Source organism: Leucoraja erinacea, chromosome 50 (assembly GCF_028641065.1).
Source record: "Leucoraja erinacea ecotype New England chromosome 50, Leri_hhj_1, whole genome shotgun sequence".
Taxonomy (NCBI): Eukaryota; Metazoa; Chordata; class Chondrichthyes; order Rajiformes; family Rajidae; genus Leucoraja; species Leucoraja erinaceus.
The window spans coordinates 947,092-1,082,091 of NC_073426.1; the positions used below are offsets into that span (position 1 = coordinate 947,092).

Genomic DNA, 135,000 nt, shown 5'->3' on the forward strand with positions numbered 1-135,000 from the left:
CACTTTATCAGTTTATTTATTCATGTTTGTATATATTTATATTATGGTATATGTACACACTTATCTGTTTTGTAGTAAATGCCTACTATGTTCTGTGTGCTGAAGCAAAGCAAGAATTTCATTGTCTTATACAGGGACACATGACAATAAACTCACGACTTGACACTTGACTTGACTATTTCATCATCGTATTTTAAACATCACTTCTGATTCTCTTGCAACTTGGATTTCTCTGCGATTTACAATCTATACCCTGTCACAGACGCTCTATTTTTGCATTCGCATTATTTTTTATCTACCTCTGAATCTCATCATCCAGGGAGTTCTGTTTGTCCTTTCTCTGCTCTTAATGTAAATGTTTTTACAACTTACCTCGAGCTTAACATGAAGTCTCACTTATCTGAACTTTTGGCTCCTATTGAACAATGTCAATTCATTCTCATCCCATTAAAATTGACCTTCATTAATTATGTAACTGTGCGGCTGACAGTGGTGGAGAAGTTATTCTTAATCAATCCACATTGTTCAAAGATATGTGTAAGAAGGAACTGCAGATACTGGTTTAGACACAAAATGCTGTCGTTACTCACCGGGTCAAGCAGCATCTCTGGAGAAAAAGAACAGGTGACATTTTGGGTTGATACCCTTCATTACTGTGTCTGCCTGACATGCTGAGTTAGCATTTTGTGTCTCTCTTTGATGAAAGATCGTCAGCATAGCTTTGTGAGAGAAAGATCTTGCCTGACATTTGAATTTTTTGAAGAGGTAATGAAACGAGTTAATGAACGTAGTGTAGACAAAAACGCTGGAGAAACTCTGCGGGTGAGGCAGCATTTATGGAGCGAAGGAAATGGGCAACGTTTCGGGTCGAAACCCTTCTTCAGACTGAAGAAGTCTGAAGAAGGGTTTCGGCCCAAAACGTTTCCTATTTCTTTCGCTCCATAGATGCTGCCTCACCCGCTGAGTTTCTCCAGCGTTTTTGTCTACCTTTGATTTTCCAGCATCTGCAGTTCCTTCTAAAACAAAATGAAAGTAGTATGTTTGTTGCGGAAGTCCTTTGACAAGGTCCCACCCAAGAGGTTAGACTTCATGGGATCCAGGACACCGTTGACATACTGGATCTAAAATCCACAAACCTGACTGTCCCGGAAGACCCATTGTCTCTGCGTTTTCGTGCCCCACCGAACTCATTTCCAAATACCTTGACTCCATCCTATCACCCTTGGTTAAATCCCTCCCTACCTATGTTCAAGACACCTCAGACACTCTCCGTCGTCTCCGCGCATTCCATTCTCTAGGCCCTCACCCCCTCATCTTCACCATGGACGTCCAGTCACTCTACACCTCCATCCCCCACCACGATGGTCTCATAGCCCTCCAGTTCTTCCTCGACCAGAGAAGCAACCTATACCCAGCCACTGACACTCTCCTCCGCCTAGCGGAGCTGGTCCTTACCCTCAATAACTTCACGTTCGACTCCTCCCATTTCCTCCAAATACAAGGCGTAGCTATGGGCACACGCTTGGGCCCCAGCTACGCCTGCCTATTTGTCGGTTACGTCGAGCAATCCTTGTTCAATACATACCTGGGCCCCATCCCCGACCTCTACCTCCACTACATTGACGACTGCTTTGGTGCCACCTCCTGCACCCGCACACAACTGACTGACTTCATCCACTTCACCACTAACTTCCATCCGGCACTCAAATACACCTGGACCATTTCCGACACTTCCCTACCATTCCTTGACCTCACTATCTCCATTGCAGGTGATAGACTTCTGACCGACATACACTATAAACCCACTGACTCCCATGGCTATCTGGACTACACTTCTTCCCACCCTGCTTCCTGTAAGGGTGAGACCACACCTGGAGTGGTGAGACCACACCTGGAGTATTGCGTACAGTTTGGGTCTCCAAATCTGAGGAAGGACATTATTGCCATAGAGGGAGTGCAGAGAAGGTTCACCAGACTGATTCCTGGGATGTCAGGACTGTCTTATGAAGAAAGACTGGGATAGACTTGGTTTATACTCTCTAGAATTTAGGAGATTGAGAGGGGATCTTATAGAAACTTACAAAATTCTTAAGGGGTTGGACAGGCTAGATGCAGGAAGATTGCTCCCGATGTTGGGGAAGTCCAGGACAAGGGGTCACAGCTTAAGGATAAGGGGGAAAATCCTTTAAAACCGAGATGAGAAGAACTTTTTTTCACACAGAGAGTGGTGAATCTCTGGAACTCTCTGCCACAGAGGGTAGTTGAGGCCAGTTCATTGGCTATATTTAAGAGGGAGTTAGATGTGGCCCTTGTGGCTAAGGGGATCAGGGGGTATGGAGAGAAGGCAGGTACGGGATACTGAGTTGGATGATCAGCCATGATCATATTGAATGGCGGTGCAGGCTCGAAGGGCCGAATGGCCTACTCCTGCACCTAATTTCTATGTCTCTATGTTTCTATGTTTCTATGACTCCATTCCCTACTCCCAATTCCTCCGTCTACGCCGCATCTGCTCCATGGATGAGGCGTTCCACACCAGAACATCTGAAATGTCCTCATTATTCAGGGAACGGGGGTTCCCCTCCTCCACCATAAATGAGGCTCGCACCAGGGTCTCTTCCATACCCCGTAACACTGCTCTCTCTCCCCATCCCCCTACTCGCAACAAGGGCCGAGTCCCCCTAGTCCTCACCTTTCACCCCACCAGCCGTCACATACAAAAAGTAATCCTCCGTCAGTTTCGCCACCTCCAACGTGACCCCACCACTCGCCACATCTTCCCATCTCCCCCCATATCTGCCTTCCGCAAAGACCGCTCCCTCCATAACTCCCTTGTCAATTCTTCCCTTCCCTCTCGTACCACCCCCTCCCCGGGCACTTTCTCTTGCAACCGCAAGAGATGCAACACTTGTCCCTTTACCTCCCTCCTCGACTCCGTTCAAGGACCCAAGTAATCGTTCCAAGTGCGACAGAGGTTTACCTGCATCTCTTCCAACCTCATCTATTGCGTCCGCTGCTCTAGATGTCAGCAGATCTATATCGGTGAGACCAAGCGGAGGTTGGGCGATCGTTTCGCCGAACACCTCCGCTCGGTCCGCAATAACCAAGCTGACCTCCCGGTGGCTCAGCACTTCAACTCCCCCTCCCACTCCGTCTCCAACCTCTCTGTCCTGGGTCTCCTCCATGGCCACAGCGAGCAGCACCGGAAATTGGAGGAACAGCACCTCATATTCCGTTTGGGGAGTCTGCATCCTGGGGGCATGAACATCGAATTCTCCCAATTTTGTTAGTCCTTGCTGTCTCCTCCCCTTCCTCAGTCCCCCTGCTGTCTCCTCCCATCCCCCAGCCTTCGGGCTCCTCTTCCTTTTCCCTTTCTTGTCCCCGCCCACCCCCGCCCCCGATCAGTCTGAAGAAGGGTTTTGGCCCGAAACGTTGCCTATTTCCTTCGCTCCATAGATGCTGCTGCACCCGCTGAGTTTCTCCAGCTTTTTTGTGTACCTTGGATCTAAAATTGGCTTGGTGATTGGAGGCAGAGGGTTGTTCTATGATTGGAAGCGAACCGAACTAGGTCCTTTCTCCCACCATGACCCTGATGACCCTCATACCCATCCATACTCGTTTTATTTGTCTACTCTAGGACTATATCCCTAAATGCTTTGTCCATTTAAGTGACTGTCTGAACACTTTAGACGTTAGAGATACAGTGGAAACAGGCCCTTCGGCCCACAAAGTCTATGCTGACCAGTGAATACCCCATACACTAGCACGATTCTACACACTAGGGACAATTTATAATTCGCAGAAGCCAATTAATCCAGAAACCTGTACGTCTTTGGAGCATGGGAAGAAACCGGAGCACATGGAAAAAAGCCACACGGTCACAGGGAGAATGCATAAACTCTGTACAGACGGCAGCCGTAGTCAGGATCAAACCCGGGTCTAGCCATTTGTTGTATTAATTGCATCTGATCCCCCCACTGCCTCTGGCAGCACGGTCCATGTGTCAGTCACTCTCTGTCAGGACAAATGTTTCCTCAGATCTCCTTTGAAACACCTGCCTCTCACCTAAACGCTTTGCCCATTTATCACAGGGAAGGATTCTGACCATCACCATACCCTTGATGCCTTTGCCCTTGTTGCTGGGGTTTGGGAGGTAACTGCAGTGCATTTTGTAGATGGTTCACACAGCAGCTGGTGGTGGAGGAGAGGATCATGGTTTAGTATGGTTGAGGGGTTGCTGAGCAAAGCATCTGCTTTGTCCCAAACTCATGCAGGCAAGTGTTCTGTGTCCACTCATCATGTCTTGTACATAGTGGAAGGGTCTTGGAAATGAGTCACTTATCACCAGATATATAAACTTGGATAAAAATGTAGGTGGGTTGGTTAGTAAATTTACAGATGACATAACAATTGATGGTGTTGGAGAGAGTGCAGAAGGCTGTCAAAGGATGCAGTGAGATACAGATCGGCTACAGATACGGGCAGAAAAATGGTAAATCCAATATAAAACATTACACAGACTATATTATTCAAAAACTAAAATAAATAAACTCTTCCCCAATGTCTCACTCATGTGTGATAAATGTCAGGTACAAGAAGCTAACATAGCGCACTCTTTTGTTTTCTGTATAAAAATTCAAAAATTCTGGAACGAAATATTTGAAATCTTTACAAAATTATTTAAAACAAAACTTCTACCCAGAGTAGAATGGATCATTTTTGGAATATCGGAAGGTAACCCTGAATTAAATATGTTTCAAAAGAACTTACTTAATTATGGGCTAATAATCGGAAAAAAAGCTTATACTTAAATTTTGGAAAATGCTCCAATACCAACAACAAAAATGTGGATTTCAAACATGTTCGAAACATTACACTTGGAAGAGATGAGACTCCTCCTAGCAGGTAAAGCAGATCACTTCCAAAAGACGTGGTCTCCATTTATGGAACTATTACAAGCTAAGGTGCAATAATAAGTTAAAATATAAAGGCTACCAGGACCTGGTAATGGGGGGTATAAAATACATTTTAATAAAAACATGGTTGGTATATCCTTTTTTGCGGAGTTTTGTGTTACAATAGAGCGACTGATTTTCCTTTTTTCCTTTTTTTTCTTTTCTTTCTAGGGTCTTAATTATTTTCTTCGCTTCCTTCTCTAATTCCTTCCCTAAGGGGTTCTTTTCTCCCAACACTTTCCTGCACCTTCACGATTCTTGCTTACTTTTCTTACTTATTTTATTTCTTTCTCTTTTAAAGCTCAAAAAATGAAGTGGTACAACATAATGTAATAAGATATATGCGATGTATTAATGTGATTTACTGTACTGCTAATTAAATTGTTTTTTTTAAAAAAAAATTAAAAAAAAAAAAAAGAAAAATGGCAAATTGAGCATAAGGCAAGGTGTATGGTTCATGGCAGGACCCTTAACTGCACTGATGTACCGAGAGATCTTGGGGTCCGTGTCCATATCTTCCTGAAGTAGCAACACCAACGAGTTGTGAAGAAGGAGTCAGATATTCTTGCCTTCATTAATCCGGGTATATGAATCAGGAAGTCACGTAGCAGCTTGATAAAACTTTGGTTAGGCCTGCATTTGGTGTATTGGCTGAAGTTCAGGTCACCCAATTACAGGAAGGATGTGGAGGCTTTGGAGAGGGTTTCAGCTATGAGGAGCAGTTGGATAAACAGTTTGTTTTCTGCAGAGCGTCAGAGGTAGAAGGGAGATCTAATAGAAGTATAGAAAATTCCGAGGGCATTGACAGGGGAGACAGTCAGAGCCATTTTCCCAGGATGTAAATGTGAAAGACATAACTTTAAGGTGAGGGGGACAAGGTTTAAAAGAGATATGGGGGCAAATGTTTTACACAGAGGGTGGTGGGTGCTTGGAACGCATTCAGTGATCAGAGTCAAAGCAGATATGATAGTGGCACTTACAAGTTTTGGAAAGACACATGGAAAGGCAGGGAATAGAAGGATATGGATCATATGATGGCAGAGATTCATTTAACTTGGCATCATGTTTGACATAGATACTGTCGACCGAAGGGCCTGTTCCTGTGTTGTACTGTTCTATTGTTTTCCTACCCAGGAAAATGTACTTGTAATCCAGGGAGTGTAATGTCGACTCTTATACATCGGCGAGACCAAACGCAGACTGGACGATCATTTCATGGAACACATTCGTCCAGCCCGCCTGAACCAACCTGATCTCCCGGTTGCTGGACACTTTAATTCTCTGCCCCATTCCCACACAGACCTTTCTATCCTCAGCCCCCTCCATTGTCAGAGTGAGGCTAAACGCAAATTGGAGGATCAGCATCTCGTATTTTGCTTGGGCAGCTTACAGCCCAGTGGTATGAATATTGATTTCTCTCACTTCAGGTAGCTCTGGCATTCCCTCTCTCTCTCTATCCCTCCCCCACCCGAGTCGCACTAGCTTCTCACTATCACCCTACAAACACCTGACAATGGCCTGATCATCCTTACTTTTTTGCATATCTTTCATTTGTTGTTCTTTTTTATCTCTCCACATAACCAGTCTGAGAAAGGGTCTCAACCCAAAACGTCACCCTTTCCTTCTCTCCAGAGATGCTGCCTGTCTCACTGAGTTACTCCAGCTTTTTGTGTCTATCTGTGAGTGTAATCGGAATTCACCAGGCTGTTCCTGGGATTCTGTTGTAGCAGTTATAAGAGGTGATCTCACTGAATCACACATAATTGGTTTGGATATTGATGAGATCAAACTTGTGAGGCTATGTCGTAAGACCAAATGTTTTCAGGAAGAAAACTGGTGACACAACTGAACAGTTACAACTTGAATTAAACTTTTAGTGTTTTTTATGAACGATAAAGGCAATAAAAGTAGTGGACAGAGCAAACAAAACTTGTGGTTACGAAGGAAGGCAAATACATACTGACGTATAAAACCTCTGATACAGTAAAGGTTATATTGTTATCTAGTTAGATATACCAATGTATAATAGCGTAAATGTGTAAATGATCTAATGATAACGGCGGTTATTAATTCAACATACGTCAACCTTCAACTATGTTTACATTTAATTCTGTCATTTTGAAATGGCAATATGTGAACAAAACCATCTGGGAAGGTTTCAGTTTGTGAAATAATCAGAATGCAAACCTGGCATCACAGCTTAAAAATAATAAATTGGCTTTGGAAACAGTGAGATGTAAAAAGTTACCAGATGAGATGACTAGTTTCGTATTTCATGAGGAAATAATTTTATCAGGATTTTGGAACGAATCAAAGAGAAAGAAAGTTCATTATAATAATAATAATAATAATATTTATTTATATAGCACTTTTCAACAAAATCAATTTGAACCAAAGTGCTTTACAGAGATTGATTAAACTAATTGAACAGATTAAATGTCAATAAATCCATACAAAATAAAAAAGAAAAAGAAAAAAAGACACAGAACAGTACACTATAGAAATCAACAAGAAATGTCCCCCCACAGCAGAATTCACTGTGAGGGAAGGCACTAAAAATATCCAGTTCTCCCCCTCATAGTCCACCCGAGGTCAGGGTCTATTTGTGGCCTCCTCAGCCAACCCGATGTTTTCAGGCCCTCTGCCGCGAAGCTGGATCATCGGCGTCGGGTGAACATTCTTCAGCGGCTTGGACTGAAGCGGCCGCTTCCTCCCTGAAGACTGCAATGTCCAAAGTTCTCAGGCCGCGCCGGCCGGAACTCCGACTCTGGCGATCTCGGATACCAGGCCCCGCGGCATTGAAATCCAGTGACAGTCCAGGAAAAAGAGGAAAACTCAAAGTGCTGGAGGAACAGCGGGTCAGGCAGCATCTGTGAAGGGAATGGACAAGTGACGATTCAGGTTGGGATACTTCTTCAGACTGAAATATCGCCTATCCAATTTGTTCACTGATGCTGCCTCACCTGCTGAGTTCCTCCAGCACTTTATGTTTTGTTTACGATTCTAGCATCTGCAGTTCCTTGTTTTACAGATAAAGGATTCTGATCCAGGGTCCAAGATAATGCGGTAAATTGGATTCAAAGTTAGATACAAAAAGCTGGAGTAACTCATTGGGACAGGCAGCATCTCAGGAGAGGAATGGGTGATGGGCAACCAATTTCTTCTCTCCTGAGATGCACCATGTCCCGCTGAGTTCGTCCAGCTTTTTATGTCTGTCTTCGGTTTAAACCAGCATCTGCAGTTCCTTCCTACACATACTGGATTCAAAGTTAGCTTGGCAACAGGAAACAGAGAATATAAGAGCAGAGAGGTTATGGGTCAACAATGCTGAGAACCTTATTCTTCCCCCTTGCTCTATCTTGTATACTTGAGTTTGACTTACTGTATTTAAGTGTCGTGTATCTGATCTGTTTGCATAGCATACCAAATAAAGCTTTTTAATTGTACCCTGGTACACTCAAAAATAATAAACCTCAACTTTATAAAACATCATGAGGGAAGCAGAGAGTCTCTTTCCCAGGGTAGAGGAATCATGAACTAGAGAGCATGGGTGTCAGCTGAGAGGGAAAAATTTAACACAAACCTGAAGGGCAACATATTCACACAGAGAGTAGAGTGTATACGGAACGAGCTGCCACAGGAGATAGCTGAGGCAGGTACAAGAATAACATTTAAAAGATATTTGAACAGGTACATGAATAGGAAAGATTTAGAGGAAAATGGGCTAAATGTGGGTAACTGGGACAAGCTTAGATGGGGCACTATGGCAGCATGGATTAGTTGGGCCGAAGGGCCTGTTTCCGTGCTTTAGGACTGGAATACTGTGCACAGATGAAAGGACATGATTGCACTGGAGTGGGTGTAGATAAAACAAGATATTGGAGAAATAAGGAACTGCAGATGCGACTCTCTAGAATTTAGGAGATTGAGAGGGGATCTTATAGAAACTTACAAAATTCTTAAGGGGTTGGACAGGCTAGATGCAGGAAGATTGTTCCCGATGTTAGGGAAGTCCAGGACAAGGGGTCACAGCTTAAGGATAAGGGGGAAATCCTTTAAAACCGAGATGAGAAGAACTTTTTTCACACAGAGAGTGGTGAATCTCTGGAACTCTCTGCCGCAGAGGGTAGTTGAGGCCAGTTCATTGGCTATATTTAAGAGGGAGTTAGATGTGGCCCTTGTGGCTAAGGGGATCAGGGGGTATGGCAGGTACGGGATACTGAGTTGGATGATCAGCCATGATCATATTGAATGGCGGTGCAGGCTCGAAGGGCCGAATGGCCTACTCCTGCACCTAATTTCTATGGTTCTATGTTTCTATGTCCCTGAACAAAACGTTTCCTTTCCATGTTCTATGGATATGCTGCCTGACCCACAGAGTTAATCCTGTATTTCGTGTCATTTTCTCAACAAGACATTGTTTGTTTTGGTGGTGGACTAGACTTAGTGGGACCCATTGGGTCCCATGTTCACACGGGAGGGCTGGTCCCCCAATGCAATATTCCACCTCTCCACCAATTCTAATATTGCTGGCCAGTGTGGGGGGGGGGGGCTTTCTGGAGTGCTAGTATGGGTGTTGTGGGCCGAAGCGACTGTATTCCAGAGGGTTAGTATGGACATTGTGGGCCGAATGGATTCTTCGGCTGGAGCTGAGTCACTCAGGCCTGGTGGGCTGGCAGCTCAGTCACTCAAGCCTGGTGGGCTGGCAGCTCAGAAACTGTCAGAAATTCTGCCCAAAACAGGTGAGAGACTCTGTGAGGGAGAAGGGGGAGAGAATGGAGAATCAATTTTAGACATTTTTCATCTTTTTCTGCGGATCACAGCAATGAAGGAGGAAAGTCTATCCAGGCCTGGATCTCACAGGGAGCAAATGAACGGAGGGAGAAAAGTACAATAATAATAAATACACAAATAAATAAATAAATGAAAATACAAATACCTGTAATACAATTCAAACACAATACAAGGGAACATAGAAACATAGAAAATAGGTGCAGGCTGATCATCCAACTCAATATCCTGTACCTGCCTTCTCTCCATACCCCCTGATCCCTTTAGCCACAAGGGCCACATCTAACTCCCTCTTAAATACAGCCAATGAACTGGCCTCAACTACCTTCCGTGGCAGAGAATTCCAGAGATTCACCACTCTCTGTGTGAAAAATGTTTTTCTCATCTCAGTCCTAAAAGATTTCCCCCTTATCCTTAAACTGTGACCACTTGTTCTCGACTTCCCCAACATCGGTAACAATCTTCCTGCATCTAGCCTGTCCAACCTCTTAAGAATTTTGTAAGTTTCTATAAGATCCCCCCTCAATCTTCTAAATTCTAGCGAGTACAAGCCGAGTCTATCCAGTCTTTCTTCATATGAAAGTCCTAACATCCCAGGAATCAGTCTGGTGAACCTTCTCTGTACTCCCTCTATGGCAAGAATGTCTTTCCTCAGATTAGGAGACCAAAACTGTACGCAATACTCCAGGTGTGGTCTCACCAAGACCCTGTACAACTGCAGTAGAACCTCCCTGCTCCTATACTCAAATCCTTTTGTTATGAATGCTAACATGCCATTCGCTTTCTTCACTGCCTGCTGCACCTGCATGCCTACTTTCAATGATTGGTGTACCATGACACCCAGGTCTCGTTGCATCTCCCCTGTTCCTAATCGGCCATCATTTAGATAATAGTCTACTTTCCTGTTTTTGCCACCAAAATGGATAACCTCAAATAAATATCCACATTATACTGCATCTGCCATGCATTGGCCCACTCACCCAGCCTATCCAAGTCACCTTACAGCGTCCTAGCATCCTCCTCACAGCTAACACTGCCCCCCAGCTTCGTGTCATCCGCAAACCTGGAGATGTTGCCTTCAATTCCCTCATCCAGATCATTAATATATAATGTAAATAGCTGGGGTCCCAGCATTGAGCCTTGCGGTACCCCACTAGTCACTGCCTGCCATTGTGAAAAGGACCCATTTGCTCCTATTCTTCGCTTCCTGTTTGCCAGCCAGTTCTCTATCCACATCAATACTGAACCCCCAATACCGTGTGCTTTAAGTTTGTATACTAATCTCTTATGTGGGACCTTGTCGAAAGCCTTCTAAAAGTCCAGATACAACACATCCACTGGTTCTCCCCTATCCACTCTACTAGTTACATCCTCAAAAAATTCTATAAGATTCGTCAGACATGATTTACCTTTCGTAAATCCATGCTGACTTTCTGACTCAAGCAGTTTCCCCACAACCGATGTTAGACTAACTGGTCTGTAATTCCCCGTTTTCTCTCTCCCTTCTTAAAAAGTGGGGTTACGTTAGCTACCCTCCAATCCTCAGGAACTACTCCAGAATCTAAAGAGTTTTTGAAAGATTATTACTAATGCATCCACTATTTCTGGAGCTACTTCCTTAAGTACTCTGGGATGCAACCTATCTGGCCCTGGGGATTTATCGGCCTTTAATCCATTCAATTTACCCAACACCACTTCCCGGCTAACCTGGATTTCACTCAATCCCTCCAACTCCTTTGACCCGCAGTCCCCTGCTATTTCCGGAAAATTATTTATGTCTTCCTTAGTGAAGACGGAACCAAAGTAGTTATTCAATTGGTCCGCCATATCCTTGTTCTCAGAATCACCTGTTTCTGACTGCAAGGGAACTACATTTGTTTTAACTAATCTCTTTCTCTTCACATATCTATAAAAACTTTTGCAGTCAGTTTTTATGTGCCCTGCCAGTTTTCTTTCGTAATCTATTTTCCCTTTCCTAATTAAGCCCTTTGTCCTCCTCAACTGGTCTCTGAATTTCTCCCAGTCCTCTGGTAGGCTGCTTTTTCTGGCTAATTTGTACGCTTGATCTTTTGCTTTGATACTATCCCTGATTTCCCTTGTTATCCACGGATGCACTACCTTCCCTGATTTATTCTTTAGCCAAACTGGGATGAACAATTTTTGTAGTTCATCCATGCAGTCTTTAAATGCCTTCCATTGCATATCCACCATCAACCCTTTTAGAATTAATTGCCAGTCAATCTTGGCCAATTCACGTCTCATACCCTCAAAATTACCTTTCTTTAAGTTCAGAACCATTGTTTCTGAATTAAAATGTCACTCTCCATCCTAATGAAGAACTCAACCATATTATGGTTACTCTTGCCCAAGGGGGCACGCACAACAAGACTGCTAACTAACCCTTCCTCATTACCCAATACCTAGTCTAGAATAGCCTGCTCTCTCGTTGGTTCCTCTACATGTTGGTTTAGAAAACTATCCCGCATACATTCCAAGAAATCCTCTTCGTCAGCACCCCTACCAATTTGATTCACCCAATCTATATGTAGATTGAAGTCACCCATTATAACTGTTTTACCTTTGTTGCACGCATTTCTAATTTCCTGTTTGATGCCATCCCCAACTTCACTACTACTGTTAGGTGGCCTGTACACAACACCCACTAGCGTTTTCTGCCCCTTAGTGTTTCGCAGCTCTACCCATACCGATTCCACATCCTCCAAGCTAATGTCCTTCCTTTCCATTGCGTTAATCTCCTCTCTAATCAGCAACGCTACCCCACCTCCTTTTCCTTTCTGTCTATCCCTCCTAAATATTGAATATCCCTGGATGTTCAGCTCCCAGCCTTGGTCACCCTGGAGCCATGTCTCCGTGATCCCAACTATATCATAATCATTAATAGCTATCTGCACATTCAACTCAACCACCTTATTACGAATGCTCCTTGCATTGAGACACAAAGCCTTCAGGCTTGTTTTTACAACGTTCTTACCCCTTTTACTATTATGTTGAAATGTGGCCATTTTTGATTTTTGCCCTGGATTTGTCTGCCTGCCACTATTACTTTTCACCTTGTTACCTATTGCTTCAAACCCACATTTTACACCCCTCTGTCTCTCTGCTCACCCATTTAAGAACCCCACCACCTCTTATTCTCTGTTTATTATTGTTTTCTTCTTTCCCCCCTACATGTTGGGTCTGAGTGCTTTCCTTCTCTGCCTCCTGCCTCACACACTGTCTACTAGCTTTCTCTATTTAAGTCCCTTCCCCCAACCCTTCTAGTTTAAAGTCTCCCCGGTAGCCTTTGCAAATCTCCCCGCCAGGATATTGGTCCCCCTCGGGTTCAAGTGCAACCCATCCTTTTTGTACAGGTCGCACCTTCCACAAAAGAGGTCCCAATGATCCAGAAATTTGAATCCCTGCCCTCTGCACCAGTCCTTCAGCCATGCATTTATCCTCCACCTCGCTCCATTCCTACTCTCACTGTCGCGTGGCACAGGCAGTAATCCGAGATTGTTACCTTTGCGGTCCTTCTCCTTAACTCCCCTCCTAACTCCCTAAATTCTCCTTTCAGGACCTCTTCTCTTTTTCTACCTATGTCATTGGTACCTATATGTACCACGACCTCGGTCTCCTCTCCTTCCCATTTCAGGATATCTTGGACACGTTCAGATACATCCCAGACCCTGGCACCAGGGAGGCAAACTATCAACCGGGTCTCCAGACTGCATCCACAGAATCGTCTATCTGACCCCCTAACTATAGAGTCCCCTATTACTACCGCCCTCCTCTCCTTTTCCTTACCCTTCCGAGCAACAGGACCGGTCTCTGTACTGGAGGCCCGGCTGCTGTTGCTACTCTCAGGTAGGCTGTCCCCCGCAACAGTACTCAAACAGAAGTACTTATTGTCAAGGTGTACAGCCACTGGGGTACTCTCTAGTCCCTGCCTCTGCCCCTTGCCCCTCCTAACCGTGACCCACTTGCCTGCCTCCTGTGGTCTTAGAGTGACCACCTCTCTGTAACTCCTCTCAATGACTTCCTCGCTCTCCCTGACCAGACGGAGGTCATCGTGCTGCTGCTCCAGGTTCCTAATACGGTCCCTTAGGAGCCCCATCACGATGCACATGGTGCAGATGTGGATGTCTGGAAGGCTGTCAGATTCCTTGATATATGAATATATAACTATATAAATATATATATGTGTATAATATATATACCCACACACACAATATCCCTCCTGGGATTAATAAAGTTTTATCGTATAGTATAGTGTGTGTAGGAACTAACTGCAGATGCTGGTTTAAACTGAAGATAGACACAAAAAGCTGGAGTAACTCAACAGGTCAGACACAATCTCGGGACAAAAGGAAACTATTACGTTTTGGGTTGGGTCTGAAAAAGGTTCCTGCACACCTTTGGAATGTGGAAGGAAACAAGAGCACCCGGTGAAAACCCATGCAATCAAAGGGAAAAGGAGCAAACTCCATACAGACAGCACCCATATTCAGGATCAATTACGGGTCTCTGGCACTTTTAGGCAGCAACTTTATGGCCAATGTACTGCCCCATAGTCTTGAACTGAATTCAAACATACAGTAGCTGTAAAGGGGGACATAGCGTGATTTAGAGATTTAAGACTGAAAATGGATAGTTTATTATTTTTAGTAACCAAAGTTATCAACATATACTTTTTTGTGTGTTGGAAAACAAAATATAGTGGCACAGCTGGTAGACTTGCTGCCTCACTCGACTGAGATCTGTTCTTGGGCACTGTCTGTGTTGACTTTCTGTCTGGGTTTCCTCGCATATCCCAAAGACGCATTGGCTTTGTAGGTTAACTTGTCTGTAAAATTGCCTCTAATGTGTAGGGTGGGTGAGAAAAGTAGGATAACAGAACTTGTGTGAATGGGGAGACAAAAAAGCTGGAGTAAATCAGCGGGTGAGGCAGCATCAATGGAGCGAAGGAAATAGGCGATGTTTTGGGTCGAGTCCCTTCTTCAGACTGATGTCGGGGGGGGAATAAAGAAGCTGAGTCAGTGGGCTGTGGGAGAGCTCCTGCCTTGCCCTTGGATATTCAGTTCCCAGCCCTGGCCCTCTTGCAGCCATGTCTCTGTATTTCCCACAACATCATACTTGCCAATTTCTAACTGAGCTCAGCTCATCCACTTTATTTCTTATACATTGCGCATTCATATACAACACTTTGACCTCAGTATTCACCTCCCCTCTCTCACCGCTCACTATTGGCCCTGACCTTACTCTCTTATCCCTTCTCGAACTTTCCTTCCCATTAAATCGAGAATCTTTTGAAGTTTTTCTGTACTCACTTCATCTTCAAGTCCATCTTTATACTCCCAATTTGTCAATCCCTCCCCTCCCCACTGTTTAGTTTAAACCCACACGTGTAGCCCTAGCAAACCTGGCTGCCAGAACGTCGGTCGCCCTCCAGTTAAGGTGTAACCCGTCCCTTTTGTCTAAGTCACCCCTACCCCAGAAGAGATCCCAGTGGTCTATAAATCTAAATCCTTGCTCCCTGCACCAGCCCCCCAGCCACACATTCAGATCCCCTACCCCCCTCTTCCTGTCCTCACTAGTGTGAGGTACTGGAAGCAATCCAAAGGATAACAGATGTTTCTGGGAGTTTCTTTGGGAGTCGGTCTTACAAGGGGGCCGATAGAGCTCAGTTGTCTCCCTTCCAATCCCGGCAACATCTGCAACCTCTTGCACATTCATCTGTTGATGATGTCCCAGCGAGGACCTGCGCGACTACGCCAATGAAAAAGTTCAGTTAGAAACAGACAAAGCAAGCAAATTCTAAGGCAGCAAACATGCTGGAGGTAATAACCATATAACAATTACAGCACGGAAACAGGCCATCTCGACCCTTCTAGTCCGTGCCGAACACATATTCTCCCCTAGTCCCATATACCTGCGCTCAGACCATAACCTTCCATTCCCTTCCCGTCCATATAACTATCCAATTTATTTTTAAATGATAAAAACGAACCTGCCTCTACCACCTTCACTGGGAGCTCTTTCCACACAGCTACCACACAGCACAACAGTGGTGGGTCTCATCAGTGACAATGATGAATCGGCGTACAGGATGGAGGTGGAGCTGCTAACAGGTTGGTGCAAATCCCACAACCTCATTCTTAACATGGGAAAAACTAAGGAGATGGCGGTTGACTTCAGGAGGGCGGGGAAACAACACCATACACCTCTGCACATCGACGGAGCTGATGTGGAAAGGGTCAGCAGCATGAAGTTCCTAGGACTACATCTGTCTGATGACCTGACGTCCACGGCCAACACCACAGCTCTGGTCAAGAGAGCCCAGCAGCGACTTCACCCTCTCCGAAGACTACGTAAAGCAGGCCTCCCCACTACACACCTACGGACTTTTTATAGGGGGACTGTCGAGAGCACATTGACCTACGGCATCACTTCCTGGTTCGGGAGCTGCAAGGCGTACGAACGGCACCAACTAGACAGGATAGTGAAGACCGCCAGCAGGATTATTGGTGCTCCACTCCCCTTCCTGCTGGACATATACAGGAAGAGATGTATCAGCAGAGCCATCTCCATCATCAAAGACCCTTACCACCCATCGCATGACATTTTCTCCATCCTGCCATCTGGGAAGAGGTACAGGAGCATTAGCTGCAAAACCAGCAGGATGCTCCTCAGCTTCTTCCCACAGGCTATAAGACTGCTAAATGGACTTTGCCCCCTGCCAAGTATCGCGCACAAACCCCCACACTGCAGCAGAGCCACTGTTGTGCCGCTGCCGGTCGGAACGCCTGTTGAATGTTTAGTAGAGTGTTAAATTTGTTCATGATACAGGTATTTTTTTTATTTCTATTTATTTTTCATGCACACTGAATGGACACTGGTTGAGCAACGTTTTTTTGTTTCCTCTGGGTATGCGAATACTCAGGAAATGACAATAAAGATATACAATACAATACAATACCACTCTCTGAGTAAATAAGTTCCCCCTCATGTTACCCATAAACATCTGTCCCTTAATTCTCAAGTCATGTCCCCTTGTTTGCATCTTCCCTCCTCTGTGGGAAAAGCTTATCCACGTCAACTCTGTCTATCCCTCTCATCATTTTAAAGACCTCTATCAAGTCCCCCCTTAACCTTCTGCGCTCCAAAGAATAAAGCCCTAACTTGTTCAACCTTTCTCTGTAACTTAGTTGCTGAAACCCAGGCAACATATGTGGCCAAACAGATGCAAATCATGCACATATCTTCTGGAGTTGCCCAAAAATAGAACCATTTTGGGACAGAGTGAATTCAGTATTAAAGGTATAAGGATATATAGTCTCCAAGAAGTGTTCCATTTTATACCCGAGTAATATAAATACAGTGGTGCTGAAGGGAGATCATTACTTAGTTATAATCCTACTCACAGCTGGCAGAAAGGCCATTACAAGAAACTGGCTTGCAGCGAACACACCCAGACTTAGACAATGGTTAGACATAGTACAGGAAATATTTGTGATGGAGAAAATTCTCTAAGAGTGAAAGATGATGAGTTAAACAGAAAATGGGAAAAATTGATTAGGTATAGAAATAAAGACATCAACATTGTATAATTGTATTGACAATAATGTAAGTTATTGGAAAATGTTTTAATAAGAAAATCGTTCTGTATACTGCATCATTAATTCAATTAATTCAGACCAATTCTGGAGTATGGTGTACAATTTTGGTCGCCTAATTATAGGAAGGATGTCAACAAAATAGAGAGAGTACAGAGGAGATTTACTAGAATGTTGCCTGGGTTTCAGCAACTAAGTTACAGAGAAAGGTTGAACAAGTTAGGGCTTTATTCTTTGGAGAGCAGAAGGTTAAGGGGGGACTTGATAGAAGTTTTTAAAATGATGAGAGGGATAGACAGAGTTGACGTGGAAAAACTTTTCCCACTGAGAGTAGGGAAGATTCAAACAAGGGGACATGACTTGAGAATTAAGGGACTGAAGTTTAGGGGTAACATGAGGGGGAACATCTTTACTCAGAGAGTGGTGGCTATGTGGAATGAGCTTCCAATGAAGGTGGTGGAGGCAGGTTCGTTTTTATCATTTAAAGGGGGGGTGGGGGGGTAGGGCCGGGCGGGGCCAGGTGCAAAGGCATTGTGAGGTCAGCAGGCGGGGCAGGGCCGGGCGGGGCCACCAAGCAGGCTGGGGGGTGCAGGGCCAGGCGGGGCCAGTTGGGTCAGGTGCAAAGGCATTGTGAAAGGGGGGGGGGGGAGAGAGAGGGAGGGGGGAGAGAGAGGTGGGAGAGAAAGAGAGAGCGGGGGAGGGGTTTGGAAGGATTTTAATCAAAGGACTTGTGAGCGGCGCGCGACTAGCAGCACGTTGGGTTTGCAGCGGGAGGGGAAAGGAGGGGAGGGGAGGAGGGGGAGGGCTGGAGGGGGAGAGGGAAGGAAGATGGGGAGAGGATGGGGGAGGGGAGAGAGAGGGAGAGGGTGGACTTAAACTCGGTGAGCGGGCGGCTCTGATGGGGCCGACATTGGGCGACGTGGAGAGCCACGGCAGCTCTCGAGTGACAATTCTCCATGTCCCTGCGATCAACGGAGGAATTGCAGGTTTCCCAGAGGGAGTAATGCCCCACACGACAATAACTGCCGACGCCTTGTTGAAGCCGGTGACCGGCTGTGACCTCCGGTGACCTCCCGATCTGCAGAGCATTTTGAGAACGGAGTGGGCGGGCGGGCGTGGGAGTCCAGCTGCGGGAGGCGTGGCGTGAGCGTACTTGTGCTGGGCTTTAATCCACAGCGGCGGGGGGGGGGGGGCGGGCGGCGCCTGGAGGCAGGTGGGCCTGTATTGGTCGGCATGTGGGCATTGTGACGTCAGCAGCTGCTGAGCGCCATTTAGATTTAAAAAATTCAGTTTTTTGATCAATTTTATTCAAAATCTGGGGAAATAATTGACCAAGGAGTAGATTTCTGAACTGAAGTAAAATCCCTACCGAAATGGAAAAAAATCTCCGCGTTTTTGCGTCTGGTTTTCGAGGAAATACGTTTCACATGCAAAACCACACACACACATCCACACACACAGAGTTTTAAAAGTTTATAGCGAGATATGATAACATACTTTTCGGTTATGTTAATCTTATTCAACAACAGATGATTAATACAATTCAAACACAATACAAGGGAACCTTGACATAATTCTATCTCATCTTTCAAGCAGCCCACGTCACCATCCCTATTCATAAGCCTCCCATTTACTGCAACGTATCTACACTATTAGCGGTAGGGGGCGTGGGTGATCTACTGTAACTTCTCAGAGAAAGTTAAGCAAGCTGCATTATCTCATTCCATTTACATTTACCATCCACCCTTCATCACATTCCCAGACAGGAGGTAATATATCTAATCTTACTTTGCCGTTTCCCATGGATTTCTTCTACACCTGGTTGTGAGAGATTTCCAATTACCTCCAATAAACTCTTTTGTTACCTTGTCAATTCCAATCAAAATTAAATAAGGAAGGATATTAATTTTTCTTCCACACATACAGACTCTTGAATGCTTTTGTTTTTCAAATGAAACAATTCTTTATTTTAACACTGTAACAAGTCCACCCCTTCTCTCCTACCTCTCCCCTCCCACCTCTCCTCCTCCCTCTCCCCTCCCACCTCTCCTCCTCCCTCCCCCTCTCTCCTTCCCTTTCCCCATTCCCTCTCCACCCCTCTCCCTCTCCCACCCCTCCCTCCTTTTCTCCATCCCCTCCCTCCCCATCCAAGGTCCAGTCCCATCCATTTACCGCTGGGTTCCTGCCAGCAGCGCCACCATCTTTGAGGAGGGCCGACCTGGCACTTCCCCCCAGGTGATGCACGGGGACCAGATTTCCCTGATGCCAGAGCAGGCTCCAGCTGTCCCCAGTGCCGGATCGGGCCGCGGATTTTGAAATTCGGAAAAATAATATCATTTATAGCGGGGAGATTTTACAGCGGAGATTTTTTTTTTCTGAATTTCAAAATCCTTTTGTGCGCACATAAATGTTCTTTGTGCGCTTGGTGTGCTTTGTGCACAGCTTAGAGGGAACATTGTTTAAGGTAAGGGAGGTGGTTTTCGGAACGGTCAATGGTGTTTTATTGTCACAATACAATTAAATTATTTTTCGAGTCACCAGGTTTGGCGCTAATTTCATAGTTCGGTCCGCATGCTAGGTTATATGGAGCGGCGCCTGATCCAGGTGAGTCCTATGCGTTTATTGTCACATATACCGAGGCGCAGTGAAAAGCTTTTTGTTGCAGGCTTCTGCAGGGCATCTAGCAGTCGTCTTAATTGTTCAATGAATAATGAGCTATCAGAGGAGATAGTTAAGGCAAGTACTTTGACAACATTAACAGTAACTTCTTCTTCTTCTGTAGTGTGTCTTTTAGACCTGCAGCTCCGTTGAGGCGAGTCAGGCCAACGTGTTATGTCCAGGTCAATCAGACCTCATTCACCATTCGGTGGCCGGTGTTTGGGGCAACTGGTGACTATGTGCTCCACTGTCTGTGTTGGGTCCCCACACTCGCAGAAGGCGCTGTCCACGAGGCCCCACCTCTTCATCTCTACTCCATAGCGTCCGATGCCTGTCCTCAAGCGGTTGAGGGTTGTCCACTGCTTTCGGGGCAGGTCCTGGCCAGGGACGTCCATGGGGTCATTGATGTACTGGTGTAGCCTAGATGATTCCGCTGACTTCCACTGGTCTCTCCATCTCGTCTTGACCCAGGCGGCCTTAGAAGCGTCAGCCGGTGTTGTGCGGAGCAGCTCTTGGGCTTGCGTGGCAAAGGGGCGCCGTGACTTGAGGCGCACACGTCGTGGTGTCTCTGTGACGATCTGATGGAGGAGGTGAGATTCACTGGTCTGTGCCTTTCCAGAGAGGGCCAGCGTGGCTGCTTCTCGTCTGATGTTGGCTGGGGCGATGCCAGCGAGGACGGGCAGTTGGTTTACTGAGGTGGCTCATAGGCATCCGAAGACAGTCTGCAGGGCGCTGTTGAGGGCAGCATCCAGCTTCTTGGCGTGAGTGCTACGGCACCAGACCTCAGCGGCGGCTGACCTCAGAACTCCAGGGCCACTGTGGACGTGCGCAGTGTCTTCGTCGTGGCTCTCCATGTGTGCCGGCTAGGCGGCGTATCAGTACTGCACGGGCGCTTGTCTTTGCCTTGGCACCTTCCAGGTGTGGTTTAAATGACAACGTTCTGTCGAGCTTCACACCGAGGTATATGGGGACGAGCTGGGACCGTAACCGGGCGTTATTCACCATGATATTATTCTCGCGGGTCGCGAGGTGGAACATAGAAGTTGTTGTCTTACCCATGCTGAGCTTAAGACGCCAGTTCCTCAGGTATGAAGACAGGATGTTCATGTCTTCAGAGAGGCCCTCTTCTGCTGCTTCCCAGGATGGCTTACTGAGTAGGATGACTATACTTCTTTGACTGGGTTGCAGGCAGGTCATGGATGTAGATGTTGAACAGCATTGGTGCCAGCACTGAGTCCTGTGGGACGCCGTTCTTAAGTTTCCTCACCCTGCTTCATTGCCCATTGCTGGTGTGTAGCCTGAAGCTGCAGTTGCTCAGCATCTCCATGATGAAGCTCACCATGTGCTTGTTTCCAGAAGCTTCATGTGTAGTCCATGCAGTCAGACAGTATCATATGCAGCTGTGAGGTCCAAGAAGACAGCGCCTGCCTGCTCTCCTGCCTGGAAGCTGTCCTCTATGTCTTGGCACAGGGTCACCTGGTCCGCCGTTGACCTACCACTTCGGAAGCCAGCCTGTTCTTTAGGCAGCTGAGGGTCGATCACTGGATTGAAATGTGTGGAGGAGACGTTCCAGGAACTTGTATGGAACACACAGCAGTGAGATGGGTCGGTATTCTTTGGGGTCATCATTAGGCTTGTTTGGCTTCGGCAGAGCGATCACCTTGGCGCAGCGCCAGATCTTTGACTGCTTCAGGCAGCGGAAACACGTGGAGAGGAAGGAGCACAGCCAGTCAGTTGCCTTCTTGCCTTGGTGTTTTATGTATTCTGGGTGGATGCAGTCGGTGCCTGGTGCCTTTCAGCCGTCGGATGGCCTGCTCGATTTCTTGTGTTGTGAAATCATGGGATAGGTTGGAGTCGCCGCTCAGGGCCCTGTGTGATCGTGGACTCTCGCCGATGTTGTTCTGGTGAAGTCCTTGTCTGCGTTGGGGAAGCGGACGTTGCTCAGCAGTAGCGACACGATGGAATTTGCAGTGATGGGACACTGTGCTGGGGTTGTCGACCTGCCCATCAGCTTGTTCATGGTCTGCCACGCCTGACGGCTGGAGTGTGTGAAATCAATTGATTCCACTGTCTCCATCCATCTTTGCCTGTGTTTCTCATCTATTCTGCAGATTAGGTCATTCGCTACTTTGTCCCTGTCTTTGATGGTTTGCGATTCTGTGTGGGCGGGAAGTGGGTCTTCACATTCGTCATCCAAGTTCAAGTGAGTTTATTGTCATGTGTCCCCGATAGGACAATGAAATTCTTGCTTTGCTTCAGCACACAGAACACAGTAGGCATTTACTACAAAACAGATCAGTGTGTCCATATACCATAATATAAATATATACACACATGAATAAATAAACGGATAAAGTGCAAATAGCAGATAATGGGTTATTAATAATTAAGAGTTTTGTCCGAGCCAGGTTTAGTAGCCTGATGGCTGTGGGGAAGTAGCTATGAACCTGGTTTTTGCAGTCTTCAGGCTCCTGTACCTTCTACCTGAAGGTAGCAGGGAGATGAGTGTGTGGCCAGGATGGTGTGGGTCTCTGATGATACTGCCAGCTTTTTTGAAGCAGCGACTGCGATAAATCCCCTCGATGGAAGGGAGGTCAGAGCCGATGATGGACTGGGCAGCGTTTACTACTTTTTGTAGTCTTTTCCGCTCCAGGGCCGAACCAAGCCACGATGCAACCGGTCAGCATGCTCTCTACTGTGCACCTGTAGAAGTTAGAGAGTCCTCCTCGACATACCGACTCTCCGTAATCTTCTCAGGAAGTAGAGGCGCTGATGTGCTTTTTTTTATAATTGCATCAGTCGGCATGGGCAAGTTGGGCCGAACGGCCTGTTTCCGTGATGAGCGATTCTATGACCATAGGTGCGGATAACCTCACTGGGACCGGGTGGAGGATGAACGCACTCGGGACAGGGTGGAGGGGTGCGGATAACCGACAAAAAGCCCTTCCATCCCCAACATTGTGCTCTGGAGGCCCCGGGATGAACGGTTGTCCCGCTCCAAGCTGTTCCTTACCCGTCCTCCATCTGTCCCGGCCGGTAGGCGGCGGCTCCGCAGGGAAGGAGCAGCGTCCGTCACCGGCGCTGTCACGTGCTGGCCCTCGTCCGCCGAGCTCCTGGCAGGGCGCATGCGCAAGTTGTGCGGACGCGGTGGAGGTGATTTCAGGAGGTGAGGGTCGCGGGTCGTCATGGAAACGCGGCCCAGCGAGGGCAGGTGTGGTAGTCGCCGGGCTGGACAGCAGCTGGGGGACGGGACGCAGCACTTGGGCAAGGCTGGTGAAGGGGTCGTCGTACTGGCGGCGGCGGCGGGGGGGGCTTGACGTCCGTCTACGGGCAGCAGCTGCCAGCGCGGGGGCCGCGGCCAGGCGGGATGTTTGGGTCGGGGTGAGTCTGGGTATCAGCTCAGTCGCCGCTGTGGTTGCTACACGTTGGCGTCTGTGTGTTTGCCCACTGTTTTACGGTTAACTCCGAAAAAACAGACCACCTTGCAAACAATACAAATCTGATTTGATACTCTCTTCCTCAAATGGAATTGCAGCTTAATGTTTAAATGATTTAAAAAGATGGAGTCCTGATAAATAAAGGGTGAAAACGTACCAGGTGGTACACAGAAATGTGGGATTGAGGTCGTTCTCAGATCGAATTGAACGTCGAATCAGGCTGGAGACTCCTGCTCCTAATTGTCAGGTTTTATGCAAAATATCCCAGTCCGGAATAGTAATTTGCTTTACTGGAACAATAATCAGGCCAGTCAGCGTTTATTATTATTATAACTATAAAATCTTGCTGTACTTGCTGATTGATTGAAGCTGGATTAGTAGTTGTTTATAAGCTTCCGTGTTGGAGAATGTTTAAATGTGAATCGGACCAATATTATGAAAAATGTTTATCTCATATTTTTTTCCACATTTTTTTTAATTGATTCTGTTTTAGTCTTTAAAAAAGAAATCAATGGAAATGCCATCATATAAATATTGAAAGTCTTGACAAAACTCGGCAAGACAGGCAGTCTGAGGAGGGAAAGAGAATTCATAAGGTTAACTTCACCTGAAATAAAATCATAGTCACACAGCATGGAAACAGGCCCTTCGGCTTAAATCATCCACGCTGAACAAGATAATCCATCCAAGATGTTCCATTTGCACACGTTTGGGCCATATCCTAAATCTTTCCTATCCATGTACCTGTCCAAGTGTAATTTAAATGTTTGGTATATTGGCTGCCTCAGCCACCTTCTCTGGCATCTCGCTCCACAGGTGCACTGGCTTTGAAAAATGTCCCCCATAGGTTCCTGTTGAATATTGCCCCTCTCATCTTAAACTTGTATCCTATGGCTTTTGATTCCCCTCCTCTTAGTAAAGAACTCTGTGCATTCACCCGACCTATTCCCCTCAATTTAATACACATAAGATCACCTCATCCTCCTATGCTCCAGGGAATAAAGTCCTAGCTTCTCCACACAACCTCTCCCTATAGCTCAGCCCTTCTAGTCATGACACCATCTTTGCAAATCTTTTCTACACTCTTTCCACCTTAATGATGTGTATCTCGCTCCACATATGCATTGTCATCTACACTGTGCATTTCCACTGTTTCCAACTTTTATTTCCAGCTTTCCCATTATTTTGCTGTTTGGAATGATTACATTCTCAGTGGTTTGCCCGAATACAGGAATGTAAGGCATGTTAGAGCTACAGTTCTGTGTAGTATTCTCTAAGTATTAATAATAATAATATCTTTTATTGTCATTGCACGTCAGTGCAACGAGATTTGGTATGCAGCTCCAACCGATGAAAAAGAAAAGTTAAGTAAATAAATAAGCGGTGTGTCGTGACCATCCGAGGGAGACAGTCCATGGGGGGGTGGGGGGCACTCAGCAGGGCTGGTTCAGAGCCGCTATAGTTCTTGGAATAAAGCTGTTTCTGAGTCTGGAGGTTCGGGCGTAGAAGGCCTTGTAACGTCTGCCAGAGGGAAGCAGTTTAAACAGTCCGTTACAGGGGTGTGATGAATCTTTATGGATGCTGACGGCCTTCCTGAGGCACCGTGTGTGTGGTATATGCCCTCCAAGGCTGGTAGCTCTGTCCCAATGATCCTCTGCGCTCTGTGGACGACGCGCTGAAGAGCTCTCCTCTCCGCCTCCGTGCAGCTGAGATACCACACAGAGATGCCATATGTTAATATGCTCTCTGGTGCAGCGGTAGAACGTTGTCAGCAGTTGTTGGGGCAGACCAGTCTTTGCTCAGTGCCTTCTTGACCAGCGCAGCGGTGTTGGTGGACCATGTGAGGTCCTCTGAAATGTGAGTGCCCAGAAACTTAAAGCTGGACACTCTCTCCACACTTTCCCCGTAAATGGCGATTGGGGCGTATTCTCCATTGTGGGACCTCCTGAAGTCAATAATCAGCTCCTTGGTCTTGGAGGTGTTTAGTGACAAGTTGTTACGTGTGCACCAGTCCGCCAGGTTCTGCACCTCCGCCCTGTATTTTATTTCATCACCGTTGGTGATCAGCCCAATCACTGTTGTGTCGTCTGCAAACTTCACGATGGTGTTGGTGTCGAATGCAGGAACACAGTCGTGAGTGAAGAGGGAGTAGAGCATGCGGCTTAGTACACAGCCCTGTGGTGTGCCGGTGCTCAGGGTGATAGTGGAGGACAGGTGCGGGCCCAGTCTCACTGCCTGCGGTTGCTCCATCAGAAAGTTCAGGATCCAATCGCATATCGGCGAGCTGAGGCCTAGCTGGTGGAGTTTGGTGGTGAGCTTGGTGGGGATGACCGTATTGAATGCAGATGACCGTATTGAATAATATTATTATTGTAAAACTAGTTTCTAACTAAATTGTGAGCTATTGATTTGAAGCTATTTCTGTAGAGTGCTTTATGCCTTAACATACATTTTGAAGTTAAGGTATTGGGAATATGCACCAATCCGTTGTTAAGGCAGTGGTAACTGGGCACTTAGAACATTTGATTGGACAGAGTCAGAATGGATATATATGAAGGGGAAATCGTATTTAATAATAATTAAAAAATAGTGGAAAATCTCAAGCAGTGGCAGCTGGGAGAAACCGGTGAATGGCAGCTGATCTTCTGGATGGGAATAAATAGGGGAATGGGGAGAGGAGAGATATGTTGTGATGTGCAGGACACTGGGAATTGGAAATGGGACTGCCAAACATATCCAGATGGCCTGGTGTTATTTACAGTCAGAAACTGAGGTAATATTACAGGTGGATCACTTGCTTTTCATCAGAATGGGAAAGCTTTGCAATCTGAAATTGTCCAATTCAGTGTGTCCTGGCACCCATAACCTACAAAGATGGAAGATGAGGTACTGATTCATAACCTTGCATTGGGATTTGTCAGAATAATGTGAAAAGATAGAGGGCAGAGTGAGAGGGAGTAATGAAGTGACACCTGGAAGCCCGGGGTCATTTTCAGATCAGGACTTTCAGTCCCCCAATCTGTGTTTGGCTTCTCCATGGTGGAGGGTGCAGCAGTGCGAGTACACATGTGGTATACGACATGAAGACACACAATCCATGGTGGATGGGAAATCCTGCTTGGGAAAGAAATGGAGGTCTCAGCACCATAGGTATGGGAAGTCGACATCAGAAAACACATATTGGAATCGGGGAGGTTGAGCAAATGCAATGCAATCCTCACAGTAAGCAGTGGCGAGGAGTGTGGTTGTGGGTGTCTGTGGGCTTGTAATGAATGTTGGTTGATAATCCATCCCCTGAGGAGAGAGAGAGAGTGAAATCAGAAAAAGGGAAGAGCAATAAATGGATGAAAAATAATTTCCTCACCGGGGAGAGTGAATCTTTGAAATTCTCCAGCTACAGGTTAAGATTAGTGCAGTGCTTGGAGGTTGTGGACGGGGTCGCCGTGAGGAGGGCCCCTGACTATATATAATTAACTGAAAGGACCAATTGTCCTAATTCCAAGTTTACTGACATTACAAATCAAGGTGAGTAGGGAGGAGAATGTGGAGTGAATGATCAGAACATCGCAGGTGGAATGTAACTGTAAAATGTGTAATTATCCACTGTGGTGTTAAGAGTGCTTTTTAAATGTGTAGGAAGGAATTGCAGATGCTGGTTTAAACCAAAGATACACACAAAAAGCTGGAGTAACTCGGCGGGTCAGACATCTTTTTAAGAAGGGTCTCCACCTGAAAAGTCACCTATTTTCCACAGAGATGCTATCTGACCCGCTAAGTTACTCCACCTTTTGGTGTCAATCTGGTGTTTCTTTTTAAATGGTGGATATTGAATAATATGGGTGTTTAAAGGGACCTGGCAATTCTCGCACACACTCCAATGAAAGCAAACAGTCAGGTGCAGAAAGCAGTTGTAAAAGCAAATAATATTGGTCTATATTGGAAAAGGATTGGAATACAGGCTGAAAGATGTTTTGCTGCCACAGGGCTTTGATGAAACTACCCTGAAGTATTATATACAGATATGGGCTGTTTACTTCCCCTGGAGGAAGTGCAGAGAAGAGTGATGATAGATTCTTGGAAAGGCGACTTGCCATATATGAAGTGGTTGAATAGACTGGGCCAGGTCAGTGGTTTAAAAGAATGTGAGCAAATCTTAGTGAAAGTCAGATTTGTATCGGGCCTCAGTCTGGATGCACAGAATGTATGTTCCAAAACTGAGAAATCTAGTCAGGGCTTACAATCTAGTTTACTAAACATAAAAACGTAGAAAATAGTTGCAAGACTAGGCCATTTGGTCCTTCGAGCTAGCACCGCCATTCAATATGATCATGGCTGATCATCCAAAATCAAAGGATTCAAAGGGCATTTTATTGGCAAGTGTACCAATTAAGGTACAGTGATACTTGATTTACCACGCTATCCTGCTAAAAAAAAGCAACAAGACTCACAACTACATAAACGTTAACATAAACATCCACCAGAGCGGATTCCCCACATTCCTCACTGTGATCTTCACTCCTTTTTCTCGCACGTCGGGGCAATCGAAGTTCCCGCGATCGGGGCGGTCGAAGCTCCTGCGGCTTGGAGCTCCCAAACAAGGGACCACGAGCTCCGCAATGTTAAAGTCCGCAGGCTCCCGCGGTTGGAGCTCCGAGGTCGACCACAAACAGGGACCACCAGCTCCATGATGTTAAGTCCTGCAGGCTCCCAAAGTAGATTCACAGCAAGATGCTGTCAGCTTCTTGATGTTAGGCTGCAGTGCGGCTGGAGATACGATACGGAAAAAAATCGTATCTCCGTCGAGGTAAGAGATTTTTAAAAGTTTCCCCCAACTCCTCCCCCACCGGCCACATAAAACAAAGCTAATTTAACACAATAGACAATAGTTGCAGGAGTAGACCATTTGGCCCTTCGAGCCAGCGCCGCCATTCAATGTGATCATGGCTGATCAACCCCAATCAGTACCCCATTCCTGCCTTCTCCCCATATCCCTTGACCCCAATATCTTTAAGAGCCCTATCTAGCTCTCTCTTGAAAGTATCCAGGGAACCGGCCTACACCGCTCTCTGAGGCAGAGAATTCCACAGACTCACAACTCTGTGTGAAAAAGTGTTTCCTCGTCGCCGTTCTAAATGGCTCGCCCCTTATTCTTAAACTGTGGCCCCTGGTTCTGGACTCCCCCAACATCAGGAACCTGTTTCCTGCCCCTAGCGTGTCCAAACCCTTAATAATCGTATATGTTTTAATAGATTCCCTTTCATCCTCCTAAGTTCCAGAGTATAAAAGCCAAGCCGCTCCATTCTCTCAGCATATGACAGTCACACCATCCCGGGGCTGTCATGCTAAAAAATAACAAAGAAGAAAAGGACGAGACAGACTGTTGGTGAGGCAGCTACTGTGGTACCACCTGGTGGCTAAAATCCCATTCCTGCATTTTTTATATATCCCTTCATTCCGTTGGACCTAAGACCTAAATCTAACTCGCTTGAAAACATCCAGTGAATTGACCTCCACTGCCTTCTGTGGCATAGAATTACACATTCACAACTCTCTGGGTGAAAACGTTTTTTCTCATCTCAGTACTAAATGGCTTACCCCTTATTCTTAAACTGTGACCCCTGGTTCTGGACTCCCCCAACATGGGGAATATTTTTCCTGCATCTACCGTGGTCAATCCATTAAGAATGTTATATGCTTCTTTAAGATCCCCTCTCATCCTTCTAAATTCCAGTGAATACAAGCCCAGTCGACCCATTCTTTCATCAGTCCTGCCATCCCAGGAATTAACCTGGTTAACCTACACTGCACTCCCTCAATCGCAAGAAGATCTTTCCTCAAATTAGGAGACCAAAACTACACACAATACTCCAGGTGCGGTCTCACCAGGCCCCTGTACAACTGCAGTAGGACCTCCTTGCTCCTAAATTGAAATCCTCTCGCAATGAAGGCTAACATGCTATTAGCTTTCTTCACTGCCTGCTGTACCTGCATGCTTACTTTCAGTGACTGATGTACAAGGTACCCAGATATCATTGCACCCAATCTGACACCATTCAGATAATGGAGGGTAGATAAAAAATGCTGAAGTAACTCAGCGGGTGAGGCAGCATCTCTGGAGAGAAGGAATGGGCGATATTTCAGGTTGAGACACTTTTTCAGTCTGAAGAAGGCTCTCGACCCAGAAACTTTGCCCATTCCTTCTCTCCACTGATGCTGCCTCACCCACTGAGTTAATTCAGCATTTTGTGTCCACCATTGATTTAAACCAGCATCTGCCATTCTTTCTTACACATTTTAACTATTATCTGCCTTCCTGTTCTTGGCACCAAAGTGGATGTTCTTTATCCAAATTATATTGCATCTGACTTGCATCCCCAACCTATCAGCCTGCATCCTCATAGCATCCTCATCTCAGCTCATTCTGCCACCCAGCTTTGTCATCCTCAAACTTGGATGTTGGACCCTTGAAGACTGAAAAAGGTGAATTTATTATGGGGATCAAGGAAATGGCAGATGAGTTGAACAGGTACTTTGGATCCACCTTCACTAAGGAGGACACAAACAATATTCGTGATGTACTAGTGGCCAGAGGGTCTGGGATGTCGGAGGAACTGAAGGAAATCATCATTGGGCAGGAAACGGTGTTGGGTAGACTGAAGGGACTGACGGCTGATAAATCCCCAGGGCCTGATGGTCTGCATCCTAGGGTACTTAAGGAAGTGGCTCTAGAAATCGTGGAAGCATTGGTGATAATTTTCCAATGTTCTATAGATTCAGGATCAGTTCCTGTGTAGCTAATATTATCCCACTTTTTAAGAAAGGCGGGAGAGAGATAACGGAATTATAGACCAGTTAGCCTGACATCGATGGTGGAGAAGATGCTGGAGTCAATTATAAAAGATGAAATAGCGGCACATTTGGATAGGAGTAACAGGATCGGTTCGGGTCAACATGGAATTTACGAAGGGAAAATCATTCTTGACTAATCTTATGGAATCTTTTGAGAATGTAACTAGGAAAATGGACAAGGAGAGCCAGTGGATGGAGTGTACTTGGACTTTCAGAAAGCATTTGATAATGTCCCATATAGGAGATTAGTGGGAAAAATTAGGGCTCATGGTATTGCGGGTAGAGTGCTGACATGGATAGAAAATTGGTTGGCAGACAGGAAACAAAGAGTAGGAATTAACGGGTCCCTTTCAGAATGTCAGGTAGTGACTAGTGGAGTAGTAATAGTAATAATAATAAATTTTATTTATGGGCGCCTTTCAAGAGTCTCAAGGACACCTTACAAAATTTTAGCAAGTAGAGGAAAAACATGTATGCGGAATGAAATAAATAGTAGAGACATGACTAGTACACAAATTAAAGTCAGAATTCAATTCAAAACATAATATGAGGCAATTCAAGCACAGATGAAAAGGGAGGGGGACGTGGGGCTAAGGATAGGCAGAGGTGAAGAGATGGGTCTTGAGGCGGGACTGGAAGATGGTGAGGGACACGGAATTGCGGATCAGTTGGAGGAGGGAGTTCCAGAGCCTGGGAGCTGCCCTGGAGAAGGCTCTGTCCCCAAAACTGCGGAGGTTGGATTTGTGGATGGAGAGGAGAACGGCTGATGTGGATCTGAGGGACCGTGAGGGTTGGTAGGATACCGCAAGGCTTGGTGCTGGGACCGCAGCTATTTACAATATACATCAATGATTTAGATGAAGGGATTCAAAGTAACATTAGCAAATTTACAGATGATACAAAGCTGGGTGGCAGTGTGAACTGTGAGGAGGATGCAATGAGAATGCAGGGTGACTTGGACAGGTTGGGTGAGTGGGCAGATGCATAGCAGATGCAGTTTAACGCTTCGGTAGCAAAAACAGGAAGGCAGATTACTATCTAAATGGCGTCAAGTTGGGAAAAGAGGAAGTACAACGAGATCTGGGGGTCTTTGTTCACCAGTCAATGAAAGTAAGCATGCAGGTACAGCAGGCAATGAAGAAAGCGAATGGCATGTTGGCCTTTATAACAAGAGAAATCGAATATAAGAGCAAAGAGGTCCTTCTGCAGTTGTACAGAGCAGTAGTGAGACCACAGCTGAAGTATTGTGTGCAGTTTTGGTCCCCTAATTAAGGAAGGACATTCTTGGTGAAAATGTTTTGTGTTCTGGGACACCAAACCTTTGAGTGTCCACCACAACGTACGTTTGTGTGTATGATGTGTAACGTGCATTGACTAGTGGGGTACCACAAGTGGTGGTGTCCACTCGGATGGATGCAGTATTCTACTCCATGATCAGGTGAATGAAGTGGAAAAGTTTAATGTTGATAAGTGTGAGGTGCATCTTGGCAGGACAAATCAAGATAGGACGTACATGGTAAATGGTAGCGAATTGAGGAATGCTGTTGAACAGAGGGATCTAGGAACAACTGTGCAAACTCCATTCAGACAGCATCCGTAGTCAGGATTGAACCTGGGTCTCTAGCATTGTAAGCAGTGACTACCTCTCCATCACCATTCTGCCGTGTTATGACATGTGATTCCATGGGATATCGGGTTACAGAGAATATTGATAAGGATGATTTTCTAAGGAATACAATTCTCTGTAACACATGGGTTGCCTTTATAATGATTGCTGTAATTTAAGACCTGTAGCAAATTATGCACAGTAATCTCTTGCTCTTCCTCCTAATTTGAGGAAGGACATTCTTGCTATTGAGGGAGTGCAGCGTAGGTTTACAAGGTTAATTCCCGGGATGGCGGGACTGTCATATGCTGAGAGAATGGAGCAGCTGGGCTTGTACACTTTGGAGTTTAGAAGGATGAGAGGATATCTCATTGAGACATATAAGATTGTTAAGGGCTTGGACACACTAGAGGCAGGAAACATGTTCCCGATGTTGGGGGAGTCTAGAACCAGGGTCCACAGTTTAAGAATAAGGAGTAAGCCATTTACAACGGAGACAAGGAAACACATTTTCTCACACAGAATGGTGATTCTGTGGAATTCTCTGCCTCAGAGGGCGGTGGAGGCAGGTTCTCTGGATGCTTTCAAGAGAGAGCTAGATAGGGCTCTTAAAAATAGCGGAGTCAGGGGATATGGGGAGAAGGCAGGAACGGGGTACTGATTGGGGATGATCAGCCATGATCACATTGAATGGCGGCACTGGCTCGAAGGGCCAAATGGCCTAGTCCTGCACCTATTGTCTATTGACAGCGCTTTTTTAATAGTATTGATTGAAGAATTGGACTCTTGCAGCAGGACATGAGATAACTTCTTTGAAGTAGTTCTCTCAGATTTTTACATCTAGGCGATGTACATCCCTGCACAGTCTGAAGAAAGGTTTCGACCCGTAACGTCAACCATTCCTTCTCTCCAGAAATGCTGCCTGTCCAGCTGAGTTACTCCAGCATTTTGTGTCTGCCTGCACAGGCAGGGCCCAGTGCAATGCCTCATCCAAACAATTGCACCTTGCACATTGCAAAGCTCCCTTGCCATTGTACTGGGAAATAAAGCAAGTATTTGTGAATGTGTTGACGTGGGACTTAAAGTCAGTAGTGAAAAAACTGGTCACAGGTGATGTACGTGTGTCCAGTACAAGGCAGACGTAGGTTTAATTTGAATTCAAAAATTGAATCTAGCATGCAGATTTCATAATCCTTCCCTCTGAATTTACCAATCTGTGAAATAGTAGCAATGTCTTTAATGTATTTTTTCCCCACAGTTGACAATTCTAAAACTAAAGAGCATAGGCTTAAGATGAGATGGGAGATATTTAAGAGGGACCTCGGGGGCAACGATTTCATTCAAAGGGTAGTCCATATTGGAATGAAGCTGTAGATGCGGGTACATTTATGAATTTTAAAAGACATCTGGACAGATATGTGGATATGAAGGGTTTGGAGGGCCATGGGCCAAATGGGACTCGTCCAGTATGTCTATGTGGGCAATATGGCAGTTGGGCCCAAGGGCTTGTTTTTGTGCTGTATCACTTAATGAATTTATAATGTAACTTGTATTTCAGTGGCGCAGCGGTAGAATTGCTGCCTTACAGCAAAATGCAGCGCCGGAGAACCAGGTTCGATCCCGACTATGGGCGCTGTCTGTACGGAGTTTGTACGCTCGCCCCGTGACCTGCATGGGTTTTCTCCGAGATCTTCGATTTCCTCCCACATTCCAAAAGATGTACAGGTTTGTAGGTTAATTGGCTTGATTAATGTAAAAATTGTCCAACTTCCAGTATAGTCCCTGGTGGACTCTTTGGAAACTACAAGGTACAAATAAATATCAATGTAGGTTATGTGCTGTGCAGTGACAGTCCCCAGTGTTAGATGTGTTGACTGTCAGATACCTCCACTGCTTCTCCCTCTCCTGGGGAATATTTATTATAGTTTGTGATAGGTGTAATTAAAGTTAATTGTGGCATGTGCTAGATTCCCTCTGGGAGCAATTGAATTTCTGTTTTTTTTTTAAACGAGCCTTTGCAAAGGCTGCTCCTGCTTTGTGCTGACTAGTCATTGGTCTTGTGAGATGTGAGGAGAGATTTTTGAGCAGAAGCCACAAGACAGGCATGCAGATGGTAAAGTTTCATCCTTTTTCCATGCTCCGTAAAGTACTGATGTGTACAATTCCCCAGGCACCAGACGCCTTCCTATGTATAAGTTTACAGGGTGAATGTTTATAAAATATTTGACAGTGGGGAGAGCCATGGACCTGAGTATCGGGGGATACTGATACGGACCTCAGCACTGTTGTAGTTGCCTACTTGAGTGTAGTTTATTGTTATTTGTGAAAAGCTTTTGTTGTGTTCAGGGGGGTGGCATGATTCACTTGTGTCAAACATTAGTTAGACCAAACTTGGATTACTGTGTACTCCTCTAGTCGCCACACTATAGAAGAGACATGGTAGCAATAGAGAGAGTACAGAAGAGATTCACCATGATGGTGAATGCTGGTTCACAAAAAAAGGCGCAAAGTGCTGGAGTAACTCAGCAGACCAGGCATCTCTGGAGAACATGGATAGGTGATTTTATGAGTTGGGACCCTTATTCGGACTGATTGTGGCAGGGGGGAAGAAAGCTGGAAGAGAGGAGGGGTAGGACAAAGCCTGGCGAGTGATTGATGGATACAGGTGAGGGGGGAGGGGGAGTTGATTGGCAGATGGTTGAACAAAGGCCAGAGATAAAAAGGCAAAAGGTGTGAGAAAAGGATAGAAGAGGTGCATATTTTAAAGCCAGTGAATGGAATGTAGGGGGAAGAGGAAGGAGAAGGGGACAAAGTTCTATGTTAACAAATATAAAATGGGTATAAGTCCAAGTGGATCACGGGGGAGGGGGTGGTTGTTTGTAGGTTAGTTACTTAAAATTGGAGAACTCATTGTTCATGCTATTAGGTTGTAAGCTACCCATGCGGAATATGAAGTGCTGTTCCTCCAGTCTGTGTGTCGGCTGTACTTTTTGAGAAGGCTCCGCTCCTTCAACGTCTGCAGTGAGATGCTGCAGATCTTCTACCAATCGGTGGTAGCCAGTGTCATCATCATTGCTGTAGTCTGCTGGGGCAGCAGGGCGAAGGCCGGGAACGCCAACAGGATTAACAAACTCCTCAGGAACGCTGGTTCCGTGCTGAGGGCGGAGTTGGATTCATGGAGGTGAGGATGCTTCTCAAACGGCATAGCATCTTGGACAATAGAGCTCACCCCCTCCGTGCACACTGCTCACCCTGAGGAGTACCTTCAGCAATAGACTGGTTCCACCCAGATGCAGTACAGAACACCACAGGAGACCCTTCTTCCATGTCGCTATCAAACTACAACTCTTCCCACTTCTGTCATGGGGCAGACTCACCCCCCCTCCCCACCCAATCTTTGCACATCCCCAATCCTTTCCGCACGTCACATTAATTTCATGTTTCATGTATTTTATGTTTTATGACATTAGCAGATCAATTTCCCTCCTGGGATAAATAAAGGTCTATTGTGTTGTAAAGATTTTACTGGCAAATTAGTTGAACTAACAGCATGCACCTGTTTGACGTGTGGTGCCTAGACTCAGGCAGCCTTGTTAATTGCTTCATGCATTTTCTTGCCTTTCCCAATTTAACTGAAGAAAGTACACGTCTGAAGAAGGGTCTTCGACCCAAAACGTCACCCATTCATTTCTCTCCAGAGATGCAGCCTGTCCCGCTGAGTTACTGCAGCTTTTTTGTGTCTATCTACAACAAATGATAGCTTGGTATATAGTAAAGCCATTTTTGTCTGACATAATAGGTAGTTTATATCTAAAGCAAAGTAGCATGTTTTACAAAGACAAAAGTCACAGGATGTTCCCCGACACATTGGAGGCTGACCCTCTCTGATAGCGAGCAGCTTCATTTCCTCGTCTGTGTCCTGTTGACTGCAGGGATCCCTTCTTGGTCTTTCCTGCTCACTCCTGCTCTCCACTTTGATTGCTTTTTCTCTTTGCTCTTTATAATACCGTACTTGCCAATCTTCCAAATTATTATATCCCTTCATTCAACTTTGCTTCATTGCTTTATTTGTTATTAGCTCTATTCGTCCCTTTGCAAACTGAACTGTCCACAATCTAGGATTTGCACATAACATTGCCATGTCATTGCAAACATCTGACCCCAACCATGGTAAGGCCTTTAAATTCCACCCCCTCCTCCCCCCCCATTGTTCTGCAGCCTAATTAATGTGTTCAATGTTATGCTTGGAACAATTATAAGCAAAATGCAATTACCATTCTGTTCTGGTTCCAGGAACAGCATTACTTCAGAACATTATCTGACCTTTGTGGTTTGCTTGCTTTAAGTACACGTAGGAATTGCTGAAAACACTCAGCAGGTCAGGCACCATCTGTGGAAAAGAAAACGGTCAATGTTTCAGGTCATGTCAAGTCAAGTTTATTAGTCACATACACATACGAGATGTGCAGTGAAATGAAAGTGGTAATGCTCGCGGACTTTTGTGCAAAAAGACAAACAACCAAACAAACTATAAACACAATCATAAACACACATATTCTTTTACATAATAAATAATGGAAGGAAAAACATTCAGTAGAGTTAGTCCCCTGGTGAGATGGGCGTTTACAGACCGAATGGCCTCTTGGAAGAAACTCCTTCTCAACCTCTCCGTTCTCACCACATGGCAACGGAGGCGTTTGCCTGACCGTAGCAGCTGAAACAGTCCGTTGCAGGGGTTGAGGCTCCTTCATTAGAACTGAGGCAGCGAGAGGAAAAAGCTACTTTAAGCTGTAGAGATGTGGAGTGGTATTTGAGAGCGCCCAGCATAAGAGTAAGGAATCAAGGAGGATATAGGGTCTGAAATGAATATTGGCTTGTAAATTCATTAACTAGAAGGACATTTTAGTTGGAGAATTCTGTTGGAGGACAGTGAAATTCTAATTTTACTTCGGAGTCACGTGAGTGATTCCGTGAAGAACCCAGCCCAGTGCGCAGGTGCGGCATTATCGCACAGCTGTGCACACGCGGCCAGCGGGAGTCGGGCGCTCCCGCAACCAAGGAACGTGAGGTAAGTACTTACCTTAATCGGGCCTTGTGGTTTTTGCTCCAGGGGGAGCAAAGCAGCAGAGGAAGCGGCCCCCGTTCGACTCCAGCGAAGGAGCCGACAGTGGAGGGGGATAGGCGCAAACGGGACCGCACACGCTGCGGACCGCTGACAGGGAGCTGCGCTGATGCCGGTCCGCTGAACAGCTGTTTGGTTAACAGCAGCGGACCGGAGGGAAATTTAAAAACCCGACCGGCAGCCCTGCAGACTCCTGACAAGGAGAATCGCCGCCCGGGAACCGCTACAATGCCGCCTGAAAAACGGCAGGCAGCCTCTAACTACAGGTAAGACAAAAACCTTACCAAAACTACAGGTTCTACAGGAATCAACTTCCTCCAACACTGGAACAGGTGGAGACAGCAAAAATAAGTATGTCTGTCTCCCCAAGCCAGAGGAGGTCATGGAGTTCAAAACCTCCAGGGAAAACGAGGGGTCACTGGCTGAATGCCAAGGGAGCTGACACTCCTACCTCAGTGCTATTGCACTAGCCATCTCCCTTGTCGAGGGATTGATGCAACAACAGAGTTTGAGCTATGCCTGCTCAAATTTATAGCACACCCTTTTGCTCCCTCTTTTGAGGCTAGCTAAGGAGGCCAGGGCTGGGCTGGCTTAAACGCTGGGCAGGCGGACGAGAACAGCAGTATGCCAGGGGAGCAGGATCAGGAAGAGCTACTGGGTGTCGTGAGCCACTACATGGCTCCTCCACGCGACCTTCTTCCCAAACAAAGCCCTGCAGGAGTAGGCCTTTCTAGAGGCAAATCCGCAGGCAGCTGGGTCAGCAGACTCGCAGACAAGAGCTAAAAGCAGCGAACTTTGAAGCTCCTAACAGAAGGGTCAAGATGTCACCGCCTTTGCTCGTTTTTTCCACGGTTCATACTCACCTGGTAGGTGAGACGCCATGATCACCAAGGTGGTTCTCCCAGGATGAGACTATCCCGTTGCACTACGAGTGTGCTGACGCCTAAGATGTTCCCAAATTTGGGATACTCGACTGACATTTGTGCATATAAGACCTGCCCGCAACCCCAAATATACGGGGCTATGCAAACCGCTGCTGCGGGAAGAGAGGCAGCTAAACCTGTGCGCCTCATGAGGGCAGGCCATGGAACGAGCAGGACATCGCATCCAACACCCAGCTGGCAGCACCCCTCGGCATCTACCAGCAAATATCGAACAAGGACTGGTGAAAGCCTGGCGACCGCTTCACATTACCCCCAAAGTTCTTTTTAGACAGGGGCCCAGAGCGGAGCTGTGGGAAAATGCGCCGCCCCACCGACAGCACCAGCATACCAGCAAAACTAAGCCTTCATGAAAAAACAATAAACATGGAGGTAGGTAGTCTGGTTCCTCCCAGTTTACACTAAATAAGGGTGTTCTACTAACAGCGGGGGGCGCATTTACACTTGTTGATAAAGCATGGGGTGCTGTCACAAATAACTAATATATACTCAACAGTATTAGTGGATAAAAACTTGAATTCAAATTGGGCATATTACCGCCAGTTCAGCAATGCGCCCAAAGGGCATTTTCTCCCTCTAAGAAAGAGAAGTGAGAAGGTCAAGCTGAACTAGAAAGGCTCATTACTAAACGGATCATGGGAGTAAACATGAACCATTGGAATTTGTATCGAATATATTCACCAAAACTACAAAAGATGGTGAATGTAGCATCATCATTGATCTAATATCACTAAATAAATCTGTTGAGTATATACACTTTAAGATGGAGACGGGTTTTTTGTCACTGCCAGACATCTGATCTCCAAAGGATACCTTATGGCGAGCATTGATATGGAAGATGCAAACTATCTTATACCCATACACTAGGATCATTGTAGATACCTAAAAATTTTTACCTGGATAATGGATATCCCGGTTAGGGCAACAATGGGAGTATAGAGCATTCCCAATGGTCTAACCTCAGCCCTAAACTATTATAAATATAAATAGCCATGAAAATATTAAGAAAACAAGCATAATCATGGCATATATTGGATGATATCCTCATATTAGGGGAACAAAGGAATTAGCTGTGGCAGCAGTTCTAGCTACGAAACAGCTCCCTAAAGCACTGAGGTTCATCCCACGCCCAGATAAACCAGAATTGAAGCCGTTAACTACCATGGATTATCTGGGCTTCAATAACAATTCCATCCATATGACTGTTACTTTGCCAACGTACTTGGGTCACTATAATCAAATCATGAATGTACCCGCTGAAGCTATATCACAATTACAGTGGTGGGCAGACATATGTTTGGCATAGTTTTCAGCCCTATTATCATCACCAATCCCAACTTGGTTATTAAAAACCGATGCCAGTACTTTAGGCTGGGGAGCAACTAAACTCCATATCCAGCACAGGTAACAGATGGACCAATTCAGAATCATCGTTACTACACACACCGGGCATCAACTACTTGGGATTGGTGATCGCCTATTGGGCTAAAAAGCATATGCATTTCAAATGCAGCACGTACATATGTGGTTACGGATTGATAATACTATGGTGGTGGCTTATATCAACCATATGGGGAGCATAAAAATAATTATTGTGCAACAAATTGGTCAAACAGATCTGGCAATGGTGTGTCAAAAGACATTTTAACTATCAGCTGCCTATTTCCTAGGAAGCTAGAACACAGTGGGAGACACCACGTCACGGGTAAAAATTTATGATAACATTGAATAGATGTCAAACCCAAAATATCTGCTAAAGGTATTAAGCAGTTTGAAAGCCAGATATCAATTTGGTTGCACAAGACGAAATCACCAGTAACCTATGTATGTGACTTAGGAACCAGATCAGAGGCAGCAGCGATAGATGCCTACACGCTGGAAGGGGGAATTTCTGCTTTGCCTTCCTCCCTTCTGCCTCATCAGTCGGGCACTTCGCAATACAGATGGAATCTGTCTCCGAGATATTGAACGTGCCCGACCGGCCTACACAGCCATGGTTCCCAGTTCATCACGACATGGTGGGCGAGTCACCTATGGATTTCCCTAGTGGACCATGGTTGCTGACTCAACCCAGTATCAGGCATAAGCCACCCATGCCATAAAAACATCAAACTCCTGGGTGCAGGTTTTGAATAGACCTTACCAGGGACTGGGATTATCCAAAGGAACCATTACCACCATGTCGGCATCCCTGCGAACAGTCACCAAGAGCATGGGAAAATACTGCCACGACGCAGGGACAACATACCAAACTATTCAACCACTGACGTATTGGAGTTCCTGGAACATCTACACCATGATTAAAAGGTGAGTTACAGTGCCGTAAATACAGCATGGAGCGCCTTGTCTGCTTATCTAAAAACAGCAGGACAGCAAAACCCAGGTATACCCATGCATGGGATATCGGTGTGATATTGACATATCTCAGAGAATGGCACCAGCCAGATCCCTCAGTCTTGCTCAATCTATGTTAAAAACGCTCATGCTTATGGCTCTTGTATACGCTCACAGAGTCCAGTCACTCCATAAAACTAGACTGGATAACATGGTGATTACCCCAGACGCATCACGTTCATCATTCTAGGTCTGGTAAAAACCTAACTCGCAGGTATATGGGACTAGGCGAGATTATGAGTTCGGCACGGACTAGTAGGGTCGAGATGGCCTGTGTTTTCCGTGCTGCAATTGTTATATGGACCAGGAACGCCCAATTCACTGGTGGGATTCCGGGCCTACCCACCAGAGTCCAGGTTGAGTGTGGTGACCCATCTACTACAATATATAGACACAACCCACAATCTTAGAGGGAGAGGAAAGCCTATGGGTCAACCACAGAAACCCCAAGACGGGGTACGAGCCAAACCACTTCAAGGTGGCTCAAACAGGTACTGAAAGCTGCCGGAATAGATAATAATACATTTTAATCCCATTCCACTAGGGCAGCATTGATATCAGCGGCTGAACGAATGGACATCCCAGTTGACCACATTCTCAATACGGCAGGATGGTCAAGGGAAACGACGTTCAGAACATTTTTTATTGTAAACCGTTGATAAGCCTGATTTAATTGCAGAAAGAATATTACAAACTGCAATATTAATTTAAGCTCAGGGGAGCTATTTATGTTGTTATTGTTAACAAATACCTTTCTGTTTCTTGTGAAAGCAGATCCATTGGTTGATTACGATAACACTTCCTCCCTCAAAAACTTCGGCAGTGAGTGAAATAAAAACTGTTACACGGTTTGAAATCACAGACCTTTGAAGTCTTCACGGAATCACTCACGTGACTCCGAAGTAAAATAGTAAGATTAAACGAGTACTTACCAGTATGAAGTTTGATCTGTATTTTATGAGGAGTTACGATGAGGGATAACGTGCCCTCCGCTCCCACCCTCAATATATAGATCAAACTAATAAACTGATGTCTCATGATCTTTACTATCTTACTTCAAATATTGTGTCTATCCTGTGATTTCACACCGCTGCTTCGAAGTATGCCGCACCTGCGCACTGGGCTGGGGTCTTCACGTTATCCCTCATCGTAACTCCTCATAAAATACAGATCAAACTTCATACTGGTAAGTACTCGTTTAATCTTACTATTAAACATTTATTCAATGTTTTAGTGAGCTTAAATGCCTAGTGCCTGCTATGATGTAGCCCGGGCTACGGAGGTGAGGGAGGAGATTTTGGGGGGACTAATGAAGAATTAAAAATCTGGTGCTGCCACCTCCCAGGCACCTGCCACTTAGTAAAAAAGGAAAATTTGGCTTGTAAATCTCCTTTAAACGTTCCTCCTCTCACCTTAAAGCTATGCCCTCTAGTATTTGGTAAAAAGGTTCTGACCATCTATCCCATCTGTGCCTCTCATAATTTTATATACTTCTATCAGGTCGCTTCTCAGCCTCCGATGCTCCAGAATAAGCAATCCAAGTTTGTCCATCCTCTCCCTGTAGCTAATACTCTCTAATCCAGTCAACATCTTTGTGAGCCTCTTTTGCTCCCTCTCCAAAGCCTCTGCATCTGTCCCGAATTGCACTCTGTATTCCAAATGCAGCCTGAACAAAGTTTTATGCAGCAGCAGCATGTCTTCCTGACACTCGTACATATTGCCCCAACTTAAAAGGCAAGTATGCCACTCTTGACTACTCTCTCTATTTGTGTTTCCACCTTCAGGCACATATGGACTTGCACCGAAGATGTCAATGCTGCTAAGGGTCCTGCCATTTACTTTATACTTTATCTTGAATTTCAACATGCAACACTTTGGGCATGTCCAGATTAAACTCAATTTTTCTGCCCTATTTCCAACTATATCTTATAAACTCTGGTCTCGCCCTGTAATTCTGCTCCTATTCTCACCCCGTTAGTCTGGTTCAGTAAAACACCGGAGTCAAGCACTGGATTCAACTAACTTTATCTCCAATCACAATAACAAATACCTAACCAACACCCCGGGTCCGATCCTTATAACCATATAACCATATAACAATTACAGCACGGAAACAGGCCATCTCGGCCCTACAAGTCCATGCCGAACAAAATTTTTTTTTTCCCCTTAGTCCCACCTGCCTGCACTCGTACCATAACCCTCCATTCCCTTCTCATCCATATGCCTATCCAATTTATTTTTAAATGATACCAATGAACCTGCCTCCACCACTTCCACTGGGAGCTCATTCCACACCACCACCACTCTCTGCGTAAAGAAGTTCCCCCTCATATTACCCCTAAACTTCTGTCCCTTAATTCTGAAGTCATGTCCTCTTGTTTGAATCTTCCCTATTCTCAAAGGGAAAAGCTTGTTCACATCAACTCTGTTTATCCCTCTCATCATTTTAAAGACCTCTATCATGACCCCCCTTAACCTTCTGCGCTCCAGAGAATAAAGACCTAACTTATTCAACCAATCTCTGTAACTTAGTTGTTGAAACCCAGGCAACATTCTAGTAAATCTCCTCTGTACTCTCTCTTTTTTGTTGACATCCTTCCTATAATTGGGCGACCAAAATTGTACACCATACTACAGATGTGGGCTCAACAATGCCTTGTACAATTTAAACATTACATCCCAGCTTCTATACTCAATGCTCTGATTTATAAAGGCTAGCATACCAAAAGCTTTCTTTACCACCCTATCTATATGAGATTCCACCTTCAAGGAACTATGCACGGTTATACCCAGATCCCTCTGTTCAACTGTATTCTTCAATTCCCTACCATTTACCATGTACGTCCTATTTTGATTTGTCCTGCCAAGGTGTAGCACCTCACATTTATCAGCATTAAACTCCATCTGCCATCTTTCAGCCCATTTTTCCAAATGGCCTAAATCACTCTGTAGACTTTGGAAATCCTCTTCATTATCCACAACACCCCCTATCTTGGTATCATCTGCATACTTACTAATCCAATTTACCACACCTTCATCCAGATCATTGATGTACATGACAAACAACAAAGGACCCAACACAGATCCCTGAGGCACCCCACTAGTCACCTGCCTCCAACCCGATAAACAGCCATCCACCATTACCCTCTGGCTTCTCCCATTCAGCCACTGTTGAATCCATCTTGCTATTCTTGCATTTATACCCAACAGTTGAACCTTCTTAACCAACCTTCCATGAGGAACCTTGTCAAAGGCCTTACTAAAGTCCATATAGACAACATCCACTGCTTTACCCTCGTCAATTTCCCTAGTAACCTCTTCAAAAAATTCACGAACATGACCTTCCAGGCACAAATCCATGTTGACTGTTCCTAATCAGACCCTGTTTATCTAGATGCTTATATATATTATCACTCCGCAAAAACCCAGATTGGGTCATCAAACCAGCCGACAAGGGAGGTGCCGTGGTAGTCTGGCGCGTCGATCTCTACAAAGCTGAGGCCACGCGCCAACTCTCGGACACCTCCTCCTACTTACCCTTGGACCATGGCCCCACTGACGAGCACCAGGCCACCATATCTAGCACCTTCACCGACTACATCAATTCCCACGCCCTGCCCGACCAATCTTCCAACCTCATCGTTCCCCAGCCCCGCATGGCCCGTTTTTACCTTCTCCCCAAAATCCACAAACCCGGCTCTCCCGGCAGACCCATTGTCTCTGCCTGTTCGTGCCCCACCGAACTCATCTCCACATACCTTGTCTCCATACTATCCCCCTTGGTCAAATCCCTTCCCACCTATGTTCTAGACACCTCAGACACTCTCCGCCGCCTCCACGCATTCCACTCTCTAGGCCCTCACCCCCTCATCTTCACCATGGATGTCCAGTCACACTACACCTCCACCCCCCACCAGGATGGCCTCAAAGCCCTCTGGTTCTTCCTCGACCAGAGGAGCAACCTATACCCAGCCACTGACACTCTCCTCCGCCTAGCGGAGTTGGTCCTCACCCTCAACAACTTTACATTTGACTCCTCCCATTTCCTCCAAACACAAGGCGTAGCTATGGGCACACGCATGGGCCGCAGCTACGCCTGCCTCTTTGTCGGGTACGTTGAACAATCCCTGTTCAATACGTACCAGGGCCCCATCCCCGACCTCTACCTCCGTTACATTGACGATTGCTTTGGGGCCACCTCCTGCACCTACACACAACTGACTGACTTCATCCACTTCACCACCAACTTCCACCCGGCACTCCAATACACCTGGACCATTTCTGACACTTCCCTACCATTCCTTGACCTCACCATCTCCATCGCAGGGGACAGACTCCTGACCGACATACATTACAAACCAACTGACTCGCATGGCTATCTGGACTACACGTCTTCCCACCCTGCCCCCTGTAAAGACTCCATCGCCTACTCCCAATTCCTCCGCCTACGCCGCATCTGTTCCCAGGATGAGACGTTCCACACCAGGGCATCGGAAATGTCCTCGTTCTTCAGGGAACGGGGATTCCCCTCCGCCACCATAGATGAAGCTCACACCAGGGTCTCATCCATACCCCGCAACACTGCTCTCTCTCCCCATCCCCGCACTCGCAACAAGGGCAGAGTCCCTCTGGTCCTCACCTTTCACCCCACCAGCCGGCAAATACAACATATAATCCTCCGCCATTTCCGCCACCTCCAACGTGACCCCACCACTCGCCACATCTTCCCATCTCCCCCCATGTCTGCCTTCCGCAAAGACCGCTCCCTCCGCAACTCCCTTGTCAATTCTTCCCTTCCCTCCCGCACCACCCCCTCCCCGGGCACTTTCCGTTGCAACCGCAAGAAATGCAACACCTGTCCCTTCACCTCCCCCCTCGACTCCATTCAAGGACACAAGCAGTCGTTCCAGGTGCGACAAAGGTTCACCTGCATCTCCTCCAACCTCATCTACTGCATCCGCTGCTCTAGGTGTCAGCTGATTTACATCGGGGAGATTAAGCGTAGGTTGGGCGATCGTTTCGCCGAACACCTCCGCTCAGTCCGCAATAACCAACCTGACCTCCCGGTGGCTCAGCACTTCAACTCCCCCTCCCATTCTCAATCCGACCTCTCTGTCCTGGGTCTCCTCCATTGCCAGAGTGAGCAACAGCGGAAATTGGAGGAACAGCACCTCATATTCCGCCTGGGTTGCTTGCGTCCGGATGGCATTAACATTGAATTCTCCCAATTTTGCTAGCCCTTGCTGTCTCCTCCCCTTCCTTAAGCCTCGAGCTGTCTCCTCCCACCCTCCCATCCGCCTGCCCTCGGGCTCCTCCTCCTCCCCTTTTCCTTCCTTGTCCCCCCCACCCCCCATCAGTCTGAAGAAGGGTTTCGGCCCGAAACGTCACCTATTTCCTTCGCTCCATAGATGCTGCTGCACCCGCTGAGTTTCACCAGCAATTTTGTGTACCTTCGATCTTCCAGCATCTGCAGTTCCTTCTTGATCACCCTGTACTTAACTTCCTCCCAGGACCCAGACATTCTGGAGCCATGAACCTCATGGTCTTTGCAGACTTTTCGAAAAGATGCCAAGCAGGTTTTGCAAAGGCAGAAATCCTCCATTTTGTTAGACACTAAAATGGCTAATATTATCAACCCTGTTGATAATAATATCAAAATATCCATTTTGCAGTTGCGAATGGGACAGAGACTGGGCATGCAAATCTTTGAGTAACAAACCTGTCTTCGATTAACAAAAAGAGGTCCTTTCTGAACAGAGCTATGTATTTTCTAGAACCTGATTTTTTTTTTTTACAACGTTTCTACGAGTCATGTAGCACGAAAACAGGCAGTTCGGCCCTGCTTGCTCTTGTTGGGCAAAGTGCCCATCTATAATAGTCCCACCTGCCTGCGTTTTGCCCATATCCCTCTAAATCCTTCCAATCCATGTTGTTATTGCAACTACCTCCACTGGCAGCTCACCCTCTATGTGAAAACATTGCCCCTGAGATTCCAATTAAATGTTTCCCATCTCACCTTACACCTTTGTCCTCTGGTTCTTGATTCCCCCGTTCTGGGTAAAATATTCTGTGCATCTACCCGTTTCCATTCCCCTTCATAATCTTATACACCTTTAAGATCACCTTTCATCCTCCTACATTTTAAGTAATACAGTGCTAGCATGTCCAATCTCGTTTTCAAGCTCAGGCCCTTGAGTCCTGGCAACATCCTTGGAAATCTTCTCTATACCCTATCCAGCTTAACAATATATTTCCTACTGCAGGGTGACCACAACTGAACACAATACTCCAAATGTGGTTTCGCCAGTGCCTTGTACAGCTGTAACTTTACATTCAAACTTCAGTACTAAATACACTGACTGATGAAGGCCAATGTGCTAAAAGCCTCCTTGATCACTATCTACCTGTGATGCCACTTTCAAATAACTATTTATCTGCATTCCTAGATCCCTCTGCTCCAGAACACACCTCTACCATTTTCTGTTGGGGTCCTGCCCTGGTTACACTTTGCAAATTGCAACACCTCACATTTATCTGCATTAACCTCCATTGACCATTCCTCTGCCCACTTGTCCAACTGATCAAGATCCTGCTCTGGCCTTTGATAACAATCTTTGCGATCTACAATAGCACCCACTTTAATGTCATCTGTAAATTTACTAATCCTTCCTTGTATGATGTAATTTGTAAAGAGAATTTCAGCTATTTGATATGACAGTGCTGCATACTTCACTTTACCTGGATGAAGGGAGCATGAAGGGATGAAGGGATGGAGGGATGTTGCATTGGTGAAGACTCAAGAATGGAATGGCGTGCTGGACATTGCCACACCTCCTCAATAACCATATGCGATTAACTTACATGATCTGTATGTGAAGGTGTGAGTGGGCTGCCATACTTGTGTGTTCACTTCCAGCTTTAATTTTTTCACAAGCTGTTTATCTTTTTTGTTTAGTGAGCAGCTGATTGAGTGATTTGGTTACTTTGCACCAGCTCCATTTTCTAGCTTTCATGTGGCTCAGATCACAACAGATCTCTGGCAAAGTTAACCAATCTTTGCTCAATACTAGTTAAACATGAAAGGTTTCATGGTGTTGCAAAATATTGTATCATATCCCTGCATTGTACACCACATGGTATTTTATTTTGTTGAGTCATCTTTTACCCACAATGCTCATCTCCTTGGGCTCAGATAATTCAAACATGTTGAAATGTTTAACTTTACACAATCCATCAGCTGGATGTCAGCAGGCAGAGAAGCAAATTGTCCATTTCGGGTTGGTGTCATCTCAATTGGTAGAAGGTGGTGATTGCTGGCTTCACTGAACTAATGAGAAGATGCGGTCTGCTGTGGTGGCTGCAGCTCAGTGGCCCCTCCTTCAGGAGAAGGGTCCTATCCACAATGTTGCCTGCCCATTCTCTCCACAGATGCTGCCTGACCAACGTTTTACTATTGCTTGGCTGTTTGAGTCGCGTTGCTGTATCATGTAGTATGATACAGCAAGCCTCTTGGCCTATCTTGTTATGCCATCGAGATGCCCATCTACACTAGTCCCATCTGCCCATTGACTCTAAACCTTTCCTATCCATGTACCTGCCCAAATATATTTTAAATGTTATTATAATACCTGCCTCAACTACATCCTCTGGCAGCTTATGGTCCCCCCCCCCCCCCCCCCCCCCCCCCCCCCCCCCCCCCCCCCCCCGTCGCCCCCCCCCCCCCCCCCCCCCCCCCCCCCCCCCCACTGTGTGAAAAAAATGCCCCTTGGGTTCCTACTAGATTTTCTCCCTCTCACCTTAAACCAATGCTCTCTGATTCTTGACTCACAACTCTGGATAAAAGACTACATTCACCCTATCTCATGTAGTATGATTTGCCTGGATAGCGCACAAACAAAGCTTTTCACAGTATCTGGGTACATGTGACAACAATACAACACCATTCTTGTTATCAAGCATATATCTTTGGTGATGTGCCAGGCCCGCCGCGATTTGATTCATGAAAGCATCTGTCTGCTTTGAGAAACATCTTGCAATGTTCTTTTCAGGTGAGAAGGAAAGGGTTAACCCTTGTAAGCATGAACCTGCAGGTTGGCCTGGAATGATTTGCCGAGGCTTGTTTCTTACGAAATACTTCATCTGGCATCTGAATTGACAGTTCTGTATTGTTTTGAAGTTCCCAGGCTTTTTGCCTTTTGCTGGAACAGCAGAGATCTGTCATTGGATAGTTGTACAAGCCTTGCTTCTTCCAGCGCACTGCTCCTCCTGCAGTTAAAATAAGATCTGCTTCATATGCAACCTGCATAACCTTCTCATGCATTATCTTCACCCAGGCAGGGCAAGATTATCTAAGAGCTTTTCCATTCATAGTAATTTTTCACATTTCTGCAAAGCACAATAGTACACCTGTTAAAAAAAACAGCAATGTCCCGAGTCAATGTTTTCAACCCAACACGCCGAGCCTTGGTTTGGGCTATGGAATTTGTCCTTCTGGAATTTGATCTCGGCCTGCCCAAGACTTGTCATTGTTCCGACACAGAGTGATGTCCGTGAGGGAAGGTTGCTGAGAGCAGATTACAAGAGTATGTGCTGAGAGATGCAGCCTGTGCCACGGCTCTGTGGGGGAAGACCACAATGTATGGTCTTTCCAATGCCGGACATTGAAGGACCAAGTTCAGTGGGGACACCCCTCAAATAAGGGAAGGGATATTACCCCGGGGGGGGGGGGGGGGCATGGGAGTGGGACTAAGAATTAATTAAGAGTTTTGCACTGTTTGCTTTTGAATATATATTTTAATTGTGAAAAGTTTATTTTTGAAATAAAAAAATAATTTGATAACCCCTCTGCCCTGCATCCTACTGAAAGCCTTTTTGTAGATTCTGGTTAGTTTCTTTGTTTGGAATGAGCTTGTGGCAGTCAGCAGGTGGACTATCTGTCCCACTGCAGTTTGTCTCTAGTGAGGAGAATTATACTTTTGTTTGAAGGTAGATTGTGTGAATGGTGAAGGTCTTGTGTTGGCGGTTGTCCAGCAAACCAGTCTATTGCCTGCCACAGGCATTGTGTTAGATGAGCTGTCTTGCAAGATGATGGCAAGTCATCACCATAACAATAAAGGAAGATTTTTTTTTTGAGTGATTGAAATATACAGCATGGAAACGGGTCATTTGACCCATCAGATCCATGCCAACCATTGATCACCCATTCATATGACTTCTATGATATCCCACTTTTTCATCCATTCCCTGCACACTAGTGGTAGAGTCACAGAAAAGATGGAAGGACAGGGGGACCTCATAGATTCTTGAAGCAGGCAACACTGGTCGATAATGTGATGAGAAAGCATTCGAGACAGTGACCGTTGGGTCACTGAATGCAGAAGTAGGGAGTATATGCTTCAACTTTATAAAACCCTGGTCAGACCTCAGCTGGACTACTGAGTACAGTTCTGGTCACCAATTTATAGGTGAGTAGAGCTGCACACTGTACACCAATGATTCAGTGATCATTTATTGCCACATGTACCTAGATACAGGAAATGACTTGTTTTGCATACAACCAGGTAAAACATACAGCAGACCTCACCTAGACAGTACACAAGTGTTGCCACGTTTTGGCACCGACAAAGTTACAAAAGTTCACCAAGCAGTCCTATCTACCCGCCCAAGGCAGCAGGCAGCCCTCCTCACCACGTCCCCCATCATTCTCTGCAGTCTCCCGCCAGCTTCCCCCCTTCGTTCTCGGCGGTCCTGTCAGGTAGCTTTCCAACGGCCCTCCTCGCTCTCCGGCCCACCTCGCTCTTCAGTGCTCCCCGTGCTCTCTGCGGTTGCTCGCAGGTCCCTCCACCCTCGCAACACTGGTCACGTCGACGCCAGCAGCTCGGGGCCGAGTTTGGAGTCCGCGGTGGGTGAGCTGGGCCAACTTCCTCTGAGTGAGTCCTTGGTCATGCTGGAAGGCCTGGCCCTGCTGGCCAGGGTCATGAGGTAGATTGGGAGATCGGGACTAGAGCCTTATCTTATGGGAGGACCGTTCAGTAGCCTGATAACAGCGGTGATGAAGCTGGTCGCGAATCTGGTGCATCTGGTATAAACATTTGTATCTTTTGCCCGACTGGAGAGAGGAGAAGAGGGAATGACCAGGGTATAAATGGTCGTTGATTATGTTGCCTATTTTCCAGAAGCAGCATGAAATGTAGATGGAGTTGATGAGGGAGAGCTGGGTCTGTGCGATGGGTGAATCCACAACTCACTGCAGCTTCTTGCAGTCTTGGGCAGAGATTGCCAAACCAAGCTGTGATGCATCCCGATAGGATGAATTCTTTCGTATATCTGTATATGTTGGTAAGAGTCAGAGACCTGCTGAATGTTCTTATCGTCTGAGGAAGTAGAGACAATAGTGTGTTTTCTTGGCCTTGAATTCAATGTGGTTGTGCGAGGACAATTGTTGGTGATATTACAGCTGGGAACTTGAAGCTCTTGACCATCTCCATTTGGACATCATTGCTGACTGGGATGTGTACATCACCTAATTTCCTCGTCAGTCATGAACTCCTTCGTCATGCTGCCATTGAGGGAGAGATTGTTGACTGAGTTCTCTGTATCCAAACGTACAGAGAGCTATGAACACTGTAGTGGAATTTCAGCCCTGTTTGTCCACTCCACCCCCATCCCTTTCCCTTCCACGGGAACAAAGCAGTAGTCACTACCATTTAAATATTTGGGCATGTGCCAAAATCCACTGCTGCAGGGAGATTTGCATATTACACTCTTCATGTTACTGCATGTTACAGTAATCTTGTACACCAGTCGCTAAAAGTTGGTGTGCAGGTACAGCAGGCTTCACTGAAAGCTAATGGCATGTTCAAGATTCAAGAGTTTATTGTCCTGTATCCCAGATAGGACAATGAAATTCTTGCTTTGCTTCAGCACAACAGAATATAGTAGGCATAAATAAATGCAGAACAGATAAGTGACCAAATACCATATCAATATCTAGTATCTATTTCTATATCTAGTATCGGTCCCAGCATCACATGTATAGGGCTCTGGTGAGACCAAATCTGGAGTATTGTGTACAGTTTTGGTCTCTGTTTGAGTTGAGTTTAATAGCCTGATGGCTGTGGGGAAGTAGCTATTCCTGAACCTGGATGTTGCAGATTTCAGGCTCCTGTGCCTTCTACCTGAAGGCAGCAGGTGAGATGAGTGTGTGGCCAGGATGGTGTGGGTCCTTGATGATGCTGTCAGCCTTTTTGAGGCAGGGACTGTGATAGTTCCCCTCGATGGTAGGGAGGTCAGAGCCGATGATGGACTGGGCAGTGTTTACTTTTTGCAGTCTTTTCCGCTCTTGGGAGCTCAAGTTGCTGAACCAAGCCACGATGCAACCAGTCAGCATGTTCACTTTTGTGCACCTGTAGAAGTTCGAGCGAGTCCTCCTTGACATACCGACTCTCTGTAATCTCAGGGAGTAGAGGCGCTGATGTGCTTTCTTAATAATTGCATCAGTGTTCTGGGACCATGAGAGATCTTCGGAAATATGCACGCCCAAGAATTTGAAGCTCTTGACCCTCTCCACCATCAGTCTGTTGATATAAACGGGTCTGTGGGTCCCCATCCTACCCCTTCCAAAGTCCACAATCAGTTCCTTGGTTTTGCTGGTGTTGAGAGCCAGGTGCTGGCCCCATTTGGTCAAACGGTCGATCTCACTTCTTTACTCTGACTCGTCCCCATCAATGATACGTCCCATAACAGTGGTGTCGTCAGCGAACTTGATGATGGAGTTCGCACTGTGACCGGCTACGCAGTCATTAGTGAGTACAGCAGGGGGCTGAGCACGCAGCCTTGAGGTGCTCCCGTGCTGATTGTAATCGAGGCTGACGCATTTCCACCAATACGGACAGACTGTGGTCTGTGAATGAGGAAGTCGAGGATCGAATTGCAGAGGGATGCGCAGAGACCCAGTTCTGAGAGTTTGGTAACCTGCTTGGAGGGAATGATTGTATTAAATGCCGAGCTGTAGTCGATGAATAACAGCCTGACATGAGTTTTTGTTGTCCAAGTGTTCCAGAGTGGAGTGAAGGGCCAGCGAGATCGCATCCACCGTTGATCTGTTGTGGAGGTAAGCGAACTGCAGTGGGTCCAGGTTTTTGTCAAGGTATGAGTTGATTTGCGCCATGATGAACCTCGCAAAGCACTTCATCGCCACTGACGTTAGTGCCACTAGTCGATAGTAAAGTTGGCCTTCATAACGAGGATTTCAGTATGGGAGTAAAGAGGTTCTTCTGCAGTTGTATAGGGCTCTGGTAAGAGCACATTTGGAATATTGTGTACAGTTTTGGTCTCATATTTTGAGGAAGGACATCCTTGTGATTGAGGCAGTAGGTTCACTGTCATATCAGGAAAGATTGAAAAGACTAGGCTTGTATTCACTGGAGTTTAGAAGGATGAGGGGGGATAGAAACTTATAAAATTATAAAAGGACTGGACAAGCTAGATGCAGGAAAATGTTCCCAATGTTGGACGAGTCCAGAACCAGGGGCCACAGTCTTAGAGTAAAGGGGAGGCCATTTAAGACAGGTGAGAAAAACCGTTTTCACCCTGAGAGTTGTGAATTTGTGGAATTCCCTGCAACAGAGGACAGTGCAGGCCAAATCACTGGATGGATTTAAGAGAGAGTTAGATGGGGATCTAGGGGCTAGTGGAGTCAAGGGATATGGGGAGAAGTCAGCCACGGGTTATTGGTTGGGGACGATCAGCCATGATCACAATGAATGGTGGTGCTGACTCGAAGGGCCGAATGGCCTCCTCCTGCACCTATTGTCTATGTTTCTATGTTTCAACATAGTGTGTATCAATCTCAGTTTGTTGACTGCCAGTGAGGTGTTAAATGATATTTCCCTTGAGGGGGCGATGCTAATGAAGAAATGTTTAAAGAACACAAGCTTATTTGGCCAATAAGGCAGGTGCCTGGAGAGTTCAGTATAAACTGTTTCCATCTGTGTAGTTCAGAATGGGGAGTGTTCATTTCTTTCATCCCATTGAAAACGAGGGCGTGGGCAGATTTCCTCCTGTGTTAATAATTAAAGTGGCAGTAAAGCTGAAACCAACAGATATTGTCATGAAATGCTCTAGTGCCGACATTAACTCAGTGCACCACTGAATTCTGGCTTGATTTTTCGAAGGAATAACGATGAAGGAAGTGCTGAGTGGTAGAGTGGTGATACGTAGTAGAGTGGCCTATGGCCTACTGTGTGCTGTCTTGCGGCTTGGGGTACTGTCATGTCTCAGTGCCTCTACATGAACAATGGCAGGAAAGGAGCTGCAGTTGTGGAGGTTTTAGTGGGTATACTTGCTGATGTGTTCAAGTTGCTGTTCAAAGGGACCCTGTGGTGTGGACTGTAAGTGAAACCAGTGAAGATCCCCACATCTCACGGGGTGTAGTGTCTCATTCCTCATTGAGCCAGTGAACTGATCAGAAAATTCTCCAGTCCACAGTCAATTCTCCAGTCAACAGTTCTTTCGACAAGGTCCCACATAAGAGATTAGTATGCAAACTTAAAGCACACGGTATTGGGGGTTCAATATTGATGTGGATAGAGAACTGGCTGGCAGACAGGAAGCAAAAAGTAGGAGTAAACAGGTCCTTTTCAGAATGGCTATTTACAATATATATTAATGATCTGGATGAGGGAATTGAAGGCAACATCTCCAAGTTTGAGGATAACACAAAGCTGGGGGGGGGGGGGGGGTTTAAGCTGTGAGGAGGATGCTAGGAGGCTGCAAGGTGACTTGGATAGGTTGGGTGAGTGGGCAAATGCATGGCAGATGCAGTATTATGTGGATAAATGTTAGGTTATCCACTTTGGTGACAAAAACAGGAAAGTAGACTATTATCTGAATGGTGGCTGATTAGGAAAAGGGGAGATGCAACGAGACCTGGGTGTCATGGTACACCAGTCATTGAAAGTAGGCATACAGGTGCAGCAGGCAGTGAAGAAAGCGAATGGTATGTTAGCATTCATAGCAAAAGGATTTGAGTATAGGAGCAGGGAGGCTCTACTGCAGTTGTACAGGGTCTTGGTGAGACCACACTTGGAGTATTGCGTACAGTTTTGGTCTCCTAATCTGAGGAAAGACATTCTTGCCATAGAGGGAGTACAGAGATGGTTCACCAGACTGATTCCTGGGATGGCAGGACTTTCATATGAAGAAAGACTGGATAGACTCGGCTTGTACTCGCTAGAATTTAGAAGATTGAGGGGGGATCTTATTGAAACTTACAAAATTCTTAAGGGGTTGGACAGGCTAGATGCAGGAAGATTATTCCTGATGTTGGGGAAGTCCAGAACAAGGGGTCACAGTTTAAGGATAAGGGGGAAGTCTTTTAGGACCAAGATGAGAAAATAATTTTTTACACAGAGAGTGGTGAATCTTTGGAATTCTCTGCCGCAAAAGGTAGTTGAGGCCAGTTCATTGGCTATATTTAAGGGGGAGTTAGATGTGGCCCTTGTGGCTAAAGGGATCAGGGGGTATGGAGAGAAGGCAGGTACAGGATACTGCGTTGGATGATCAGCCATGTTCATATTGAATGGTGGTGCAGGCTCGAAGGGCCGAAGGGCCTACTCCTGCACCTATTTTCTATGTTTCTATGTTCAACAAATTCATCCCTCTTTGCCCGTATTACTCTCACGGTTAATGATAAAATGATTGGGTATAAGACAATAGGATTCTTGATCAAAGAGAAAATATGCATGAAAACTTGGTAGTTACCTTTAAATCCGCTGCAACCAATTAACTCTCGGACGTGGCAACTGCCACTTTATTCAATTAATCACCCTGCTGCGCTATTTTAAAATTCTTATTTTTAAATGCTTCCCCTCTTTGTTGTTTCAATCTTCAGAGCTACAACCTTTGAAGTATTTCACTCTTCAGCCCTATGCATTGCACCCCTGTCAATAGATGTGGCTTCAACAGCCAAGGTAGCAGCACTAGAACTCCCTCTCAGGACCCATCTGCCCTCTGAAAACCACGCACCTAGTGCTTGGTCATCTTGCCCAATGTTATGGTACCAGAGTGAAAGCTTGTTTGGTAATGTTCCTGTAAGATGCTTCATTAACAGTACAGTAGAAATCATTGCTTACTGAATTAAGGTTTTGAATAAGTAACATTATACCATGCATACCACAAATTGCTTGCTTGCTTGCAAAAGGATTGCAACCTTTACTGGGTCACAGTATGCAAAGAAGATGCCTTTTGAACATTTCTTAAAAGCTGTTTTGTGAAGAATTAAGAGCTAAAAGTTACAGGTTAATTCTGGGTAGACAAAAATGCTGGCGAAACTCAGCGGGTGAGACAGCATCTATGGAGCAAAGGAAATAGGCAATGTTTTTGAGACCGTACTTCAGACCCGCTGAGTTTCTCCAGCATTTTTGTCTACCTTCGATTTTCCACCATCTGCAGTTCCTTCTTAAACAGGTGAATTCTGGGGATCAGTGGCAGTGTCAGGGCTGCCAACTGTGTGAGAGTTGGGAGTGAGAAATTGCGAGAGACCAAGCCCGGGGCAGTATATCGACCGGGGGGGGGGGAATGAGGGGATGAGTGGGAGGTGGGTGTCCCCCATCCCATTGGTACGGAGCTTTTGCATTTTTCAGCTTGAAATTGTGCAATATGGTGCATACTGTAGCGAGTCTATTAACTTACACTTGATTGCAATATATATGCTTTAAATTGGATTAGCTATGAATAAGGTTAGGCTAAATTACATTCCTAATCACATTCCACAGTAGAGCCCAGGCTCTGATCAGCACATGCAGCATATGAATGATCTTAGTGTATTCATGTATGGAAATCAGGTTATATTCAAACACTTGGCCCATGTTGACCAACCTGGGTCTCACTGCACACCTGGTAGTACTCCTGACCCTGACTCCACTTGCATGCCTTCTCTCATTCCTGACCCTGAGTCCAGCCTTACACCTGGCCCCCTATTCTATCATGATCATAGTTCCTTACCTGCTTAGGTTCCCAGTGCTGAATACTCCCTTGGTCCCAGCTTTGACTACACACCGTACTATTCCAGACCTTGACTCTGGATGCACACTTGGCCTTGCTCCTAGCCCCTCAAGACTTCCTCTCTCCCAACCTTGTAGTTCAGCTGCTTGTATTCTCCCTATCCAGCAGCTGTAACTGGGAGCTGTTCACCTCTCGGCTCCAGTCAACCTTTCGGCCATCGAGAGGGGCATTAAAGGTTAGGAAAGCCCAGTGACCTCGTGAACTCTGCAACTAGCTGAGCTGTGAGAATGGTGTTTGTCTAATCTACTGCAGTGCTGATTCTGTATGACATGAGCTGTGTACTTTATCCTTCTGCCATTACACAGAAGCTCTGCTTGCTCTGCTGCCCCGAGTCTCCTCTTCAGCCTCCTTGTGCCCACCCTAACAGATTCAGATTCAGATTCAATTTTAATTGTGATTGTCAGTGTACAGTACAGAGACAACGAAATGCATTTAGCATCTCCCTGGAAGAGCGACATAGCAAATGATTTGAATAAATAATAATAAGTGTCCGGGCGGGGTGGTGATTGGCAGTCACCGAGGTACGTTGTTGAGTAGAGTGACAGCCGCCGGAAAGAAGCTGTTCCTCGACCTGCTGGTTCGGCAACGGAGAGACCTGTAGCGCCTCCCGGATGGTAGGAGGGTAAACAGTCCATGGTTGGGGTGAGAGCAGTCTTTGGCGATGCTGAGCGCCCTCCGCAGACAGCGCTTGCTTTGGACAGACTCAATGGAGGGGAGCGAGGAACCGGTGATGCGTTGGGCAATTTTCACCACCCTCTGCAATGCCTTCTGGTCGGAGACAGAGCAGTTGCCATACCATACTGTGATGCAGTTGGTAAGGATGCTCTCGATGGTGCAGCGGTAGAAGTTCACCAGGATCTGAGGAGACAGATGGACCTTCTTCAGTCTCCTCAGGAAGAAGAGACGCTGGTGAGCCTTCTTTATCAGAGTTGAGGTATTGTGGGTCCAAGAGAGGTCATCGGAGATGTTGACTTCCAGGAACCTGAAGCTAGAAACACGTTCCACCTCCGTCCCGTTAATGTGGATGGGGGTGTGCGTGCCGCCTCTGGACTTCATGAAGTCTACAATGAGCTCCTTGGTCTTCTTGGAGTTAAGGGCCAGGTTGTTGTCAGCGCACCATGCTGCAAAGTGCTGGACCTCCTCCCTGTAGGCCAACTCATCGTTGTTGCTGATGAGGCCAATCACCGTTGTATCATCTGCATACTTGATGATGGTGTTAGTACCATGTACAGGTGTGCAGTCATAGGTGAAGAGGGAGTAGAGGAGGGGGCTCAGCACACAGCCCTGTGGAACGCCAGTGTTCAGGGTGAGGGTTGAAGAGGTGTGCTTGTCTAACCTAACAGACTGGGGTCTGTTGGTTAGAAAGTCCAGTATCCAGTTGCAGAGGGAGGGGTCGATGCCCAGGTTACCGAGTTTGGTGATCAGTTTTGATGGTATAATGGTGTTGAATGCTGAGCTGTAATCGATGAACAGCATTCTTATGTAAGTGTCTCTGTTGTCGAGGAGGGAGAGGGCGGAGTGAAGTGCCGTTGAGATGGCATCCTCCATACTCCTGTTCTTGCGGTAGGCAAACTGATAGGGATCCAGTGTGGGGGGTAGGCAGCTTTTGAGGTGTGCCAGGACCAGCCTCTCGAAGCACTTGGTGATGATGGGGGTAAGTGCAACTGGGCGGAAGTCGTTGAGGCTTGCCGCAGTGGAGTGTTTTGGCACTGGCACGATGGAGGTGGTTTTAAGGCAAGTGGGGACAACTGCTTGGGCAAGTGACAGGTTGAAGATGTCAGTCCAGACGTCTGTCAGCTGCGCAGCACAGGCCCTGAGCACGCGCCCGGGGATGCCGTCAGGGCCAGCAGCTTTACGTGCATTAGTCCTACTCAGTGCCACGTATACGTCGTAGGGGGTGAGTGTGAGGGGTTGGTGATCGGCAGGTAGCACAGCCTTGATGGCTGTCTCTAGATTGTCCCTGTCGAAGCGGCCATAGAAGTGATTAAGCTCCTCAAGGAAGGAGGCGTCGCTGGATGTGGGGGTGGTGTTGGAGGGTCTGTAGTCCGTGATGGCCTGGAGGCCTTGCCACATGCGTCAGGGGTCGGAGTTGTTGTTGAAGTGCTCCTCAATCCTGAGCTTATGGCAGTGCTTGGCCTTCCTGATGCCCCTCTTCAGGTTAGCCCTGGATGAACTGTAGGCTCGAGCATCGCCTGACCTGAAAGCGGTGTCCCGTGCTTTCAGCAGTAGCCTGACCTCGCTGTTCATCCATGGCTTCTGATTCGGGAATATGGTCACCTGTTTGAGGGAGGTGACACTATTGATGGTGGAGTTTATAAAGTCCAGAACAGAGGATGTGTAGGAATCAATGTCCGTGTGAGAGTCAAGGGTGGCCTGGGCTGCAAACGCCTTCCAGTCAGTGTTCCCAAAACATTGCTGAAGTGTGAAGTCCGCTTCCTCTGACCAGACTTTAACTGTCCTCACAGTTGGTTTAACCCGTCTGATGAGTGGGGAGTACTTAGGGAGCAGGAACAATGAGACGTGATCAGACTGACCAAGGTGGGGGCCTTCAGCCATGTTGGTGTAGACTTTGTCCAGTGTCTTGTCTACTCTAATGGGGAAGGATACATGTTGGTGGAATTTGGGGAGTACAGTCTTCAGGTTAGAGTGATTGAAGTCACCCGCAACAATGAAGGCTGCCTCGGGGTTGTGCGTCTGTTGATTGCTAATGGCAGTATGCAGCTCTTTCATTGCAAGCTTGGCATTAGCATCAGGAGGGATATAGGCTGCAGTCACAACAGTGGAGGTGAACTCTCTGGGCAGATAGAACGGTCTGCATCTAACCACGAGGAACTCAAGGTTAGCTGAGCAGTGACTCTCGATGATGGTGGAGTCCGTGCACCATGCTTTATTTACATAAATGCACAGACCCCCACGTCTGGTCTTACCGGAGTCTGATGTCCTGTCCGCTCGGAGTAAATGACGCCACGAAGCTGGATGGCGCTGTCAGGAACGTCAGTGTTGAGCCAAGTTTCCGTGAAGATCAGGATGTTGCAGTCCTTGATCCAGTTGTGGGAGGTGATCCTTAGCTGGAGTTCATCCATTTTGTTTGCCAGTGAGCGCACTGACCCATTGGTTTGCGAAAGAGCTGCTCTCAAATCCAGTCAGTCAGATTATTGGGGAAGTTGTCGAGAAAATGCTTCCAGCTGCCAATGGCACCTGTCTGCTACACAAGTTCAGTTTGAACTGTACGTGGTTTTTACACCAGAGGACATCACTGCAGCTGATTTGTAAACCTGGTTACAACTAGGTTACACAAAAAAAAAGCTGGAGAAACTCAGCGGGTGCAGCAGCATCTATGGAGCGAAGGAAATAGGCAACGTTTCGGGCCGAAACCCTTCTTCAGAACAACTAGGGCTGGTTACAACTAGGGCTGGCCCTAGGCCGATTGGACCGTTTTTTCCAAATTGGGCCCCGCACCCAAGGGGGGCCCCGCGTTAATTTTCCGTATTTTATATGGAAATACAAATTCGCTTTGTTAATTAAAGATTTTTTTTAAAACAATCGCCGTAGAGATTTATTTACAAATCATACATGGTTTTGTACATGGAATACAAGCGCTGTGCGGCCATCAGACACAAACGATGTGTTAACTACTGTAGCACTTGGGTTAACAGCCAGTAGTGTTAACAGCCAGATGTGTTAACAGCCGGTAGTTAACAAGTAGTTATCCAATGCGTCATCAATGCATCAATGCACATTCCTCAGTAAATGTGTAATTGTGTTTTAGAAGAAGTATTAATGACGCTGCGTTCCTTTGAATACAATTCACGCGGCGTCATTAACACTTCTTCAAAACATAATTACATTTTACTGAGGAATGTAGATTGATGCATTAATGACACATTGAGAATTTCTTAAAACTCACCATCATGAGTGAGAACTTCTTCTGATGAGATTCTTGGTCTGCAGCAGGTAAGTCATTCAATTTACCTACCGACCCACGTTGTGTCTACCTGTCTTTCGCTCTTTCCCTCCCTCCCTCTCGCTCGTGTGCGTTCTCTCTCTCCCGTGCGCTCTCTCTCTCCCGTTCTCCACCTCTCTCTCTAGCTCTCTCGGCATTCCCAGAATCATTGGCGTTTTGCGGTATACAAAAGTGCTGGAGAAACTTAGCGGACGAGGCAGCATCTATGGAGCGAAGGAAATATGGTCGAAACCCTTCTTCAGACCCGGCTATTTCCTTCACTCCATAGATGCTACCTCAAGCCCTGTCCCACTGTGCGAGTTCACCCAAGAGCTTAAAATCTCTGTGTAGCATCTATCTTCAAATTCCCACTTTGAAATAAAATACAGTTTTTGACAAGCATTTCGCAGCAGGATCGTGATTAGTCGATTCCCACGCATTTTCAATCATCGTTCGATTCAGTGTAATTTTTACACCTGGTTGATATCGTTTTTTTTAAAGATACAATACATTACAATAAATAGTTTCAAGCATACCTGGTACTAAATGCACGAACATTAAGGTGGTTACTGATGTTACAAACGGTTATAAATGAATATAATTTCAAAGTGAAATAGGAGATTTCTGTGGAAAGAATATTTTACCAGAATATAAGGTGAGGTCGCTGCACAATTCTCACTTAAAACAATACGCCGTCAGCTCAGGATTGTTTCTTAGCCCTCTGACAGGTGTTTCAATCTCACCTCGTAGCTCGTGGTTAATCGATTCATCGCTATTAATATTCATTCCTGGTCCGTATCGAACTTCTCCAAATGTAAACGCTTCAAGTTACGCTTCTTGTGTGGTAGTAAGGGGGGGGGGGAATGCTAGGATAAAATACCATATATTTGCATTTATATAGCGATCCTGCTGCAAAATTTGTGAAATGGAACTCATAAATGATGGGAGGATTACATAAAACTACAATTCAAAGGTAATGAATATACAGAGTATTCTTATTTCCATCATGAGCATACAATAGTGATATAGGACACCAGGTCCTACTACGGCAAACTCACGAGCTACTACGGTATGACTACGTGTTAAAGTATCACATTTTTACATCCTAATAAATGAGTATATTTTACTCGTGGACATTTTTCAACATGTTGAAAAATCTTCACGAGTTACCACTTTTCCCGAGTACCTGCCATAAGCGCTAAGAAATGGCATGTTGGCCTTTATAACAAGAGGAATCGAATATAGGAGCAAAGAGGTCCTTCTGCAGTTGTACACAGTTCTAGTGAGACCACACCTGGAGTATTGTGTGCAGTTTTGGCTCTCCTAATTTGAGGAAGGACATTCTTGCTATTGAGGGAGGTTTACAAGGTTAATTCCCGGGATGGCGGGACTGTCATTTCCTGAGAAAATGGAGCAGCTGGGCTTGTACACTCTGCAGTTTAGAAGGATGAGTGGGGATCTCATTGAAACATATAAGATTTGTTAAGGGCTTGGACACGCTAGAGGCAGAAAACATGTTCCCGATGTTGGGGGAGTCCAGAACCAGGGGCCACAGTTTAAGAATAAGGGGTAAGCCATTTAGAACTGAGATGAGGAAACACTTTTTCTCACAGAGAGTGGTGAGTCTGTGGAATTCTCTGCCTCGGGGGATATGGGGAGAAGGCAGGAACGGGGTACTGATTGTGGATGATCAGCCATGATTACATTGAATGGCGGTGCTGGCTCAAAGGGCCAAGCGGCCTGCTCCTGAACCTATTGTTTATCGTCTATTGAAACGTCCCGAGCTCCGACGTACCCGCTACGTTCATTCTACGTGTTTACCACGAGTTTTGATTTTTTTAAACTCATGAGAGCTCTTGGGTGAACTCGCACAGTGGGACAGGGCTTCAATCTACCTTCGATTTTCCAGCATCTACAGTTGCTTCTTAGACGTATTGCGGTGATGGCTGCATCTGCGGCTCTTTTCTGTGGGGGGGGGGAAGAGTCCTGGCCCGTGGCGGCTCCTGACAAGTGATATGTTCCCTCCGCGGGTGCTGCCTTGCCCGCTGAGTTCCTCTAGCACTGTGTTTTTTGTTTGGCTCTGAAGTTGAAGGTGGACCCCCCTGTGTCTGTGGTGGCTCAGCGGGATGGGCAGTGGCTCTGGGGAGAGGGTTGCGGTTCTGGTCGAGACCCTTCTTCAGACAATCACAAGTACTCTCACCGACGAGAGTTCTGTTCAGTCTGAAGAAGGGTCTTCTCTCCAGAGTCGCTGTGCTGCCTGTCCTGCTGAGCTACTCCAGCTTTTGTCTATCTTCAATTTCAGAGTTAGATAAAATTGCAGACTTGACTTTCAAAATTTTGTAACATTGCTGGAAAATGTACCTGCATCTTGGAGGCCGAAGGTTAGGTTGTTAGCCAAGAAAGATAGACTTTGTTATTCCTCATTACAGCAACATCAAGAACGATGTTGCCAAGTCTATCCCTCATTGCTAGCAGCTGATGGGAAGCAGATGTAAAGTGGGGAGCGGCTGTAAAAGGACAGCGCTGCTGGGGGAGGGGGGGAAGAGAGTTCCTTTCAGAGCGTGTGGGTAGTCTGTCCAGGGGTAAAGCGGCGGGGAGGGCAGGAGGTTTGAGAAGGAGGGGGTCGGCCGGGGATCATCCAGCTCAAGAGCGGGTCAGTGGGCGATGGATAACAGGACAGCGGGCGGTGGAGCTTACTCCGTGTGCCAGGGCGAGTAACCTCAATTGATCCCTTATTCACGCTGACACAGGAGTAAGTTCCACCGCCCGTTGTGATGTTATCCATCACCCGCTGACCCGCTCCGCTCTGTGATCTTTGCTCTTGAGCTGGTCCCCTCACTGTTCAGGCGGAGAGCACTGCCAGAGGTGAGCGGGCCGGCAGAAGGCGCTGAGATGGCAGTCGGTTCCGCTGTTCGGTGATGGAGGCCGCTCGTAGCCACGCGAGCTGCTTCCCTCCCCGGCCACAGTGAGTGAGTGGGTTACTGGCATGAACCCGACCCTCTGCTTCTCAACGCTCTTGCCCTCCCCACAACTTTACCCCTGGCTAGACTCCCCACACGCTGTGAAAGGAACTCTCCCCCGAAGTTTCATGTTACCATCGACACGTGACTCATTTATAATTATTTATTTATATTTCTACAAATATTTTTCCCAATTGGGCCCTGTACCTCCTAAGGCCGGCCCTGGTTACAACATAGTGATGCCATTTTCAGACTTCATTTTCAGAGGAACACTACGAGCAGACTAGTGGGGAACAAGAGGCAGCATTGACTTGGGTCACAGTTAACCTCTGATTCAGATTAATTACGTGTCACATACACTGTCCTATCCAATGAAACTCCTTGTTCACACAAAGGGCCTGTCCCACCAGCATGCGATTGCATGCGTCTAGCGCGACCAAACGGAAGCGGAGTTCGAGCTAAGTTCGCGGTAAGTGCGTGCTAAGTACACTCAAAGTTCGCGTGTGATGTAATTTACGTCAAACTCGCCAATCAGCTGGCCAGGAGGTGGGCCGACTGAATTTGGACGTTGCACGGCGTGGGGCAGTGATGTCATCGCGCAACGGCATGCTGTGTGGTGACGTCATTGCGCAATGCCACGCGCCAGGAGTACGCCATCAAGATGCTGCGTACGACGACAAGATGCTGCGTACGCCCTCAATGCGCCTGCGGGCCGACAAGCCGTTGGCGCGCGGGATTTTCGGACAGTGCAAGATTTTTGGAGCCCCGCACGATGTCGGGACCAGCCTCGCACAACTCCATACGCCACCGCCGATCGAAGTGGGACCGGTCCCGCGAGGCCGTAAGACTCAAGCGACCACGTTTGGTCGCGCTACACGCATGCTATCGCATGCTGGTGGGACAGGCCCTTTTGTACACAGATGGTAATGATCAACAATGATCAGTGTTGATCACGGTGGTGCAAGATTGTATTGTAATCTGAAGTAGTTATAAAAAACCTAAAGTACAATACTGGAATAAACAAATGAAGTGGAGTTAACAGTAGGAGCATGTGTCAGCACCTCCAGGCATGGGTGTGAAAGAGGCAATTGCTTTTGGAGCCAGGTAGCAGTAGGGAAGAAGCTGGTCAAAAGTTTGAATGTTCAGGCTTTCAGGTTCCTGGTTCCTCTCCCAGAAGATAAAGACAGAAAGGGAATGGCCAGTGTTGAGGAGGGAACTGCAGTTGGTGGTTGAAACTAAAGCTGGACACAAAATGCTGGAGTAAATCAGCATTACTGGAATGACCACGATTCCTTGACGATACTTCCAGCCTTCCTGATGCAACGCAACATGAAGATGGACTGGATGGAAGGAAGTGCCGAGCCTGTGATGGACTGGGCTGTGTTCATCACTCTCCGGAGATTGAGGTGGTCAAGAACAGAGCAGTTGCCGTACCAGACTGTCAGAACACTTCCGATAGCACTTTTTCAGAAATTCTAGAGACTCCTCGTGAACATGCTGAATTTTCTCAGATGCCGTTAACAAAGGAAATATGCTAATGTGATTTCCGGATCACCACACCCGTATGATGGGACCAGATGATATTACTGGTGATTTGGATGCTGAGGAACCTGGAACCTGTGTAGAGTTCTCTTAAAACATGAGCTGACCTCAGCCTCATGGTGGCCACTCTGAGCTGTTGCCAGGAGCCCAGCATGACAGGTTCAGCTGGTATTTCAGTTCAACTGGGCTTGTTGGTATGTCTCCAACTAAACTGGTAAACAGTGCCAATGCACAAGGAAAAGCATATTGGTAATAATTTCCAGTTAAGCTCACCAGCCTTCTGTTGGAATCTTCCACAGCTGCATCTACTGCCCCATTTTGTAACATGTTTGCCCAGCATCCGGTTAGAAAGACCTGCGCAGTCATAGGATGAGCTTTTCACCCAAAAAGAGACCACCTAGGGCAGTCACGGTGGTGCAGCAGTAGAGTTACAGCCAATGCTGTGCCGGAGACCCGGGTTCGATCCCGATTACGGGTGCTGTCTGTACGGAGTTTGTACGTTCACCCTGTGACCTGCGTGGGTTTTCTCCGAGATCTTTGGTTTCCTCCCACATTCCAAAGACGCACAGGTTTGTAGGTTAATTGGCTTGGTAAATGTAAAAATTGTTCCTAGTGGGTGTAGGATAGCGTTAATGTGCGGGGATCGCTGGTCGGCGCAGACCCAGTGGGCCAAAGGGCCTGTTTCGGTGCTGTATCTCTAAACTAAACTAAAAACCTGGCTGCTATGATTCAAGTACGGCAGATCAGTGCGTGCAGGGGGGGATGGCATTACTTTATTTAACTTGCAAGCTCTGCAATGAAATGTGGAGGCCTCATTACTTCATTCGTTTACAGAGGCGAGTTACTGGCTTAGTACAATCTGGCTCAAGGTTGAAGGTTTGTTTATTGTCACATATACCAATGCAACAGTGAAATTCAGATTGCCATACAGTCATACCAATAAAGAGCAACAAGACACCAACATGAACATCCACCACAGTGACTCCTCCATATTCCTCACTGTGATGGAAGGCAAAAAAAGTTCAATCTTCTTCCCTTCTTTGTTCTCCCATGGTCGGGGCACTCGAACTTTCCGTTGTCGGGGCGATCTTGGCTCCCGCAACCGGTGGTCGAGCCCTCCGCATCAGGGCGATCAAGCTCCCGCATCGGGGGGGGGGGGTCTCCAACTGGTAAACAGTGCCAATGTAAAAGGAAAAGCATATTGGTAATAATTTCCCGACATCAGCTCTACCCGAGACTGCAAGCTCCTCGATGTTGCAATCCGCAAGACACGTTGGAGTGTCGATTCCAGGCAAGGGATCGCAGGCTCTGATGGTAAACACCCTGCGATGAGCCCTGCGATGGGGCTCAAAGTCAGTCTCGAGCAAGGCCATCAGCTCCATGATGTTAGGCCGCAGAGCGACCGGAGATACAATCCAGAAAACAATCGCATCTCCGGCAAGGTAAGAGATTGAAAAAAAATTCCCCCGCACATAAAGCAAACCAGAGAACACTAAAACATACCCTTTAACACGTACTTAAAATAACAAAACAGAACAAAGGACAGACAGACTGTTGGTGAGGCAGAATCTCTACTTCTCAGAGCTGGCCCAAGCTTAACCTTCTGGCTGTGGTAAGGTCGTCAGGGCCTTAGTGCAGAGCTGAGTGCATGTGTGTGGCTGCAATATCTGCCAGTTTTCCCCATGAGAGCAGTGTGTACCCAGGCACAGAACTCTTCAACTGGGTTCTTGTTCTGCCCTTGTTTGGGGACACGCTGTACTTTTAATTTCTACCTTGCATCTGTAATTAGTTTTCCTTTCAAGCGAAGCTGAAAATTGGATGCGGGTTATATTAGCCTGGAAGTTGGTGGATTTGGTCTTGAAACGTCCAGCAATTAAGCACAGGAAGGCAAGCCACTGTATAACTTGGGTCAGTGATTATTGCTGTGGGTAGTTGTTGCCCATTTTACCAGCAAGCTTGTGTTTCAGAAAGGGTTGAGATGCTGTGCCACCCTCTCAAAGTCAAAGTCAAAGTAAACTTTATTGTCATTTCAAATAATGCAACAAGTAGTTACACAGAGGATTGAAATTACGTTTCCCGATACTCCAAATGTGCAAGTAATATTTATAACACAGACAGACTATATACCAATAAAGATAGACAATGGACATATACATTATATAAAATATTCACAGTGTGCCAGAGTGTATAAAATTTTAAGGTATGTTATTAAGGTGCAATAATAAAAGGTGCAATATAGAAAAGTGCAAATAGCATACTGCAGACATCGAGTTAAAGTTATTTTGACAGTCAGTTGGTCTTTGTTTGTGTAATGTTCATGGAATTTTCTTGAGTGTGTTGAGTAGTCTGATGGCCTGAGGGCAAAAGCTGTTTTAGAATCTGGTGGTTTTGCTCCGCATGCTGCGGTAGCGCTGGATGGTAGGAGGGTGAACAGTTTGTGTGCTGGGTGGGTGGTGTCTTTGATGATATTGGTCAAGCTTACCATAACTTGTTCTAGTTTGTTTTCCCCAACCGCTTTTATAAAGTGAATGATTCTTGCTGGATGAGCTTATCCATGAAGCCTTCCTTAATATTTGTATTAATGTGTGCATATCAAATGCTTGCAAGCAAATGTTTAGAATTAAGGAACACTATTTGTATTATGTGGGCCGAATTGATTATAACGTAATTTTGATCGGGAATAGCAAAACTATTTAAACGTTACTATGAAACTGGGAAGCAGGGAAAAAAACTGTCTTGGATGTTTTCCTGTAACCTCCACGTAGTAATCGGCCACTGAAGTGCACAGGCTACCAGTTTCACTGGGGGTGGCCATTGACAAGCAACTGCTTTTACTGACAGATGTGCAATGATATTTAATTTTTTTTAAATTTTTATTTTACAAAGGTGCAGGAGTAGGCCATTCGGCCCTTCGAGCCAGCACCACCATTCAATGTGATCATGGTTGCTCATCCACATTCAGTATCCCGTTCCTGCCTTATCACCATATCGCCTGACTCCGTTCTCTTTAAGAGCTCTATCTAACTCTTGAAAGCATCCAGAGAATTGGACTCCACTGCCTTTTGAGGCAGAGAATTCCAGTGATTCACAACTCTCTGGGTAAAAAAGTGGTTCCTCGTCTCCGTTCAAAATGGCCTACCCCTTATTCTTAAACTGTGGTCCCTGGTTCTGGACTCCCCCAGCATCGGGAACATGTTTCCTGCCTCTAGCGTGTCCAAGCCCTTAACAAATCTTATATGTTTCAATGAGATGCCCTCTCATCCTTCTAAAGTCCAGAGTATGCAAGCCCAGCCGTTCCATTCGATGACAGTCCCGCCATCCCGGGAATTAATCTCCTGAACCTCCGCTGCACTTCTTCAATAGCAAGAATGTCCTTCCTCACATTTGGAGAGCAAAACTGCACACAATACTCCAGGTGTGGTCTTACGAGGGCTCTGTACAACTTTAGAAGAACCTCTTTGCTCCTATACTCTTGTTATGAAGGCCAACATGCCATTAGCTTTCTTCACTGCCTGGTGTACCTGCATGCTTACTTTCAGTGACTGATGAACAAGGACCCCCAGATCTCTTTGTACTTCCCTTTTCCCAACTTGACACCGTTCAGATAATACAGCGGTAAACAAAGTAACATGCCCCCTTTAGTACTGCTACAACCCGATAGTTGTGGTCCTAACAAACCTCATGTCATAGAAAATAATGTTATAAGAACAGTTGTTGCAATGGGGAAAGGATGATCAGGGGCTAGAGTTTCAGATTTGCTATGACAAGATCATTTTTCCCACAGGATCTTCAAAATAAGTTAGATTTAGTAATTGTGTTTAAATTTGCTAGTGCAAACATTATATTATGTAGTTTGATGAAGTGTTGCACGTGTCAATAGAAGTGTGCACTTTTAAATTTCAATGGCCTCTTGCGGTGAAGCTGACAGACAAAGTTCTTAAGGGACAATGGTATCTGATTGGCTTGGGGCGGTTACGTGGAGACATTTTTTACCCCAAGAGCTTTTTACCTGATTGCCTATTTTCAACGTGACTTAAGCGGTTATAGTATCTAGTTCCCGATTAAAATTGTGATATAAGCAATACAAGTAGAGTTTCCTAATTCACACCCAATCACACGTTATGGAAACATGTTATGAAGAATGTGGTAGTTCTTTACAACAGAACTACCTGGATTTTTTGGCTTGGAGTAACAAAACTAAAATTATTAAAGAGACCTTTATTTTTGAAAATCCTCTGGAAGGAAATAACTTTCCTGTTGCAAGTCTAAAATTCTTTGAAAGTTGGCTGTCACACAGAAAACAGGGATTTGGAATAAATAGGTTATTTCTGGACGGGAACGATGTAACCAGTGGAGTACCAGGGATTGTTTCTTGACCACAGTTGTTCACTGTTTACGTTAATAACCTGGAGAAGGCAACAGAATGTGAAGTTTCCAAGTTTGTTGATGATACAAAGCATGTTGTGAAGGAGAAACTATGATTCTGCCTCAGGAGATGGAGAGTGCGAGGGTGGATGAAACTTGGCCAATGGGAAGAGTGAGGTCATGCACTTTGGTCATAAGAATCAAAAAGGTGATATTATCTAAACTGAGGGCGAGGGAAACTAGTGACGTTCAGCGGAATTGATGTGCATACGTGTGTCACAATAAGTGAGCATGCAGGTCCAACGAGTAGTTGAGGCGGCAATTAGCACGTTGCCTTTGTTCTGAAGGGTTGGAGTTTAAGAATAGGGAGGTGTCGGGTATACAGTGTTGCTGAGATCTCTCCTGCAATGCTGGAGAGACCAGATTTTGGTCCCTGACGTAAAAGTGGATTCAGCGGCATTGGAGGCAATCCAGCGGAGATTCACCTGGCTAATTTCTGGGATGTGAGAGGCTGTTGAGAAGAATGAGGGGTGACCTTATTGAAACATATAAGATTCTAGGGGTTCTAAGATGTTGGGATGTTTCCACCAGTGGGAGCGGAATGCACAAGGTGACATAGCTGCAACATCATTCTCTGTCCTTGAGGGTGGTGGGGGCCGGATCATGAGATGTATTAAAGGAGCAGATAGAGAAAGTATTGAGGGTTTTGGGGAAGTGGTGCAGAAGAGTTGAGGCCAGCCTGGATCAGTCACGATCATAAAGAAATGAATCCAGCTCAGTGTGAGTGAATGGACTTTGGGAAGTGGAACGTATACCAGACAGCACGAACTATTGGAACATTGATGTACAGAGAGGCCTTGGTAATTTACTGAAAACCCCGAGACAGCTGGATCAGATTGTGAAGGATGCATTTGGTATTGAGCATTGGTTCGATCACAGTTGGAGTATTGTGTGTAGTTATGGTCACCACATTACAGGAAGGATGTAGCAATGGTGAAAATGTAGCAGAGATTCAGCAAGATATTGCTTGGAGTGGAGGGCTGGTTATGAGGAGAGGTTGGATAGGGTGGGCTATTTTCTGACTGCTATCTGGGTGGCTGAGGAGAGACCTTTTAAAATTCTGAGGGCCATGGATAGTCGGTCTTTTTTCCCAGGCAGGTGAGTCTAGTACTTGACGGCACAGGCTTAAGGTGAGAGGGGAAAAACAATCGTAGGATATCTGAGGGGTAGGGTTTTCACATGGAGGGTGGTGATTATCTGGAATGAGATGGTGCAGGTATAAGCAATTACAGCATTTCAAATACATTTGGATCGTTACTGGATAGGATAGAAGTGAAGGGATATGGGCATAAGGCAAGCAAATGAGATTAGTGTTGATGGGCATCACAGTTAGCATGGGTGACGTGGGCCAAAGGGCCTGTTTCTGTGCTGCACAATTTTGATTCTCGGTGATTCTGTGAGAATGGTGGGCGGTACTGCTCATGATGTCTTGTGTACCTGTATATAGTTCACTTTTCCATTATGCTTTGTATCTATAATTGTTTGGCTGCATCCATTAAAATAATCTGTTTCGGGGTAAGATGTACATGAAGCTGTAAGATGTACATGAAGCTGTGTTGGGCAAGCTGTGTCCAGAAAGTGAGTGGAATATTTCTATCTCTCCCTCCACCCCAGTAGTGAAGCACAAGGCAATGTTTGTCCATGTGTCTGCGAAACAGTGAGTCACAGCTTCATCATCCCCCCCACTGCCTCTGTCAACTGGCGACGGTGAGCAGGCTTTGTGTTGGTTCACTCGCCGCCTGTCTCCGGTTAGTTCAGCGGTTCATGACTAACATTGTATCAACAGAAAATATAAGAAAAGATAGCATATTGATGGCAAGTTTCTGAAAATGGCATCAGCATACACAAATACATTTTGTGTGACGGTTGTGGCGTGGTGTCCACCAGTGACCTGGTTGGCACAGTAATTACACGCATTTCTTATTCCTTTCCATGTTTATGAATACCGCATGGAACAATAAAATTGCAAACACCGTTTCCACTTCATTCACCTGATCATGTAGTAGAATACTACATCCATCTGAGTGGACACAGCACCGCACGTTACACATCATACACACAAACATACGTTGTGGTGGACACTCAAAGGCTTGGTGTCCCAGAACAGGAACGTTACATTATTAGCGAAAACAATTTCACCAATGTGATCTAAATGGTACGTTACATTATGGATTTGAGCTATATCAATGGCCGATGATTCGTCAGAACGTTTTTAGTAACTAGAATGTCTCTGTAACGGTGGTTGCGGAGCTTCCCGAAGTTGACACGAAGGAATGAAGTTAGCGACTTGGTCCGTACGAAAGATAAACAAGAGACGTGTTGCCAAATTGCGGATTGGCTCGGTTTCTTAGTTTTAATGTCCAAAATATTTTTTTAATTTATTTTAAATGTCGGAAAATATATCGTTGTTGTGTTTTTGACACCACAATGTTTTTGATATATTAAACTTGAAAATAAGAAAAAATAATGAACTCTCCCAAAAATCACTACTACCATAGGATACCTCGTTTGGTTTTTGAAGACATTCGAGGTTTGGAGTCCCTGTGATTTAACTTCTGGAGGTAGCGACCCCGATAACGGTCGTTGTGACAATGAACACCAAGCACAACGACTGTTACAGGATCTTTACTGTACTGTATTATCTTTACATTACTGTTGTTTTCTCCTGATATTGATGAATATATTTCCCTAGATCATTATCAAAACGTTTATGTATGAGGGGCCATATGAAGTTTATTTATGAATTAAATATTCATGACTAAATGTGGCAGAGTTTTTAATGTCACATTTTTGGTGCCCAAATTGATGGTAAAACGCTGAAGATTTGTCTGTCATGACTTTTGGTCTTGAAGTTATGTAATTTATATCTGTTTATAAGGTTTCACATGATAGGTAGATATTTGTTTTTCTTGCGTACGGCGTGCGCAGCCTAAAGTTGTAAGACAACTTGTTCTGTTTGATCTTCTGTTTGTGCACGCCAGGTTGATTACATTCGTCGAAACAGGGAGGACCACGTGAAGGTTGCAATTTCCCACCCCAGATTTTTGTTAAGAACAGTGTATTGTGTAAATAAACTGAATATTAATCTTGTTCCTCAAAGCCTCTCCAGTATTGTAAAAAGACCCAGATGGGCCAAATGCAGGCAAATGGCGCTAGCCCAGAATGCCAAAGTGGACTGAAGGGCCTGTTTCCATGTTGAACAGCGCTATAACATTTGAACAGGTGCACGGATAGGAGAGGTTTGGAAGGATACAGGTCAAACACTGGCAAATGGACCTAGTTTACATGGGGATCTTTAAGAAAGAACTGCAGATGCTGGAAAAACGAAGGTAGACAAAGCTGGAGAAACTCGGCAGGTGAGGCAACATCTATGGAGCGAAGGAATAGGTGACGTTTCCATGGCTATCCATGTAGTCCATGGCTATTTGTACTACACTTCTTCCCACCCTGCTTACTGTAAGGACTCAGTCCCCCACTCCCAATTCCTCCGTCTATGCTGCATATAACCATATAACAATTACAGCACGGAAACAGGCCATCTCGGCCCTACTAGTCCGTGCCAAACAACTTTTTTCCCTTAGTCCCACCTGCCTGCACTCGTACCATAACCCTCCATTCCCTTCTCATCCATATGCCTATCCAATTTATTTTTAAATGATACCAACGAACCTGCCGACACCACTTCCACTGGAAGCTCATTCCACACCGCTACCACTCTCTGAGTAAAGAAGTTCCCCCTCATATTACCACTAAACTTCTGTCCCTTAATTCTGAAGTCATGTCCTCTTGTTTGAATCTTCCCTATTCTCAAAGGGAAAAGCTTGTCCACATCAACTCTGTCTATCCCTCTCATCATTTTAAAGACCTCTATCAAGTCCCCCCTTAACCTTCTGCGCTCCAGAGAATAAAGACCTAACTTATTTAACCTATCTCTGTAACTTAGTTGTTGAAACCCAGGCAACATTCTAGTAAATCTCCTCTGTACTCTCTCTATTTTGTTGACATCCTGCATCCTGGATGAGGTGTTCCAAACCAGGGCATCGGAGATGTCCTCATTCTTTAGGGAACAAGGGTTCCCCTCTTCTACTATAGATGAGGCTCTCCCGATGGTCTCCTCTATAACCCATAGCTCCGCTCTCACTCCCCATCCCCCACCCCCCCCCACTCGTAACAAGGACAGAGTCCCCTTTATCCTCACCTTCCACCCTACCAGCCGTCACATACAACATATAATCCTCCGACATTTTCGCCACCTCCAACGGGATCCCACCACTGGCCACATCTTCCCATCTCCCCTTTCTGCTTTCCGCAGAGACTGTTCCTCCGTAACTCCCTGGTCAATTTGTCCCTTCACACCCAAACCACCCCCTTCCCGGTACTTTCCCTTGCAACCGCAGGAAATGCTACACTTATCGCTTTACCTCCCCCCTCGACTCCATCCAAGGACCTAAGCAGTCATCCCAGGTGAGGCAGAGGTTCACCTGCACCTCCTCCAACCTGATCTATTGCATTCGCCTCTCTAGGTGTCAACAGCTCAACATCGGTGAGACCAAGCGTAGGCTTGGCGATTGCTTCGCCCAACACCCCCGCTCAGTTCGCAATAACCAACCTGATCTCCCGGTGGCTCAGCACTTCAACTCGCCCTCCCATTTCGAATCCGACCTTTCTGTCCTGGGCCTCCTCCATCGCCAGAGTGAGTCCCACTGCAAATTGGAGGAACAGCACCTCATATTTCGCTTGGGTAGTTTACACTCCAGCGGTGTGAACATTGACTTCTCCAATTTCAGATAGTCCTTGCTTTCTCCCTCCTTCCCCTCCCCTTCCCAGCTCTCCCACAGCCCACTGTCTCCGCATCTTCCTGTCGTTCCACCCCACCCCCCCCCGACATCAGTCTTAAGAATGTTCTCGACCCAAAATGTCGCCTATTCCTTCGCTCCATAGATGCTGCCTCACCCGCTGAGTCTCCAGCTTTTTTGCCTACCTTAGACGGGGATCTTGGTCGGCATGAACAAGTTCTGCGAAGTGCCTGTTTTCGTATGCTCTATGGCCCCATTCTGTATCTCAGATTTTTACACCTAGATGGTGTTTTATACATTTCATTCATGACCCCTTTCGTGATGCTGCAGCTTCATACAATATGAGACGAAACGATAATTTATTCATCCCTGGCACAAAATTGGTCTGCCGACTGTCACAACGCACAAGGTACACAAAAACTTGAAAACAAAATGAAAAAGGCAAGCGAAGGCTGCCGTGTATACAGCGCCATCACTGGAACAAATGAACAAACAAACAGACTTGCATCACCAAGTTTGCGGATGACACAAAGCTGGGTGGCAATGTGAGCTGCGATGAGGATGCTATGAGGCTGCAGAGTGACTTGAATAGGTTGGGTGAATGGGCAGATGCATGGCAGGTGCAGTTTAATGTGGATAAATGTAAGGTTATCCACTTTGCTGGCAAGAACAGATTATTATCTGAATGATGTCAGATTAGGAAAAGGGAGGTACACCAAGACTTGAGTGTGCTTGTACACGGGCAGAAATCCCGGGGTGGGGGGGGGGGGTGGGGGACAGGAGGAACGTGTCTCTCCCATGTTTTGGGGCATAGATCATAGAGCAGAGCTTGAATCGGCCCATTCGCGAAGCTTTTCATCACCCGGCCCGGCGCGGTGGTCCGCGGTCAAATTGCTGCGTTGAGGCGATCGAGGCTCCCAATGTTGAAGCCCCCGTGAACGGGCTGATTCAAGCCCCACGATTCGGGGCGGGCGAAGCTGCTGTTGCTGGAGTTCGAAGTCGGTCACCAACTAAGTCAGTTCCCGAAGTTACCATCCACAGGGCCCACGGCTGAAGCCTCGCGTGTGTGTGCATGCGTGCACGGCCGTCAAAAAATTGCGTCCCCCCCATGTTTTGAGACCGATTTCCGTGCCTGCTTTTACATTAGTCACTGAAAATAAGCATGCAAGTACAGCGAGCAGTGAAGAAAGCTAATGGCATATTGGCCTTCATTGCGAGAAGATTTGAGTTTAGGAACAAGGTTGCAGTTGTACAGGGCCCTGGTGAAACCGCACCTGGAGTATTGTGTGCAGTTTTGGTCTCTTAATTTGAGGAAGGACATTCTTGCTATTGAGGGAGTGCAGCGAAGGTTCGCCAGGTTAATTCTCGGGATGGCAGGATTGACATATGATGAAAGAATGGATCGACTGGGCTTGTATTCACTGGAATTTAGAAGGATGAGAGGGTATCTTATAGGATCATAAAATTCTTAAGGGATTAGACAGGCTAAATGCAGGGAAAATGTTCCCGATGTTAGGGGAATCCAGAACCAGTGGTAACAGTTTAAGAATAAGGGGTAGGTCATTTAGTACTGAGATGAGGAAAAACATGGCTGCTGGAGGTGAGAGTGAACACTGGCGCGATTGGCTGCCGCTGCTCTCTCTCTGAATTGTGTATTGTTGTATATGTTTTGTTTCATGCTTGTTTTAATTGTAAGGTGTCCTTGAGAGTCCTGAAAGGCGCCCATAAATAAAAATGTATTATTATTATTACTTCACCCAGAGAGTTATGTCTCTGTGAAATTCTCTGCCACAGAAGGCAGTAGAGTCTAATTCACTGGATGTTTTCAAGAGAGAGTTAGATTTAGCTCTTGGGGCTAAAGGGATCAAGGGAAATGGGGGAAAAGCAGGATCATATTGAATTGTGGTGCTGGCTCGAGGGGCTGAATGGCCTACTCCTGCAGCTATTTTTCTATGTTTCTATCCCCTGGGCAGAGGATTCTAAACAACCTAATTAAAAACAACTTCATTCTACCTAATTTATCCTGTGTTAGTTAAAACCAATGGGAAACTAGTGGGAGCTTTGCTGTGCTGCAGCTTCCAGGTTTGGTATAACAGTGTAGCACATGCTTGCTTTTGTGTCTAACTTCTCTGTCCCTTTCGTGAAAGCCTGAATATAAAAGTGTTTCTTTCCTCAACTGTAACCTTGCACTGCAGCAGGTTGTAGGACTGAATATCTCTGGTACTCACAGTTTGCTCCATTTCACTTCCTTGTGCTTTGTTTACAGCTGGTCCTGGTGCTTCCACAAGCTGATCGTGGAACAGCTGCTGTAGTGAGTTGGTGTTGTGGACAGCCAGCGGCTTTAACAGGCTATCCTGAACCTTTAGTGTGTCTGCATTGACACGTCTTGGCCAAAATGGGGACGCAGGAAATGTCGTTGGGGAATCTGCAGCAGCTGGGTGTGGATGTGGTCAAGGATGAGTCTGTGTGTGAAGACCAAGCTGTGGGCAATGGCCACGTCCCACACAGCAATGGGACCAGCAGGACTGAGAGTGATGACACCGACTCTGCCGACAGCGAGCTGGAAGACTCGCCAAGCACCACATGGGACAATTCCAAAAGAGCCTCTTCGGTCGAATCCTTCTCCTCACATCAGAGCCTGGAGGGCGTGCTGGAGGATGAGGCAGCGTTGGAATGCAGAGAGTTCATGAGGAGATATGTGGAGAAAATCTTCAGTGGGAGGTGAGTGATGGCAAAGGAGCTGCGTCTGTGAGCACAGGTCACCATCACTGTACAAAGGCTCTCCTAACCTACGCTTGCCAATGTAATCCTGTCCCCACAACAGCCCAACATCAGTGTAGCTGTGACTTAGATAAGCTGCTGGTAGATGTGCTGAACCTTAGTCCTTGTGCCAAGCACTCTGTGCTTGTCCATGGAACTACTGGACAGCAGTGAATGTCCCAGGCAAGAGTGATTCTAATCTGAAATAAAAACTATGTGCTGGAAAACGTCAGCAGGTCACAGTGGCGCAGTAGTAGAACTGCTGCCTGACAGATCCAGCTTTGATCCTGACTATGTACGGAGTTGTGCATTCTCCCTGTGGCCACGGGAATTTTTTCTGTGCTCCTGTTTCCTCCCACACTCCAAAGATGTACTTTTGTAGGTTATTTGGCTTCATTTAAATGATAAATTGTCCCAAGTGTGTAGGATAGTGCTAATGTACAGGGTGATTGCTAGTCGACGCTGTGTCAGTGGGCCGAAGGTCCTGTTTCCGTGCTGTATCTCTAAAGTTTAACGTCAGACAGCATCTGTGGAAGTGAAACAGTCAACATATCGGGTCCGTGACGACTGGTCAGAACTGGGAAACTAATAATAGCAACAAAATGCTGAGGAAGGGTCTTGACCCGAAGGGTCCTCCATTCATGCTGCCTGGCCTGTTGAGTCCCTCCAGCACTTCGTTTCTGCTCTAAAATAAGTTGGTTTGCATTAGAGAGAAGGAGGGGAGGGCTACATAGAATGAAGGGAGTGTAGCTGGTGTGAGATAATTGAGGTATTTACCATTAAGCTGCTTAATGTGTAGTTAGTGTTCAGGTGGTGAGACCTGTTCAGCAAGCCAGACATATACCAGTATGATCAGAAAACTCAGCAAAATAAAGCCAGTAAAGCAGCATCTCTTGATGGGTGACGTTTCTGGTCACGACCCTTCAGACTGATTTTTGTAAACCAGCATCTGCAGTTCCTTGTTTCTAAGAAACCCAACAAGAGTTCATAGTGGCAGAGGGGATTAAACATCGGCATAACTCACCTGTTATGGTGCAGTCGTTACATTGGAAAGAGTGCAGAGAAGATTTGCGAGGATGTTTCCAGGATTCCTGAGCTATCAGGAGCGGTTGAGCAGGCTTGGACTTTATTCCTTGTCAGGTACTGATTGGCTGTTTAAAAGATCTAGGATTAATGGGATATAGAAATGTGACTCATTTGGCTGATTTAATTTTAGTTCTAAAAGATACCACGTGGAAACAGGCCTTTCGGCCCACCATGTGTACGATGACCAGCAACCACCCATTCACTAGTTCTATTCTACACACTAGGGACTATATACAGTAGCCAATTAACCTACAAACCTGCATGTCTTTAGAATGTGGGAGGAAACCCTGGAGAAAACCCACGTGGTCATAGGGAGAAAATACAAACTCTGTACAAACAACACCCATAGTCAGGATTGAACCCGAATCTCTGACTGGGTAAAACAGCAACTCACCCTTAAGGATATTGGAGGATATTGTTGAAAGCAATGCAGGAAGGGGACTGAGGGCAACTGTGAAGAGTTCAGAGCGAATGATAGTAAGCCGTGAAGTTTGCAAGTAAAAGGTTAGAAGAGTTGGAGAAAAAATTCAAAATCAAATCTGAAATTGGAGCACAGGAGACTTGAGGAGTGATCTTGTGTATGAAATGATGAGGCGAATAGATAACGTCTCCTTCCCAAGATAGGGGAACCAAGAACCAGAGGACAGGTTTAAGGAGAGAAGGGAAAGATTTAACAGGAACTTGAGGTGGTGGGTATATGGAACAAGCTGCCAAAGAAGGTAGTTGAGGCAGTTGCAATAAGACATTTGGACAGGTACATGGATAAAAATGGTTTAGTGGAATATGGGCCAAACAGGGGCAAATGGCTTACGCGGGGCATCTTAGTCAGCAGGGATGGGTTGGACTGCAGTGCCTTCTGTGCTGTATGACTGACTTTATCTTCCATCTCTTTCTCTCTTGCCACCATCCTTGGGTTCCTTCCAGTTCCCTGTGAGAGTCATGTTTGATTCATCTTCAGCGGTGCTGGGATGGATGGGTGGGTACGGGCAGGGGCAGGGGGTCGGGCACTGGGAGGGGTACTCCTTGTCGTGGGGAGATCGTTGCCTTGGTGGTAACACCCTAACCCTGGCCCTTCTTGTGTTGCAGGGAGGAGATTGGGCAGGAGGACAAGGCTCGCTTTGGGCAGCTCTGCTCTGAAGACAGCAGTCAGGGCAGAGAATGGTTTGCAAAATACGTCAGTGCCCAGGTAAGGGGCGGCCAGGGCTGGAGGAAGTCACAAGCGGTGATGATGCTGCACGCGTGAAGTGTCGGTGGGGCCGCTCTATGCGACGGATTGGGCTGCGTCTACAACTCTCTCCTGATCTGGGGCAGAGCACTTGCCAAACCACAGATAGACACAAAGTGCTGGAGTAACGCGGCAGGTCAGGCAGCATCTGAAGAAGGATCCCGGCCCCAAACATTAATCATCCTTTTTCTCCAGATGCTGCCTGACCCGCTGAGTTGCTCCAGCACTTTGTGTCTATCTGTGGTATAAACAAGAATCTGCACTTCTTTGTTTCTACCTGTTGCATGCAGTTGCTCTGAGAGCCAACATGGGCTTGATGGAACATATAGCCTGCGATCTCATAAAGAAGAATTTACAATTACAAAGGCTTGTTCCAGTTGCAGTGTTAGGATGGTAAATTGAGGATGGGCAAACTTGCCAGATTGCTTGAGCAGGGAGACTGTCTTCAGCCACCTATGGGTCAGAGAAGAAAGCACTGGGGTTCAATCCCCTAGTGCAGTCCCCCCTGCATGTTGGTGAGCAGGCTAAACCTAGCTCTGACACTGACACGGTGTACTGTGTGGCAAGGACTGGCACAGAGCGGGGTCTGCATGCATCCTGCATCTGACACATTCTGGAGGATTTCATTCCAGGAGAGGCGACCTGCCCTCTGACTGGTGACAAATGGGTGCAGGAAAACATGGCAACACCTCAATAAAGGGCAGCCCCATGATAAATATCGAGCAGGATTGTGTGGCAGTTACTGTGGAGAGATGACAGTGATAAAGGGTGTGCCAGGGGACGGGGAGTGTGGTGTTCCCTCACTGGATGGGCAGAGCTGACCAGAGTGGGTGGTGTGTAGACACTGCAGCCACTGCTTTCTCCCACAGCTCACCGAGGACCTCTGCTAGCAAACGCTGGTACTGCAGCACTGGTGGCATCGACATGAAGGCCTGAACACCAGTGGGGACAACATTGTGTCCACTCGGGCGATGTCAACTATCAGATACACACGTACTGATGCCACTTTAATGCCACTTCATTCCCTCCACAAGCTCATTAAGTGCCCTTCACCCAGACACTGGGTAATTGCCAGGATGTCTCTCCGAGCAAGCCCGATGTGGGGGAGGAGGAGTGAGAGCATCTGGGGAGATTGGCAGGGAGAACATGCAAGAGGTGAGGATTGTAGCCGGGTGTCTGGTGCTGCCACAGAAATGCCCCAGAACACATGTACCAGAAAACTCAATTACTGCACCAGCAGCTGAGGAGAAGGGGAAGCATGCACAAATACCATGCAGTGGGCATTGCTGTGTGTACAAGCAGTAATTCCACTGGAGAGGGGCAAGGCAGATTCAGCAGTGTTGCCCGGGATGGAGTGTTTCAGACGCTAGATGGCTTGGGGCTTTGTTTGCTGGGACCAGAGAGGCTGTAATGTGGGGCGCACTGCCGAGGGGAGGGGAGAGGGGGACTCAGCGTTTAGGAAATGTAGAGATGATTACTTGATTTGCAAGGACGTAGGCGGCCATATGCCAGTGCTGGGAAATGGGATCAGTGGACAGGTGATGGAGTGATGGACCAAACAGCCTGTTTCTGTGCTGTGACTAACTCTGACTCCTTCCCCATCTCTATAGCGGTGCCATTCCAAATGCATTGCCGAGCATGCCTTCTACCGACTAGTGCAGTCCTTTGCTGTAGTCTTGTTTGAGTGAGTATGTCTAGCAGTTGTTGATAAAATGTATTTCTCCAAAATGCCACATACCAGAATATCCTGCGCACAGTGCATTGACCCTAGCCAGCTCTTCTACACATTGCACTGTCAACACCCAGCCAACTCCAGCAGACTCCACCTTGCAGACTCACTACCTTAGATTTTAGAGAATAGTTTAGTGTAGAGAGACTGCATGGAAACAGTGGAATCAACAGTGGAGGCCAAATCACTGGATGGATTTAAGAGAGTTAGATAGAGCTCCAGGGACTAGTGGAATCAAGGGATATGGGGAGAAGGCAGGCACGGGTTATTGATTGGGGACGATCAGCCATGATCACAATGAATGGCGGTGTTGGCTTGAAGGGCCGAATGGCCTCCTTCTGCACCTATTTTCTATGTTTCTATGACCCATTGGTCTACGCCGACCAATGGTCATCCACTTTAGTTTAGTTACAATGCGGAAAGAGGCCCTTCGGCCCACAGAGTCCGCACCGACCAGCGATCCCCGCACTCCATCACTATCCTACATACGAGGGACAATTTACCAATTTACTGAAACCAATTGACCTACAAACCTGCATGTGTTTGGAGTGTGGGAGAAAACTCGAGCACCTCGAGACACCCCATGTGGTCATAAGGAGAACGTACAAACTCCGTATAGACAGCAGCCGTAGTCAGGATCGAACCGGAGTTTCAGGCGCTGTAATGCAGTAACTCTACCACTGTGCCCCCCCCCAGCCGCTCCCACCAAGGTTCACCGGGCAACCTTGCAGGGATCACACCTCCTGCAGACACCCCCAAGTCACACCAGCATGACTCATAGAGCTGCTCCTTCTCTCTGGGAGTGAGTGGTCAAGGGGTGTCTGGTACGTGGAGACTACAGTGTGTGCTGCTTCCCTTACAGATGCTACCAGCGGGATGACTTTGGGCCGGCCAAGAACCTGATGACCATGTGCTTCACCTTCTACCACATGGGTGAGTGAGGCAGCAGTGGGAACCAAACCAAACCACTGTTGACGACGGAGGCAATGACAAGGGGCGTGGGGCACTCCTCCTGCGGCCTATTGTGGGGTGAGCAGTGCGGGGCGGCTCAGGAGAGCTGCAAGCCCTCGAAAGCTCCATGGCTCACCTCAAACTTTGAGTTAACAAACCATTTGCCAACCGGGTAGATGCGTTGTGAGCATGTCCTCTAGCAGTTCACACACCTCCCACTGGCATGTACCCAACATCCCCACAACCGCAATGTGCCTTTTCACCTGTGGATCTAATCACCACTTTGTGCACCAACGCTGCAGCCTCCAGCTGTTTGAGCCGCTCTCCTTTCTGGCCAACTTACGCTGAGCTCTGACCTCTCCTGTCCCCGGCTCGGCACGTGCCTGCACCATTAAAGACTCCAATTTAGTGGCTGTGCAAGAGGTGCAGCTGTCAGCAGGGGCAGCACAAAGCGGGCTGCTGGAGGAATACAGTGATCAGGCAGCGTCTGTGGAGGGAGCAGGTCGACCATGTTTGCGTTGGTTCCATTGTTCAGACTAATCATGATTCAAAACGTGCGAGTGGGGCTGGCCGGGCTCCCAGCGTGTGTGTGTGGGGGTGTGTGTGTGGGGGTGTGTGTGGGGGGGTGTGTGTGTGGGGGTGTGTGTGTGGGGGTGTGTGTGTGGGGGTGGGTGTGTGTGTGTGGGTGGGTGGTGTGTGGGTGGGTGTGTGTGTGGGGTGGTGGGTGTGTGTGTGTGTGTGTGTGTGTGTGTGTGAGTGTGTGTGTGTGTGTGTGTGTGTGTGTGTGTGTGTGGGTGTGTATGTGTGGGTGTGTGTGGGGGTGTGTGTGTGTGTGTGAGTGTGCGTGTGTGTGTGTGTGTGTGTGTGGGTGTGTGTGTGCGTGTGTGTGTGTGTGGGTGTCTTGAGTGTGTGGGGGTGTGTGTGTGTGGGGGTGTGTGTGTGTGCGTGGGTCTGTGGGTGTCTGAGTGTGTGGGTGTGTGTGTCTCTGTGTGTGTGTGGGTGGGTGTGTGTGGGTCTGTGTGCGTGGGTCTGTGTGCGTGGGTCTGTGTGCGTGGGTCTGTGTGCGTGGGTCTGTGTGTGTGTGTGTGGGTGTGTGTGTGTCTGTGTGTATCTGGGTGTGTGTGTGTGTGTGTGTGTGTGTGTCTCTGTGTGCTGACACACTGTCCTTGCTCCACAGGTAAGCCACATGTAGGCGTGCTGGAGTTGCAGCAGAGACCCGTGGGCACCGCAGAGCGGAGTGGGAATGGCTGGCTCGCTCGGAGAGACATCTCTGCTCAGCTGCTGAGGAACACCGAAAACATGAAAGGATTTTTTGGGGCTCTGGAGATGAAGCTGAAAGTGAAGAATGGGTGAGTGTTCACTGTCTCCAGGACGGCTCTGAAGCCCCTGAACACCTTCAGAAGCCGTAGAAGCAGAATTGGGCCATTCAGCCCATCGTCTACTCGGCCATTGAATCATGGCTGATCTCTGTCAAACCCCTTCTCCTGCCTTCTCCCTGTAATCTTTGACACTCTTACTGACCCAGTGGGCCGAAGGGTGTCCTGTACAACTCTGTCTCTGTATCAAGGCCAGGACCCATCCCTGTGGGGACATTGTCTTGGACTTGTCTTGGCCTGTGACAAGCATGGACCAACTCCCTCACCTCACCGCTGTGCTCATTGTACCTGAGCTGCCCTTGGCTCCCAGTGCAGCCTCCTCTGCCAGCAGATACCGGCTCCAGTGATAATCTTGGCCAACTGGTCAGCGTGGCGTGACCAGTGCTGTACTGCAATGAGAACCACCCTGCCGATTGCTAATTGTACGTCGAGGGAGGGAAAGAGCGGCAGCCCCTCCCCCCAGAGGTGAGAGAGTAGCAGCCCTTCCCCCCCTCCTCCCAGTGGGTGAGAAAGTAGCAGCCCTTCCCCCCCCTCCTCCCAGTGGGTGAGAGAGCAGCAGCCGTCTGGGTGGGACAGAAAACATCCCCGACCCTTGCTGTGCCCATGTCTGGCCCAAGCAGCCTCGCATCTCTGGCTAATACAGTGCACCTAAAGCCTAGGAACTACAGATCCGTCAGCTCACATCTGGGGAAAAGGATATCTGGGTGAACCTCCTGCCAGGGAACATGAGACTGCAGACGCAAGAACCTGAGCAAAAAACAGTGCTGGTGGAAGGATCCTGGCCCGAAACGTAACCTATCCTTCTCCTCCAGAGATGCTACCAAACCCGCTGAGTTACTCCAGCACTTCTTGTCCGTCTCTGCTGTTTACCTGTTGCACAGCCACTAAATCCCAGCCTTCCTTGTGTTGTAGGCACATGGAAAGCCGCAGACAGGAGAAGAAGGAGCACCGGGGTAAGTGGTTCATTAACCTCACCGCTTGTCTTCCTATAGCTCTGGGGCTCTGGTGTGTGTGGATCAGTTTGAGGGTCTCTCCCTGTGAGACTACAGTGTGTCCATGGAACCGGGGAGAGGGGCAGTTGTGGAGGGGGCCTTCAGACCGTGTATAATCCTGGAGGACAGGAAGCTGTAATAGTGGTTCAAATACTGAAGGGCCCTTCCTTGACTGATTGTCACAGCGGGAAGGTCAGTAATCAGAGGGAATGAAGTGGGGATCACATTGGAAATCTAAAACAATGCCGGCAATGGTGAGCAAGCCAGTGGCATATGTGGCAACAGCTCTGACCTGAAATGTCAAATGCCTTTTCCCACAGATGCGAACTGACCTGCGGAGTATTTCCAAAATGTTCTGTCTCGGTACAGATTTAGAGAGACGACAAGAATGCTCTTGCGTTAGACACAGGGAGCAGAAGGATGCAGGGATCTGAGCGGGAGTTACTCCAGCACTCTGACGCAGGGATCTGAGGGGGAGGACGTGCAGGGAATGACAATAGACAATAGGTGTAGGAGTAGGCCATTCGGCCCTTCGATCCAGCACCGCCATTCACTGTGATCATGGCTGAGCATCCACATTCAGTTCCCCGTTCCTGCCTTCTCACCATATCTCCCGACTCCACTATCTTTAAGAACTCTATCTAACTCTCTCTTGAAAGCATCCAGAAAATTGGCCTCCACTGCCCTCTGTGGCAGAGAATTTCACAGATTCACAACTCTCTGGGCGAAAACGTTTTTCCTCATCTAAATGGCTTACCCCTTATTCTTGCCCCCTGGTTCTGGACTCCCCCAACATGTTTCCTGCCTCTAGCATGTCCAATCCCTTAATAATCATATGTTTTAATAAAATCCCCTCTCACCCTTCTCATAGTATACAAGCCCAGCCGCTCCATTCTCTCAGCATATGGCAGTCCCGCCATCCCGGGAAGTAACCTTGTGAACCTCCGCTATAGTCCCTCAATAGCAAGAATGTCCTTCCTCAAATTTGGAGATCAAAACTGCACACAATACTCCAGGTGTGGCACTGTACAACTGCAGAAGTACCTCTTTGCTCCTATACTCGACTCCTCTTGTTATGAAGGCCAACATGCCATTAGCTTTCTTCACTGCCTGGTGTACCTGCATGCTTACTTTCACTAAGTGATGAACAAGGACCCCCAGATCTCTTTGTACTTCCCCTTTTTCCAACTTGACACAATTTAGATAATAATCTGCCTTCCTGTTTTTGCCACCAAAGTGAATAACCTCACATTTATCCACATTAAACTGCATCTGCCATGCATCCGCCCACTCACCCAACCTGTCCAAGGCACCCTGCATCCTCATAGCATTCTCCTCACAGTTCACACTGCCACCCAAATTTGTGTCATCTGCAAATTTGCTAATGTTACTTTGAATCCCTTCATCTAAATCATTGATGTATATTGTAAATGGCTGCGGTCCAAGCACTGAGCCTTGCGGTACCCCACTAGGCACTGCCTGCCATTCTGAAAGGGACCTGTTAATCCCTACTTTTTGTTTCCTGTCTGCCAACCAATTTTCTATCCATGTCAGCACCTTACCCCCAATACCATGTGCCCTAATTTTGCCCACTAATCTCCAATGGGACCTTATCAAATGCTTTCTGTAAGTCCAGGTACACCACATCCACTGGCTCTCCCTTGTCTATTTCCCTCGTTACATCCTCAAATTCCAGAAGATTAGTCAAGCATGATTTCCCCTTTGTAAATCCATGCTGACTTGGACCTATCCTGTTGCTGCCATCCAAATGTGCCGCTATTTAATCTTTTATAATTGACTCCAGTATCTTCCCCACTACCGATGTCAGGCTAACTGGTCTATAATCCCCTGTTTTCTCTCTACCACCTTTCTTAAAATGTGGAATAACATTAACTGCCCTCCAATCCACAGGAACTGATCCTGAATCTATAGAACATTGGAAAATGATCACCAATGCGTTCACAATTTCTAGAGCCACTTCCTTAAGTATCCTGGGATGCAGACCATCAGGCCCTGGGGATTTATCAACCTTCAGTCCCATCAGTCTACCCAACACCATCTCCGGTTTAATGTGTATTTCCTACAGTTCCTCCACCACCCTAGATCCTCTGGCCACTAGTACATCAGTGAAATTGTTTGTGTCCTCCTTAGTGAAAATGGATCCCAAAGTACCTGTTCAACTCGTCTGCCATTTCCTTGTTCCCCATAATCAATTCTCCTGTTTCAGTCTTCAACGGTCCAACTTTGATCTTAACTAATGTTTTCCTCTTCACATACCTAAAGAAGCTTTTACTATTCTCCTTTATATTCTTGGCAAGCTTACCTTCGTACCTCATTTTTTCTCCCCGTATTGCTTTTTTGTTGCTTTTTAAATGTTTCCCAATCCTCTGGCTTCCCGCTCATCTTTGCTATGTTGTACTTCTCTTTTAATTTTATACTGTCCCTGACTTCCTTTGTCAGCCATGGTCGCCCCTTACTCCCCTTGGAATCTTTCTTCCTCTGGAATGAACTGATCCTGCACCTTCTGTATTAATGAGGGGACGGTGGGATGAAGGGTCGGGCTGGCGGTCCATGTCCCAGTCAGTGTGTGGGTGAGGGGTGAGCTGTATGGTGAGGCTGATTGAAGAGCGCTGTGTTTCTCTCTCCACCCTCAGGGGGACGGCAGAGTGCGGAGGACACGAGGGGGGTGAAGATTTACCTGTACACTCACCTGAAGCAACAGCCCATCTGGTAACTTACCTGTTCACCCAGAATTATTCTAGAATGCTTACACTACAGGAGAGGGCTGTTCGGCACATCGTGTCCATGCCAGGCTCTTCCCCGTCACCTTGTTTGACATTTATCCAATTCCCTCTTGAAGGCCATGGACATTCAGGGTGGTGAGGAAGGCATTCATCACACAAGCTGGCCTTCATCGGTCAGTGTACTGAGTACAGCAGTCTGGACATCATGTTATGGCTGTACAGGACGTTGGTAAGGCCACATTTAGAGGACTGCGCAAGGAGAGAATGGACAGGCTAGGTCCTTTTTCCCTGAGGCATAGGAGGCTGAGAGGTGGTCTTTTGCAGATTTATAAAATCATGAAGGGCACAGATAAAGATTAGAGGGCAAAGGTTGAAGGCGAGAGGGAAAATGTTGAAAAGGGAAGTGAGGGTCACTTTTTTTCAGACGGGGTAGTGGATAAATGGAACTAGCTGTCGGAACAAGTGGTAGTTCATGATATTTAAAACATTTATGGTATTTGTACAGATACATGTATAGAAAGTGTTTGGAAGGATATGGGCCAGGTGCAGGGAAGTGAGACTAGCTGGGTTAAACAACTTGGTTGGTATGGATGAAGGGGCTGTTTCCACGCAGTATAATTCTGTCCCCATGCCTTTATAAACTAGAAAGGTTCACAAAGATGTTGCCTGAATTGGAGGAATTGAATTCTAGTGAAAGGTTGGATAGACTGGGACAGTTTTCCCTGGAGTGTGGGAGGCTGTCATGTGATAGACGTGTGCAAAAGTATGAGAGGAGTTGATAGGCTAGGCATGCAGAGTTTGTTTGCCAGGGTAGACGGTGCCTAAAACTAGAGGCTATAGTTTTAAGGTGAGACAAAGTTTTTTAAGGGGATGTGAAGGGTAATTTTTTCACACGCAGTGGTTGGTGTGTGGAATAAGCTGCCAGAGGGGAAGATAGACAGGAACAGTGACAATGTTTAAACGGCACTGGCCAGGTACTTGGATGATCAAGGAATGGAGGGATATGGAATTGAAGCAGGCAAGTGGGAGAAGTAAGGAGAGTCATGAAGGTCGGCATAGACACGATGGGCTGAATGGCCTCTTTCCGTGATTTATTTTTATTGCCCTCTGGCCTATTCCTGAATTCAACCCTGACCGTTGGTCGTTTTTTGTTGAATACCCGGGCCAGCTGCATGACTTCACTGTGTCCCTATCGTCACCTCCTGCTGATTGCCATGGTTCCTTGTGTCCCCCTGATTGCTGCAACAGGATCTGTAATTGGCAAACTCTAGGAATGCTTTGTAAGTTATCCGTAAGTTTTAATCCACGAGTAGTTGCTCTACTCGCCAGCCAAAAATCTGTAGCCTCCCTTTGATCTGGTATTTTGTTGGTTCACATGCTTGATCAATGGTGTTTTATCATAAATATTTTATTATTATTAATGTTTAGTGTTTCCTGAGTCATTCGTAACTGTCATTGTATGTCATGGTGTTACTTGTGGGCGGAGCACCAAGGCAAATTCCTTGTATGTGAATACTTGGCCAATAAACTTACTTACTTACTAGTTTCCTGTCTCCATCTGCCACTGGATATTGTGCCTTTGTAGTTCACCTGACCCAGAGCCCCATCCCACTCACTGTTTCCTGTGTCACAGGCACAGCCTCAGGTTCTGGAACGCTGCCTTCTTCGACGCCGTGCACTGTGAGCGGAGGAAGCGATCGCCCACCACCAGGTACTGAGCATCACATAAACCATCGACAGCCCCGCACAGCCCTTCTCCCCGCTACCCCCTCTCCCTGAGTCATAGAGAGATACAGTGTGGAAACAGGCCCTTTGGCCCAACTTGCCCACACCGACCAACATATACCAGCTACATTAGTCCCACCTGCCTGCATTTGGTCCATATCCCTCCAGACCTGTCCTATCCATGTACCTGTCTAACTGTTACTTAAACGTTGGGATTATCCCTGCCTCAACTGCCTCCTCTGGCAGCTTGTTCCATGCACCCACCACCATTTGTGTGAAAAAGTTACCCATCTGATTCCTATTAAATCTTTTCCCTTTCCCTTACCCTGGTCCTCGATCCCCCTTCTCTGGGCAAGAGACTCTGTGCATCTACCCAATCTATTCCTCTCATGATTTTGTACACCTCTATAGGACCACCCCTCATCCTCCAGCACTCCAAGGAATAGAGACTCGGCCTACTCACCTCTCCCTATAGCTCACACCCTCTGGTCCTGGCAACATCCTCGTAAATTTCGCTGAACCCTTTCAAGCTTGACAATATCTCCCCAACCCCCGCCCCCTTCTCCCCCCCCCCCCCCCCCCCCCCCCCCCCCCGTCTACTCCGCTCTCGCAAGTGGGGGGATCACGGTGTAGGGGGTCCATTGCGGGCGGTTCCTGCACTGACACCGCACTGACTCGTAGATGTGAGCGCCTCCTGGGAGACAGGCTGCCGCAGTGCCAGCGTGAGGTTGGGTACTGGTGATCATCACCCTGCACTCCCCAACACACCCCTCATGGGGGCGTGGCGCGGGTAAAGGTGGTTAATTTGTGACTGTCTGCAGGGAGAAGTGGTGCCACATGACCCCAGAGGAGAGAGACGACACACATCGCTTTGACGAGAACATCGCCTTTGGCCAGCTTGGGTAAGGCCGGAGAGCAGGAGGGGCTCTGTGGGGAGTGTGGAATTGACTTTACGGGGAGCGGGTTTGTCGGGAGAGCGGAGGGGTGCGCATGTATAAGGGACGCGCTACAGTGGCTGGAATGAATGGGAACGCCGGCTCGGAGTCTGACGGTACATTTGCCCTGTTTGACCCTAGGACTTTCACATACAACATGTTGGAGTTCGGGCTGAGCAAGGAGCTCTGCACCAACTTCCTGAAGAAGCAGTCGGTGATTGGGAACCTGAATCAAGGTGAGCACACGAGTTTGATCAGCCGTGAGGCCAGGAGACAGACTGTCCATGGGCACCGACTCACACAGCCTGTCTGATGGCACAGTGTCGAGGGAACTCCCATCAGAGAGGCTGTGTGAGTCACGCAGTCCCATCACACACTCCTGGGGTCAGACACTGTCGAGGGAGCTTCACTCTTTTTCCTCACAAGAACTTTATTCAGTAATTGCAATCTACAGTGTACCAGAAGGTACAAAATCTTTCAATAGTCACATTACATCAGGCAATCATTATAATATAATGGTGGCATCTTTATCTACAATGCACTCGACCCCCCGACCCCCCTCCAGTGTCCCTGTGTACCATATACCATAGACAATATATATACACATTAAATAAACAGATAAAATGCAATAGACTGTTCAGCCCTCCACCACCTCCAGTTTAAATTCCATTTAGAATATTTATGGAGGACCAGGAAACCAGAAGCAAGAGTTACTCCCGGGAGTTACTCCAGGGCGGCCAGGGAGTGATTCTGCATTGGTTTACAGCGGTCGCGGCGAGGCGGCGACCGGACAGCAATGGCGGCCAGATCTCCCACAATTCAAAGCGAAGGAGAAAGTGACCAGCGCCAACCATTTGCCGTGGCAGTGCGCATGCGCTGGGGGAGGACGTGCAGGCCGCAGCAATGCGCATGTGCAAAGTGGCCGGCCGTGCTGGTGGATGAGGAGCGAGCGGAGCCCAGAGGCCCGGACACGGACGATTCAGATTCAATTTTTAAGATTCAGATTCAATTTTAATTCAGTCATTGTCAGTGTACAGTACAGAGACAACGAAATGCATTTAGCATCTCCCTTGGAAGAGCGACATAGCAAACGATTTGAATAAATAATAATAAGTGTCCGGTGGGGGGGGGGGGGTGGTGATTGGCAGTCACCGAGGTACGTTGTTGAGTAGAGTGACAGCCGCCGGAAAGAAGCTGTTCCTCGACCTGCTGGTTCGGCAACGGAGAGACCTGTAGCGCCTCCCGGATGGTAGGAGGGTAAACAGTCCATGGTTGGGGTGAGAGCAGTCCTTGGCGATGCTGAGCGCCCTCCGCAGACTCAATGGAGGGGGTGCGAGGAACTTGCTTTGGACAGACTCAATGGAGGGGAGTGAGGAACCGGTGATGCGTTGGGCAATTTTCACCACCCTCTGCAATGCCTTCCGGTCGGAGACCGAGCAGTTGCCATACCATACTGTGACGGCGGGCGGAGATGGAGGTTGACAGATAGAGAGGGAGGCCCGCCCGCCAGCCCAGAGTTGAACGGCAGGTGTTCTGCCTTGGCCGGAGGCCGCATAGATTTCGAGGCCCTACGCTAGTGGTAAATCCAGCTCTGCGACCCCCCCCCCTAGATCTCGAGGCCCTACGCTTAAGCTTATACGTAAATCCGGCCCAGGCAATCCGCCAACCACTGCCGCTCCTACTGCACTCCAGAAAAGTGCTGGAATTCCTCACTAAATGGAGAAATCCGTTAAAAAGAAAAGCCCCACAGTCCGACATTGTGTTAATCTTTGAAATCTCACTGCTTCTGTCTCTCTCCCTTTGACAAAACCTTTTAAAAGTTACTTTAAAACCTCTCAGCCATCGGAGCAGTGCCACTCTGCATCCAACCTTGAGAGCTTCACTCTGTCTGACGCTGAGATTGTGTGATGGGACAGTGTAGATGGAGCTTCACTCTGTGTCTGACCCAGGGGGTCACTCACTAACCACATGTTTTGTTTGGGTTTGCAGAGCAGTACAAGTTGCTGTGCGAACACATCGAGCAGAAGGCGCTGGAATGAGGGAGTGACCGAGCCGTCGTCTGTGGAGTTGCTGTCCTTGGCACGGTGGTCGCTGTGGTTGCTACGGTTACTCGGGGCAGTGGTGCAACGTGTCTGACCTACTTTACAGCACTGTTCATTGTTCACCTGCTGGCAGCGTGATGTGACGTTGCTGACACGGCCTCAGCTATCGGTGCAGCCCACTGGTCTACACTCCAGCACTGCCCCCTTGCAGCTGGGCTGCTGCGCTGCGGGACATCCCAGTCCCTCGCTGCCCATTGCCCCACGCTGCTCCCACTGAAGCTGGCCTAACGGCATTTGCCCACAGGGAGGAACACACGAACATTGGCCCAGTTACTGCTGCACGAATCAACCCTGGCCCGCCTGCCGCAGGGATCCCTGCCTCTGACCCATCGCCGCAATGTGGGGGCCGGGAATGGGCCCGAATTAGCCGCTCAGCACAAATGCTGATCAACTGATGCTCCACAAAATGGAGTTTGTACAAGGACTAGTCCCCAGCTCCTGCCGTCAACTCCAGCCCCGCGCCACTCCCCGGTGTACTGGGCCCGGGACTGAAGTCCGTGTCCACTTATCGAGCTATGTCACTGCCTCGTGAAGTTCATCTTCCCCTCTGATGCAGACGTTTACAAGCATTACTGTCTTCATGTTTTGAGTCTTTCTAAGCACTGGGGCCCTTTCCGTCTGTTCCGTCCTCATCTGTGAAGCCGAGCTGATGCTTTGCCAATGCTGTTTTGGGATGTCTCATTGGATATTTGCTACTGACAAGCAGTGGCTTGATGGGTTAACAATTATCGTATACTCGCACTGATACTGGAATGGTCTCAGCTAGTGCCAATGCTACTGCCGTCATCGGTTTAATTGGACCTGCGTGCAGTGTGTGTGAGAGTGAGTGAGTCTGCAGGAACTGTGTGTTCAGCAGCATTGGACCCAAGGGCAATAGGTGGGTTACTGAGATGCACGGTGGGGAAGAGAAATAGCCGAGTTACTGAACTGGGAGTTTTCATCGTTACCTTGCAATGATCCAACCAGCGGTCTCTAGGCAGATTCACCCTTGGTTAAAACATCTAATGCTAGATTTTGCAGGGGAGACCTGCCCTAATGTGATTGCTGATTGAATCAGGGCTATCCCGTCTGTTCAGCAGCTTGCATTACGGCGCTGTACTCCTCTGGGCAGGGGAGAGTTCCCTCACACTCCCCGTGTCCTTGTAGATGCGGGAGACAGAGAATCACTTCACTGGATACCCAGCCTGTCTACTGTGTGTCTTTCTGCGCGTGTGTATGTCTTGGGTTTCTGGCCAAGGTTATGGGCGACGGGGACGGTGCAAGGGGAGGTGGTTGGGCTTGCAGTGGAAATTACTGCCTGTCTCACATGTTGCTTGTCCCACCAGCATGTACCGGATGCTACCCACACCACTGCTTGTGACCATAGATTACCTTGTCGGGCATCAGAGCTCAATTCAGCTTTGAGTTGAGGCTGTTGAGATTGGGATGGTGCTAATCGCTCCCTCGAGGATTGGTTTCCCCCAGGCCGGACCTGGGGGCCATTAACCACCGACGTGCTGAATTACCGAGGGTTGTGCCGGTAGATTTCCCAGTCGGAATGTTGCTGCTGGGGAGGTCCTAGCCTGACCGAGTGGGAACGACTCGGTGGGGACCACAGAGACCATGTCGAGGGCAGAGCCGCTGGTCACCAGAGCAGAGTTCTGCCAATGGGGGCGCTGCAGATTGCTATCCGCGCTTTGATCTCCAACCTGTTCGAGGATACTCCTGATTGTCTCGCCCTGTGCCTGTGATTCTTTGAATAAATGTGTTTTTCCGTGAACTAGTGTGGGTCACAAACACATCCAGCTCCGTAGAAAATATGCGAGGAGTATGCCATTCGAGCCAGCACCGCCATTCAATATGATCATGGCTGATCATCCAAAATCAGTACCCCATTCGTGCTTTCTCCCCATATACCTTGGTTCTGTTAGTCCTAAGAGCTAAATCTAACTCTCTCTTGAACATTGAATTCTGTGACAGAGAATTCCACAAATTTACAACTCTGGGTGAAAATGTTTTTCCTCATCTCAGTCCTAACTGACCTAACCTGTAGTAAATGCCTACAATGTTCTGTGTGCTGAAGCAAAGCAAGAATTTCATTGTCCTATCAGGGACACATGACAATAAACTCACTTGAACTTGAACCTGTGACCCCCTGGTTCTGGACTCCCCCAACATGGGGAACATTTTTCCTGCATTTAGCCTGTCCAATCCCTTTAAAAATATATGTTTCTATAAGATGCCCTGTCATCCTTCCAAATTCAAGTGAATACAAGCCCAGTCGATCCATTCTTTCATCGTATGTCAGTCCCGACATCCCGGGAATTAACCTGGTGAACTTACAGCGCACTTCCTTAATAGCAGGTATGTCCATCCTCAATTAGGAGACCAAAACTCCAGCTGCAGTCTCACCAGGGCCCTGTACGACAGGACAACCTCTTTGCTCCTAAACTCAAATCCTCTCGCTATGAAGACCAACTTTTTGCTTTCTTCACTGCCTGCTGCATCTGCATGCATACTTTCAGCGACTGATGTACGAGGACCCCTAGATCCCGTTGCACCTTCCCTTTACGAAATCTGACATAATTCAGACAATAATCTGCCTTCTTGTTCTTGCCACCTAAATGGATCACCTCACATTTGTCCACATTATATTGCATCTGCCCACTCACCCAACCTATCCAAGTCACCAAGCTCACTCTGCCACCCAGCTTTGTGTCATCCGCAAACTTGGAGATGTTACATTTAATTCCCTAGTCTCATTCGTTAATATATATATTGTAAATAACTGGGGTCCCAGCACTCAGCCTTGCAGCACCCCACGAGTCACTTGCCTGCCATTCTACAAAGGACCCGTTGATTACTACTGTTTCCTATCTGCCAATCAGTTCTCTATCCATGTCAATACCCTACCCCCATTACCATGTGCTCTAATTTTGCACACTAAACTCTTGTGTTGGACCTTGTCAAAGGCTTTTTGAAAGTCCAAACACCACATCCACTGGCTCTCCCTTATCCATTCTACTTGTTACATCCTCAAATAATTCCAGATTAGTCAAGCATAATTTCCCCTTCATAAATCCATGCTGACTTTGACCGATCCTGTCACTGCTTTCCAAATGCGCTGCTATAACATCTTTAATAATCGATTCAAGCATCTTCCCCACTACTGATGTAAGGATAACTGGTCTATGATTCCGTTTTCTCTCTCCCTCCTTTCTTAAAAACTGGGTTACATTAAATACCGTCCAGTCCACAGGCCTCCCTCCAGCCCACCAGTGGACGCAGGCGTAGTGAGTGTGGCACAGCCCCCAAGGTTACAGATGAAGGGACACTTCTCTGCTCTGCCCCAGGCCCTCCACCCCCCACCCCGTCCCCCCTTGTTTAGACCTCAGCTGTGTAATGTGATCCCTTTCATTCCGGTTAAGGCAAACTTTACACTGGGTATCTCTAGTTTCTTCTGTGCGCCTGATACCAACAGACCCTTCAACCCATCCCAATGAATCTCTTCTGCATTCTCACCAAAGCCCCTACAACCTTCCTGTAATGAGGTGACTAAATATAAATGGTGCCATATGCCACGACCAAAATTACACCACAATACTCCAAATAAAATCAGGGGTGATAGGAGCAGAATTAGTCCATTCAGCCCATCAAGTCTACTCCGCCATTCAATCATGGCTGATCTAACTCTCCCTCACAATCTCATTGCCTTCTACCCTTAACACCCGTGCTAATCAAGAAACTACCTTTCCCTGCCTTAAAAATATTGATTGACCAAATGTGGTTTAACCAAACTTTCCTACAGCTGCTGCACCAGTTCCTAACTTATTTTCAACACCCCCGACCAATGAAGGCGAGCTGGTTGGTTAAGTCGGTGGGAAGTGAATATTGATGCCAGGCCGTGGGCGGGTGCTGCTGAACCTTGCACCTGATACTGACCGGGATAGATCTGTCAACAAACTGATCTTTACAGGACAGGCAGCGAGCAGTTTGTGCGCCAAGAAGTGACGTTGCGCAGAATTGTAACGTGGGCAATGGTAAATCTAAATAATTTATTGCAAACATAGTTACAATAGTCATGTTCAATATGTTCAAATACTGCAGAGATGAGCCTTAATTTGTCCCATAACTGACCCTGCCAGGCCCAGAGCAAAGTGTTCCTCCACTCCTGAACTTCTTCACCGCTCTCACCGAGGTGAACATCCATGTTCGGGGAGAGTCCGCTGGGGGGAGATGAGGGGCAGAGGAGAGACGAGGGAGGCGCGGACAGTCAACATCATTCACCGGGCCGGAGAAAGTTCCTAAACCTCCCACCGCTCCGTCCCGGACACGGCCTCCCGCCGACATCCCCAAACTCAAATCCACCAGCTTCAAGCCCACAGGTGGAGCTCTTGTCCCATTCAGGCTCGACCAGAAGCATCGTCTGTACATTCCCTCCACAAATGCTGCCCGACCCGCGGAGTTCCTCCTGCACCTGCTGTTCCACATGTCTCGGACGTTGTCAGAGTTGAGATTCAAAGTTACGGGAAAAATGATCCACAACCCCCACCGCCAACCCTGCCAGTGAAGATGAAATGAGGCGAGGATGGCCAGGGTGTTGCGGGATCACAGCCCCAGCTATGAGCAGGCGGGCGGGCGGAAAGCTGTCGGGAGGAGGGAGGTGTTTGTTGCAGCACCGGCCACGGTCCCGCGCCCTCTACCCCGCAGTGTAACGGTGGCGATGCCCGGGCTGCCCTGCGCTGGGCGGCGGCGTTATTCCGGCTTCCCGGCCACGAGGATGAGGCTGTTCCTCCGCGCCGCGTCCTGGCTACAGAAGGGGTCGCTGGGGTCGGACCGGGAGGTCTCGCCCCACATCGGGCTTCCCTCCTCGCCTTCCGTTCCCGTACACGCCGGCCCGACCGCCGTTGCCGCCGCCACCGTCCTTCAGCCGCAGGCTCCAGCGACGCGCTGCTGTGGGGCGGCGCTGCCCGTCTCTGCCCGCTGGAGGCTGGAACTGCGGGCAACGGGTGAGCTGCTCCCCAACCTCCCGCGGCACCGGGGCGCTGGACAAGCGCTGGAGGTCGAGGCCCCGGTCCGCCCGACCCTCGCCCCGCGGTGCCTGGGCCCCTGGATGTCCCGGCACGACCGGCTCCTGAGCGGCCGCGCTGGTCACAGACGGTGGCAGCTCCGGCTGGGAGGGATTCCGCCCGCTGGGACTGCAGGGGATCCGGGGGGGATCGGGGCAGCGGCGGACAGCGCCCCGGTTCCTCATCCGACCACTGGTCAAAGTGAAAGGAGGAAGGGACCGGAGACCGGGGACTGCGTGGCCGAGCCTCCCCACCGCCGCCCCCCGGGGAGCTCCGAGCCAGTCGCCTCTCCCCACTCCCCATCATCGAGGACGCCAGGCACTGGCTACCCGGCGGCGCCACTCCGCGCTCCGGCTCCGGCTCCGGCTCCTTCTCGCTGGCGCTTCCATTGTTCCCTGGAACACAAGGCGGCATTTCAGTCCTCAGTCCCGGGCGACCCGGGGGAGGGAGACCCCCGCCGCATCCACAGCCCCCCCATGGCCGCACCTCGTGCCCCCTCTTAGCCCCCCAGCCCCGTCACACCCCCTCCTCAACTACTCCGTTGTCCCTCCCTCCCCGCCCACCCCTCCCCCCCCCCCCCCCCCCCCCGGCACTCACCGCTCCGGTGCTGCTGCCGCTGCTGCGGTGGGTGGAGGAGGCGGTCAGGAAGGGTCCGGCTGCAATCGGCAAGGGGTTGCTTGTCCGGGGAGAGGCTGCCTGTGTCCATGGAACCGGCCCGGGTCTGTCACCGGGAGAAGGGGAGAGAGGTCAAGGTTCCGTGTAGGGCGCTGCTGGAAGGTTCGATCGCACAGGATCCAGGGTAAGGTAGACAAAAATGCTGGAGAAACTCAGCGGGTGCAGCAGCATCTATGGAGTGAAGGAAATAGGTAACGTTATGGGCCGAAACCCTTCCTCAGACCGAGTGGGGAGAACATTGGCTTCATCGAAGGAAGCAGAGGGTGATGGTGGAAGTAGTAAACAGGAACTGCAGATGCTGCTTTACACCAAAGATAAACACTAAGTGCTGGAGTACCTCAGCGGGTCAGGCAGCATCTCTGGAAGAGTCTTGACTAGAAACGACACCCATTCCTTGTCCCCAGAGGTGCTGCCTGGCCCGCTGAGTTACTCCAGCTTTTAGTGTCTATCTAGCATCTCTGGCGGACATGGATAGGCGATGTTTCAGGTCTTCAGACTGTAAAGGCCCCAACCCGAAACGTCACTTATCGACCCAAGGTCAGAGATGCTGCCTGACCTGCTGAATTACTCTTGCACCCGATCTGAACCCAATTGAGCATGCCTTTTATATGCTGAAGAGAAAACTGAAGGGGACTAGCCCCCAAAACAACCATAGGCTAAAGATGGCTGCAATACAGGTCTGGCAGAGCATCACCAGAGAAGACACCCAGCAATTGGTGATGTCCATGAATCGCAGACTTCAAGCAGTCATTGCATGCAAAGGATATGCAACAAAATATTAAACTTGACTAGTTTCATTTACATGACATTGCTGTGTTGTAAACATTATGGTGCCCTGAAATGGGGGTCTATGTACAAACACTGCTGTAATTTCTACATGGTGAAACCAAAATGTATAAAAATGGCCTTTATTAAAATCTGACAATGTGCACTTTAACCATGTGATTTTGTTTTTCTATTACAAATCTCAAATTGTGGAATAGAGAGGCAAATAATTCAATAAAGTGTCTTTATCCCAAACATTATGGAGGGCACTGTAAAATTCTTAAGGGATTGGACACGTTAGATGCAGGAAACATGTTCCCGATGTTGTGGGAGCCCAGAACCGGAGGCCACAGGTCATGATGGAGAATAACGGGGAGACCATTTAGGACTGAGATGTGGAAAAACTTTTTCACCCAGAGAGTTGTGAATCTGTGGAATTCTCTGCCTCAGAGGCAGTGGAGGCCGGATCACTGTTCAAGAGAGAGTTAGATTTATCTCTTGGTGCTAAAGGAATCAAGGAATATGGGGGGGAAACCGGAGCGGGAACTGAATTGAGATGATCAGCCGGTATCACATTCATTGAATGGCGGTGCTGGCTCGAAAGGCCGAACGGCCTCAACCTGCACATATTTTTGGCTGTTTCTTCCACTCTCCCTCCCACCCCTTTCAACGCCACTGCCCCGTTACCCCGTCCTCACCCCCCTCACCCCCTCACCTTCCCCCCTCACCCTCACCTCCCCCCTCACCTTCCCCCCCCCTCACCCTCACCTTCCCCCTCCCCCCTCACCTTCCCCCTCTCCCTTCTCACCTTCCCCCCCCCCCCCTCACCCTCACCTTCCCCCCTCCCCCCCCCCCACCTTCCCCCCTTCCCCCCTCCCTCCCCCACCCCCCACCCCCCCCCCCCCCCCCCTCACCCTCACCTTCCCCCCGGCCTCACTCACTCATTCACGGCTCCGCAGCTGCAGCGCAGGCCATGGTGGAGGGGCGGGACCGGATGTGGCGCCAGGAGGGGTGCGGTGCCGGATATGGCGCAGAGGGGGGCGGGACCGGTATTACCATTGGTCACGGGATTGGCTGATACAAGGAATACATTTCCCCGATTGGCCGCGACGTCTGCGCCTATTGGTGGAGCCGGCTGTCTGTCAGCGGGAACCTGGTCCCCAAATAGGGCGGAGGCGACAACGCATGCATCCAGCGTGACCCCTCACCCCCAGCGTGACCCCTCAGCATGAGCCTGTGACTCCCCGCCCCCCGCATTACCCCCTGCCCCCAACCCCCCAGCATGACCCTGTGACCCCTCATGACTTTATGACCCCTCACCCCCAGTGTGACCCCATGACCCCTCACCCCCCAGCATGACCCACACTGTGACCCCATGACCCCTCAACCCCCAGCGTGCCCCGTGACCTCTCAACTAAAGATCCTAGAGCGAGCAAGATAGATCACTCGACGAAAAAGACTTAGTACGGTCATGGGCAGATTCATGGGTAATTTTCGGCCCCATTTCCGTAACCGGCTTCCGTCTCCGCACCAAAGACCCCGTAGCGGAGCAAAGATACTAGTGCGGAGACGGAAGCCGGTTACGGAAACATCCTCCTAAAAATAAGTTATTGGGTAAAAATCTTCTCATTTTCAGAATTTTAATTTGTTAACAAACTGTTCCCCCGCAACGTTGATTACACTGCGAGTCGGGTCGGGTCCGGTTACGAAAATGGATGAAAAAAAGGCCCACGTTCCGCTCCGTTGCGTAAAACATGCAAGCCCATTGCATTTAGCAGGAGTGGTCTATTGTTGCACCTTCCCTTTTCCTAATCTGACACCATTCTGATAATAATCTGCCTTCTTGTTCTTGCCACCTAAATGGATCACCTCACATTTATCCACATTATACTGCATCTGCCCACTCATCCAACCTATCCAAGTCACCCTGCGGCCTCATAGCTCACTCTGCCACCCAGCTTTGTGTCATCCGCAAACTTGGAGATGTTACATTTAATTCCCTAGTCTCATTCGTTAATATATATTGTAAATAACGGGTCCCAGCACTCAGCCTTCCAGCACCCCACGAGTCACTTGCCTGCCATTCTACAAAGGACCCGTTGATTACTACTGTTTCCTATCTGCCAATCAGTTCTCTATCCATGTCAATACCCTACCCCCATTACCATGTGCTCTAATTTTGCACACTAAACTCTTGTGTTGGACCTTGTCAAAGTCTTTTTGAAAGTCCAAACACCACATCCACTGGCTCTCCCTTATCCATTTTACTTGTTACATCCTCAAATAATTCCAGATTAGTCAAGCATAATTTCCCCATCATAAATCCATGCTGACTTTGACCGATCCTGTCACTGCTTTCCAAATGCGCTGCTATAACATCTTTAATAATCGATTCAAGCATCTTCCCCACTACTGATGTAAGGATAACTGGTCTATGATTCCGTTTTCTCTCTCCCTCCTTTCTTAAAAACTGGGTTACATTAAATACCGTCCAGTCCACAGGCCTCCCTCCAGCCCACCAGTGGACGCAGGCGTAGTGAGTGTGGCATAGCCCCCAAGGTTACAGATGAAGGAACACTTCTCTGTTCTGCCCCAGGCCCTCCACCCCCCACCCCGTCCCCCTTGTTTAGACCTCAGCTGTGTAATGTGATCCCTTTCATTTCGGTTAAGGCAAACTTTACACTGGGTATCTCTAGTTTCTTCTGTGCGCCTGATACCAACAGACCCTTCAACCCATCCCAATGAATCTCTTCTGCATTCTCACCAAAGCCCCTACAACCTTCCTGTAATGAGGTGCCATATGCCACGACCAAAATTACACCACAATACTCCAAATAAAATCTGGGGTGATAGGAGCAGGATTAGTCCATTCAGCCCATCAAGTCTACTCCGCCATTCAATCATGGCTGATCTAACTCTCCCTCACAATCTCATTGCTTTCTACCCTTAACACCCGTGCTAATCAAGAAACTACCTTTCCCTGCCTTAAAAATATTGATTGACCAAATGTGGTTTAACCAAAGTTTCCTACAGCTGCTGCACCAGTTCCTAACTTATTTTCAACACCCCCGACCAATGAAGGCGAGCTGGTTGGTTAAGTCGGTGGGAAGTGAATATTGATGCCAGGCCGTGGGCGGGTGCTGCTGAACCTTGCACCTGATACTGACCGGGATAGATCTGTCAACAAACTGATCTTTACAGGCAGGCAGTGCGCCAAGAGGTGACGTTGCGCAGAATTGTAACGTGGGCAATGGTAAATCTAAATAATTTATTGCAAACAGTTACAATAGTCATGTTCAATATGTTCAAATACTGCAGAGATGAGCCTGTATTTGTCCCATAACTGACCCTGCCAGGCCCAGAGCAAAGTGTTCCTCCACTCCTGAACTTCTTCACCGCTCTCACCGAGGTGAACATCCATGTTCGGGGAGAGTCCGCTGGGGGGAGATGAGGGGCAGAGGAGAGATGAGGGAGGCGCAGACAGTCAACATCATTCACCGGGTCGGAGAAAGTTCCTAAACCTCCCACCGCCAGAGGGATTCAGGCTCGACCAGAACGTTGCCTGTACATTCCCTCCACAAATGCTGCCCGACCCAGGAGTTCCTCCTGCACCTGCTGTTCCACACGTCTCGGACGTTGCCAGAGTTGAGATTCAAAGTTACTGGAGAAATGATCCACAACCCCCACCGCCAACCCTGCCAGTGAAGATGAAATGAGGCGAGGATGGCCAGGGTGCTGCGGGATCACAGCCCCAGCTATGAGCAGGCGGGCGGGCGGAAAGCTGCCGGGAGGAGGGAGGAGTTTGTTGCAGCACCGACCACGGTCCCGCGCCCTCTACCCCGCAGTGTAAAGGTGGCGATGCCCTACGCTGGGCGGCGGCGTTAGTCCGGATTCCCATCCACATGGCGGTATCTTGTGGTAAACTGTCCGAGGCTGTTCCTCTGCAACCAGTAGACTTGTGCCACATCCTGGCTACAGAAAGGGTAATAATCGTTGTCGCTGGGGTCAGACAGCTGGGACTCGCCACACAGCAGGCTTCCCTCCTCACTCTCCGTTCCCATACACGCCGGCCCCCCACGCACTGTTGCGGGGCGGCGCTGCCGGTCTCTGCCTGCTGCAGCGGTGTCCCCCTGGGGCATCTGCCCGTTGCTCAGTCGCAGCAAGAGAACCGTGGGCTGGAACTGCTGGCAACGGGCGAGCTGCTCCCCAACCTCCCGCGACACTGGGGCGCTGGATAAGCGCTGGAGGTCGAGGCCCAGGTGCGTCAGCCTGCCAAGTGACCCCGACCCTCGCCCCGCGGTGCCTGGGCCCCTGGATGTCCCGGCACGACCGGCTCCTGAGCGGCCGCGCTGGTCACAGACGGTGGCAGCTCCGGCTGGGGGGGATTCCGCCCGCTGGGACTGCAGGGGATCCGGGGGGGATCGGGGCAGCGGCGGACAGCGCCCCGGTTCCTCATCCGACCACTGGTCAAAGTGAAAGGAGGAAGGGACCGGAGACCAGGGACTGCGTGGCCGAGCCTCCCCACCGCCGCCCCCCGGGGAGCTCCGAGCCAGTCGCCTCTCCCCGCTCCCCATCATCGAGGACGCCAGGCACTGGCTACCCGGCGGCGCCACTCCGCGCTCCGGCTCCGGCTCCGGCTCGCTGGCGCTTCCATTGTTCCCTGGAACACAAGGCGGCATTTCAGTCCTCAGTCCCGGGCGACCCGGGGGAGGGAGACCCCCGCCGCATCCACAGCCCCCCCATGGCCGCACCTCGTGCCCCCTCTTAGCCCCCCAGCCCCGTCACACCCCCTCCCCAATTACCCCTATGTCCCTCCCCTCCCCGCCCACCCCTCCTCCCCCCCCCCCCCCCCCCCCCCCCCCGGCACTCACCGCTCCGGTGCTGCTGCCGCTGCTGCTGCGGTGGGTGGAGGAGGCGGTCAGGAAGGGTCCGGCTGCAATCGGCAAGGGGTTGCTTGTCCGGGGAGAGGCTGCCTGTGTCCATGGAACCGGCCCGGGTCTGTCACCGGGAGAAGGGGAGAGAGGTCAAGGTTCCGTGTAGGGCGCTGCTGGAAGGTTCGATCGCGCAGGATCCAGGGTAAGGTAGACAAAAATGCTGTAGAAACTCAGCGGGTGCAGCAGCATCTATGGAGTGAAGGAAATAGGTGACTTTTCGGGCCGAAACCCTTCCTCAGACCGAGTGGGGAGAACATTGGCTTCATCGAAGGAAGCAGAGGGTGGAAGTAGTAAACAGGAACTGCAGATGCTGGTTTACACCAAAGAGAGACACTAAGTGCTGGAGTACCTCAGCGGGTCAGGCAGCATCTCTGGAGGAGTCTTGACTCAAAACGTCACCCATTCCTTGTCCTGGCCCGCTGAGTTACCAGCTTTTAGTGTCTTTCTAGCATTTCTGGCAGACATGGATAGGCGATGTTTCAGGTCTTCAGACTCTGATCCCAACTCAAATGTCACCAAATTTCAGAGATGCTGCCTGACCTGCTGAGTTACGCCGGCACTTTGTGTCTATTCTTATGATGCCGGAAGGTTGCTTTCAAGGCTTGTGACTAGTGGTGTGCTCAAGGTTCGGTGCTGGGCCCATTGCCGTTTGTCATCTACATCAGTGATTTGGATGAGGATGTACGAGACATGTGTAGGTTTACATAGGACACTATAGGCATTGTTGTTAGTGATAGTGATGATGGTTGTCAAAAACTACCAAAGGAACCGGATGGGTTTGGCAGAAGGGCTGAGGAATTGTTAGTCCTAGTGTGATGGTGGGGAAACAGGCCCTTCGGCCAACATGTCCCAACTTGCCCACACCGGCCAACATGCGGCAACTACATTAGTCACAACTGGTCCAAACCCTCCAAACCTGTCCTATCCATTAAATATCTGACCCATGCATCACTTTTAAACTTTCCCCTCCAACCTCAAGAAAAATTCCAACAGGCCCCCAGTGAGATTTGAACTCATGGTCCCCTGGTTTACAAAACCATGGAGGTTGAAGGAATTTAATACAAAGAAATGTGAAATGTTGTATTGTTGGTGCACTACTATGGGCACGACCTAGACAGTGAATGGTACGACTCTGGGCAGAGGGATCTAGGAGTACAGGTACATAGTTTGTTCAATGTGGCATCACACGTGCAGTGCCCTCCATAATGTTTGTGACAAAGACCCGCCCTTTATTTATTTGCCTCTGTGCTCCACAGGTTGAGATTTGCAAATAGAAAAAATCACATGTGGTCAAAGTGCACATTGTCATATTTTAGTAAAGACCATTTTTATGCATTTTGGTTTCACCAAGTAGAAATCACAGCTGTATTTATTCATCGTCCCCTCATTTCAAGGCACCATAATGTTTGGGACACGTGGCTTCACATATGTTTGTAATTGATCAGGTGTGTTTAATTGCCTCCATAATGCAGGTATAAGAGAACTCTCAGCACCTAGTCTTTCCTCTAGTCTTTCCATCACCTTTGGAAACTTTTATTGCTGTTTATCATGAGGACCAAAGTTGTGCCAATGAAAGTCAAAGAAGACTGAGATACAAGAATAAACCTGTTATAGAGACATCAGCCAAACCTTAGGCTTACCAAAATCAGCTGTTTGGAACATCATGAAGAAGAAAGAGAGCACTGGTGAGCTTACTAATCGCAAAGGGACTGGCAGGCCAAGGAAGATCTCTACAGCTGATGACAGAATAATTCACCCAATAATAAAGAAAAATCCACAAACATCTGTCTGACAGATCAGAAACACTCTTCAGGAGTCAGGTGTGGATTTGTCAATGACCACTGTCCACAGAAGACTTCATGAACAGAAATATAGAGGCTACACTGCAAGATGCAAACCACAGCCGCAAAAATAGGATGGCCAGGTTCAGTTTGCCAAGAAGTACTTAAAAGAATAACCACAGTTCTGGAAAAAAGTATTGTGGACAGATGAGACGAAGATTAGCTTATATCAGAGTGATGACAAGAGCAAAGTATGGAGGAGAGAAGGAACTGCCCAAGATCCAAAGCATACCACCTCATCTGTGAAACACGGTGGTGGGGGTGTTATGGCCTGGGCATGTATGGCTGCTGAAGGTACCGACTTGCTTAGCTTCATTAATGATACAACTGCTGATGGTAGTAGCATAAAGAATTCTGAAGTGTATAGACACATCCTATCTGCTCAAGTTCAAACAAATGCCTCAAAACTCATTGGCAGATGGTTCATTCTACAGCAAGACAATGATCCCAAACATACTGCTAAAGCAACAAACATACTTTCAAAGCTAAAAAATGGTCAATTATTGCATGGCCAAGTCAATCGCCCGATCTGAACCCAACTGAGCATGCCTTTTATATGCTGAAGAGAGAACTGAAGGGGACTAGCCCCCAAAACAAGCATAAGCTAAAGATGGCTGCAATACAGGCCTGGCAGAGCATCACCAGAGAAGACACCCAGCAACTGGTGATGTCCATGAATCGCAGACTTCACGCAGTCATTGTATGCAAAGGATAACAAAATGCTAAACATGACTAATTTCATTTACATGACATTGCTGTGTCCCAAATATTATGGTGCCCTGAAATGGGGGGTCTATGTATAAACACTGCTGTAATTTCTACATGGTGAAACCAAAATGTATAAAAATGGCCTTTATTAAAATCTGACAAGGTGCACTTTAACCACATTTGATGTTTTTTATTACATACGTCAAATTGTGGAGTACAGAGGCAAATAAATAAATGATGGTTCTTTGTCCCAAACATTATGGAGGGCATTCGACTTTATCAGCCAGAGTATTGAGTATAGAAGTTGGGAGGTCACGTTGCAGTTGTATAAGACGTTGGTGAGACAGCGTTTACAGTAATGTGTCCAGTTCTGGGCACCATGTTACAGGAAAGATGTTGTCAAGCTGGAAAGGGTACATACAAGATTTACGAGGATATTCCCAGGACTTGAAGGCCTGAGCAAAAGCTAGAGGCTGAACAGGCTGAGACTGCATTTCTTGGAGCGCAGGAGGGTGAGCTTATAGGAGTGTTGTACAGGAGGGGGAGTGAGGAGGGAGGTCCTGGGGTGAGAGGGGTGGGGGGTTACCTGCTCAATGCGGAGGGGCGGCAGGATGTTCTCGATCCTCTCCAGGAACTCCCAGAACAGTGCCTGGGCAGCGGCCATGAACAGGGCACCAAACTCCTGCTCCACATCGCCCTGTGAGACAGAGCAGGTCAAACCCCTTCCCCCGACACAAACTACCCTCAGCACAATTCCCCGCCATAGACCCCCTACTACCCCCACCCAGCACCGTCAGAACCCACCCCCCTCCACACCGGAAGAATTAAACCTCCTCCCTCACACACACAGCCCACCCAGCCCACCACCCAGCCCCCACACCCATCCCACCGGAAGAACACACAGCCCCCACCAACCTCCCCAGCCCTCCCACACCCACACACACAGCCCACCCAGCCCACCACCACCCAGCCCCACCACACACAGCCCCAGCCACCACACACCCATCCCACCACACACAGCTACCCAGCCCACCACACACAGCCCACCACACACAGCTACCCAGCCCCACACCAGCTACCCACACACAGCCCACCAGCCCACCACCACAGCTACCCAGCCCACCACACACAGCTACACAGCCCAGCACACACAGCTACCCAGCCCACCACACACAGCTACCCAGCCCACCACACACCCAGCCCACCACCCACAGCCCACCCACACCCACACACAGCTACCCACCCACCACACACAGCCCAGCCCACCACACCCAGCTACCCAGCCCACACACACAGCCCAGCTACCCTACCCCCACCACACCCAGCTACCCAGCCCCACCACACAGCACACACACCCAGCCCAGCCCACCACACACAGCTACCCAGCCCACCACACACACAGCTACCCAGCCCACCACACACAGCTACCCAGCCCACCACAATCACCCTGCACGGGAGGTTACACACATCTGTGGAGGCCAAGGACATGGGTATTTATGCGGTGGAGTTTGACAGATTCTTGATTAGTACGGGTGTCTGGGGTTATGGGCAGAAGGCACGAGAATGGGGTTTGAAGGGAAAGATAGATCAGCCATGATCACGTTGACTACATGGGCCTAAAGGCCGAGCATGCGGCAAGCGCGACCAAACGGGAAGCGGGGGCCGCGCGGAGGTCGAGTGATCCCGTACGAGTTGACGTGAAGTTCGAGGGAAGTCTGCGGGAAGTTCGCGCTAGGCATACGGCGTCAAGACGCTGCGCTCGCCCGTCGAGGCGGTGCGTACGGTCCTCAATGTGGCTGCGGGCCGGCAGGCCGTTGCCGCGCGGAATATTTGGACAGCACAGTTTTTCGGAGCCCCGCGCGATGTCGGGACCAGCTCCGCACAACTCCATACGGCTCCGGCGATTGAAGTGGGACCAGCCCCGCGAGGCCGTATGGCTCAAGCGACCACGTTAGGTCGCGCTAGACGCACATGGGACAGGCCCTTAATGGTCTGATTGCGCTCCTACAAGTTGTGAACTTATGTAATTGCCACACATACCCCACCCCCCCCCACAACACACACACATCATATACACACATCCCCGTGACACACACAACACACACCCTACACCAGCCTTCAGAGCTGGTGAGGTTCCCCCTGAGACTGCCCAGGGTACAGTGCCCCCCCCCCCCCCCCCCCCACTCACCTGCAGGAAATGGTGACGGTAAGCCCCCGTCTCGTACCAGCCGCAGAACCAGGCGGCGGAACTGCAGCCGACACTGCTGCTCCTTCACCACCTCCGTCCTGGACTGGGGACACATACACACAGAGGTTACCCCTCCCCAACCATTACCCCACCCTCCATCCCCAGCCTTAACCACCGCTGCCGTTACCCTCCTCCCCAGCTGTTATTTCCCCCGTCCCCAGCCATTACTCATCTGTTACCCCCCATCCCAAGTGTGATCACCCCCGTCCCCAGCCGTTGTAAGTCTCCTTGTCACCTCAGCCAATAAGGAACCATTCTACATTTCCTTTTCAGCATCTGCTTTGATCTGCCGTTTTCACACCTTCCCCTTCCATATCTCCAGTCTCCCTCTCCCCAGACTCTCAGTCAGCTGCTCCTTTTCTCCATAGATGCTGCCTATCCACATGACATCTAAATTCTCTTGCCCTCCACCCTGTCCCTAATGGAGTGTACAGGGCCGGGGTTGGGGGAGTGTACAGGGTCGGGGGTGGGGTGTATAGGGTTGGGGAATGGGTGTATACAGTTGGGGGGTGGGGGATGGGGGTGTACAGGGTCTGGGGTGGGTGAGTGCATGGGGTTGTGGGGGGGGGGGGGGGGAGGGAGGGTGTGTGTGTGCGGGGTCACCCCACCACAGGAGGGGTACACAGCTACTTACCGCCCGGGGATTGGCTGAAGACAGTGGGGGGGAAGTATTTGTCGAGGGTCTGCAGGATGTCCAACAGGCTGCACTGCCTCACGAACATCTCCATGACCAGCTGCAGGGGACAGAGTACAAACCCATTAGTCTCCCACCGCATCATTCACAAACATCACACAGAGGGAACTGCAGACACAGAATACGGTGTAAAATACAAAGTGGTGGAGGAACTCAGCATCTGTGGGGACAGGCAGCATTTCATGTCGGGACCAATCTTCAGACCTGTCACTTATCAGGCTTTATCCTGACCCCACCTCTGTTGCAATGTTTTCCTCCTACTCCATCAGTCTGAAGGGTCCTGATCCAAAACATTACCTGTCCATCCCCTCCACAGATGCTGCCTGACCTGCTGAGTTCCTCCACCACTTCATGTTTTGCTCATGTTGCAAACTCCACGCAGTCTGAGGTTTTCAGGGGGAGACCAGGCAGTTACCCAGGGGTGTGAGACCAACCTTGTAGCCAGGGATGGCCCTCACCTCTCCAGGCCCAGCTTCTGGCCTCAGTGTATCATTGATTAGCGCTGTGCATGAAGGAGACACACACAGGACAGCGAGTAGGCTCGGGAGCAGAGCGGCAAAGTATGGGAATGAAGCTCCGTGGAGAACAAGGTCGCCAACTTCAACCCTCTCCCCCCCCTCCACCATCTCCCCACCCTCTCCCCGCTCCCCACCCTCTCTCCCCGCTCCCACCCTCTCCCCGCTCCCCCACCCTCTCCCCGCTCCCCCCGCTCCCCACCCTCTCCCCGCTCCCCACCATCTCCCCGCTCCCCACCCTCTCCCCGCTCCCCACCCTCTCCCCGCTCCCCACCCCTCCCCACCTCCCCCCCTCCCACCCTCTCCCCGCTCCCCACCCTCTCCCCGCTCCCCACCCTCTCCCCCCCCCCACCCCTCTCCCCGCTCCCCACCCTCTCCCGCGCTCCCCACCCTCTCCCCGCTCCCCACCCTCTCCCCGCTCCCCACCCTCTCCCCGCTCCCCACCCTCTCCCCGCTCCCCCCCCCTCTCCCCACCCTCCACCCTTCTGCCCACCCTCTCCCCACCCTCTCCCCGCTCCCCACCCTCTCCCCACCTCCCTCCCCCCCACCCTCCCCCCCCGCTCCCCACCATCTCCCTGCTCCCCCCCCCTCTCCCCTCTCCCTCACCCTCTCCCCCACCATCTCCCCGCTCCCCCCCTCCTCCCCCCCAACCCCTCTCCCCGCTCCCCACCCTCTCCCCCCCTCTCCCCGCCCGCTCCCCACCCTCTCCCCGCTCCCCACCCCTCTCCTCCCCCACCCTCTCCCCACCCCTCCCCGCTCCCCACCCTCTCCCCCCCCCCCCCTCCCCCCACCCTCTCCCCCCTCCCCACCCTCTCCCCGCTCCCCCACCCTCCCCCTCCCTCCCCCCCTCTCCCCACTCCCCCCACCCTCTCCCTCCTCCCCCACCCTCCCCCCACCCCCCTCCCCCCCCTCTCCCCCCACTCCCCACCCTCTCCCCCCCCTCTCCCCCCTCCCCACCCCTCCCCGCTCCCCACCCTCCCCCCGCTCCCCCCACCCTCTCCCCCCCCTCCCCCCCTTCTCCCCCCCCCATCCATTCTCCCCCCTCCCTCTCCTCTCCCTCCCCCCTCTCCCCTCCCTCCTCTCCCCCGCTCTCCCTCCTTTATTCTCAAACTCCCTCCCCTCTTTCTTTTCCCCCTCCCCCCCCTCCCCCCTCTCCCCGCGCCCCACCCTCTCCCCGCTCCCCACCCTCTCCCCCGCTCCCCACCCTCTCCCCGCTCCCCACCCTCTCCCCCTCTCCCACCCTCTCCCCCGCTCCCCTCCCTCTCCCCCCCTCTCCCCTCCCCTCTCCCACCCCTCTCCCCCTCCCCACCCTCTCCCCTCTCCCCCCCTCTCCCCCCCACTCTCCCCCCTCCCCCACCCTCCCCCTCCTCCCCCCTCCCCTCCCCGCTCCCCCCTCTCTCCCCCCCCCCCTCCCTCCCCCCCCCCCCCCCCCCCCCCCCCCCCCCCCTCTCCCCCTCCCCCCCCCCCCCCCCCCTCCCCCCCCCCCCCCCCCCCCCCCCCCCCCCCCCCCCCCTCCCCCTCCCCCCCCCCCCCCCCCCCCCCCCCCCCCCCCCCCCCCCCCCCCCCCCCCCCCCCCCCCCCCCCCCCCCCCCCTCCCCCCCCCCTCCCCCCCCCCCCCTCTCCCCCCTCCCCACCCTCTCCCCACCTCCCCACCCCCCCCCCATCTCCCCGCTCCCCCCCCTCCCCCACCCTCTCCCCCCCTCCCCCTCCCCACCCTCTCCCCGCCCCCCACCCTCTCCCCCCCCCCCTCCCCCTCCCCCTCCATCTCCCCACTCCCCCCCCCTCTCCCCCTCCCCCTCCCCTCTCCCCCCCTCCCCCCCCTCTCCCCCCCTCCCCCACCTCTCTCCCCCTCCCCCCCCCCCCCCCACCCCCTCCCCCTCCCCCCCCCCCCCCCCCTCTCCCCTCCCTCTCCCCCCCCCCCCCCCTCCCACCCCCCCCCCACCCCCACCCTCCCCCCCCCCCCCCCACCCCTCCCCACTCCCCACCCTCTCCCCACCCCCTCTCCCCGCTCCCCACCCCCATCCCCCCCCCTCCCCACCCTCTCCCCACTCCCCCCCCCCTCTCCCCGCTCCCCCCCCTCCCCCCCTCCCCCTCCCCCTCTCCCCACCCCTCCCCCTCTCCCCACCCTCCCACCCCCCCCCCCACCCCCTCCACCACCCCCCCCGCTCCCCACCCTCTCCCCTCTCCCCACCCTCTCCCCACCCCTCCCCTCTCCCCACCCCCACTCCCCTCTCCCTCCCCACCCTCCCCTCCCCTTCTCCCTCCCCCTCCCCCCCACCATCCTCCCCGCCCCCACCCTCTCCCCCGCTCCCCCCCTCTCCCCTCTCCCCACCATCTCCCCGCTCCCCACCCTCTCCCCGCTCCCCCCCCTCTCCCCCCCAACTCCCCCCCCTCTCCCCCGGGCGCTGGCAGGGGCTGACGGTACCTTGGCTTTAAAGGCAAGGGTGAGCTTGAGGTAATGGCGGTAAGTGATGAGGCTTGACGTCTGTTGCCAAACAACATCCACAAAGTCCACCACCCTCCCGTAGTGTTCGGCATGGCGACCGCTCACCACGCTCCTCAGCGCCGCGCTGGTCACACGAAGGGGGAGATCTCCTTCCTCATCCATGGGGCTGTCACTTCCCTGCAGGCAGCCTATGGGAGAGAGCGGACGTCAGACCCCTCACCCCCACCTAAACGACACCCCCATACTGTAGCCGGGCCTCCAGTGGGGACTCCCACCTGGGTAGCCTGCAGGGGAGACCCCTCACCCCCACCTCCGTGGGTCACGACCTCCCACACTCTCACCAACGATCCTTTGTTCCAAGTGCAGCCTCACCTCCCCTTCACCAATCTACCCCACGTCCCATCTCCCCAGCCGCATAATCCCACTCCTCTCACCCGACCTTCATCCCCCCCCCCCGCTCCGCCCTCACCACAATGCCACACCTTCCCGCCCCTTTCACCTCCTCACTTCCCCAGATCAACCACTCCCAATCTCTGAGCCGCCACTCCCCCACCTCTCCCCCTCCCTCTTCCTAATTCGAGGAAGGACAGTGGAAGGAGAGTTGCTGAGGGACTGCAGCAACAGTTCACCGGGTTAATTCCTGGGATGGCGAAACTGACATAGGATGAAAGAATGGGTCGACTGGGCTTATATCCACTGGAATTTAGAAGAATGTGACGTTATCCTATAGAAACATATAACATTCTTAAGGGATTGGACACGCTAGGTGCAGGAAACATGTTCCCGATGTTGGGGGAGCCTAGAACCAGAGGCCATAGGTGTAGAATAAGGGGGAGGCCATTTAGGATTGAGATGAGGAAAAAGTTTTATACCCCGAGAGTTGTGAATCTGTGGATTTCTCTGCCAGAGGCAGTGGAGGCCGGATCACTGTTCAAGAGACAGTTAGATTTATCTCTTGGTGCTAAAGGAATCGAGGGATATGGGGGGAAAACCGGAGCAGAAACTGAATTGAGATGATCAGGCGGGATCACATTCATTGAATGGCGGTGCTGGCTCGAAAGGCCAAACGGCCTCATCCTGCACATATTTCTCTGTTTCCTCCACTCTCCCTCCCACCCCTTTCAAACGCCACTGCCTCAGCCCTGTCCCCCGTTCTCACCCCTCCTCCCCTCCCCTCAACTTCTCCCCCCCCCTCCCGCCTAACCTCCCCCCCCTCCTCCCATCACCTTCCCCCTCCTCACTCCCCCCACCCTCACCTTCCACCCTCACTCCTCCACACTCACTCCCCCACACTCACCTTCCACCCTCACTCCCCCACCCTCACCTTCCCCACCCTCACTCCCCCACCCTCACCTTCCACCCTCACTCCTCCACCCTCACTCCCCCACCCTCACCTCCACCCTCACTCCCCCACCCTCACCTTCCACCCTCACTCCCCCACCCTCACTCCCCCACCCTCACCTTCCACCCTCACCTCCCCCACCCTCACTCCCCCACCCTCACTCCCCCACCCTCTCTTCCACCCTCACTCACTCCCCCCCCTCACCTTCCACCCTCACTCCCCCACCCTCTCTTCCACCCTCTCTCCCCCCCCCTCACCCGCCTCCACCCTCTCTTCCACCCTCACAACCTCCTCCACCCTCACCCCCCCACCCTCACTCCCCCACCCTCTCTTCCACCCTCACTCCTCCACCCTCACTCTTCCACCCTCACTCCCCCACCCTCTCTTCCACCCTCACTCCCCCACCCCACGTCTCCTCCACCCTCACTCCTCCACCCTCACCTTCCACCCTCACTCCTCCACCCTCACTCCTCCTCCACCCCTCTCTCCACCTCTCACTCCTCCACCCCTCTCTTCCACCCTCACCTTCCACCCCTCACTCCACCCTCACCTTCTCACCCTCCACCCTCACTCCCCCCCCCTCACACTCCTCCACCCTCACTCCCCCACACCTTACCACCCTCACTCCCCCACCCTCACTCCTCCACCCTCTCTTCCACCCTCACCTCCTCCACCCTCTCTTCCACCCCCATAGGCGGTAGGCGGCGCGACTCTGGTCAGCAGCGGCCTCTGCAGCCTGTCCGCATTTTTATTATTTTTTGTCTGTGTTTTTATGTAGTTTTTGTTATTTTATGTTGGGGTGTGTGTGTGGGGGGGTGGGAGGGGGGGGGAAACTTTTGAATCTCTCCCTGCACTGGAGACCCGACCTTTTCTCGTCGGGTCTCAGTTGTCGTTGGGGCCGCAACGAGGAGCGGCCTCCAACAGGAAGAAGCCGGGGACTCAGGTGCCGACTCACCTCGCCGTCGCGGAGCTGGCCGAGACCGGAGCGGGTGGAGCGGTGGAGGAGCGCTGCTGCTGCTGCTGCTGCTGCCGCTGCTGCTGCTGAGTCGGAGGCTGCTGCTGGGGGTCTGTGGACGGCGGCACCGGGAGCCCGCGGGTCCCTGGAGGGAGACCGCTTTTCAGGGCTCTCGCAACGGCGACTTCTCCCGCCCGAGTTGCGGGGTCGAAGAGCTCCTGGAGCGGGGCCTAACACCACTGCCCCGCGCGGCTTGGAACGGCCGCGGGACTATGCGAGCGCACACCAGGGTCTTTAACACCAAGACCCGGTGTGTGACCTCGCACCACCCGGCGTGGCTTTGATGGCCGCGGGACAAATCGCCATCGCCAGACGGGGGCTTTGACTTTGACATCGGGGGGGAGAGAGTGCAGTGGAGAGATAAGTTTATTTGGCCTTCCATCACAGCTATGTGATGGATGTTTATGTAAAATGTAATTATGTTGTGTCTGGGGTCTATTTGTGTGTAATGTATGGCTGCAGAAACGACATTTCATTTGGTCCTCCAGGGGTCCAAATGACAATTAAATAGACTATTGACTATTGACCCTCACTCCTCCACCCTCACTCCCCCACACCTTCCACCCTCATTCCCCCACCCTCACTCCTCCACCCTCTCTTCCACCCTCATTCCTCCACCCTCTCTTCCACCCGGTAGGCGGTAGGCGGCGCGACTCTGGTCAGCAGCGGCCTCTGCAGCCTGTCCGCATTTTTATTATTTTTTGTCTGTGTTTTTATGTAGTTTTTGTTATTTTATGTTGGGGTGTGTGTGTGGGGGGGGTGGGGGTGGGGGTGGGAGGGGGGGGGGAACTTTTGAATCTCTCCCTGCACTGGAGACCCGACCTTTTCCTCGTCGGGTCTCAGATGTCGTTGGGGCCGCAACGAGGAGCGGCCTCCAACAGGAAGAAGCCGGGGACTCCGGTGCCGACTCACCGTTGCCGTCGCGGTGCTGGCCGAGACCGGAGCGGGTGGAGCGGTGGAGGTGCGCTGCTGCTGCTGCTGCTGCTGAGTCGGAGGCTGCTGCTGCGGGTCTGTGGACGGCGGCACCGGGAGCCCGCGGATCCCTGGAGGGAGACCGCTTTTCAGGGCTCTCGCAATGGCGACTTCTCCCGCCCGAGTTGCGGGGTCGAAGAGCTCCTGGAGCGGGGCCTAACATCACTGCCCCGCGCGGCTTGGAACGGCCGCAGGACTATGCGAGCGCACACCGGGGACTTTAACACCAAGACCTCGCACCACCCGGCGTTTTGATGGCCGCGGGACAAATCGCCATCGCCAGACGGGGGCTTTGACTTTGACATCGGGGGGGAGAGAGTGCAGTGGAGAGATAAGTTTATTTGGCCTTCCATCACAGCTATGTGATGGATGTTTATGTAAAATGTAATTATGTTGTGTCTGGGGTCTATTTGTGTGTAATGTATGGCTGCAGAAACGGCATTTCATTTGGACCTCCAGGGGTCCAAATGACAATTAAATAGACTATTGACTCATTGACCCTCACTCCTCCACCCTCACTCCCCCACCCTCTCTTCCCACCCTCACTCTTCCACCCTCACCTTCCACCCTCACCACTCCCCCACCCTCACTCCCCCACCCTCACTCCTCCACCCTCACCTTCCACCCTCACTCCCCCACCCTCACTCCCCACCCTCACTCCCCCACCCTCACTCCCCCACCCTCACTCCCCCACCCTCACCTTCCACCCTCACTCCCACCCTCACTCCCCCACCCTCACCCCACCCCCTCACTTCCACCCTCACTCCCCCCCACCCTCACTCTCCTCCACCCTCACTCCTCCACCCTCACCCTCCTCCACCCTCACCTTCCACCCTCACTCTCTCCACCCTCACTCCCCCACCCTCACTCCCCCACCCTCACTCCTCCACCCTCACCTTCCACCCTCACCCCTCACTTCCACCCACCCTCACTTCCCCACCCTCACTCCCCCACCCTCACTCCCCCACCCTCACCTCCCCCCTCACTCCCCCACCCTCACTCCCCCACCCTCACCCCGATTCCACCCTCACTCCCCCACCCTCACTCCCCCACCCTCACTCCTCCACCCTCACCTTCCACCCTCACTCCCCCCCACCCTCACTCCCCCACCCTCTCACTCCTCCACCCTCACCTTCCACCCTCACTCTTCCACCCTCACCTTCCACCCTCACTCCCCCCCACTCCCCCCCCTCACCCTCACCTTCCACCCTCACTCCCCCACCCTCACTCCCCCACCCTCACTCCTCCACCCTCCACCTTCCACCCTCACTCTTCCACCCTCACCTTCCACCCTCACTCCCCCACCCTCACTCCCCCACCCTCACCTTCCACCCTCACTCCCCCACCCTCACTCCCCCCCCCCACCCTCACCTTCCACCCTCACTCCCCCCACCCTCACTCCCCCACCCTCACGTCCCCCACCCCCCACCCTTCCACCCCCACTCCCCCCACCCTCACTCCCCCCACCCTCACCTTCCACCCTCACTCCCCCACCCTCACTCCCCCACCCTCACTCCTCCACCCTCTCTCACCTTCCACCCTCACTCTTCCACCCTCACCTTCCACCCTCACTCCCCCACCCTCACTCCCCCACCCTCACTCCTTCCACCCTCCTTCCTCCCCCACCCTCACTCCCCCACCCTCACCTTCCACCCTCACTCCCCCACCCTCACTCCCCCACCCTCACTCCCCCACCCTCACTCCTCCACCCTCACCCCTCTCCACTCACCCACTCATTCATTCCCTCACGCGGCTCCGCTGCTGCAGCGCAGGTTGTGGGGGAGGGGGCGGGGCCGGATGTGGCGCGGGGAGGGGGCGGGGCCGGAAATACTGCAGGGAGAAGTCACGGGATTGGCTGATACACGGAATACGTGTCCCCCGATTGGCCGCGACGTCTGCGCCTATTGGTGGAGCCGGCTGTCTGTCAGCGGGAACCTGGTCCCGATCAAATATAGAGGAGCTCCAACCAACTGTCCCCCATTGGGGCGGCGGCGGCAACGGATGCGTCCAGTGTGGGAGGTGAGTTGTCCCCAGTGACCCTGCAACCCCCCCAGTGTGACCCCTCGCGCCCCAGTGTGACCCCTCACCCCCCCCCCCCCCAGTGTGACCCCCTCACCCCCCCCAGTGTGACCCCTCGCGCCCCAGTGTGACCCCTCATCATCCCCCCCCCCCCCAGTGTGACCCCTCGCGCCCCAGTGTGACCCCTGCACCCCCCCTCCCTCCCCCCCCCCCCCAGTGTGACCCCTCGCGCCCCAGTGTGACCCCTCACCCCCCTCCCCCCAGTGTGACCCCAGATTTACACTCTCTGTGGGAGAAGACGTTTTTCAGGTGAGTGTGGAATTCTCTCCCTTGGTGGAGGCAGGTTCTCTGGATGCTTTCAAGGGAGAGCTAGATAGGGCTCTTAAAAATAGCAGAGTCAGGAGATATGGGGAGAAGGCAGGAACGGGGTACTGATTGGGGATGATCAGCCATGATCACATTGAATGGCGGCGCCTGCTCGAAGGGCCAAATGGCCTACTCCTGCACCTATTGTCTATTGCCCTCATCTCATTCCTAAATGGCCTGCCCCATTCTTAACCTGTGACCCCCTGGTTCTGGGCTCCCCCAACATGGGGAACATTTTTCTTACATCCAGCCTGTCCAATCCCTTAAGATTTTTATATGTTTCTATCAGAATCCCTCTCATCCTTCTAAATTCCAGTGAATACAAGCGCAGTCGATCCATTAATTCATCATATCTCAGTCCCGCCATAGAAACATAGAAAATAGGTTCAGGAGTAGGCTATTCGGCCCTTCTGCACTCATACCGCCCTCATCCTCACCTTCTACTTCCCCTCATACTGACACTCTGCCCCCACATGCCTCCACGATCCCTCACCTTGACCCCGTCCCAGCATACCAACCCTCACCCTCCGCACACCCTCCCCTCACACCCTGACTGGATTTAAGGATCGCATGGATGAACTACAAAAATTGGTCATCCTTGTCTGGCTGGAAAAAAAACGGGCAAGGCCCCTCATGTTACCCCTAAACGTCTGTCCCTTAATTCTGAAGTCATTGTATTGTATTGTATTGTATATCTTTATTGTCATTTCCTGAGTATTCGCATACCCAGAGGAAACAAAAAAACGTTGCTCAACCAGTGTCCATTCAGTGTACATGAAAAAATAAATAGAAATAAAAATAAAAAATACATGTCATGAACAAATTTAACACTCTACTAAACATTCAACAGCCGTTCCGACCGGCAGCGGCACAACAGTGGCTCTCCTGCAGTGTGGAGGTTTGTGCGCGATACTTGGCAGGGAGCAAAGTCCATTTAACAGTCTTATAGCCTGTGAGAAGAAGCTGAGGAGCATTCTGCTGGTTTTGCAGGTAATGCTCCTGTACCTCTTCCCAGATGGGAGGATGGAGAAAATGTCATGCGATGGGTGGTAAGGGTCTTTGATGATGGAGATGGCTCTGTTGATACATCTCTTCCTGTATATGTCCAGCAGGAAGGGGAGTGGAGCACCAATAATCCTGCTGGCGGTCTTCACTATCCTGTCCAGTTGGTGCCGTTCGTACGCCTTGCAGCTCCCGAACCAGGAAGTGATGCCGTATGTCAGTGTGCTCTCGACAGTCCCCCTATAAAAAGTCCGTAGGTGTGTGGTGGGGAGGCCTGCTTTACGTAGTCTTCGGAGAGGGTGAAGTCGCTGCTGGGCTCTCTTGACCAGAGCTGTGGTGTTGGCCGTGGACGTCAGGTCATCAGACAGATGTAGTCCTAAGAACTTCATGCTGCTGACCCTTTCCACATCAGCTCCGTCGATGTGCAGAGGTGTATGGTGTTGTTTCCCCGCCCTCCTGAAGTCAACCACCATCTCCTTAGTTTTTGCCACGTTAAGAATGAGGTTGTGGTCATGTCCCCCTGTTTGAATCTTCCCTACTCTCAGTGGGGGAAAAGCTTATCCACGTCAACTCTGTGTATCCCTCTCATCATTTTAAAGACCTCTATCAAGTCCCCCCCTTACCCTTCTGCGCTCCAAAGAATAAAGCCCTAACTTGTTCAACCTTTCTCTGTAACTTAGTTGCTGAAACCCAGGCAACAAAAGCTTCTTTAGATATTTGAAGAAGAAAAGTGTTGTGTATTTGGTGCTTGGAACGGACTTAAAATAACACTCGGGTACGGGAGTTACTAACAAGCTTCTTTACTCCAGGACGTCCACCTAGAGTCTCCTGCGCATGCGTACCTTGCACAAGACATCATCTATGCTAATTATATCTCATGCCTAACGCTCCTCCCCCTTTAACTTGGAGGCAGGTAATACCATTTCTATTACATACACAGTACTCCTCCCCTTTTAACTCAATTTCACCTGCATGGTATATGGTCTTTACCTAACATATCATTGTTTAATACATTGTTGCACAATTGTATTAAAGTCATCTTACAATACATCCTCGTAACCGTAATAATCATATCTAAACTTAGCACATAATTTTTTAATTCCTTAAACCAAATACATTACCCCTTGCTTTATGTGTTATCCTTTTCCGTTCCCTTATGTATAAACTGCGTACTCTTTCAAATTGCTCTAGCTCTAGCTGTATCTCTAACTCTTCCCTTTTTAAATGTCCTAATCTAATTTGCAGATTTCTTCCTGTTCCTGATATTCTGCTAAAGTTAACGTTTCATTTTCTGCGTCATATATTCGCTTTGTTTTCCTTTGTTTCTATTCATTATTTGTAGGTGGGATCTGACACATGGCTGCAGGTTTTCGTTTTCTAGCAGCTTCCTCTGTCGCTCAATTTCCTGGCGCTGCGTATTTATCTTGTTGTTTAATGAGATTCTGCAATGCATAACCATTTGTCCATTGCTCAGTGAAGGAGGCTCCATGCTGGACTGTAGTGAAGTGTCCTAATTGCAATCGGTCCTGCATACTTTTGTCTCGATCGACAAGCCTCTCTTCTTTAGACTTTTCTATTAAAAGCTTTTTACTCATTGTCACACATTTATTTAAACGTTCTTTGTATTGTTTAAGCCTTTTCTGTTGTTCATCTATTTGTCTTAAGTCACATCTCTGGTTCTTCATCAAGAAGTAGGATCTATATTGTCTGCAATACACCTGTGGCTTTGATTTGCGCTCTGTATAGTTTTCTTGCGTCATAAGCAAGGTTGTGAGACTGCACTGCAACTGCTGTATAATTCTGTTTGAGGAAGTCTTTCCTATATAGTTTAAACCTTTTGTATCGTTTAAGCCTTTTCTGTTGTGCATCTATTTGTCTTCTTAAACCAAATCATCCGGAGTACTGACTGAACTTTTACAGTAGCCCTCTTTTGCTTAACCCACTGCCTAACCACCATACCCATGTAGGCAGCCTGAATGGGAATGGTTGCATACCTCATTAACTGATATTGCACAAACTAGGAATGCCCTATTTTGCATGCTTTGTACCATCTCTGGATCTAAATGACTGCTTGTCGCATAGCTCTGTAGTGTACCCTTGCTCAGTAACCACGGAATGATACTTACAGAGTGACTATAGCCGTCTTTTGCATCAAGAAATGTTTTCTTGTAATGCACATCATTAAGAATGACTTAATGTGGCGTGCTGCTTTGATTTTCTCAACCAATTCTCTGGCTTTAATCCTATAAGGCCTGAATACAAACCACTGTTTTTCTCAAACTATTATAATGTCTCACTTGGACATCTCTTATCTGGTAAGCTCTGTATTGTTGCTGTACTACAATGTCAGATCAGCGTAGTTTCTTGAAATACTGACGCTGTTTATGCATCTGATAATAAGTCTGTATGACCTTGTCAGATTTGTGCATGCACCGCAATTGCTTTTGAACAACCATTCCTCGGTAGTCAGCCTGAAGCAGCACAATGCTGCGGTGTACCTTCATGCAAGTCTTACGATCACTTTCCATTTGAAGGTGTGGCCTAGAATGGGTTTGTACTATTATAGCTGCCAATCTCATTGCCCTGTAAGGAAGGTATACTCTCTGTGCCTTCAAAATGCTGCTTGTATTACCGTTGCTGCCTTCTGTTTGTCCCGGATCTCCTTGCCTTCATACCCCTGAATGCAGCTTGAATAGTTAGGGTTGCCCTCTGGATGGCAATTTCCCTTTTGCACTTGACCCTTGTCACTTTGCCCTTGACTATTGTCCACTTGACGTGTCAATATGCACTTGACTTTTGTGCTTTGAGGGACTCCCTGCCCTCTTTAGTTCAGGCTCCTTGCCTCTGGATGCCCTTGGAGGTTTTGGCGAGAAATTAGCCATTAAAGCCTCCTTGCATTCCTCGTACGTTTTATCCGTGGGGTTTGCTGGCTGCAGCAACGTATATAAGGTGTGATAACCCTCTCTTCCAAAGCCTAATAGGAACCATGCTTTTCTTCTCCTCTGCAGTGATATCATTGGAAATGAAAGAAGCCTCCAAGACTTCAGTCCATTTCTCAAAATTACACCCAGAATCTAACTGGGGCAACTTTCCTACTATTTGAAAAGTCATGCTACCTGTTGCTATTCAGGTGCACTATCTTCTGTTCTCTCACTATGTTTTCTGCCCTGAACTTAATCCTTTTACATTCTAAGAAATTATCCAGCCCACTGACTACTACTAATTCTTATAGCAATAGATTTATACTAATAAGCAACATTTCATGTTATTAGCCAACTAGAACATTTTAAACCATATTCCTGCTATGCACACAGATTTACTATTAATAAAAGTGAACAGTACATTACATTCAAACAGTCTCGTGAGGAATACTGTGAGGAATTCACCGGTCCGGCTTGTCTGCCTGTGGACTCCGGTACCTCCGCAACCTCTCGGGCTGTCCCCACCGTTACTGTTGCTACTGGCCTCTCTGGCTTGCCTGCTTGCTGTCGCCGTCTCCCGCTGCTCCGCCGACTTGCTTGCCTGCTGGCTCCACGGCGCAGCATCGCTCTGCTGCTCTGCTATGCTGCTTGTTTCTGGCTCCACGACCTGGCTGCTGCTCCGCCCGTTTCTGCTGCTGGTCCTCGCTGCTCCGCCCGTCGGAACTATGCCACGTCGGCGGGGGCTGGCCGAGCACTGTGTCCTGCTCCTCTCGGCCGGCTTTCTCTCGCGACCGGGCTGACTCCGATCCCGGCCATCTCCCGTGACCGGGCTGGAGACTCGGCTTTCGTCTGGTTTCGCAGGACCGCTCTGTGGCCTACACGGTACTAGGCCCTCACCCGACATCGGTGGCGGCTACTGGGGCTAGCCGTGAGTTACATGGCCCTGGAACTCATCCGAAGTTGGTGGTGGCTGCTTGAGCCTGGCCGTGGGCTGCAAAGCCCTGGAAAACATTCCCGGTAAGTTGACACCGTAGCTTCTAGCTTCCAGCTGCGCTATTCGGTGACACCTACTGCCCGCTTGTCTTCCATGTGCTCTTGCTTCCTGTTCCAACAGTTCTTTTCTTTGGTGCCAATTCAAAACCATTTGGCGCCAAATCTTTTTGCTTGGTGCCGTTCCACTTTGTCTCCAAATACAACCTTTTTTAAAAACTTTTCTTTTTTCTCTTGGCAGTCCTTCTTCTTTCCTTCCTGTTCTTTTATCCTCATCGCCAATTGTTGTGTATTTGGTGCTTGGAACGGACTGAAAATAACACTCGGACACTGGATTTACTAACAAACTTCTTTATTCCAGGACGCCACCTAGAGTCTCTCCTGCGCATGCGTACCTTGCACAAGACGTCACCTATCCTAATGATATCTCATACCTAACAAAAAGATCAGCGGACAAATGTAGGTCCTTAAAGTCAGAAACAGGTGAAATTACATTGGGAAACAAAGAAATGGCAGACCAGTTAAACGAGTACTTTGTTTCTTTCTATCTTCACCAAGGAAGACACAACCAATCTCCCACAAATACTAGGGGACCGATGAGCTAGTGGGAGGGAGGAACTGAAAGGAATCCACAGGAAATGGCGTTAGGTAAACTGAAGGCAGATAAATCCCCAGGGCCTGATGGTCTGCATCCCAGAGGTGACCCTAGAAATTGTGGATACATTGGTGACCATTTTCCAATGTTCTATGGACTGGATCCTGGACTGGAGGGTAGCTAATGTGACCTCAATTTTTAAGAAAGGAGGGAGTGAGAAAATGGGGAATTATAGACCAGTTAGCCTTATATCGGTAGTGGGGAAGATGCTCGAGTCGATTATTAAAGATGTAATAGCAGCACAATTGGAAAGCAGTGACAGGTTCTGTCAAAGTCAGCATGGATTTATGAAGGGGAAATCATGCTTGACTAATCTTCTGGAATTTTTAGAGGATGTAACAAGTAGAATAAAGGATAAAGGAGAGCCAGTGGATGCAGACTTTCAAAAAGCCTTTGACAAGGTCCCACGCAAGTATGCAAAATTAGAACATGGTATTGGGGGTAGAGTATTGACATGGATAGAGAACTGGTTGGCAGACAGGAAGCAGAGAGTAGGAATTAACAGGTCCTTTTCAGAATGGCAGGGAGTGACGTGGGGTGCCGTAAGGCTCAGTGCCTAGACCCCAGTTATTTATAATATATATATATCAACGATTTAGACGAGGGAATTAAATGTAACATCTCCAAGTTTGCGGATGACACAAAGATGGGAGGCAGTGTGAGCTAAAGGTGAAGTACAATGAGATCTGGGTATCCATGTTCATCAGTCACTGAAAGTAAGCATGCAGGTACAGCAGGCAGTGAAGAAAGCTAATGGCCTTCATAACAAGAGGAGTTGAGTATGGGAGCAAAGAGATCCTTCTGCAGTTGTACACAGCCCCAGTGATGCATCTGCCCACTCACCCAACCTGTCCAAGTCGCTCTGCTTCCTCATAGCATCCTCCTCACAGTTCATACTGCCACCCAGCTTTGTATTACCTGCAAATATACTGATGTTACTTTTAATCCCTTCATCTAAATCATTAATGTATATTGTAAATAGCTGCAGTCCCAGCACCGAACCTTGCGGTACCCCACTAGTCACTGCCTGCCATTCTGAAAGGAACCCGTTAATCCCAACCAATTTTCTATCCATGTCATTACCTTACCCCCAATACCATGTGCTCTCATTTTGCCCACTAATCTATGTGGAACCTTTTCAAATGCTTTCTGAAATGCTTTTTGAATGTAGAAGTTCCATGTAATGTTACACCAAGGCATTGGTGAGGCCAATGGCTGGAGTATGTACAATTATCAATTATAGGAAGGATGTCAACAAAATAGAGAGAGTACAGAGGAGATTTACTATTTCCTGGGTTTCAGCAACTAAGTTACAGAGAAAGGTTGATTAGGGCTTTATTCTTTAGAGCGCAGAAGGTTAAGGGGGGACTTGATAGAGGTTTTTAAAATGATGAGAGGGATAGACAGAGTTGACGTGGAAAAGCTTTTCCCACTGAGAGTAGGGAAGATTCAAACAAGGGGACATGACTTGAGAATTTAGGGGTAAGTCTAGGGGTAACACGAGGGGGGATTTCTTTACTCAGAGAGTGGTAGCCAATGAGCACCAGTGAAGGTGGTGGAGGCAGCAGGTTCGTTTTTAACATTTAAAAATAAATTGGATCTATATGGGAAGGGAATGGAGGGTTATGGTCCCAGGTATATGGGACTTTATGTGTTCGGCACGGACTCCCCGAGATGGCATTTTCCGTGCTGTAATTGTTATAGATGTGGAAAGTCCAGGTACATACATCCAACTTATCAATTTTCCTAACATCCACAGGAACTGATCCTGAAGATCTATACGAGCATGATTTCCCCTTCGTAAATCCATGCTGATTTGGACCGATCCTGTTACTGCTATCCAAATGTGCTGCTATTTCATATTTTATAATTGACTCCAGTACCTTCACCACTGCCACCAATGTCAGGCTAACTGGTCTATAATTCCCTGTTTTCTCCCTCCCTCATTTCTTAAAAGATGTGATAACATTAACTATCTTCCAATCCACAGGAACTGATCCTGAATCTATAGAACATTGGAAAATGATTAGGAGCAAGAAGGTCCTACTGCAGTTGTACAGGTCTCTGGAGAGACCAAACCTGGAATATTGTGTGCAGTTTTGGTTTCCTAATTTGAGGAAGGACTTACTTGCTATTGAAGGAATATCAAAGAATGGGTCGACTGTGCTTGTATTCACTAGAATTTAAAAGGTTAAGAGGGGATTTTATAGAAACATAACATTCTTAAGGGATTGGACAGGCTAGATGTAGTAAAAATGTTCCCCATGTTGGAAGACTCCAGAACCAAGGGCCTCAGTTTAAGAATAAGGGATAGGCCAATTTGGACTGAGATGAGGAAAAACATTTTCACCTAGAGAAGTATCTGCCACAAAAGGCGGTGGAGGTCAATTAATTGGATGTTTTCAAGAGAGAGTTAGATTTAGCTCTTACGGCTAAAGGAATTAAGGGATATGGGGAAAAAGCAGGAACGTGTTACTGATTTTGGATGATCAGCCATGATCATATTGAATGGCGGTGCTGGCTCAAAGGGCCGAATGGACTACTCCTGCACCTATTTTTCTGTTTCTATAACTCCAATACCGAGTCTCACCACATTACTCTCGTCGCTGCCACCACCTCCCCCACCCTCACCCCCTTCCCCCCCCAAAGCCATCACACCAACCCCACCCACACTCACTCTCTTCCCCTCACACTCCCCCCCACCCCCCCTCTGCCGGTCTCCTCACGACTGTCCCCCCCCAAACTGTCCTCATTTGTTCATTCACCCGGGCACGCAGCGACGTCCTCACTCCCAGCCTCATCAACCACCGTAACGGCCTCCCCACTATCGCCACTGGGTCATTTCCGGACGCCTCCGTGGTGCCGACCCATGCAGCAGCCGCGGTTTCCGCACACCCAGCAGGTCGGTTGGGCATGGGCTTCATGACCTCTGACTCGCAAGGCATTTCATCAACTAAGGCATTATTTGTGTTCTTTCTTGATTCCTTTGGCATCTGAAAAGTTTCAGAAGTGATCAATCTGGCAGTAAAATTTTAAAATCGCCCATGGTTCTCAAGTGGGTTTTTACATACAAAAAGAAAACTCCTCTGAAGCAAAATTTATCATTTAAAAAAAAATCGCAAACCATATGTGGGTTTTGAATTACATTTTACTCAGATGCAAGCCAAGGAATGGCTTAATTGTTAGCTGTTAATTGGACATAATCAACCTCAGCAAATTGACAATATCCGATTGAAAGGGAGTGGGTGTTTAAGCTGTCAGGACATTTTATTATTTGCCAAAATATACATCTCAATAGCATAATGATAGAAGATTTACTTTTCCACACACCACCCGTAAGTCTGGAGATTTTTTAATTATAAATTTAGCTTCAGCACTGTTTTCTTTTTGCATATAAAGACCCACTTCAGAAGAATGGGCAATTTTAAAGTTTTACAGCCAGATTGGTCACTTCTGAGACTTTTTAATACCAAAGGAATCAAGAAAAAACACAAATAATGCCTTACTGTTGATGAAATGCAGTGAGCAAACGCGATAATTCCCAATATTTTCAATTTCGATATCTGCACGGCCAATGTTCACCAAGCACTTTAGCTGCTGTTGCCCCTTCAGCTCTCGCTAAAGTTGGGTACATGACTCTCACGCTTACCCCGACTCCCACAATTTTTTACAGCGCAAAAATGCACAATTTTGGCAGTTTTTAACAGGTAGGAAAGTACGCGTTTCGTGTAAAGGGAGGTTTCACGGCAGTCGGGTCACGACCCATGACCCGTACTGTTGCTACGCTACTCCAACTGGATTACATACGATGAACTGCAGGTAGGCACTTACCATTGTTTCCAGTTAAAACCCACTGAAATTGTCAATTTTTGCGCTGTAAATAATTATAGAAATCGGGATAAGCATGTGAGATATTTAGCCTACTTCAGAATTCCAAAAGTGAGGAGAAATGACGGTAGATAGAAGCGAGAACTGAAGGGGCAACAATAGCCAGAGTACTTGGCGAACATTGGCCGTTTGCTCACTGCATTTCATCAACTAAGGTATTTTTTCTTGATTCCTTTGGCATCTAAAAAGTTTCAGTAGTGATAAATCTGGCTGTAATTTTTTTTAATCGCCCTTAGTTCCCGTGGGTTTTTACATACAAAATGAAGACGCATCTGAAGAAAAATTTACAGCCAGATTTATCACTTCTGAGACTTTTTAGATACCAAAGGAATCAAGAAAAAACACAAATAATGCATTACTTGATGAAATGCAGTGAGCAAACGCGATAATTCCCAATATTTTCAATTCCGATATCTGCACGGCCAATGTTCACCAAGCACTTTAGCTGCTGTTGTCCCTTCAGTTATCGCTTCTCTATACCTTCATTTCGCTTCATGTTTGGAATTCTGAAGTTGGGTACATGTCTCTCACACTTACCCCGACTTACACTTTTTTTTTCAGCGCAAAAATTCAACATTTGTTCGTTTTTTAACTGGTAGGAAAGTACGCGTTTTTAGCATTAATAACATATACCTGAAGTGACGGATGTCCTCCAGATGGATTTAGCGGTTCCGTGCGTCGAGCCCTCTGACCCAGTGACCTTTTGTGCAACCCCCCTATTAACAGCATATACCGGAAGCTGCGATGTCCTCCAGATGGATTGAGCAGCTCCGTGCGTCGAGCCCTCTGACCCAGTGACCTTTTGTGCAACCCCCCCATTAACAACATATACCGGAAGCTGCGATGTCCTCCAGATGGATTGAGCGGCTCCGTGCGTCAAGCCCTATGACCCAGTGACCCCTCTATTTGGCAGGTGTGTGCGGGAGTGGGGAGCAGCCGGACTGAGATGGACACCGGGCTGGATGCGAGTGTGTGCAGTCCACCCGTACGTGCGGGAGCCAGCGCTGTCCCACGCGGACACGTCATCGCCAGTGAGAAGTGGAGGGGCTCCCAGCTGACCGTCGGCTGCCAGGGTAGGTGTGGAGACTGGTCGAGGCTGGCAGGTCCCTCCCTCCCCCACCCCTCACCCCCACTTGTTGAACTACCTCCTCCATCTCTCCACGGTGCCTCGGCACCCTCTCACGCCTAATTACCTCTCACCACCCCAGCAGCACGTCCCACCCCAACCACTTGCCCGCACATCTCTCTCTCTCTCTCCGCCTCTCACCTTCGAGCTGAACCCTCCTGTGTTGGACATTTGCACCGTGCGGGAATACAGATTCTGACTGACACACTATCTATGCCTCTCACAATTTATATACCTCAAATCTCCCTGCAACCTCCGCGGTTCCAGGGAAAACAATCCACGTGTAAGCTCCCTCTGCAGCTGAAACCGCGCTGGCCCCAGACACACTCACCCCGTGCCCGTGCTCTCTCTCCAGGCAGGGTCACCGTGCTGTATGAGGATGACTTGGGGCTGGTGGATTTCCACCTCTCCCAGCGGCTCTGTGTCCTTTACGTCTCCGAATCAGACCTGGTAGCCGGCAATAATTACAGGAGGAAGCTGGTCCGATTTCGCAAAGTAAGTCCACAGCGCTCGGCCGGGTGTGGGGTTACCGGGTTGTGGGGGTTCCGGGCTGTGGACAGCATAGAAACATAGAAATTAGGTGCAGGAGTAGGCCATTCGGCCCTTCGAGCCTGCACCGCCATTTAATATGATCATGGCTGATCATCCAACTCAGTATCCCGTACCTGCCTTCTCTCCATACCCCCTGATCCCCTTAGCCACAAGGGCCACATCTAACTCCCTCTTAAATATAGCCAAGGAACTGGCCTCAACTACCCTCTGTGGCAGAGAGTTCCAGAGATTCACCACTCTCAGTGTGAAAAAAAGGTCTTCTCATCTCGGTTTTAAAGGATTTCCCTCTTATCCTTAAGCTGTGACCCCTTGTCCTGGACTTCCCCAACATCGGGAACAATCTTCCTGCATCTAGCCTGTCCAACCCCTTAAGAATTTTGTAAGTTTCTATAAGATCCCCTCTCAATCTCAAAAATTCTAGAGAGTACAAACCAAGTCTATCCTGTCTTTCTTCATAAGACATAAGTCTGGTGAACCTTCTCTGCACTCCCTCTATGGCAATAATGTCCTTCCTCAGATTTGGAGACCAAAACTGTACGCAATACTCCAGGTGTGGTCTCACCAAGACCCTGTACAACTGCAGTAGAACCTCCCTGCTCCTATACTCAAATCCTTTTGCAATGAAAGCTAACATACCATTCGCTTTCTTTACTGCCTGCTGCACCTGCATGCCTACCTTCAATGACTGGTGTACCATGACACCCAGGTCTCGCTGCATCTCCTCCTTTCCCAATCTGCCACCATTTAGATAATAGTCTGCTTTCTCGTTTTTGCCACCAAAATGGATAACCTCACATTTATCCACATTATACTGCATCTGCCAAACATTTGCCCACTCACCCAGCCTATCCAAGTCACCTTGCAGTCTCCTAGCACCCTCCTCACAGCTAACACTGCCCCCCAGCTTAGTGTCATCCGCAAACTTGGAGATATTGCCTTCAATTCCCTCATCCAGATCATTAATATATATTGTAAATAGCTGGGGTCCCAGCACTGAGCCTTGCGGTACCCCACTAGTCACTGCCTGCCATTGTGAAAAGGACCCGTTTACTCCTACTCTTTGCTTCCTATTTGCCAGCCAGTTCTCTATCCACATCAATACTGAACCCCCAATGCCGTGTGCTTTAAGTTTGGAGCCGAAGGACCAGTTTCTGTGCTGTACATCTGTCGTCTGTATCCACCTTCCCCGTGTTGTAGGCGAGCACGTTAAACGGCATCGTGATGGTGGAGAAGACGCCGCTGAGTGAGCAGTACTTTGCCGGCGTGCAGCGCTTCGTGGTGCTGGATCTGGGCCTCACCCTCCTCCCCGTCGCCAGTCCCACCGAGGCCGGCCTCGCAGCTCCTCGCCCAGCTGGTCAGTGTACCCGACCCCTCCCACCCACCCTCCAAAACACACCCACCCAACCCCCGACCCTCCCCCACCCACCCACCCAACACGGACACCCCAACCCCGACACACCCCCCACCCAACTCCGACACCCACCCTCCCAAACCCAGACACCCCCCAACCCCCTGACCCCTCCTCCTCCACCCACCCAACCCCGAGACCCCCCCCCCCGACACACCCCCACCCAACTCCGACACCCACCCCTCCAAACCCAGACACCCCCCAACCCCCTGACCCCCCTCCCCCCCCCCCCCCCCCCCCCCTTATCGCCGCCACCCTGACCCTCTCCCCCCCGTGTCCAGGTGCAGGAGGGGAACAGGGAGCGGCAGAACCCGTTTGTGCGTCGGTGCCGCAGTGGGCTGAGTGAGGCTGCTGTCCTGGCCTCTGTGCAGCGGATCCCAGGAGTGGGCAGGGTGAAAGCCCTGAGCCTGCTGCGCCACTACCCCAGCATCCAGCAGCTCAGCACTGCCTCTCCGCCTGACCTGGAGGAGCTGGGCGGCCCTGCCCTGGCTCGGCACCTCACACACTTCTTCTCACCCCCTTCCTGAGCCCAGTCCCGGACACAGTACCCACCCGGGACACCAGCGCTGGTTCACTCAGGCCGGCGCTCATCACTGCTGGGTGTGTGTGTGTGTGTGTGTGTGTGGGGAATGTGTCTATGTGGGGATGTGCATGTGTGTGTGGGGGGTATGTGCCTATGTGTCTATGTGGGGATGTGCTTGCGAGAGAGTGTGTGTGGTGTTGAGATTTGTGGACACTCGCCACTGCCCTGTGAGGCGGACAGAATAGTGCCTTGGGACAGGGTAGATGCATAGGGCGCTATGTGTGTGTGTCTATCTGTTTTGGGACTGAACCCCTTGGTTTATCCCCCCCCCCCCCCCCGCGCTCAACCATGGGGAGCGGTATTTAACATCGAAATCCACAGTGTACGGTCCTCCTCCTCCTCCTCCCCCCCCCCCCCCCAATATGCCCAATATCCCCATTCACCACAGCCCAGCCATGCCACCCTGCCCCCATCGTTGCTCCGGGCTCACCTCCCACACACAGCCCGTCCACAGTAAAACTGTTGACAAACACAGGCAGCGGGCGTACACTTGTTTTTTTATTATGAAGATGCTCACAAAGGATTACGGGGGGTGAGTGGGACAGGACAGTTCCAGCAGCAGGTCCCGGGCCATTGGGAGGGACAGCGGTGTTTCCTTGACACTGCCCAGCATGTGCTCCTGGACACGGTCCCGCGGTCCTGCAACCTCCTGATTCACTAAGGGATTGGCAGCAAGGGGCATAGTTGCAGACGCCCCCACTAGCGGAGAGATTAGGGGAGAGCGCCGTAAATACCTCATGAAATCAAACCCCAAACAGTGCGATCAGAGCACTTGTTAAAGTCACAGCAAGTAGTGAAGTTGTGAACACCCAGAGATGTGGGAATCCCTGCTGCAGAAGGCAGTGGAGGCCAATCCACAGGATACATTCAAAATAGTGTTAGATAGAGCTCTGAGGGCTAGGAGAATCAAGGGATATGGGGAGAAGACAGGAACGGGGTACTGATTGTGGATGATCACAGTGAACGGCTCGAAGGGCCGAATAGCCTACACCTGCACCTATTGCCTGTGCCAATGTGTCTAAGTTGTGACAGCACCTCCCACACTCACAGCTCTTCACATTACCACAGGAAAAATAAAAATGACCAAATAAATCTGCTTCATTTATAAAGATGTGTCGCTAGTACATTATTTCTATTCTGTTAAATTAAGGCAATTCTCATTTGAGTATCAAACAGTAATATTTAAAATCTACGCTGTAGACATTTATAAGCTAAATGTGGGTGTGGAGGGTCAGCCTGCAGCCCGCGCGCGGGAGGGAGGGTCACATTCAGGATCATATCTGGCCACAGTAGTGTGGGCATTGGACACAGCCCGCCCCATCTACCACTAGCGGCCCGGCCCAGCCCGGCACGGCACACACACCCCTGGCGCCGGCTGCAAGGGGAGGGGGTGGGTGCCTGTGCTGCCCAGCCCAGGTTAAAGAGGGCAGGACAGGGGGCTGCTGGCACATCCGGTGGTCAGCAATGTGCGGCATCTGCTCCCTGGAGAGAGGGCAGTCTGGGGGGGGGGGGGGGGGGGAGGGAGTCTGGGGGGGGGGGGGGGGAGTCTGTGGGAGGGGGGAGAGTCTGTGGGAAGGGGAGAGTGTGGGGGTGGGAAGGGGGGGGGGGGGGGAAAGAGTCTGAGTCTGGGGAGGGGGGGGAGAGTCTGGGGAGAGTGGGGGGGGGGGGGGGAGTCTGTGGGGAGGGGTGGGGGAGTCTGGGGTCTGGGGGGGGAGAGAGTCGGGGGAGGGGGGGCAGAATCTGCCGGTCACCATCAGGCAGAAGTTTGGATTTTGCGCTGCCTGGCGAGATGATGGCAGCATTGGGCCTGAGGGCTGGACACAGACATGGTGCGACGGTCCAGGCAGCCCCAAGCCCGGTGCAGTGGGAGCTCGGGCCAGGCACTGACCACCTGGGCGGGCAGACAGAGTGTGTCCGGAGGCGCTGGCCTGTTAGTAGAGTGAGCTCCCGTCAGCTGGCTGTATGCTGGGGCCAGGCTGGATGCTGTTGTCTACAGCCGACGGAAGGCTCGTTGTGCTCGCTGTCTTCTTGCTGTTCTTGCTGGCCCAGTTCAGGAAGGACAGTTTCTTGCTGACCTTCTTGCCCTTCCTGCCCTTGCCCTCGTCCAGCACCCAGCAGGACTGTGAGTAGGCCTTGGACAAGCCGACGCAGAACGTCGCACTCTTGGGCTGTGGGACAAGGGAACGTAGTCACTGTCAGTCACCACATTACTGTCTGACCGCCCCCTTTCCACTCCCCCTCCCCCAGGGTGCAGGAAGGTGGCTGGGAGCACCATGTGGACACATGTTATCACGAGGGGGTGCGGTGGGTATGAAGTGCCGGCTGTTGACAGGAACCATGCTGCAGTGAAGTGTTTACGGAGCCAGTGCCAGCTGAGGGCTGCTCACCTGACCTAGTGTAGAGATCCCTGCCACAGGGAATATCACAGCCCAGCTGCTCCCTGCAACAACATCCCGGCACCTTGCCATCCACTTCCTCTCCCACACACCCTGGGCCTCGGGTTTATTTCTGGAGCGAGGGTGGGGTTATAGGGGTACAAGACCACGAGGTGCATGGATAAAGTGATGTGCTTTTTCCACTAGGAAAGAGGATTCAAGCCAACGAGGTGAGAGGGTAGGAGATTTAAGATGGGAGCTCAGAGACAATTGTTTCACTCAGAGGGTGGTCCATATCTGCCAGATGAAGCGGATACAATTACAACCTTCAGAAAGTCATTTGGACAAAGATGTGGATAGGATGGGGTTGGAGGGCCATGGGCCACATGCAGGCAAATGGGACCAACCCAGGATGCCAAGCTGTCAGCCCGGATGAGATGGACCAAAGGGTCTGTTTCTGTGTGGTACTGACCCAATGCTGGTGAAACCGAGCAGCTGGTGATTGGAGGCCATGGGTCAGAGCAGGGATGGGATGAGGGGCCGAAGGGCCTGATCATGGCAATGCTGAGAGGTGGAACTGAAGATAGACACAAAATGCTGGAGTAAATCAGCAGGACAGGCAGCATCTCTGGAAAGAAGGAGTGGATGACGTTTCGGGTCAAGATGTCTTCAGGTGTAACAAGGGCAGACCCCACCGCAGCACTGGAAGCCCCTCCCTTGCACCAATACACACCCACCTACCCAGGGCAAGGGTGGGGCAACCCTCAAGGAAGGGGAGGCACTCGGGGACCAGCGGCCAGAGATGAGGGGGGGGGGGGGAAACCAAACCCCCTCCACCCAACCCCCCACCTCCACCTCAACCCCCCACCCCCCTCAACCCCACCCCCCTCCACCTCAACCCCACCCCCCTCACCTCAACCCCACCCCCCCCCACCTCAACCCCCACCCCCCACCCCCCCCCCTCCACCTCAACCCCACCCCCCCCACCTCAACCCCACCCCACCACTCAACCCCACCCCCCTCACACCTCACCCCCCCCCCACCTCAACCCCACCCCCCCTCCCTCCCCCACCCCCCCCCACCTCAACCCCCCCCCCTCCACCTCAAACCCACCCCCCTCCACCTCAACCCCACCCCCTCCACCTCAACCCCACCCCCTCCACCCTCAACCCCCCCCCCCTCACCTCACCCCCCCCCCCTCAACCCCAACCCCACCCCCCTCCACCCAACCCCACCCCCCCTCAACCCCCCCCCCTCAACCCCACCCCCCTCAACCCCACCCCCCCCCACACCCCAACCCCCCCGGTCACCTCCACCTGTGCCCACCCCCCTCCACCTCACCCCACCCCCCTCCACCTCAACCCCACCACCCTCAACCCCACCCCCACTCCACCTCCCATTTACCCCCCCCCCCCACCTCACCACCCCCCCCCCCACCAGTCCCCCTCCACCCCCCCCCCTCACCTCAACCACCACCCCCTCCAACCTCAACACACCACCCCACCCTCAACCCCACAGCGACCCCTCCCTCCTCCCCCAACCCCCCCACCACACAATTAGGTGGTGTCCCACCCCCTGTCCCCACCCCCAGGGTACCCCCAGGGGGAATTAAACCCCTTTAACCCCACCACCCCCACACCTTGGGGTATTGACTTGGGGAATTTAAACAAAAGCCACCCCCAGTAACTGGATCAACCTGCACCCCCAACCTCCCCCCCCCCCCCAGACAACTACCTGTTAAGACTGACCTCCCCGCAAACTCACACCCAAATTTGTGAATTCCCTGCCCAGACCAATGGAGGCCCACTCCGGATCACATCAGACACTCTGTGCTGCCTCCAAGCCCCTGGGCGCTGGCATGACCTGAATGTCCAGCCCGTCGGCCGGCATGTCCTGCAGCATCGCCTCCACCTCACTGGCCGAGGCCCATTTACAGTCCGTCCCTCCCACCGACACCACCACGTCTCCATCCTTCAGTCCTGCAGCCTGCAGGGGGAGTGGATCAGCACTGAGCGCAGAGTCCCCCGCATCAGCCATCAGCCCCAGAGTACGGACGACCCCCCTCCCCCCCTGCTCCTTAACCCCCCTACACACCAGTGTCCCCCAGCTCCTCCCCCTCTATCCCCAGTTCACACCAATGTAGGTGGTGTCTCGGAGAGTGACGGTGTCTTGGGTTATCAGGGTATCGGG

General features: G+C 49.5%; 4 protein-coding genes across 15 annotated transcripts in view; 2 read left to right on the forward strand and 2 right to left on the reverse strand.

Annotated features, from left to right (window-relative positions):
• The first annotated feature begins 23,088 nt into the window (after positions 1–23,088).
• kiaa0513 (KIAA0513 ortholog) lies at positions 23,089–93,481 on the forward strand. Of its 5 annotated transcripts, XM_055664919.1 has the most exons (13): positions 23,127–23,183; positions 52,420–52,478; positions 76,364–76,818; positions 79,030–79,129; positions 80,779–80,852; positions 81,760–81,830; positions 83,026–83,197; positions 84,137–84,177; positions 86,871–86,946; positions 88,594–88,671; positions 89,507–89,587; positions 89,762–89,856; positions 91,610–93,481. In XM_055664919.1, the coding sequence occupies exons 3-13, from the start codon at positions 76,493–76,495 to the stop codon at positions 91,657–91,659; spliced, it is 1,164 nt and encodes a 387-aa protein (XP_055520894.1). In that variant the 5' UTR covers positions 23,127–23,183; positions 52,420–52,478; positions 76,364–76,492; the 3' UTR covers positions 91,660–93,481. The 5 variants fall into 5 exon arrangements, with proteins under 5 accessions (XP_055520893.1, XP_055520894.1, XP_055520895.1 ...); XM_055664918.1 differs by lacking the exon at positions 52,420–52,478 and having other exon boundaries at positions 23,089–23,183; XM_055664920.1 differs by lacking the exon at positions 52,420–52,478 and having other exon boundaries at positions 23,142–23,228.
• Positions 93,482–95,739: 2,258 nt separating this feature from the next.
• LOC129715076 (translation initiation factor IF-2-like) lies at positions 95,740–116,747 on the reverse strand. 8 transcript variants are annotated; one of them, XM_055664931.1, is made up of 7 exons: positions 116,655–116,747; positions 111,576–111,784; positions 108,576–108,675; positions 107,882–107,984; positions 106,280–106,390; positions 103,082–103,208; positions 102,651–102,870 (listed from the first exon to the last, which is right to left on the reverse strand). In XM_055664931.1, exons 2-7 carry the CDS (start codon positions 111,756–111,758, stop codon positions 102,784–102,786), a joined length of 711 nt encoding a protein of 236 aa, XP_055520906.1. In that variant the 5' UTR covers positions 111,759–111,784; positions 116,655–116,747; the 3' UTR covers positions 102,651–102,783. The 8 variants fall into 8 exon arrangements, with proteins under 8 accessions (XP_055520901.1, XP_055520903.1, XP_055520902.1 ...); XM_055664929.1 differs by lacking the exons at positions 108,576–108,675; positions 111,576–111,784; positions 116,655–116,747 and having other exon boundaries at positions 101,451–102,870; positions 107,882–107,985; XM_055664926.1 differs by lacking the exons at positions 102,651–102,870; positions 103,082–103,208; positions 107,882–107,984; ... (1 more) ...; positions 111,576–111,784; positions 116,655–116,747 and adding exons at positions 95,740–97,165; positions 97,368–97,616.
• Positions 116,748–116,841: 94 nt separating this feature from the next.
• On the forward strand, positions 116,842–130,755 carry faap24 (FA core complex associated protein 24). Its single transcript, XM_055664932.1, is given in 6 exon segments — positions 116,842–116,944; positions 127,680–127,839; positions 128,248–128,387; positions 129,642–129,770; positions 129,772–129,798; positions 130,134–130,755. Coding segments are annotated over 6 exon segments (720 nt in total). The 5' UTR covers positions 116,842–116,926; the 3' UTR covers positions 130,380–130,755.
• A 1,407-nt stretch (positions 130,756–132,162) lies between these two features.
• LOC129715060 (rhophilin-2-A-like) overlaps positions 132,163–135,000 on the reverse strand; it is a 24,584-nt gene continuing 21,746 nt past the window's right edge. The window contains 2 exon segments of the mRNA XM_055664902.1: positions 132,163–132,603; positions 134,674–134,796. Of these exon segments, the coding sequence (XP_055520877.1) occupies positions 132,367–132,603; positions 134,674–134,796 (360 nt within the window). The 3' untranslated portion in view covers positions 132,163–132,366.

Excerpts from the sequence above, each read along its gene's own strand:
- LOC129715076 (XM_055664926.1), bottom strand. The coding sequence starts at position 97,476 with ATGGACACAGGCAGCCTCTCCCCGGACAAGCAACCCCTTGCCGATTGC. Across the intron at positions 97,166-97,367 it reads GCGGCAGCAGCACCGGAGCG|GGAACAATGGAAGCGCCAGC; the intron begins GTGAGTGCCGGG and ends CTTGTGTTCCAG.
- kiaa0513 (XM_055664918.1), top strand. The coding sequence starts at position 76,493 with ATGGGGACGCAGGAAATGTCGTTGGGGAATCTGCAGCAGCTGGGTGTG. Across the intron at positions 81,831-83,025 it reads CTTCACCTTCTACCACATGG|GTAAGCCACATGTAGGCGTG; the intron begins GTGAGTGAGGCA and ends CTTGCTCCACAG. Across the intron at positions 84,178-86,870 it reads GGAGAAGAAGGAGCACCGGG|GGGGACGGCAGAGTGCGGAG; the intron begins GTAAGTGGTTCA and ends CTCCACCCTCAG.